Source organism: Papio anubis, chromosome 8, assembly GCF_008728515.1.
Source record: "Papio anubis isolate 15944 chromosome 8, Panubis1.0, whole genome shotgun sequence".
In the NCBI taxonomy this organism is placed as follows: Eukaryota; Metazoa; Chordata; class Mammalia; order Primates; family Cercopithecidae; genus Papio; species Papio anubis.
Window position 1 is genome coordinate 128898506 of NC_044983.1, and position 144179 is coordinate 129042684.

Sequence of the window (144179 nt, forward strand, 5' to 3'; positions counted from 1 at the left end):
TGGAGGTTGCGGTGAGCCGAGATGATGCCATTGCACTCCAGCCTGGGCAACAAGAGCAAAACTCCATCTAAAAAACAACACCACCACCAACAAAAAGGTATTTGGGGTGTTTGCTTTTTGCATTAACCTCTCTCTCTCCTCTCTCTCTTCTCTCTCTCTCTCTCTCTCACACACACACACACACACAACACACAACACACGTAGTGGTTTTCCAGGTTGGAGTGAATGATCTCATTTCCTCTCTCTCTCTCACACACACACAAAATACACACACATGCAACACACACACACAACACACACAGTGGTTTTCCAGGTTTAAGAGTGAATTATCTCATTTTAAGTAGCATGGAAACAGTAGGGCCTGCTTCAGCCTTCCAGCTAGGGTTTTTGAATAGTTTTATGACAGCTTAACAAAGGTGTGCAATGGAGTATTTTACAGGAAGCAGGAAGAAGGGGCCCTGCCCGTCCTTCCATGATGTGTTCAAGCAGCTGGCGCAGGGAGAAGTGGGACGTGAAGACTCTCTGGATGGAGTGCACCCTCCTGTTCCAACAGCCAGCCTGTCAACCCATTCATGAGCAGACAATGGCATCCACATCAATTAGCATGATGAGCAGGCGAGGCAGGGAGGGGGAGGAAGGTGACAGAGGCTGATGTACCCCCTCCATTGTGACCAATGGTGGACAGATGATTCCATGGAATGGAACTTCACTTGAATCAATTTCAGGTAAAGAAGTGGATTTTCCAGCAGACTGTCTGAGCTTGCGTGTTCAAGTGGCAGAACTGAGTCCCCTCCTCTATGAAGCTGTCAATCATTCCACACAGGAGAGCATGGCGATGGGATCAGACAATGCGTGAAACGGCCTATGGTAGAAAGGCACATGGCAGGGACCTTTCTCCTTTGCATGACTGATGCAGCGTGCACAAATCTTCAGTGGAGAGCTCAATGCATTTTTACACGTGTCTGTATCTACATAAAGAAAAGTCTCCTCAATCACATTATGTGACGTTCCCAGCACTCTACGCCGCTCCACTCTAGAAATGCTGACCTCAAGTGATCCACCTCGGCCTCCCAAAGTGCTGGGATTACAGATGTGAGTCACCGCGCCCAGACACTCTGGGAATTCTTAATGTAGGTGTCCCTCTCTTTTTTCCCTTTCCCCCGTCTCTCCAATAAACATTACCCCCTTCCCTTATACTCTTTTTCTAACTCCTCACTTACAAGGATACAAAAGACCTTAACATGTAGCACTACATTAGAAAATAGAAGTTGACTAGAAAATTACCACAATGTGTTGCTGCTCTTGCTGCTATTGTTATTTTCATCAGGCCTGTGTTGAGTATAGTGGTAAATACTATGACTGCTGTTTATAAAGAACTTGGAAGTCTTCCGACCCCAAGGAATTTGAGTTTCCAAGGAGTCATAAAGACATGACACCATCTTGTGGCCCAGTCATTGTTTGTGATGCTGAGGACAGAGCCCTGGAGTCAGCTCTCCCTGTCCTGTTTCCTGTATTTCTAGGAACCCCCTCAGAGGCTGCAGGGCTGGGAGGGAGGACTGCCACGAGTAAGGGTTCTCTGAGCGATGCCACTAACAAACCGTGGGGCCTTGAACAGGTTGGTTTGCCTCCTGGAGTCTCAGCCTTCTCATCCGTAAAACAGAGGGAGCAATGCTTGCTTTGTCTTTTTTGTGTGCTTTAAAGGTAAGATGCCTTATTTCTCCAGACCCTTTAGGCTTGGCTCCCTCTAAATCCTCAGTCAGAGAGTCTGAGCATTGCTGGTTTCTATAAATTCTTTAGGCATTTAGGAAAAGGTGCATCTGCTGGGTGGGGCACAACTTGGGATGCGGTGGCTATTTTCAGAGAAAAAAAGTCCCACTTGCTTTGGGCAGGTGTAGCGCTGCACCTACCAGGGCACACAATTTGATCACAAGAGGGTGGGCTGGGTTTTGCCCTTACTCATTGTCCCCTTTGTGTGGTGAGCACCCTGCAGAACTGTTTGCAATGACTCTGCACAGAGCTGGCTGTTGCCTCAGTACATTTGCATTTTTTGAGTCCTTGCTCTGACTGTGCCACTTTAAGATCCAGGTCAGATGGAACCTTGTTGGTAAAGTCTTATTGACTGTGCCTGGAAAGCTCTGTTGGAGGGCCTCCCCATCTGCCGGCCCCTCCAACTTCCCTGATGCCTGCACATGCCTCTGCCATGCTGTTGTGGACTTCTGCTCCATGCTTCTCCTCACCATCTCACGAGCTTGTGAGGATGAAGAATGTGCCTGCTGCTTCTTTATGTTTCCTTTTATACCAAGCACAGCACCTGGCTTTTGATCATGCTCAGAAAATATCAGAGAGATGAAGGAAGGAAAGAAGGAAGGGAGGGAGACAGGGAGAAAAGGAGGAAGGAAAGAAAGAAGGGATAGAGGGAGAGAGAGAAGAGAAAACAGAGACCCCAATGGACTCGCCTATGCTTCTTCTATCACATTTGAGCTGTAGCGTGTGATGCACAGGCCTGATCTCTGCAGCCTGTTCTCCAGCCACTAGCTTGACCTTGAAGGGCAGGGAGTAGATCTCCCTCATCCTGGCATTCTCATAGCACTTGGGACCACACCTAGCATGTGGGTGGGGCCCCACCAATGATAATTGAGTTGAGATCAATGGGGTTGAGGAAGTAAGCTGCAAAGCCTACTCCCCAGACCCTATTTGTCTTCCAGCATCCCAACGCGTGCCCCAGCCAGCACCAGGGCAGCGCACACTGGCAGCAGCCCCCAGTTCTCTCCCTGCTCTTAACTCCTGCCTTGACCCAGACAGACCATTTTCACTCCGGACCTGCCTGACCTCAGCCTCCCTGACAAGGCCACAGGTTTGGATCTCCTTCCGTGTGTAGAGTGGCCCCTTGGCATTTGTGGATATTCCTTTCTAGGTTTTGATTCTTTGTAGAATCAATTCAGAAGACATATAATAAGGTAATTTGTTTAGAGCACTGATACTCAATCCAGGCTCAGCAGGTCCTTAGTTTTGTGACCCTGATCAAGTTATTTACACTTCCTAAGGTTCAGTTTTTCTCATCTGCTATAAAATGGTATCTCATGGGGTTAGTGTGAAGACTAAACAACGTTATCCATAAAGGCTCCCAACATGTGTGCCTGTGATATGGATGGGCCCTTCCTATGTTTATTCTTTAACTTGGAGTCAGCAATAATTTTCCTCAATGGAAAGATAGTAATTTAGCCTTCGTTGTCCACATATGGTCTCTGCTTCACATATATATTCATATATAAACAATTCTTTAACAATGTAAAATTCATTCTCAGTTTGTGGATCATTAAAATATACATCTATGTCATGGGTAAATTTGGTTAGTGCACTGCTATTTGCCAACACTGCTGATGTCATATGTTAGAAATTGCATCAACTGTTTACAGGAGTCATTTATTTTTTTATTTTTTTCAGTTGTCCTTTGTTGAATTTTATGCAGGAAGCACACTAACATTTTTTTTAATTGTTTTGTTTTTAAAAGTTGAGAGATTCATGGTATTTGTTGACATGATCCTCAGTGATTTGCTCTCTGATGAAAATACATGCTCCTTTTATTTAATATCTGTATGTGCCAGACATTGGTTTAGGTTGGGTACTATAACAGAAACACCATAGATGGGGTGGCTTAAACGACAAACATTTATTTCTCACAGTTCTGGAGACTGTGAAGTCCAAGATGAGGACGCCGGCAGATTTGGTGTCTGATGAGGGACTACATCCTGGTTCATATGTCTTCTTTGCCCCTATGTCCTTACGAGATGGAAGGTGCAGGAAAGCTCTCTGGGATCTCTTCTTATAAATGCACTAATGTCATTCATAAGCGCTCCACCCTCGTGACCTAATCACCTCCCAAAGATCCCACCGTTTAATAACATCATTTTGGAGGTTAGGATTTCAACATAAGAATTTGGGGGCAGAGCATGAACATTCAGTTCATAACAGGCATAGTGTCCAGTATTTTACTTGCATTACCTAATTTAACCCTCTGAAGCTGGCATCATATCCTCATTTTATAGATGAGGCCAGAAAGGCTCAGAGAGAATGAATAATTTACCCAATGTCACCTAATAACTGGCAGAGCTGATCTCATGGTTGGTCCTGACCTACCAGCTGGCCCACCCTATTCCCCATCTAGATATGAGAGGAAGATGCTGTTTAGTATTTCCTGCTTAGATTCTGAGCCAGGCACCTCTTCTCTCTATGAGTCTCAGCCCTGCAAAGCTGAGAACAAGGGTCTGAAAAGGAGCTTCATCAAGTCCAGAAAATCCTCAAAGAATAGAAAGCATCAAGGATTAAGCCAGTGCTGGATCCCAAAGTTGCCTAGGGAATCAGAGGCTGCACACAGCTGTCGTGCCTGTGGGATGAGGGCAGGGAGCCAAGGCCACTGCAGGGGGCAGAGAGGACTTTGGAGGAGATGCCATTTGGGTTGTTGCATAAGCTTCCACGTGGTTTAGGGTCAATGTAAGACAGAAATTCAAATAAACCAGTGATAGCAGAAAGAAGAGGGGCATTTTATGTAATACATGTCAGAAATGATAACTAAATAAATACAGTACCGCAAGTGTAATATTGATTTCGTTGGGAGAGCAGAACATTTTGTCTTGCCAGAGGTACTGAGATCAGCCATTGGCTGATAAGCAAAGCACTTTATAAGCTCTTCTCTTCAGATGATATTTTTAAAAGTCTGGAGTAGTCTGTGGATGGATCAGGATGCAAAGCTCAATTATGATGATCACTGTTATTATTATCTTTATTTCTAAAAACAAAAGTTCTTAAAAGTCTAAAATGACACCCCATAGATGCATGTTTCCTAAAATGTGTGTGCACATGGATCACCCAGGGATCTTGTTAAATGTAGTTGCTTATTCAGTTGACCTAGCATGGACCTGATTCTGCACTTCTTTTTCTTTTTCTTTTTCTTTTTGAGACGGAGTCTCACTCTGTCGCCCAGGCTGGAGTGCAGTGGCACTATCTCGGCTCACTGCAAGCTCCGCCTCCTGGATTTGCGCAGTTCTCCTGTCTCAGCCTCCCGAGTCGTGAGTAGCTGGGACTACAGGTGCCGCCCGCCACCACGCCCGGCTAATTTTTTGTATTTTTAGTAGAGACGGAGTTTCACCGTGGAAGCTAGGATGGTCTCCATCTCCTGAATTCGTGATCTGCCCACCTCGTCTCCCAAAGTGCTGGGATTACAGGCGTGAGCCACCGCGCCCGGCCTGACTCTGCATTTCTAACCAGCTCCCAGGGCACACAGTGCAGCTGGTCCACAGATCACACTTTGAGTAACGAGGCTATCTTTTTTTTTTCTTTTTGAGATGGAGTTATGCGCTGTCGCCTGTGTTGGAGTGCCGTGGCACAATCTTGGCTCACTGCAACCTTTGCCTCCCAGGTTCAAGCAATTTTCCTGCCTCAGCCTCCCGAGTAGCTGGGATACCAGACATGCACCACCACACCTGGCTAATTTTTTGTGTTTTTAGTACACATGGGGTTTCACCATGTTGGCTAGGCTGGTCTCAAACTCCTGACCTCAGGTGATCTGCCTGCCTCGGCCTCCAAAAGTGCTGGAATTACAGGCTTGAGTCACCATGACTGGCCTCAGTAACACGACTTTCTAAGCCAATTGTACATGGAGGTTGCCCCTGCTTTTAAATAACTTCTAGGATTCACTGAGGGTCACTGTTGATTTGTCTGTGACTCTGTTGTAGCAGAAAGAATCCAAGGCTATGGGTCAGAGGAGTCCAAATCTTGGTCTGAATCCGTCCCTTAGTTATAACAGGGCCTTTGGCAAGTTATTTCAGCTCTGAGTCTCAGTTTACTCACCTGTAAAGTACAGGAGATAAATACTTATTCCACAGGGAATAAGCTGGGCAGGTTAAAGGAGATGATGTATGTGGAGACACCTGGCACCTGGTAGATGATCCAGACGTGCTCTTTATCCCTATATCTGCTCAAGACAAGCCCTCACTCCACATGTCACCAGGGCGCCCTGGGAGCCACAGGCTGGAGCCCTAAGCTGCCTGTGCTCCATTGTTTCTCCCGGATAGGCTTTTCAGTCTGTGCTTGAGTGTTGGGAAAAGCAGTTATTTTTCCAACATCTGTTCAAGTCCCTTCCTCAGCCCAAGACATTCCTCTCTTTCTCCCCCACCTTGTCCCTTCTCTCCTTTATCTTGCTGTCACCTGCATCCCACATGGTTGCCTCCAGTTCCCTGCCTCTAAGATTCTGTTTAGAGATTTGCCCTCTTTTTTTTTTTTTCTGTTTATATATATATATATATATAAAACTTTAAGTTCTAGGGTACATATGCACAACGTGCAGGTTTGTTACATATGCATACTTGTGCCATGTTGGTGTGCTGCACCCATCATCACACACCGGGGCCTATTATGGGGAGGGGGGAAGGGGGAGGGATTGCATTGGGAGTTATACCTGATTTGCCCTCTTTTAAGAGCAGTGCCTTTCCAAGCCCCTCCTGTGCAGCTTCATAGAAGCATCTAGAATGGGGATCACCCCACTTCCCATCCTCCAGCTGAGAGGGAAGAAACAGCCGTGGGAGCCCCAATCCCTTGCCTGGGACTGTCTGTTCACCCAGGCCCAAGGCCTCATGACCCACTGCTCAGTGCTCATCAGGCACAAGCTCCCGCCGTGGCCCTGTCAGTGGCTGCTGGGTTATACCAGGAGTGACCTCGATCTGCTGCCAGAGGGCCAGGGTTTAAATATCAGCCCGGGGGACACCAAAGGCACACCAGCAACTAAGGAGACATAGACATAGTGGACTTCAAGATGAAAAACTTTGGGGCATCAAAAAACACTATCAAGAAAGTAAAAGACAACCCCCAGAAGGGGGGGTAATATTTGCAAATCATCTTTCTGGTAGATGTCTAGTATCCCAAATATATAAAGAACCCTTACAATTCAACAACAAAAAAGACAAACAATCATTTTTAAAAATGGGTAAAGGTCTTGAATTGACATTTCTCCAAAGCGGGTATGCAAATGGCCAATAATCACATGAAAAGATGCTCAACATCATTAGACATTAGGGAAATGCAAGTTAAAACCACAGTGACATCCCACTTCCCTTCCAATACTATGAACACACACACACACTCAGACATACACACACTCTCACACACACACACAATAGCAAGTGTTGGCATGAATCTGGAGAAACTGGAACCCTCATATGCTGCTGGTGGTAATGTAAAAGGGTGCAGCCAGTGTGGACAACTGTTTGGCAGTTCCTCAAAAAATTAAACATAAGATTATCCTGTGACCCAGCAATTCCACTCCAAATACATACTCAAAAGAACCAAAAACAGGTACTGAAAGAGACCCACGCACATCAATGCTCATGATAGCATAATTCACAATCCACAAAGGCAGAACACAGATTGCTGGTTGCCAGGGACTACAGGAGGAGGGAAGAGGCAGTCGCTGCTTAGTGGGTATGAGGTTTTATTTTGGGAGTGATGAAGGTATTTGGAACTAGATAGAGGTAGTGGTTGTACAACATTGTGAGTGTACTAAATACCATTTTCAAAAGGTTAATTTTATATTAACCAATTGTATACTTTCAAATGGCTAATTTTATATAAATCAATTATACTATACTTTCCAATGGTTAATTTTATATTAATCAATTGTATTATACTTTCAAATGGTTAATTTTTTTCCTTTTCTATTTTCTTCTTTCTCTCTTTCTCTCTCTCCCTCTCTTTCTTTCCTTCCTTCCTTCCTTCCTTCCTTCCTTCCTTCCTTCCTTCCTTCCTTCCTTCCTTCTTTGAGACGGAGTCTCACTCTGTCACTCAGGCTGGAGTGCAGTGGCTCCATTTTGGCTCACTGCAACTTCTGCCTCCTGGATTCAAGCAATTCTCCTGCCTCAGCCTTCCCAGTAGCTGGGACTACAGGTGTGTGCCACCACGCTTGGCTAATTTTTTTGTATTTTTAGTAGAGACAGTGTTCCACCATGTTGGCCAGGCTGGTCTCAAACTCCCTACCTCAGGTGATCGACCCACCTCGGCCTCCCAAAGTGCTGGGATCATAGGTATGAGCCACTGTGCCCGGCTGGTTAATTTTATATTATATGAATTTCATCTTAATGGAAAAAAATGTATCACAAGAACTAAAAGACACTCACAAATGCTCTTTTGTCATTAAAAAAAAACTCTGAAAGTGTCTGACTGTGGTTTGGAGCGAGTCCCTTTGTTCCTCTGAGTCATGTGCCTTGTTGTGTAAGATGGAAATGCTTTTCCCCTGCCTAGCTGAACTGCTTTGACGATTAGATAAGGGAACACCTGATATCGGACCCTAAAACAAAATTTTCAATAAGAAAGTAAAAAGATGTCAAATGCCCACTAATATCAGTTGGAATTCAGCCCCCTCTCCTTTCTTTTAAAATATACCCTCCTTCTCCTTTGTTTTAAAATACATTTTGCTCACTCTCATGTATATCATCGCTTAATTATGCCTTCCCTGCCACTTGTGCTTTAAGCATTCATCCCTAACTATAAATCTTTATCATAATCTTTATCATAAATCCCGCAAAGAGAGAGAGAATCTTCATATTCTCCCTCCAAGCCTCTTGGTGCCTAACCCAGCACCAACCACACAATCATAATGGTATTGCCTTTTTTGCGTGCTTTTAGTGTGCTGGGTCCCATGCTAAGCACTTTATCCACAGTGTATTTTATTAAATTCTTGCAATCATCTATGAGGTAGGTATTCCCACGCCCAGTGTACTGATAGGAAAACAAGGTCAGAAGGTGAGGGGTTCCCCCAGAGTCCTGCAGCTGGTGGATGACAGAGCCAGCATCCACATTAACATCTGCCTGATTCCAAAGCCAGAATCCCTGGATCACATCACAAGGACTTAAAAAAATCAAGATTAAGAAATTTGTTTCCACAATTGGATATGAGCTTTGAGAGAATCTTGGTGGAAAGGGAAGTCAGCAGGATGACATAGAAAGACACTTGTCTGTTGGAAAATGTAGATTCTTTTTTTTTTTTTTTTTTTTTTTTGAGACAGAGGGTCTCACTCTGTTACTCAAGCTGAGTGCTGTGGCACAATCACCGCTCACTTCAGCCTTGACTTCCTGGGCTCAGGCAATTCTCTTGCTTTAGCTTCCTGGGTAGCTGGGACTACAGGTGCACACCACCACACCCAGCAAATTTTTGGTTATTTGTAGAGACAGAGTCTCACTATGTTGCCCAGGTTGGTCTCAAACTTCTGAACTCAAGCAATCCTCCCACCTCAGCCTCCCAAAGTGCTGGGATTACAGGCGCGAGCAACAGCTCCTGGTCCCAGAAAATGTAGATTCGGATCCACAACTGCCATTTTGTTTTTTGGGCTTCAGTTTTCCCATGTGTTCAAAGGGAGGCTGGATTGGTCATTCAGTTGCTATGATGGTATGAGGACCTGAAGGAGACTCACTACCTAAGAGTGACAATTTCAATCTTCCCCGTCTTTTTTTTTTTTTTTTGGAGGGGTTGGGAGAGGGATTCTCAATTTTTTTTTTTCAAGGGGAAACTATAGAAAGTCATTTCAGTCTTTGAGAAATGGCCACACTCCCATACAGTCACCTAACTTGTCAGACAAGAATTATGACAAGATCTCCTCAATTCACAGTGGCTGGGTCTTCAGGGAGGTCCACATTTGTGCTCCACCCAGCAGGTTTGTAGTGGGTGTGGTGAGCTGCCCAAGGCCCCTTCAGGAAGACTCTTGGCCTTCAGCTGCTGAGAGAGTTGCCAGCCACAAACTCATAGCCGAATCCTCCCGACCAGGAATTCCTGGTGGTTGAAGGGAGCTGCCTCCCCTGAGGTCATGCTTCTGTCCCCAGGCTGTCTGAATGCAATGACAGGTCTGAGTAGGGGCGCAGAGCCAGGTCCCCTGTCCCCAATTCAGCCCAACCCCGCAGGACCATTCATACCCAGAGCTCCCCGAGGAGTTGACTTCGCAGCTCAGCTCCTCCTCCTACTTAACCTGACTTCCTCCCACCCTACAAACGCTGATGGGATCCACTCCCTCACACCTCTCTTCAACCCACATCTCTACCCATGCTTGCTTCCCAGGGAACCTGAGGTCGGACAGTGGTGTTCTGGTTCCTTCTGTGCTATGGATGAAGAAAGAGGGACCACACAGTGATTTCACTTGCCTCAGGTTACAGGTTTGTAAATACCCCTTCCCTGAGAGGTGTGGTTGCCCCTAGTTTAGGGGAAAGACAGGTGTTGAAGTCCATCAACATGGCTACCTACCCTTTATCAGACAGCTAGGGCACCCCTTTCTCATGATGTAGGGACCCCTACCCTATTGAGAGACAGGACTAGCTGGATTTCCTAGGCTGACTAAGAATCCCTAAGCCTAGCTGGGAAGGTTACCGCATCCACCTTTAAACACGGGGCTTGCAACTTAGCCCACATCGGACCAATCAGGCAGTGAAGAGAGCTCACTAAAATGCTAATTAGGCAAAAACAGGAGGTAAAGAAATAGCCAGTCATCTATTGCCTGAGAGCACAGCAGGAGGAACAATGACCAGGATATAAACCCAGGCATTTGAGTCGGCAAATGGCTACCCTCTTTGGGTTCCCTCCCTTTGTATGGGAGGTCTGTTTTCACTCTATTAAATCTTGCAACTGCACTCTCCTCTGGTTTGTATTTGTTACGGCTGGTCTTATAGCTCAAACTGGGCTTTTGCTCACAGTCCATCGCTGTTGTTTGCCGCCATTGCAGACCTGCCACTGACTTCCATCCCTCCGGATCTGGCAGGGTGTCTGCTGTGCTCCTGATCCAGGGAGGTGCCCATTGCTGCTCCCGATCGGGCTAAAGGCTTGCCATTGTTCCTGCACAGCTAAGTGCCCGGGTTCGTCCTAATAGAACTGAACACTAGTCACTGGGTTCCACGGTTCTCTTCTGTGACCCACGGCTTCTAATAGAGCTATAACACTCAACGCACGGCCCAAGATTCCATTCCTCGGAATCCATGAGGTCAGAGAACATGAGGTTTGTCTCCATCTTGGAAGTGGCCTGCCACCATTTTGGAAGTGGCCACTGCCATCTTGGGAGCTCTGGGAGCAAGGACCCCCGATAACACTATTGCTATCCATGTCTTCACAATGTGTTAACATTGTCAGTTTATGGATCAGTCTCCCTGGTCTGTGAGCGCAGGGACTGAGTTTTGTTCAGTCTAACCCATGCTCAACACATCTGGAGCAACCTCCCAACACCTTCCCATGACACACAGGGCCATCTATGTCCTGGCCGTTGACCCCTCTTGAGCCTCGTTTCCTGACATTCCCTCTGCTGGGTCCGACCCACAGACCCTACCCCAACGAGGAATGAACAAATGCACTCAGACACAGTTATTCAGTGAAAGAGCGGGCTAGGGGACCGGGCCACTCACAGACACCGAGGAGGGTGCAGTAAAGAGTCAGAAGCCGTGACCCTGACAAGCCAGTGCTGCAGGCATTTATTCAGTATAGATTTAATGACAAAGACCCTGAGTCAACACACTTGTGGGCAATTCACATGGTCCCCTCCCCTCTGCCCCCTTCCAAGAGAGTAGTCCTGCACTTGGAGATTAAAGGCCAGGTTCCAAGGCCTAAGCAAACCAACTTATCTAGATCAGTTTCTTTACATCCCCTTGTTGTCTAACCTATGCTTTCAGGCGCCGAACAAGAGAATCTGGCTGCCTTCAGCCAAATCTTTTCCCGAAGCTTTTGTAAAACCTTCCAGCCTTCCAAGAAGGTTTACATCTTCCTACAATTTTTCCCACACCCTGGCTGATCTCCTACACCTCTGCTTTAGTCCCTGACCTCCACATTTGCACTACACAGAGTGACTTCCGTTGATGCCACCAACAACTTGTAACTACTGAGCCTCAACCACTGATCTTGGAGCAGAGGATGACCTAGGTCTTGTCCCAGAGCAGTTCACCACAGAGGGAGAGGTAGACACATGAACAGACAAGTACTCCAAACTGGTAGTGGATTCCATTGTGCGAGAAGGCATGGGGTGCTAGGAAACATAAAGGGGGTCATTTCACTGCATGTTGGGTCATTCTTGCCCTCACAGAACTTACACTACACAGGTGGAGCCCACTCACAAGGAAGTGGGTTAAGTCAAACAATCAGAAGATTTGCCGTAATACCTTAGGGTACAGAAGGAACATGGTGCTCCAAGGGTGACCCCAGGCTTCTGAGTTGCAGCATCCTTTCCAGCCCTGTTGCTTTGCATATACTGTTCCCCTCACATTAAGACTCTTTGCCCTTGACTTGGTGAACTCCTACTGACCTCTCAAGATCAATCAAAGTCATTTCCCATGTTGATCTTTCTCTGGGCCTCCCAGAAAGCATCTACCACTCCTCTCTGGGTGACTCTTCATCTTGTTATAGAAACGTCTGGATTAAAGGCCTGGGAGTATTGCATTTGGTATTTCATTCTCTGTGAACTTCTCCAAGGGAGACTGGTCATCTCTGTTTTCGAAGCACTGAGCATATGTCCTATGCAGGGTTGAACTATGGGCCATGTCAGGCCCTTCGTCTGTTTTTATAAATGAAGCCTCATTGGAACATGGACACACCCTTATTGCCTGTGGCTACTTTCATGCTCAAACAGCAATGATGTTGAGCACTTACAACAGAGACCCTGTGACCCACAAAACCTAAAACATTAGACGGGCATGGTGTCTCACTCCTTAATCCCAGCACTTTGGGAGGCTGAAGCAGGTGGATCACGAGGTCAAGAGATCAAGACTATCCTGGCCAACATAATGAAACCCCATCTCTACTAAAAATACAAAAAAAATTAGCCAGGTGTGGTGGCACACACCTGTAGTCCCAGCTACTTGGGAGGCTGAGGTAGGAGAATCACTTGAACCCGGGAGGCGGAGGTTGCAGTGAGCTGAGATTGAACCACTGCACTCTAGCCTGGTGACAGAGCGAGACTCCGTCTCAAAAAAACAAAAACAAAAACAAAAAACAAAACAAAACAAAAAACACCCCAAATATTTGCTATCTGGCTCTGTTTTAGAAGAATAGTTTGCCAACCCCCGCCTTAGAACATTATAAATGGTCAGTTGATGTTCACTCAAATAAACACATAGGAATGGACAGATGAATAACAGAGACTACTGTTTTCCTGAATCAGATCAATGCATTCAAATGAAGAAGTAGAGTTGGTCGGGCAGTGGGTGGAAAATCAGATACAATCCTGCCAACTCTAGGGGAAAAAGTGCTTAACATCCTTCACCATCTCCTTCCCTATCTTCCTCATCTTCTGTTCAGCCTTCTTGAAGTAATATCAAGTTCCAAGGCACGAATGGTGATTTTAATCTATAAATCAGATCTAGCTTGGCTTAGAATTTCTCAAAAACACCTTTCTTTCCTTAGGCTTCAGGCCAGAGGCAGAGAGTGAGGGGTTGTTGATAGTTGCTCTTATAGCTAAGCATGGACAAGGGAAGGACAGTGGCATTCCCTGAGCATCTGCCACACACCTGGGATATTACATATGTCATTGCACATGGTCACAGTATTCCCAGGTGGCAGAAATGATAACTTCATATGAAAGCTGAGGCAACTGAGGCTCAGAAGAGCAAGATGACTTTCCAAACACGATACTGCTAAACAGACCCAGATTTTCCTGAATTCAAAACCCGGCTTTTTGCACTGTAGTACTTTATGGTTGAGCAGGTATTACTCCAAGTATGTCCGGGGGTGCAGTTAGAGTGGATAGTTTGGGGTATGAGGGCAGCCTTCCCTGTACCCCACCTTTCTGCTACCTGGGTATAATAGAGCCCTGCTTCCTTGGATCCTAAGAGGCTGCCTCTGCTCTGGTTGAGAACAAGTTCAACTGATGCTTAGTTCATTGATATTTTAGCTGAGATGTAGCCCCCACTGTTGGGTCACATCGGTGACCACGGACTAGGCAGCGCAATCTGAGTAGAAGAAAGGAGGTGGGCTGGGTGTGGTGGCTCACGTCTATAATCTCAGCACTTTGGGAGGCCAAGGCAGGTGGATCAGGAGTTCAAGACCAGCCTGGCCAACATGGTGAAGCCCTATCTCTACTAAAAATACAAAAAGCAGCCGAGTGTGGTGGTGCACATCTGTAATCTCAGCTACTTGGGAGGCTGAGGCAGGAGAATCGCTTGAACCTAGGAAGGGGAGGTTGCAGTGAGCCGAGATCACTCCATTGCACTCTGGCCTGGGCAACTAGAGTGAAAACTACATCTAAAAAAAAAAAAGAGAAAAAAAAAAAGAAATGAGGTGGCACACGAGCTGTCAGAGGATGAGGAGCAGTGGGGAGACTCAGATCTCAACTGGAACATCTATGACACAGAGCAGGCACTAGATTTCCCTTGTTTGGAAGAGCTCTGCCTTCCAGTGTACTGCAGTCTTTCCCAGGTAGGGGTCGGGGAGGCTCTGGGAATGGGATGGAGTAGGCAGCTCAATGGCACAGGAAGCTGGCCACATGAGTTTTCACACAAAATGTGATCTGACTGGGGCTTCTATTTGTTCAGCAAAAGTGTAAAAATAACAAATTGTGTTTGTAAAAAGCAATAATAAACAGAAAGAACAAGTGAGTGCCTATGATAGGGATATGCACCACCTCTGGGATGGCTGACCATACCTCCCCAGCTCCATAGCAGTCGCATTCTGACTCTGTCCACACTGTGCAGGACACTGGGCTGGAAAGCACATGTTTGCATGTTATCTGGGGAGTGGTTCTCAAACTTCTCTGTGCATTACAGTCACTTGGAAGGAGGGAAAAATCTAAAAATGTTCATCCCCAGGTCCTACCTTAGATCAATTCAGCCCACATCTCAGGGCATGAGCTTCTCGTTTGATTTCCACATGAGTCTACCAAGCAGCTGAACTTTGAGAATGAGTGATACTATATCAACTGGCTTTCATAACAGTCCTGAGATGGTTATTTTTATGTATCAACTTGACTAGGCCAAGGGGTGGCCAGATTAAACATTATTTCTTGTGTGTCAATGAGGGTGTTTCAGATGAGATCAGCATTTGGATTGGACTCTGTAAAGTAGATTGCCTTCCCTAATGTGGGCTTCATCGAATCTGTCGAGGGCCTGAGTAATTAAAGGTGAAGGAAGGAGGTACTTCCCTCTTTTTCAGCCACATTGCCTGAATTGGGTCATCTCTTTCATCGTCTTGTATCCTCAGACTGGCATATACACCATAAACTCCATTGGTTCTCCCACCTTCAGACTTGGGCTGAATGACACCACTGTCTTTCTCGGGTCTCTACCTTGCAGATGGCAGACAGTGGGACTTCTCAGCCACCATAATTGTGTGAGTCAATTCTTCATAACACATCTTCACATATCCTATTGGTTCTGTGTTTCTGGAGAGCTGTGACTAACACACCCGCCAAGAACAGGTTTTCTTCTAATTTGGGAAGCTTGGTTGGATTCAGCCCTGGTAGCCTTTTTGCCCAGCTTGCCTCTGAAGTTGGGTTGAGGACATGGTGAGGACACTAGGAGACATTGATACAGTGTCAGAGTGGCTGGGGATGGTGGTGTCGTGGTGTCGTGTGAGTGAGCATGTCTTACACTGCAAAGTACGGCTGTGGCATGCCCAAGGCAGTAGGATGGGGATAATTTGGATTTCATAGGATGAAATGAGATCATGTGTGTATAGTGCCTAGGGTATTACCTGGAAAGTAGTAACAAAACAACAGTCATGAGAAGCACCACCACCATCATCACCACCACCACCCCAACATCTACTATTTTTCTCTGCTTACCACCTGGCTTTGTACTTTACTGGATATTTTCATTTAATCCTCCCACCACCTTTAATCCTCCCACAACCCTAATAGTGCCCCAATTAGGCACTATTAGTCTTATTTTACAGATGAATAAGTGGAAGTGCAGACGCCGAAGGAGACCACCTGGTGCAGCTCCACTCTAGGGCTGTGCGCCAAACCCTGCCTCCCCAGGTAGCTACAAACCTGGGTCCAGTGGAAACAGCTGAAGTTGGACAATAAGTGCAATCCAGGAGACAGTCAGGATCCCAAGTCTCCAGGATTACACTCTCCCTTTTCCTAGTAAGACTGAAAAGGGGAGAATAACATTCTCTGTTTTGGAGGGGACTCTCAGATGATTTCTATCCAGCAAGGAACATTTTAATATGAAGGACCAAACAGAGTCTTGAAGCAAGATCAAATGATGGAGGAAAATGAGAGGATGAAGTTTAAAGAGCAAGCTGAAGGTCTGGCACATCTCCTTAACTGGAAGACAAGCGGGAGTGATTTAATTTTAAAAATGTTACAATCGCCACGTATGTTGGCTCAAGCCTGTAATCCTAGCATTTTGGGAGGCCGAGGTGGGGGTATTCCTGGAACTCAGGAGTTGGAGATTAGCCTAGGCAACATAATGAGACCCTGTCTCTACAAAATTTTGGTTAAAAAAAATTAGCTGGGCATAGTGGTGCATGCCTGTAGTCCTAGCTACTCAGGAGGCTGAGGTGGAAGGATCGCTTGAGCCAAGAGTTTTAGGATGCAGTGAGCAATGATCACACCACTGCACTCTAGCCTGGGCGATAGAGATGACACTGTCTCGAAAGAAAGATTACAATCATCTGTCTTGATAGATATCAGAATGAGAAAGCTCAGAAGGCCTTTCAGAGGATAAGATCTGGAGCAGTGGAGATGGCTGAGGACTGCGGAGGGGCTGGGGTGTGCAGATGGGTGGATTTGCAGGGACTTTTCACTTTGTTTTTTACTGGGGTGTGACCCTGTGCCAATGCCTTGGTCTCCCAGAGGAGGATGAGGTGAGATTACACACATGACCCTCATGGCACATAAATAAATGTCTATCAAATCTGAATCCTCAGTCGTAGCTGATAGGATGGACTTAGCAGGGGAAAGGAGTAACTCTGAAAGGGTTCACTTGCAGAGTTGAGGATCTGCCAGGGTTGTCCTTTTGGGCACTTGTTCTATGTTAAGCATCTTTTGGAGTGTCATCTAATTCTCTTAACTTCTTGGATGAAAATTCCATTTGTATTGCAACTGGACTTAAATACAATCAGTGCATGTGCATGCACACCCAAATTGGTAGAGCCATGGTGAGGTGTGGAGGTGAGAATTAGAGGTAAATCCATTTCAACTATCCCATTTTATTGATGGGGAAATGAAGCCTGGAGAAGAGAGGGTTCCAGAGTGCCCCATAGCAGGATTAGGATTTAGGCTTTGTGATGCCTTTGTTTTGGCTAAGAGAAAGGGAAAAAAGGGAGGCAGAAAGTTTGGTTCAGATCCATCCTACTCTTTCCTGGCTTTGTAACCTCAGGCAAGTTACTGAACCTCTCCGTGCCTCTGCTTTCTCATCCAATTCATAGAGAATAACAGTGTCAAATTAATGGAATCATGGTACGTTTAACTCTTGTACTTCCACATTCAGAGACAGACACCACAAATCCATACGTAAGTATAGAATGCATCTAACAATCCAAGTGTATCAGACTGTACACCAACTATACATCATGGTTATATACTTTTTAGAAGAAATGGTTAGGAGCAGAGCCCTTGGTATCAAAGTGACACAGATGCAAGCCCCAGCTGTGTAAACTTGAATAAAGACCTTCCTGTTTCTGACCTGCAGTTTCCTCAACTGTGGACTTCCTGATTGAGAAGAGTAAAGATGCAATCTGCTGATAGAGTCCCAGCACGGGGCCTTACGTGTTAGACAGCACTTGCTGCAATGACACGACTCAGCAGAGAAGTCATTGCTTGTCATGGCGATTCTGAGGGGGGCACATGCTTCTTTCTTGCATGTAAGGGAGGGGATGGGCAGCTCTGTCACACCAGCACCATTTGGTTTATTTGTTTGGTTTCAGCATTTTGCATTTTGGTTCAACATAGTTTTTAATTGCACAAAACATTACAAGTATTGCTTTATACAGTCAATATTTACTTGTCATCCCCAGTGTTCTTTTATCAAACTCTTATTTTCATGTTTCTCCCTGGGATTGTTTTCCTCTTATGTGGTGAACACTCTATTTTTTGTCTCTTTCTGTTTCAGTTTGCCCAAAAATATTTTGTCTTCTTCATTTTCAAAGGATACCTTTACTGCCTGTATAGGATTCTAGTTGGCAGTTATTTCCTTTTTTGCAACTGAAAGATGTCATTCCATGGTCTTCTAGCTCATATTGTTTCTGTTAAAAAGTAAGCTATTAGTCCTATTGGTATTCCTTTGAAGGGAATCTCTCTGTTCATCTTCTTTTTCCCCTCTTCCTCCCTCAAGTTCACAGTTCACTGGCCCTTCTTTCCCTCCCTTCCACCCTCCCTCCCTCTCTCTCCTTCTTCCTCCCTCACTCCCTTCCTCCCTTCCTTTCTTTCTCTCTCTGTCTTTAAATAAAAATAAAGTATAATATACATACAGAAAAGTGCACCTAACCTGAGTGTATAAATAGCTTAATGAACTTTCACAAGCTGAACACACTCATGAAATCAGCAAACCAATAAATATACAGATGGTGACCCATGCCTCCAGAAGTACATTCCATCCTTAACTACCCCCAACACTCATTTCCAACACCATCACTACGGATTTATTTTTTTCTTTTTCTGTACTTTATACACATTGAATCAGGCAGACTCTTGTGTTGGCTTCTTTTGCCATACATCATGTTTGTGAGGTTTCTTCACAAATCTGATGTGTGTAGTTGCAGAGCTGTGTCCTCAGTGCTCTGTAATATTCCATGATGGGAAGGGTCCACAATTGATCCATTTGTCCATTCTACAGTGAATGGGCATTTGGGTATTTCCACCAGAAGCTGTGCTGGTATGAGTATCTTAGTGCATGTCTTGGATAAACATAGCTAGGAGCAGAATTGCTGATCAAAGTTTACGTGTGTATTCAACCTTTGTAGGTACTGCCAAACAGTTGCGGAAAGGGGTTATGGTTTCCATCTTCAGTTACCAACAGATCCATCTGTTTCTTACCTTCCTGAGACTAGGTAACTTTGTATTTTATATTTAAATCATTCTGGAGGGTGCAGCATCCTTTTCTGAGCTTAGCACAGACACCCTTATTGGACTGGAAACCACAAGTTCACAGACCATTGCAGACCAGAAACCAGAGGTGTGAGGCAGGAAGCAGAGGCAGGAAGAGCGCACCTGACAGCTGTAGACCCTGAGGCCAGATAAAGCATTATGATTTCCATTTTAAAGATGAAGAAAGAGAGGCCTAGAGAGCTGGAGTGACATGCCTAAGGCCACAATGCTGCTAGGAGACAGGATCTGGATTAGACTACATTTTTACCAGAAGTAAAGCCCCAGTCATACCTCACTGAACACTCACCTGCTCTCTTTGACTTCTGGTGCATACCCTGCTGTCTGCTGCTTCTGAACTCCTCTGCCTGTTTTGAAGATCTAGGCTCCTGGCATTTTTTTTTTTTTTTTTGAGACAGAGTCTCACTCTGCCACCCAGGTTGGAGTGCAGTGGCTCGATCTTGGCTCACTGCCACCTCTGCCGTCCTGGTTCAAGTGATTCTCCTGCCTTAGCCTCCCAAGTAGCTGGGATTACAGGCTCCTGCCACCGTGCCTGGCTAATTTTTGTATTTTTAGTATGGACAGGGTTTCATCGTCTTTGCCAGGCTGGTCTTGAACTCCTGACCTTGTGATCCACCCGCCTCGGCCTCCCAAAATGCTGGGATTACAGGCGTGAGCCACTGTGCCCAGCTGCTCCTGGCCTCTTTGCACAAAAAAAATAAGTGACAGCAAGTAGGTAAAATGTGGTTGTCTATTTTATTCCTACACTAAATTGCATGTGAGAAGACTGAGGCTCAAAGGGATGAACTGATTTGCCCATGTTAATGTAGCTAGTGGGTGGCCAAGCAGACTCCAGGCCTATTAAGCTCCCTGCCACCTTGCCTGTTTACCTCAGTGGCTTCCAGGGCAGTTCTGAGAAAAGCAGAAGGCAGATTTCTGTTTTATTTTCTTGGCATGAGTTAATGTTTGTCTTGAGCCATAAGGTGAAGACTGTTTCCAAATGGGGTATACGTGCATACACACATGTATTTGTGTTTGTGGGTGTGCGTGTGTGTGTGGAAAGACAGCATTGTTGAAGTGGTCCCAGCATGTCAGACACAACTATTCATCTTTATTTTGATGTCTAAACCATCACCAAAGTAGGTTTTGACTACAGGACCCTGTTCCATGTTTTGCAAATGAACTGGTGATAGATATAAATAATTGTGTGTGTATTGGAGGGTGGGGAGGGGGAAACACTCATGCAGGCTTTACCAATGGCCCTGTCTTGAGCATGAATAGGTTAAGAATAAAAGCATTCATTACTCAGGGAGCTGCCTGGAATTCTGGAATGTTAGGAAATATGTTTACAGTTTACTCCTAGGTCCTGGATAGAACCCAGAAATGGGGGCAGGCAAAGAAACCTGGCTTGTGGTGAATTTCTTTCCACTTACCCACCCATCCATCCTGCAAACATTCACTGAGTACTCATATTCACCATACACTGAGCTGGGTGCTGGGGTATGAAGATCAGTCATACATAGTCCTGGTCTTTGCAGAGATTTGGAGTGATGAATATCAAAACATCTGTGTGAGAAGTGCCCTGACTGTGTACATGCACAATGGAAACTCCACGAGGACAGGCAGGGGCCTTACCTTTCCGGCTCACCTGTCTCTCTCATACCTGGCATAGTCCTGGGGACACAGGAGGCCCTCATAAATTTGTTGTGTGGTGAGTGTGAGGATGGCACCGTGTTGACTTAGGGAATCAGGGAGTGGAGGGAAGTTAGCTAATACAGAAGCCTATGGGCTAATAAGCTTAAGTAATAAGAAGCTGGGTACGCATTCATTCACCTATCCATCCATTCATTCACTCTTCATACCCTCAGATATTAACTGAGCCATTTGCTCTTGTGGTGCTCCTCACCCAGCAGGGAGAATCAGTGATGACTAAATTGCAACACAACTTGGAAAATGCTGCACCAAGGACAGTGTGAGGTATGGAACTCCAGAGGAAGCAGGGCCAGAAGTCCAAGGGAGGGTGTAAGGCTCCCTAGAGCAGGTGGCATTTGAGCTGGCCTTTGAGGGCAATGGCAGTTTGTAGGTTTTCAAAGGGAGTGGTGTGAAGATGTCAGTGGGATTGGGGGACCATGGAAGGGGAGCTTCCTGAACCCTGAAGATCCCAAGTTTGGTGAAACTGACAGCACATCCCAACACTGCCGTATGTGTGGATGAGCTTTACAAACTGTGAAGCACCCTGTGAATAATCAATGCAGGCTAAGCAGAGTAATAATAATTTGAATACCTGTAAATTTTGGCACCATAAGGTGTTGGCTCTGAAAGGAAGCGTTACCACTCTTGACACTGCAGCCAGACACAGAGCTTGATGTCAGGCAGTGGGAATGGGGCTGCAGTGAGGGGTAGGAGTGGGTGATTCATTGGATTTCAGTGGGAAGGAGGTGGCGTGAGGCAGACCCTGAGGTATCTGACTGGACGGTTGTGGGAAACACAGAGCCATGCCCTGAAAGACAGAGAGGGTGGGAGAAGGCTCATGGTGATGTGTCCTGCCTGGCCTTCCAAGACCCTCCTGACTTGCATGGAAACACTGAAATTAATTTCCCACAAAGTCAGGCTTAATGCTTGTCACTTTATTTATTTTTTAATTTTTTCTTTGAAATGGAGTCTCACTTTGTCACCGAGGCTGGGGTACAATGGCACAATCTCGGTTCACCTGCAACTTTCGCCTCCTGGGTTCAAGTGATTCTCCTGCCTCAGCCTTCAGAGGAGCTGGGATTACAGGCATGCACCACCATGCCTGGCTAATTTTTGTATTTTTAGTAGAGATGGAGTTTTACCATGTTGGTCAGGCTGGTCTCGAACTCCCAACTTCAGGTGATCTGCCCGCCTTGGCCTCCCAAAGTGCTGGGATGACAGGGGTAAGCCACCGTGCCCGGCTCACTTGTCATCTTTAAAAGGAAAAACATACTGCGGTTAATGTTGCAGGGACTAATTTCAACTTTACTTGGAAGCATCAGCTCCTAAGATGTCAGAATTGACCCTCACAGAGCATCCTAATGAAAGACCACCCAAAAGAGGGCGTCCATGTGTTCGACGTCGGTGCCGGAAGGGCTTGCCTTTGAAGTTGTTTCTGCCACCTCTTTTCCTGTGACAGTAGGCTGGCTACCTCATCTCCTCTTCCATATCTTGATGTGGAAAATGGGGAGGCTCACCCCAGTCTTTGTGGTAAGGATTTGATGAGATGGTAACTGTCATGTGTTTTAATAACATGGTCAGCTCGTCTTGGCTCAGAAAAATATTTCCTCTTCTAATTACTTATTGTGGTGGGTATTAGATTTCTGACCCATCCCTTCCCCCTCCTGAAGAGACCCAGAGGGAAAATAGAGTGGCTTTTCAAAGCTACGCAGCCTCTTAGTGGAAGAGTGAGGTTTCGGTCTCAGGTGACCCTGTTCCCAGCCCTAAATTCCTACTTCTCAGGTGCCCCCTTGGGTCTCCTTCCTAGCAGCTGCTTCCTTCTTCCAACTATATCCTTCCTATAAAGGATCAAAGCCTCCAAAGAAGCCCCTGGAGAAGGGAACAGTCTCCAGGTGGCCTTCAGGATTTCCGCAGTGGGTTTCTTTGTGGAATTTCAGAGCAGGAGATGTAAACAGCAGCAACACAACCAGCTTGACCAAGAGGCTATTTGGGCCAGGGTGAGGATTGATTTCACAAGGTCCTTCTACAAACACTACCAGTCAACACAAGAAAAAAAAATTAACTATTTGTTTTATTTACCCAGTAAAAATAGGCACTTTAAAAAGTGCCCCTTGGCTGGTGCAGAGGCTCACGCCTGTAATTCCAGCACTTTGGGACACCAAGGCAGGTGGATCACCTGAAGTCAGGAGTTCGAGACCAGCCTGGCCAACATGGTGAGACCCCGTATTTACTAAAAATACAAACAAACAAACACTTAGCTGGGCGTGGTGGTACAGTAGCTATAGTCCCAGCTACTCGGGGGGCTGAGGGCAGAAGAAGTGCTTGAACCTGAGAGATGGAGGTTGTGGTGAGAGGAGATCATGCCATTGTACTCCAGCCTGGACGACAGAGTGAGACTCTGTCTTAAAAAAAAAAAAAAAAGGGGGACACCTTGCTGAAAATTGCATTCACATCCAAGTCTCGACCCTCAGACAACAAGCATATGGCTGAGTACACCCACATTCACCCACATTTGTGGTATAGGTACAGGGAAGTAGTAGTGAAGAGTGTAGCTTCCTAGACAGCCTGGGGTCAAGTCTAGACAGTGACCTTGAAGCAGTTGACTCAGTCTAGATTTCAATGTCCTAACCCGAAGGTAGGGACCTCATAGGTTATTCTGAGAATTAAATCAATGAAAATCATGGCTCTTAGGCTGACAGTAGAAGCCAGGAAGCAAGTAGAAGGAGGTGCTGGATTAGGTCATCCAGAATTTTAAGATAAAGATCAAGTCCTATTCACCAAAACACCAAAGTGATGCAGATCTGGACCAATTCCTACTGCACAGGGTTGCTGTGAGGGCAAGAAGTTAGTGCACGAGCATGCACTTTGCTAACTGTAAAATGCTCTACAAATACCGAAATAAGGTCAGAGCTTGTGCTTGGGACCATTTTTATGGAGTTGTTCTTCTTATTCTGGAGGCTGTGTTTCTGGTTCATGTTTTCTGGTTTCCAGGACCATCCTGGCTTCTAACAGAAACCCAGTTTCCCCCAGGGCTTGGCCCAGTTTGTGGCATATTGATGAAGTTCCCCAAGGGTTTGCTGAATTTCATGTGTCTGCTGGGTGGGACTAGATTTTCTAGGACTCTGGGTCCTTCACACTCTATGTGGGGTGGAACTCCATTATGTTAATTGCTACTGTTTCTGCAAATGATATACACATGTGCACAGTGCTTTACCAGCTTCGGTATTTTTAAAATATTCACTAATATTATTATCTGCCAAGGGGATCCCAAATGTCATCTACCCTTTCTAGGGAAAGAAAATAGATGGTTATCTGTTTGCAATATTCTTCATCTAGCATTTTAAATATGCAGCTTGCCATGTTTTTGGAAGGAAATGCAAATGAAACCATCTCCAGGAATAATTTTCTCTCCCTAAATCTCCACATTTACACAAAGTCCTTCAATTAAACCTGAAATCAAATTATGTTCTCCTTGAGTGGTCATTTTAATATTTGCAGGTTTCCTGGGATAGGAGATTAGGAGGCAAACTGATTGTGTGAGCCGTCTTCTGCCTCCAGAGACTCTCTTGAACATCAGCACGGTTCCATCAGGGGCCTGGAGCAAAGCGTAGCCGCACGCTTGGTCCTTCTCCTTCCTGTGTCTCCTCCTGGCAACTCTGACCCAGACGCAGTCTCTTTCTTTAAATATTGTAGCGCAAACAGTGGCTGACTCCTAGAACACACTCTGTCTTTAACCTCTCTGCCCTTGTTTCCTGCCATTCCCTGTATCGGGGCCACTCTCTCCCTCACCTGTCCGTTCATGCTCCTCTAGGACCCTGAGCAAGGCACCTCTCTCTCATCTCCCCAGGATCCATCCTTGGGTCTCTGATCAGAGGATCTTAATTTTCCCCTGGGGTGCCACCTCTCCCACGCTTTCCAAGGTGCCACATGCTCCGGCCCCGCCTTCCCAACCCCGTCTGACATGCTCTTCTCCTGGTCACTCACTTGGGTCAAGCTAGGGGACTCTTTGCTGCTCCTGAAAGCTGTCAGGCCCTTGCTCTCTCAGGACCTTAAAAATGGGTCTTCCTGGCCGGGTGCTGTGACTTACGTCTGTAATCCCAGCACCTTGGGAGGCCGAGGCGGGTGAATCACCTGAGGTCAGGAGTTTGAGACCAGCCTGGCCAACTTGGTGAAACCTTGTCTCAAATAAAAATGCAGAAATGAGCTGGGCATAGTGGTGGGCGCCTGTAGTCCCAGCTACTTGGGAGGCTGAGGCAGGAGAATTGCTTGAACCTAGGAGGCAGAGGTTGTGGTGAGCTGAGATGGTACCACTGCACTCCAGCCTTGGCCACAAGAGCAAAACTCCACCTTAAAAAACAACACAAAACAAAACAAAAAACAAACAAAAAAACAACTTCCCTCCTCTGTTACATTTTCTCTTATCCCAGAGAGTCACTTGGCTCAGGCCTCAGCCCCTTCAGCTTCTGTACGAATGGTGTCTCCTTCTTAGTGAGACCATCCTCAACTCCCCTTGTTAATACAGCAGCCTAGGCCCCTCTCCCAGCACTGCACCCCCATTCCTTGGTTTATTTTCCCGAGTGCTTGTGCTTCCTGCATCCGCTCCACTATGTCTTTTACTCGTTTGTAAGTTCCCCGAGGGCAGAGAATTCTATTCTTTTTGTCCTGGTGCCCCCTCTTCTCTCATGGCAGTGGTTGGTTCACAATATTCCTTAATGAATGTTTGGGAATAAGTGTCACTAGGAAAGGTTGGCACAACCTCTTCCCCATTCCTCTGACTGCAAGGATGGGCGCATGGCCCAGGCCTACCCCAGCCAACACCTCCTACCCCTGCATGAAAGGAAAATATCTTGGCCCCTCAACATCACTAAGGAAAACTCAAGCTGGAAACTGCTTAGGACAAATCTGCCTCCCATTCTGTTCAAAGTCACTCCTCTGCTCACTGAGATAGATGCACATCTGATATGCCTGCTTTGAAAAGGCTAAACAGAAGCTCAAAAGAATGTAACAGTTTGTGTCTCTCCTATCTGTGACCTGAAGCTCCCTCCCGCTGTAAGTCTTCCTGCTTTCCTTTCAAGTTGTCCCGCCTTTCCAGACTGAACCAATGTATTCTTACATGTATAGATTGACGTCTCATGTCTCCCTCAGATGCAGAAAACCAAGCTTTGCCCTGACCACCCTGGGCACAGGTCATCGGGACTCCCTGAGGCTGTGTCACAGCTGCGTCCTCAGCCTTGGCAAAAATAAATTTTTTACATTAACTGAGACCTGTCTCAGATTTTCTGGGTTCACACTTGCTAGTAGCAGGGATTGGCCCAGGGAGACACAAGACCTAAGCCAGGCCAAAGACAGTGGGCCCAGGACTACTCCTGGAGCTACTGGGAAATACGCTCTTTTCTTCTCTGGAGTTGCTGGAGGCTCTGGGGGCTGCTTGACCACTATTTAGGGAAATGTGCTCAAGCCTAAAGCTTGGTGAGAGCAAAAGCCAAGCCAGGAGGTGGAGAGAGAGCTGCCCCGGGGCCTGCGAATGAAGGGGCCTATCCCTTGGCCAGGTTCCCTGGGTCCATCCATGCCTGAGGCTCTACCTTTGGACTTGTTTACTTGGGTCAATAAATTCCCTTTTTTCATTTAAGCCAAGTTGAGTCCGGATAAGTCCCTCGCAACAGAAAGGGTCTTGACTAGTTTCAGGTAAAATGCTTCCTCCCTGGGGGAAGCTCTTCTCCCTTCCTGGAATATGAGGAGCTCATTCTTCCTCCTCTGTCTTCCCACTGTGTATCTCTCCTTGAGGGCTCTCATTATTGTATTGTAGTTTATAATTGGCTCATTGTGCTGCAGTTTGTGATTGACCTATCTGACTCCCCACCAGTTTGGGCATTCCTTGATGGCTGGAACCTTATGGGAGTCATTTCTAGATGTTTCATGTCTTGAGACAGTCAAGCTCATAGATGAAGCCCAATAAATATTTTTTGAACAGTTGAGTGAATGAAATCAACTTGTTCCATTCCTCGGGGCAAGCTTTATTCAGGGGTTCATCTATTTTCAAACATATCTAACCCAAACACCTTCTTGGTGATGAGCCTCAGACTCCTCCAATCTTGATGTGTTCCCAAGTGTGTGGCCTCTTAAAGGGCTGATCAGAGCCAGCTGAGATAGCTGCTTAATTCTCTGCCTGATGCCAGCCCATGTCCTATAGAAAAGTGGCATTTCACACAGAGTAAGTTCAGCAAACTGAGCCCTGCAGTAAGTTAGACATTTCTTTTGATTAAAAAATACCTTTCATTACAAACACACAGAGGCCAGGAGTGAGTTTACGTTTTTAATAAGTTGTTCCATGTTCTGAATCTGATTTTATTTCTCAAAGTGGAATGAAAGGAAAATTGGGGATTGGGAAATAATCTATTAATATTTGTCCATGTGGCCAAAGGGGAGTAGGTGGGAGTGAGAGTGGGTAATGTTTGGTGGTTTGGTGGGTGCAGCATGCCCCTAAATCATAGATCAGTGAGCCCCCAGGGGGAAGGGGATTGCTGGCTTATTTTGAACAATGGAGCAATGGGCAGCTTCTGGACTGGCAGCTGCCTGTGCCTTCTCTATTCTCCCACCATCCATTTTTCTTTAGTCACTAGGGTGCTTTGTGCAAATTCTGAACTTTATCACTCAATAATTCCCTGGTCCTGCAGGCAATCCAGCCCTATGTGTTTAATGTGGCCTGTATGGCCCTCACCACCTCTCCAGCCTCATGTTGCTCATCCTCTCTGGGTACCGGCTCTGTGCCTGAGCATCCCCTGCTCCCTTCCACCTTAGGGTCCTAGCTCCGTCTGAAGATTTTCTCACTACATTGACTAACACCTATTCATCTTTGGATTTCCTCTCAAATGTCTCTTTTGCAGAGAACCCTTCCGTCCTTCTAGACTCATGAAACAGTTTTCTTTCTACAGCATTTGTAGAGTTACTGCAGCTAGTCATATACATTCGTGTATACATTGGTTGATTGTTATCAATCTCCCTCACTATGGGAACAGGGGGAGTGTCTGTTGAATTATTGTCGTTGCTGTTTCTCTGCTGCGTCTGTCCCAGTGTTTATCACAGGACATGACACGCAGTAGGTCCTGCCAAGTATTTGCTATGTGATGAGTGGATGCGGCATGGAGCTCTGGGTCTGGGTCAGGGGTGGCCCACACCTGGATGGACAATCATCTGTGGGTACTCTCTGCCGGTGGACAGCGGCACAGGGATGGGATGAGCAGATGATGGTGAGGAAAATTCCCTCCGTTTTTGAAAAACACACAGACAATGAGGGTGAGAGTAGGGATGGGGCTGAGGTGGGGGTATCAAGCTGATTTCCACTTTTCTTTTCTTCTTTTCTGTTCTGTTCTTTCCTTTTTTTATTTTTATTTTTAATTTTTGAGGCAGATTCTTACTCTGTTGTTCAGCCTGCAGTGCAGTGGCACAATCTTGGCTCATTGCAGCCTCAGACTCCCCAGGTTCCAGCGATTCTGCTGCCTCAGCCACCTGAGTAGCTGGGATTATAGATATCCCCAACCACGCCTGGCTAATTTTTTTTTTTTTTTTTTTTTTTTTTACGTAGTATTGCTCTGTCTCCCAGGCTGGAGTGCAGTGGCATGATCTTGACTCACTGCAGCCTCCACCTCCCAAGTTCCAGCAGTTCTCCTGCCTCAGCCTCCTGGGTAACTGGGATTACAGGCTTGTGCCCCTACACCTGGCTAATTTTTGTATATTTAGTAGAGACAGGGTTTCACCATGTTGGCCAGGCTGGTCTTGAACTCCTGGCCTCAGATGATCCACCTGCCTCAGTCTCCCAGAGTGCTGGATTGCAAGTATGAGCCACCACGCCCGGCCTGATTTTTATATTTTTAGTAGAGATGGAGGTTTCACCATGTTGGCCAGGCTGGTCTTGAACTCCTGACCTCAGATGATCCGCCAGCCTCGGCCTCCCAAAGTGCTGGGATAACAGGTGTGAGCCACTGCACTTGGCCAATTTGCACCTTTCTTTTTCTTTTTTTTTTTTTTTTTTGGGGGGGGGTGGGTGGGTAGGGTGGAGTTTCGCTCTTGTCACCCAGGCTAGAGTGCAATTGCTCGATCTCAGCTCACTGCAACCTCCGCCTCCTGGGTTCAAGGGATTCTCCTGCCTCAGCCTACCAAGTAGCTGGGATTACGGGCATGCACCACCACACCTGGCTAATTTGTGTATTTTTAGTAGAAACGGTTTCACCATGTTGGCCAGGCTGGTCTCAAACTCCTGACCTCAGGTGATCCACTTGTCTTGGCCTCCCAAAGTGCTCAGATTACAGGTGTGAGCCACTGTACCTGGCCAATTTTCACCTTTCTTAAGGACCCACATCCCAGAACCTGCTACATTACTGTGAGGAATCACACGGAATCATGCATGCACATAACTTAGAGTCAAATCTTTTTTTTTTTTTTTTTTTGAGATAGAGTTTCACTCTTGTCACCCAGGCTGGAGTGCAATGGCACGATCTTGGCTCACTGCAACTTCTGCCTCCTGGGTTCAAGCAATTCTCCTGTCTCAGTCTCCCAAGTGGCTGGGATTACAGGCACCTGCCACCACACCCAGCTAATTTTTGTATTTTTTAGTAGAGATGGGTTTCAGCATGTTGGCCAGGCTGGTCCTGAACTCCTGACCTCAGGTGATCCACCTGCCTAGGCCTCCCAATGTGCTGAGATTGCAGGCGGGAGTCACCACGCCAAGCCGAGTCAAATCATTTGTATCCACTAACTCTAAATAAATATATAGGTAGAAATAATGCATATATGCATGCTTCTATAATTTATTTCTACTAACTAGACATAGACAGTATTTGCATCTGTTGAAAATAGGTAAATTATTTGTTTTCTTAAATTATAGATGGCATATTTATGACAAGCACATATAAATTGTGAGTGCACATTATAAATATATAATCCTGTCTGCAGACATTTATGAGCTGTATGCCGTGTGCCAAGCTTTGTGCTAAGCACTTTACAGTCATTATTTCATTTTATCTTCATTGCTGTCCCGTGGAGAAGATAAAATGCACTGGCTTTCAGCTTTCTCTTTTTAAAATAGAACCTATTTTAAAAATAAAATACAGCACAGAAACTTCAACATATAGAAGAGACAGAAGCTTTGCAGCATCCTGGAGATGCTCTCAGCATTCCTGCCTCCATCTCTACCCTACCCTCCAAGCCAAAGAGGCAGAGGCAAGAGGACTGGATTACTGGGCTAAGATGCTCACCCATTTCCAGCTGTGTGACCTGGGGCAAGTTGCTTAAATCTCTGAGCCCCAGTTTCCTTACCTCTAAAAATCCCCAAACATTAATTACGATAATACAATTAGATAATGTATTAAAAATAAGAAAAACCTTCTAACTCAGTGACTGGCACATAGTGAGTACAAAATATTTGTTATCTGAATTTCCTTCTACCTTAGGTTGGCTTCCCCAGAAGCAGATCCTGAAATAAGGAATGCGAAAGTGCTGCATTAGGAAGTGCGCACCTGAAAACACTGGTGTGGTTGTGGGGCAGTGGACTTGTGTAGGGGAGGAGACCAAGCAAGGTTGTGATGTCAAGCAAAGGCCCATGGAGGGTGATTTTGGCTCAACCCCTCAGAGGAGCTCGGGAAACGGTGTAGGTCATACTTCAGAGCTGCCCTAGGCAGGGGCCAAGGAGCTGCAGCATTGATATTCTGCACCCATCAACTCAAGGCTGTTCCCAGGGACTCTGCCCATTGCACTGACCCCCAGAGCGGGTTCCAGCTGCTTCAGAGCAGCCTTTTATCAAAGTGAGGGAGTGATGTGGGTTCTGTTGGGAGTTAAATGCACTAGGAGCCACATGCCTTGGATGGTCAGATTTCCCTGGGTGAGGTGGACAGGGTTCTGACTAATGACCCCCACAGAGTCCTAATATATGATGATCTGCAGAAGTCTCTGGAACCATTTAGAAGAAGGGCTTTCTTCATCATCTCTGCCATTACTGGACCAAATCCAAGTGCCAAGTACAATCCGAGCCCTCCTTACTGTGGATTCGCCCCTTGGTGTCTGGCAGCTCCTTCTTGTTGGAGGCTCATGTGGCAACACAGTGAAAGATCCAGTATCTCTGGGTACCAGGGTGCCTCTGCACAAAGCACTAGCCCTAGGGCACTGGAGATACACCTGTGCTTTTTGCTGTAGATTAGAATCAGGAGGGCGCATTTCTCCAAAGGTACCTGGAGGACAGTGACCAGACACACTCCAGGACTAAGCACATGGAGGCAGCCCTTTCCTGAGGGCTCACTTCATGCCTTTTCCTTGGATATCACTCAGTCCTCTCATCTTCACACTAGCTCCAGGAGGCATTTTGTTCTTTTCATTCCCATTTTCCAGATGGAAATACTGAGACTCAGAGGCTCTGCAACTTTAAGGTCTCAGAGTTAGTTACTGCTAGAACAAGAATTTCAACCCCAATCTTTCAGACTTCCCCTCACCACTCTGCCCTTCAATTAACCTAAGAGATTTGGGAGCCAGGAGGAAGACTCTGACATTGCTAATTAGAGAGATACTATAGGGACTATAACAAATCTGGAGAATGAACTCTAAGATCACCAAGTGGTGCCCCTGGAACTTGTCCAGCTGCCCAAATATGGAAGAGAATGAGACTTCAAGGAGGGATGATCCCTTCTGTCTGTGGAATTAACTTATGTTAATTTATTTCCTGCTAAATTTCAAGCTGCAGTATAGAAGCTTTAATTAACACTCAGAACCAAGGATGTGTCCAATGGGACCGTCCTGAGAACGTGTGCACACAAGCTCATCTCTAAACTCATCCCTAATACTAATTAGCCCCACAAGTTCTCCAAGGGCCTTGTCTGCTAATTTGGAACCTGGCGATGAGCTCTATCTCTGCCTAGCCTTGGAGATCAAGGACACAAATCTCTTCATCTCCGTTATCAATGTCATGCCAATGGCCCAAGGGGACCATGGAATCATTAATGACTCCCCATTGGTTGGCAGAGCAACTTGAAGCCCTTCACAAAGCGACTCTGCCCGGTTTGCTCCTCCACATCCAACTGTGACATAATGGGGTTGGTTCCGTGGACAACACTGCTGCAGTCTGGTAAGGACATTGGTCTCACCCCCTAACATGCTGACCTTGGATGGAAATGTACGTTCTCGAGGCTTTGAACACAAAGATGAACACAAGAACACTTCAGAAGAGTGTGGGGCTGGCAGTTGGGAAGCCCAAGACCTTTTCCCAGCAGCACCAGATTTTTTCCTGTGGAGTTTGTCATTACTTCTCTGCATCCCAGTTGCCTTAGCTGTAAAAGGGGGCTATAATTCTTACAAAACCCTTGTCCCAGGATCTACAACACTTAGAAAAGTGCCAGACACATCGTAAGCATAAAAAATAAAAATAAAAAATACTAAAGTTAACCCTTGATGTTAAGATTCTCCTATCTCGGCCTCCGAGTTCCCCCTCATCCCCACTGCAGGGACCACGACCAATGTCTGTGCACCAAGACATGCCGTGTCAATGCTCCCAGACCACAGTGGCCACTGCCTCAGACGTCTTCTCTATCATCTCTTGCTGCCTGCCTCTCAAACTGCATTGTGATGTCTTTCAAAAATCAATCTAATAATGCCACTCTCATTACTTGGAAGTTTATCCCGGGTCCAGGTCTCCCTATAAGACTCAGCCTAACCTAACCTGTGACTGCCTCTCGCCTCATTTCTCTTTTTGTTTTTTGGAGATGGAGTCTTGCTCTGTGACCCAGGCTGCAGTGCAATGGTGCAATCTGGGCTCACTGCAACCTCAGCCTCCTGGGTTCAAGAGATTCTCCTGCCTCAGCCTCTGGAGTAGCTGGGATTACAGGTGCTCACCACCACAGCCGGCTATTTTTTTTGTATTTTTAGTAGGGATGGGGTTTTGCCAATTTGGCCAGGCTAGTCTCGAACTCCTAATCTCAAGTGATCTGCCTGCCTCTGCCTCCGAAAGTGCAGGGATTACAGGCATGAGCCACCATGCCCAGCCCTCTCACCTCATTTCTGATTGCACTCCGCTCGGCTCATGCTTCTGTTGCGGCACTGTGCTCCTTGCTGTTCTAGGAGCTGTGAGCATGCCTCTGCCTCAGGGTCTTGCCTCTGCCTTCCCCTCCTCCTGGAACCTTCTCACAGTTATAGCGTTGCTCATTCATTTCCTTCATCTCTCAGTTTAAAGCTGACTTCATTTGAGAGGGTACCTGAATCATGTTCACAAGACAGGACAGGATGAACAGGAGGTTCAAAATCATGGCTTAAAATAATAGTTGAAGGGCTGGGTATGGTGGCTTAGCCTGTAATTGCAGCACTTCAGGAGGCCAAGGTGGGAGGATCACGAGGTTAGGAGATCAAGACCATCCTAGATAACACAGTGAATCCCTATCTCTACTAAAAATACAGAAAATAAGCCAGGTGTGGTGGCGCGCACCTGTAGTCCCAGCTACTTGGAAGGCTTAGGCAAGAGAATCGCTTGAACCCAGGAGGCGGAGGTTGCAGCGAGCCGAGAATGCGTCACTGCACTCCAGCCTGGGCGACAGAGGGAGACACTGTCTCAAAAAAAATCAGAAAAGCAAAAAAAAAAAAACACAAACAAAACAAAAATGGTTGAAGAACAAGGGCAGTTTAGCCCAGGGAAGAGGCACTGGGGGATTGGGAGACAGGACTGAGTTGGAATCATCATGCTTCTTAGGGGCTGTCTTGGAAAAACAGCAGGCTTGCTTTGTGAGGAAATTTGGGGAGAACAAGGACGAAGAGTAGACACCACAGGGAGATAGTCACATCTTTAAGGTAACACTGGGAGAGAACATTATCCCCGTCAGACCTGTCTGCAGCTGGGTTGAACAGCTTCAGGATATTTGAAAGTGGAGGCTGAAGAACAACTGGGCGAGAGAATTCAGCTATTCTAGTTGGAGGATGGAGTGTTTGTACGTGGATGTAGGTACTGAATTTGGTAAAATTCCAAACTGGAGCTTCTGGACTTCTTCACTGTTTTCCTAAGCATTTTGTCTCCGGAAGCCCTTGGTGAGACTGCCAATGACCCTGGGAGGGGGCAGGTTTCTTGGCCAGGATCAGACCTTTGAACTTTGCATGCTGCTGAGACTGGGGAAGTGGGTGCAGCCTCCTTTATTCTCTAAGACAATGGCCCTTCTACACTTATTAAAAGGCATCAGAATATTTTGTTTCAGGTTTCTCAAACATGTCAAAGACAGGAAACCCTGTGATCTAGGGCACTGCACTGCCCCAGTCTGTCTCCCATGACCTCCCATGGCATTTTGCTTCGAGGTCTATCTGAGGAATTGGTGCAACGTACTGTAAGGATGTATTTGACCCCTCCAAAAAATGAGTTAATGAGTTTTTTATTTTTTGTTTTTATGAGATGGAGTCTCACTCTGTCACCCAGGCTGGAGTGCAGTGGTATGATCTCGGCTCACTGCAACCTCAGCCTCCTGGGTTCAAGTGATTCTCCTGCCTCAGCCTCCCTAGTAGCTAGGATTACAGGCGCCACTACCATGCCTGGCAAATTTTTTTGTATTTTTAGTAGAGATGGGGTTTTGCCAGTTTGGTTAGGCTGGTTTCGAACTCCTCACCTCAGGTGATCCACCTGCCTCTGCCTCTGAAAGTGCAGGGATTACAGGCATGAGCCACCACGCCCGGCCCTCTCACCTCATTTCTGATTGCACTCTGCTCGGCTCATGCTTCTGTTGCGGCACTGTGCTCCTTGCTGTTCTAGGAGCTGTGAGCATGCCTCTGCCTCAGGGTTTTGCCTCTGCCTTCCCCTCCTCCTGGAACCTTCTCACAGTTATAGCGTTGCTCATTCAGTTCTTTCATCACTCAGTTTAAAGCTGACTTCATTTGAGAGGGTACCTGAAATATGTTCACAAGACAGGTTAGGTTGACCAGGAGGTTCAAAATCATGGTTTAAAATAACAGTTGAAGAACAAGGGCAGTTTAGTCCAGGGAAGAGGCACCTGGGCATTGGGGGACAGGACTGAGTTGGAATCGTCATGCTTCTTAGGGGCTATCGTGGAAAAACAGCAGTCTTGCTTTGTGAGGAAGTTTGGGGAGAACAAGGACGAACAGCTAGACACCACAGGGAGATAGTCACATCTTTAAGGTAACACTGGGAGAGAATATTATCCCCATCAGACCGGGCCAGAGCTGGGTTGAGCAGCCTTGAAAGTGGAGGCTGAGGAACCATCGGGCAAGATAATTCAGGTAACACTGGGAGAGAACATTATCCCCGTCAGACCTGTCCAGAGCTGGGTTGAGCAGCCTTGAAAGTGGAGGCTGAGGAACCATCGGGCAAGAGAATTCAGCTATTCCAGTTGAAGGGCAGAGTGTTTGTACCCGGATGTAGGTACTGAATTTGGTAAAATTCCAAACTGGAGCTTCTGGGCTTCTTCACTGTTTTCCTAGGCATTTTGTCTCTGGAAGCCCTTGGTGAGACTGCCAATGACCCTGGGAGGGGGCAGGTTTCTTGGCCAGGATCAGACCTTTGAACTTCACATGCTGCTGAGACTGGGGAAGTGGGTGCAGCCTCCTTTATTCTCTAAGACAATGGCCCTTCTATACTTATTAAAAGGAATCAAAATATTTTGTTTCAGGTTTGTCAAACATGTCAAAGACAGGAAAACCTGTGATCTAGGGCACTGCACTGCCCCAGTCTCTCTCCCATGACCTCCCATGGCATTTTGCTTTGACGTCTATCTTGGTAATTGGTAGAATGTACTGTAAGGATGTATTTGACCCCTCCAAAAAACCAGTTAATGATTTTTTTAAATTTTTAAATTTTTAATTTTTTTTTGAGATGGAGTTTCACTCTGTTGCTCAGGCTATAGTGCAGTGGTATGATCTCACCTCAGCCTCCCGGGTTCAAGCAATTCTCCTGCCTAAGCCTCCCGAGCAGCTGGGATTACAGGTGCATGCCACCATGCCCGGCTAATGTTTTGTATTTTTAGTAGAGATGGGGTTTAACCACATTGGCCAGGCTGGTCTCGAACTCCTGACCTCAGGTGGTCCACCCATCTCAGCCTCCCAAAGTGCAGGTGTTGGGATTACAGGCATGAGCCATCGTGCCCAGCCCCCCAAATGAGTTTTTTGTGTGTAGAGTTTATGTTGTATTTATTTCTGTATCCCCAGTTGAGTTCAATGTGTGTATGTATGTGTGTGTGTGTGTGTGTGTGTGTGTGAGAGAGAGAGAGAGAGAGAGAGAGTTGGGGGGTGAGGGGATGGTTTATTCAATCTGTGTGCAGATTGAATAAACCAGATGACATTTAAATGATAATCATGATGCAACTTTTCAACCTTAGACAGTTTTGGTTACTGTCCTCTGACTGTGGATGAAAATGATAGACCAATAATTTCTTTTTACTCAAAGGAAAATTAGCAGACATTCCTGCATTGCTTTAGTTTTTCACTTCGAAATTTGAGACTTCGAAATTTGAGAGTTGTGGTGATTCCAGTCACACATATTTACTAGAACTCTCAGCTGCCTTGGTGCTAAATCTTCTCTTTTCTCGTGGCTTGGGTTGGCTTTGGAGTGCAGCCTGCAGTGGCAAATGGGAGTGTGGTGACTTCTGCTTCTGTTCCATCTCTCTGCCTGGTCTGCTCTTTTCCTTCTCTATGGCTAGTTCTGATGTGCCATAGAAAGTACAAACAGACCTATCAAAAAAGTCTCCCTAGAGCCGTCCTAGTTATAAACTAGCTTTGTCCACTCGGGCCTGGCTGTTGCTCCAAAGAACGGGCTCTTCCTCCTGTGGGCTCTGGACGGCCCTCCAGGACCTCCCTGCTCCCTCCTGAGCCAGGCAGATGGGCTCCTGAATCCCCTTCTTTGGCCACCAGGTGCTCACCTGCAGCTTCTTGTTCCTCCTCTTCCTACCCTCCACCGAGAAGGATCTGAGGCTATTCTAAGCTGCCTGCTATAGCCCACGTTTTGCAGAGTCACTGTCTGACCACGGTGTGCACTTAGGCCCCTGCCTGTCTATGAGCGAACATACTCCAAAGAAGCAGCACACTCATGGCCCCCAGGGCAGCTGGTCATCTTCTTCAATCACTTAGGCAGAAGTCAGACCTAGTTTATCTTATTCCACAGGATAGAATGGAACAGGTCCTTGCAAGCCCTCTTGAAGCCCCTCTTTCTGGAGCAGGGGTGGAGGGTAGCACCCTGCGCAGTGGAAGGGATAGGGGATCTCACCTTATGGACTCACATCACTCTCTCCAGAGGTTTCTCCACCACTCTCTTTTTAGTTTCTTTCTCACCTTGATGTTTCCCACTGAGGGATCCAAAGAGCAGTAGAACAGGCTTTCCTTCATTCTTTTTGTAAATTTTGCAGCCGCCTGTGTTGGTGTGGGCTTTTCCCCACACCTCCTGGGGGATTCTGTTGGCCTAGTCCAGGCACGGTGTTTAAATTGTGGCAGGAAGAGTACCATTGGAACAGCCTGTTGCTTGTATGATCCACCATGTGTCAGGCTCTGGGGAGTGAACAGGGCTGAAAAGGGGAATGAGGCCAGGCTTGTGCTCTGGAGGAGTGCTTAATCTGGTGGGTGGAGGGAGGGAGAGGGACAGAGAGAGACAGAGACAGAGTGCTTCCGTCAGCCCGTATTTACTGAGTGCCTACAGACGTCAGGTATGATGCTAGGTCCTCAACAAGCACAGGTGAAGAAAATGGGCATGGTCTTCGGCATTACATATAACATTGTAAGGTCCAGAGGGCATGCAAGGGAGAGCAGTAAAGCGGAGGGCAGAGAGGTGAGGGGCCTGGGGAGCAGAGCACTTATGTTCTTGTGGGTGATTGTCAAGGACTTTGGCTTTCACCATGATAGGGAGCCATCGGAGGGTTGAAAGGTGTATCATGATCTGATCTATGTTTCAGAAGGGTCATTGTGGCTGCTGTGCCCTCATAGGGGCACAGGGCAGAAGCAGTGAGACCAGTCTGGGGGCTAATGGAGCAACGCTGTGGAGCAACGTGTGAATGATAGGAATGATGAGAAGCGGTCAGCTACGGGGTTTATTTGAAAGTACAGCCAACATTTGCTAATGGATTCCATGTAAAAAGTGACTTCAGGTCTTTGGACCAAACTCCAAAAGAATGAAATTACCATAAACTAGGATGAAGACAATAGTGGGAAGAGGAAGTTGGAGGAAGGGTGGGAAATCAGAAATTTTTGGACAGGTAAAGTTTGAGATGTTTTTTATCCAGTCCAGTGGAGATATTTGTGTGCAAGAGAGATATCAGACCTCTCCACAATAAAACTGGGGGAGTCATCAAGGGATAGATGATATTCTTTATTATCATTATAGGTCGTTATCTTGAGGTGCTGACTTCAAAGGTGCATGTAGAAAGAGAAGTCTGGGGGAATAAGCTTTGGTCATTCCAGTGTTTGTTGGTGGCTGACATGGGGAAGAACTGGCAAGCGAGAAGTCAGTGGAGGAGGAGGACACTCCAGAGCCATGTCCTAGAAGCCAAATGAAGAAAGGGTTTCACCAGGAAGCAGTGATTAATTTATCAAACGTGGCTGGTACAATGAAATATAACAAGCCTGAGGCATAACTGTTGGATATAGCAATGTGCAGGCGATTGGTGTCCTTGACAATGGTTCTTTTGTTGGATTAGTGGAGACAGAATTAGGGTTGGTTGGAGTTAAATAGAGAATGAAAAAATGGTGAATGTAGACAATTCTTTCCAAGAGGGGGAAGGGAGATGCATGGTCAAGAGAGAATATTTGAAAGATAAAAATATAATACAGCTGATTAAAATAATAATGCAAAAGAGAAAGATGAGAATGGAGAGAAGATAGGATGTAGGAGAAGAACTAGCTTTATATAGGAACATACAGAGTCGTAGAGTTTGGGAGTATAGGTGCAGGGAGGTACATGAGGTAGTGGAACTACGTGGAATTTATCTTCTAATTGCCAAACTTTCTCAGCAAAGTAGCAAGAAGAGGGTAAAAGTGGAGAGAATTTTTGGAAGTCTGAGAAGAGAGCAGCCATGGAGTAGTCTAAAATAGTAGGAGATTGGATTGATGCAAGAAAGGCAGAAAGATAGCTGCATAGCCGTAAAGACTCACTTGAGATTGGTGATCAGGTTGTATTAATTTAAAATCAACATTGTTTTGGGTTTTCTTCCAGTGAAAGACAGTTGTTTGGGTTTAGGCAGAGAGTGGGAGTAGTGAGGATTTAACAAAAATTGGAGTTTTTCCAGGAAAGTACTACGACAAAGAAAAGGGCAGGGGAGATAAAGGTGTATGAAAGAGATGATTATAATGGTGCTCTGTGACATCTATGCTAGGCTGGAGGGAAGTGGCGGTGTGAGTGGGGTGGGGGACAACAAAAATATGGTAGGGTCAATGGATTATATGGTTGTGTTGAGGCCAAGGACTTATAGTTAATGTACTATATAGCAGATGGACTGCAAATAAGAGAGGTGGTGGTCTGAGAGAGAAATTCTTGAGGTTGGAATTCTGGAGGGGCTACAGTCACTATAATGACAAGGTCTAGGAGTGAGTAGGAGGTAATAGAGGAAGTCAAGTTCAAAGGCCATAGCCATTGCCTGGGAAAACCGTGGTGGTGGCTTGAGTTGAAATGGCAAAAGAAGATGGAGAAAAGCATATGGTGATGAACATTTCAATATGATCACGGGACTCCACGCAGCACAGCATTTTCAAGAACTCCAGAGTCTGATCGCTTGGGTTCTTTTCCTGGCTCCATCATTTACAAGCTCTGTGATCTTGGGTAAATTATCTCCAAGTGTGATGTAGGTGAACAATAACACCTACCTCATGTCCGTGTCATGAGAAGTAAATAAGTTTATACAGGCAAAGTACTTGGAGTATAATAAAATATTAATAGCTGGTAATAATCTGTAATTCCTAGGCCTGGCCCCCTGTTGTGGATCTCCATGGCCTGGCCTATAGCAGAGGTTCTACAGGAGCACTACCTGTTCCCCTGGGGACTTATATGCTAAGAACGACTGGTATTTTAAGCAAAAAAATGACATGGGACGAGTTAGGTTTTATAAAGGTGACTATTCACTGCAAGGAGGATGGTTTATTTCAAATTTCAGATGAAAGAAGGGCTTGAGATTTCAATGTTCATTGAAGCGGGACAAGCATTGTAATGTGTGTAGAAATGGGCCTATAGGTAAGAGAAGGTGCTCCTTGTTACATTACTCAAGGTCCTTCAGAGTTGCCACCCTGCCACCCCGCTTTTCCTGGTAGCTGGATCTCCAGCCACTGCCTCTGCTCAGCATTAGGCACAATTCCCCGAGCCAAACTCACACCTTGGTTTATGGGAGACCTCTCAACCCTTTCGCTGGCCATACTCTTATTCATCCTTCAAAACTCAGTTCTCAGCCCATCTGTGTAGACTTCCCTCGTGTCCAAAGCTTGAATAGTTCCCACTTGCTCTCTTCGTTAGGATATCCAAACTGGTTATATTTGCTGTATTTATAAAGGTAGGTAGCATAAGACTTAAGATTTTCCTCTTTTAGGGATAAAATTGACCCCTAAAACTCACTGGCCACTTTACTCTTTAGCCTTGGAGGAATCAAGCTTCCATATTTGTTCAGAGAACACAATGGTTGATTCTTGTGGTGTACATACCCCATGGTCTTTTCGAGATCATGGTGGAAAATATTGACTCTCTTTTTGTTTCAGTGTTTTTCTCAGTCTCTGGAGGATTGAAGACAGTTAGTAGGCCAACAGCAGGGCTCTTATCTGGAAGCCTCTGTCAGATTTCCCACTGAGGCCTAAGGCTGAGAACCATTTTTTTTTCCTTCATGCTTCAAGTTGGGAGTGATTTGTGTCTGCTGTCTATAGCTCTCAAAGACCTGTGGGTACTGTTTCTCAAAAAATAAAAAAATCACATTATTTCCACAGGGAGAACATGCAGAGCTGGCGCAGATTCAGCTAGATCATCTTCGAAATCTTATGCTAACCTGCTGTTGGCGTTTCCAAGAGAGAGTGTGGGAGTAGCCTGAGACCCGACCCTCTTCCCAGGAATATATTGCGGTTATGGTCAGACTTCAGGTCCCACTGCAGAAGCCCTGGGTAGCAAATGCCCAGTTGTAGATAAAACCCTAAGGGTCTTTCCTCCTTCAAATAGATGTGGTGGAGGAGTGGTGGTGGCTTGAGATTTACTAGGACTTTTGAAACCAAGGAACTTCCCTAAGCAGAGGGCTGGATTCTGGGGGTAATGTTTGAATGCTGTCTAGAGAGAATAGAGGGGCTGCAGGAGAACCTTTTGGGGACTCCTCATTTTTTTTTTTCAGATGGAGTTTCGCTCTTGTTGCCCAGGCTGGGGTGCAACGGTGTAATCTTAGCTCACCGCAACCTCCGCCTCCTGGGTTCAAGCAGTTCTCCTGCCTCAGCCTCCCAAGTAGCTGGGATTACAGGCATGCTCCACTACGCCCGGCAAAGTTTTGTATTTTTAGTAGAGATGAGGTTTTACCATGTCGGTCAGGCTGGTCTTGAACTCCCGACCTCAGGTGATCTGCCCGCCTTGGCCTCCCAAAGTTCTGGGATTACAGGTGTGAGCCACTGCACCCGGCCCCTCATGTCTCTTTCTGCTTTATTCTTTATTTGTTAAATGCTAGCATTTAGAAAACTGTGGTAAAATCCACATAACACAAAATTTACCATCTTAACCATCTTTAAGTATCCAGTTCAGTGGTATTAAGTGCATCCACATTACTGTGCAACTGTCACCACCACCTTATATAAATGAAATCACATATTTGTCCTTTTGTGACTGGCTGATTCCACTTAGCATGATGTCCTCAAGGTTCATGCACGTTGTAGCAGGTGTCTGAACTTCCTTCCTTTTTGAAGGCTGAGTAATATTCCATTGTATATACATCCCACATTTTGTTTATTCATTCATCCATCCATGGACACTTGGGCTATGTTCACATTTTGGCCATTGTGAATAGTGCTGCTGTGAATACAGGCATATTTTACTCTTTATTATAAAAGAATAAAAATTAGACCTATTCCTAGTGGGGAGATACATCTGACTTTGCCAAATGTGTAAAACTGGCCTCTGAGAAGGACTCAACATGGAGGGTTGAGGATGGTTCTAATCCTAGAGCCTTCCTGCCCCAACCTGAGAGTGACCTTGGAAAAAATGGCTCCCTGCATGCTGTATGGGTGTGGGAGAGAGTTCTGGAAGGCTGGACCATGAGGGCTACAACGTGCAGTGAACTGTCCATGACCAAGCACAGTAAGCTGGAGAGAGAACCCGTGACCACTCCAGTGCACTCCAGTAGCCCCCTGGGGACTCTGTGCTCCCTGCAGAGTGGCAGAGGAGGGTACTGGGCAGTGGCCAGATGGAAGACAGAGGTGTAGCCAGGCAGCCTGTGTTGGTGTTCTGGCTATGCTGTCTGCTGCCATCAGGACAGCTTGCTCACATGTTTAGCTCTCGTTTTCCTCATTTGTAAACAGGGATGATGATCACAGTGCCCAGCTCACCGGGTGGCTGTTAGAATGAAATGTGACAACATATGTAAGGTAATTAGCATAACGTCTGGGTCAGAGGACAATCTCAGTAAATATTCACTGTTTTTGTCATTATTATTTCCCTCTTCTTTGAAGCTGGAGACTCCAGGATTCACTGTACCCTTTGGAAAGATTAATCAGCCCTGGCCTGTTAGGCATCTTCTAGGAGCTGGGGGAATAGACAGAGAGCCAAGTGGGTTTTTTCATGAGCAGCTTAGAACTACTGATTGACTAAGTCAACATTTTTCTAGCAGGCAGTGATGGGCATATTAGTGCACGCTGGTGGTGCTGCATCGTCACTTTTTGCTCATGAGTGTTTTTTTTTTTTTTTTTTTTTCACAGTGTCTCGCTCTTGTCACCCAGGCTGAAGTGCAGTGGTCCAAGCTCTGCTCACTGCAAACTCCGCCTCCCAGGTTCAAGAGATTCTCCTGTCTCAGCCTCCCAAGAAGGTGGGATTATAGATGTGTGCCACCACGCCTGGCTAATTTTTGTATTTTTAGTAGAGACAGGGTTTCACCATGTTGGCCAGGCTAGTCTAGATCTCCTGACATCAAGTAATCTGGCCTCCTAGGCCTCCCAAAGTGCTGGGATTACAGGTGTGAGCCACCGCACCTGGCTGCCTATGAGTGTTCCCCCCCCCCAACCCCCCGACAGTGGTCCCTTGAGGGCAGGACCTGAATTTTATTCGTCTTGTGCCCTTTGTGCCCAGGACAGAGCTGGCCACAAAATGGGCAGCAAGTTACGCTCAAGGACTTCGGGGTTTAGCCTTGTGCTTTCTGCGAGTCTTGCCCTCACCTGGATGTGGCCTCTGTGGGAAGAACAGGCAGGCCCCAGTGAACATCAGCAGTGCGTTTTCCTAGCAGAAACTCCTCAGCTGCAGGCCTCTCATAAATGAGAGAGGAAGACTCCATGGGTTTAGAGATTGGGGCCTCGGGGATGATTTTACAAAATTCTGCAATGTTTCAGGGATGGAATCTTCTCAGGATGGTTCATGGGGTCGGGAACACCTGGAACAGGGCCTAGATCTGGACATCCCGTCGTGGAAGAGCCTGTTGCATTCTGTCCTGTCCATGCCCAGGGATTTCTGGGTCCCTCTCCTAGAAGCAGGGCCAGCCCCGGCTGCTGTCCAGCGAGGCCACTCCTGACACCTGTTGTGTTTGCCCAGCAGTGAGTGGGGAGCGACGGTTTTTGTTCTTAGGCAGACACAAATGGGCCCTGTGTGCAAGGCCAGATTGGCCTGAGGCCCGGGCTAACTTTCCAGCACCATTTCCCCCTCTGTCCACGTGTCTTAGAGTTAGGCCCAACCTGAGTTCAGTTCCCAGCTTTGTTTTCATCACAGGTCAACTAGCCTCTCTATACCTTATTCTTCACCTGAAAAAAAAAAAAAAAAACAACAACCCAAAGGCTTTTACTACCCTCCCAAGGCTGCTGTGAGGACCAGATGGGAGAAGCTAACCAAAGCACAGACCTCAGGGTCTACACCACAGACAAAGGGCTGGGTGGTTTCCTTCCCTTTCTCAGCTCCCAGCACAAAATGTGTCTCAGTACACAATCGGCTCTTGTGCGTCTCCTGCTGGACTCAAGCTGCTCCCTCCCTCCGGGACCTGCGTCTCCCATCTCCCCTAGAGAAACTGTGCTGAGTCTCAAGCTCCAGTCCCTCTGTACAGCCTTCTGTGCCCAGCCCAAACAGAACTGATGGTTCCCTTCTTTGTGGCCTGGGCCTTTGGTAGACTCAACAGAATAAGATTTCCCTGCAGTCTAAAATCTGGCATTTTCTGTATTGCTAGGATTTCCAGAGTTTAGGCATTTTTAACTGCCACACTGCCCAAGGGTACTAAAACCTTCTTTAAACATATGAGATAGATATTTGCACACCAGTGTATACACACAAATGCAAGTCAATATTTTAAGACATTATTTCCAGTACGGGTTCTATAAATGACAAACATTCACCTCTCCTGGTGAGGAACACCCATCCGTACTATCAGACTGTTATTCGTAGCTCAGCAGAGCACACACATCCTTGTGTGTCACTCATCAAAGCAAATTTCCTGTCCTTTCTTTTTTTCTGACATTACTAAACTATGATTTATGATAATAAAATACGCATTTTTCTATTGTGTAAGAATTTGGATGAAATCCCAGTGTGGAGAACAAAGATCAATCTGAACCTTGACGTTCAGAAGAGAAGTGCAGGCCCCACATATGGAAGGCAGAAGGGGCTGGTGCATGGCGGTACCTTCCTACAGTGCAGGTAGGAGGAGGCCAGTGACTCATGAAGGAAGTTCCAAGAGGTCAAGAGGTATTGGGGTGGGAGATCCAGAGTTGGGCTCTAAGAGAACCTCCCTAGAGATAGGAGGAGGAGGAGAAAGGCAGTTGAGCACCATCAGGGCGGATGCTTGTGAGCTTCTGTACACCGGGTTGTGAGAGCGTGGAGTACTGGAGAACCTGGCACATGTCCCAGGGTCCTGGGGCAAACATGGAACACAGGCAGCTGGCACCTCTCACCTGGAGAAGGGAGAGGTGGGAGACAAGCGGAGCTGTGAGGAGACAAGGGGTGTGTTGTGTGAGCTGTATGAGGCAAGGACAGATAGATGGGTTTCCTGTGCAGCCTACTCAAAAGTGCTGCCCGCTAGGTGTGTGGAACCCACAGGAAGGTAGCTGCAGGCGGACTGGCCAAGTCAGAAGCTGAATGCAGGTTCTCAAGTGTCAGGACATGGTTTGGTGCAGGGATGCTTGTCAGCATCTCTAGAGAACCAGTTCAAGGGGCAGCAACTGTGAGTCTGACAAGCAGACACCCACTGCGCCAGCTAAGTGGAAAGACTTTTGTCTCTTCTGTCTTTCATCCTCGTTCCTCTTAGTTCCTGACACTGGAGGGCCCAGAGGCAGCAGACAGAGTGGGAGCCACAGCTAGGGGAGTGCCCAAACCCACTTGTCCCTGGCCTCTTGCTGCTGGTTCCCAAGGCAGAGGGCAGCCCGACTGATGCGATTTGCATGAGATAGAAGTTTCAGTATTACTCTTAAGTAATATTTTTTATCTTTTTTTTAAAATTTAAAGTCAGTAACTTTTTACTGAAGGAATTCTATGTTGTGGTTTCTTCCACTGTACATCCAGGTCACTTTAGATCCTCTAAAGAACTGGAGTCAAAAGATTTATTTTCAAGTTAGCCCTTTTTAATGAAACTGAGGCTTACTTTAATCCAGTTGTCCTGTCAGTCTATAGTTCTTCTATTTTGGCTTCTTTCATCTCCTTTTAATATGGAAATACTGATGAAGACTTCAAAATTCATTAAGAATCTTTGGGATCTAATTTCTTCAACCAATTTACTTTAGAGTCATTTTTACTGTAGGTGGTGGATCTTCCTGGTTCTCAATTTGACACCCTCTCTTAACATGAATGAGTTCAAATCATATTCATTCCTAAGCGATCACATTCAAGAATAGTACAGATGTGTGGAATATGCCTATACCTTTAGCTCCAGACATCATGTTCTCAAGATTAAAGCCTTTAAAACAAAAAACCATCATATGTATCAAGTCAACAAGAAATTGGAATACAAAATTAACATAGCTGAGGAGTTCCCTTGTATCCCATGCTGTTTAACTATTTATTCTACAGTCCTAGAATCAATCTTTTTTTTTTTTTTTTTTTTTTAATTAAGAGACAGGGCCTGTCTTTGTTACTCAGACTTGAGAACAGTGGTGCCATCAAAGCTCTGTGCAGCCTCCAACTCCTGGGCTCAATCCTCTTGCCTCAGCCTCCCCTTCCTGAGTAGCTACAACTATAGGCACATGCCCTAATACCCAGATAATTTTTAAATTTTTGTGGAGATGAGGTGTTTGTTACTTTCTTGTCCAGGCTGTTTTTGAACTCCTGGCTTCAAGCAAAACTCCCACCTCGGTGTGGGGATTGCAGGCATGAGCCACTGTGCCTGTCCTGGAACCAACCTTTATTGCTATCAATACTCCCACCAGTTAACTGTGTCAGGTATCATAATTTCCCTTCTTATATGTATTAAAACTCATACTGAACAATGAGTTCTGGGTTGCAAAGAAGATTTATTTTTTGCTCTTATCAGTAAGTCTTTGTCCACATGTTAAACAAAAACATACATAAGTGCAGAAGTAATATTTAAATATTACTCATCAAAGTACATTTCCTGTCTTTTTTTCCTAAAATTACTAAAATATGATTTATGATAACAAAATACTATTTTTCTACTGTGTTAGAATTTGGATGAAATCCCAGTATGGAGAACAAAGATCGATCAGAACTCTGACATTCAGGCCGGGCAGTGGCTTACGCCTGTAATCCCAGCACTTTGGGAGGCTGAGGTAGTCGAATCACTGGAGGTCAGGAGTTCAAAACCAGCCTAGCCAACATGGTGAAACCCCGTCTCTACTAAAAATACAAAAATTAGCTGGGTGTGGTGGACACATACCTGTAATCCCCGCTACCTGGGAGGCTAAGGCAGGAGAATTGTTTGAACCTGGGAGGAGGAGGTTGCAGTGAGCCAAGATTGCGCCACTGCACTCCTGCCTGGGTGACAGAGTGAGACACTGTCTAAAAAAAAAAAAAAAAAAAAGAGCCCTGACACCCTGACATTCAGAAGAAAAGTGCAGGCCCCACCCATGGAAGGCAGAAGGGTCTGTTCCCTAGTGGTGTCTTCCTATAGCACAGACAGGAGGAGAACAGTGACTCATGGGCGAGTCTCTGAAACATGACTCTTAAGTAATACTTAAACTTCCACCCCATGCAAATTGAGCCAAGTCAGTCAGGCTGCCCTCTGACTCAGATGTTGTTCCTGAAGGGGAGCTCGAAGCCATGGTTTCTGCTGGAGCTGTCACTCGTGGGTGGGGAGGGGAGTGATGACAGACTGCATCCGAAGAAGTCTATTTTGTAATTGTACCTTACCAAATTCAGCCATTCAACAGAATCATTACCAAAATGTAGACCAGAAGAGCGTCCACCCTGAGTGAGTCTACTCTTTGGATGCAGTTTTAGGCTCTGGGATATTCAAATATTATAAAGTATGCATTTTTTTTCATGCCCTCCTGAAACACGACTTTGGCGATTCCAGTGTGCTATGTGGATGTGAGAAGGACAAGTGAGCTGACAAGTGAGGGGGAGATGGGACCTCAAGCAGCAGGAAGAGCTCCTGGATGCCGTCAGGGCAGAGGGCTCTGAGTCACAGAAGACAGGTCCCTAGTCAAACCTGGATTGGTCAGGGGAGGCTTCTTGGAAGAGTAGATTTCTAAGTTGATTTCCCTCCCACAGAAAGGATTTATTCAGGAAGAGAACAGAGCACACGCATAGACCTGGAGGTAAGAAAGCCACAGGGTTTGGGGGAAGTGTCCCACATGGCTGGAACGTGAAGTGAAAGTGGAAAGGAGTGGGAGGGGCAGGAGTGGTGAGCTGGGGGTGGGCTCCAGGTCTACCCAGTCCTTCTTCAGCATTCCACCTCCTGGTGGCAGGTCCTTTCTACTGGAGACAGACTGAAGAAGGTACTTGACAAGGCCAGATTGCATTGCCAAAAGAACACTCCAGCAACAATGGGTGGTGTGGGATGGGAAGCGAAGAGGCAGTGAGGCTAATTCTGGAGAGTGGAAAACAAGATAGGCCACAGCTGCAATAATCCAGGAAGGAGAAAGGGCCTGAACTAAGGAGGTAATAATGGGCACAGAATAGATGAGGTTGGGAAGTAGGCATTATTTATTGCATTTACAGAGAAGAAAAGTGGTTTTTGGAGAAAATAGCAAACTTATTCACAGTCATAAAATTAAATTAGATTATTTTATTCTTATTCCTATGGTCTTTGGAGAGAAGGATGTAGAAAAAAATAATCAAAGAGGCAGAAAGGAACTGAAAGGAAAAATAAATACAATTTCATCAACAGAAGCGTGAATTCATCAGTACATCCACAGGTTTATTGAGAGACTTCTCTGTGTGTCATAACAAAATAGGGGAGATCAGTGCATGTAAAACTAAACCCAGTCTTTGGCTAATCCCATTTCTGACTCAATCTCCTCAACTACCTAAGATTTAATTATTATTTTTATGTTGTCCTATTTCTGTCCTAATAAAGAGGGCAATGTTGTCTGTGCAAAGGATTTTTTTTTTTTTTTTTTGACAGAGTCTTGCTCTGTTACCCAGGTTGGAGAGCAATGGTACAATCTCAGCTCACTGCAACCTCCGCCTCCTGGGTTCAAGCAATTCTCTTGTCTCAGCCTCCTGAGTAGCTGGGACTACAGGTGGCTGCCACCATGCCTGGCTAATTTCCATACTTAGAGTAGAGACAGAGTTTCACCTTTTTGGTCAGGCTGGTCTCGAACTCCTGATCTCAGGTGATGCACCCGCCTCGGTCTCCCAAAGTGCTGGGATTACAGACGTGAGCCACCACACCCGGGCTGTGCAAAAGTTTAACATAAATGAGTTTCCCTGTAGAAATAGAAAGTCCCTCTCCCCAGGGGTCTTCAGATGATTATGAATTATAAAATTCTGATATTCCCTTGACTCTAGAATCTTTTTTTTTTTTCCCTAGAGAGTAAGATATTTGGAGATAAGCTTCTGGAGTAGCAGGCTGGATGTAAGGATGGAAGCCGCTATTCATTTTGCTAGTCATTACTTTTTAATCTCAATATACTTGCACTTCTAATTGGCATCATAAAATGTCTCTGGAGACAGAGAAGCCCAAAACACTTACTAGCTATCATTGTCCTGGATACAAAATAATAAGCTGAAAAAAACTTGTTTAAAAAATATTCTTTTCTTTAAGTGGTAAAGTCCATTAAAATACATGGAAAGGAGCTCTCATTTAATACACACCATCTATGAGCCAGATGTATTGCATATATTGCTCTGAAAATGATTCTCAAAACAGGATTCTAAGGGAGACAATATTGCTCCCGTTTTGAAAGGACAAAATTGAGGCTCAAGAGATTTGAGTGACATACTCAGAGTCAAGCTGTTGTAAAGTAGACCAATGTGACCCCAGAGCAAATGCTCTACTCGTGACACTCTACTCATTTCCGACCAGGGCCACTGTCACATGGTAGGTTGTTGGTTTATGTGTTTAGCAGTACTGGAGAAATCTAGGTAGGATGCAAGGAAGGAGCCACTGGTCATTAAATGGTAGAATGGATAGAGAAGTTATAGATGGTTAGTGTCATTTAGACATTCGTCTGCCAAGCCTCATGTTGAATTGTGATCCCTAGTATTGAAGGTGGGGCCTAAAGAGGTGTTTGGGTTGTGGGGGTGGATACCTCATGAATGTCTTGGTGCTGTCCTCTTGGTAATAAGTTGCTTTACTAGTTCCTGCAAGAGATGGTGGTTAAAAAGAGCCTGGCACCTCCGCATCCCTTGACCCTTGCTTCCTCTCTCACCATGTGATTTTTGCACAGCCAGCTCCCCTTCCTCTTCCACCATGAGTGGAAGCAGCTGGAGGCCCTCACCAGAAGCAGATGCCAGTGCCATGCTTCTTGTACAACCTGAAGAACTGAGTCAAATAAACCTCTTTTCTTTATCAATTATCCAGCCTCAAGTATTCCTTTATAGCAATGCAAAATGAACTAAGACAATAGCCTTTGCTTATTATTTTGATTATAACTACAGGTGTTTGCCACAGCTATTTCCTTGCTAAAAGTTTTGTACCCTTGTGTTGTTTTACTGGTATATCTCTATCATTATAATAATTAATAATGTGCTAGACATTGTAATATTAACAATTACAAAGATTTTTTTGTAATCTGGCAAAGACGGTCTCTTTCTATTGTAACAAACTCTTTAAAGCAGGTATTATAGTTTCATCGAAATAGTAAGGAACCTGAATCTCAGAGATGCCAACTGATTTGGCCAGGGCCACACCGTTTGAATACAACTCTCTATTCTGGGAGCTTATGTCTTTTGCAATGTCAAAAGAAACTGAGTATGAACTTTCCTCCCATGATGGCAGGAAGACGAATGAAATAACCCATTAGTTGTCCTTTAAGCCTTTGTTCTCTAAAAGTAAGATGGTGGCAGTCCAATGACAGTTTCCAAATCATAAAATTATGTCTAAAGATCAGACATGGACCTGAGTTACCAGAGCAGAACCTGAGTGGGATACTGATGTTAGGAGTGAGAATCCAAGGAAGCAACTTCTTGTAACTTTTCTCCACTTAAAGATGACTCTTATAGCCTTCTCATAGAGGAACACCCTCTTCTGCAGGTCGGAAGGGCCTTCACCTCCCTCAGTGCTGGCCCAAGGTCCATGGTCAACAAGAAGCCTCTCTTTTCCTGACTTCCCACCTCCTGCGGTGGCCAGTCCTATCAAGTCCAAGTTGAGATGACTGGGTCCAGCCTGCTCTTCTGCCCCTTGCCCCACCCCGTCACTGCCCTAGTTCAGCTTCATGTTCCTCCTTAAGCCTCTGACACACTAACTTATCTTCCCCAAGCTGCCACACTCATCCTTTTTAATAGAGTGTTTTTAGTCTTATATTCAATAAATACACACTCATTCTAGAAAATCTGGAAGGTACCCCAAAAATCATTTCAAAGGAAAAAACAAAATCAGATTTTGGATAATTTCCTTCCAATTATTATGACAGGAACATCGTTGTGATAGCTAGAATTATAAGTTATCAGTTGCTTCTAGGGCAGGAGGCCACTGGAGCCCAGAGAAATAGGAGCTAAGAGGAGGAAGGCAGATGAGAAACCGAGTCATCCTTCCCCACCTCTCCCACCCACAGGGAATCAAGACGTGAGGCATTATAGTTAAATGTTTTCTTCTATGTACAGCCAGAGTGTCCCTAAAACCAGAAGAAACTCTCAGTGGAAGACTATTATTGGTTCAAAATATTTTCTTGAATCCATCCATGCAAGAAGACTGTACTTCCCACTGATACAACGTTTGACCATGTGATTTGCTTTGGCCAAGTCAAATTTAAGTGCAATTAATATGTATCAACCCTAGTGGATATTTTAAAATTTTCTCTTTTTCTTCCCACTGTCATGAGGCAGGTTTGGGCTGGATAGGGGCTGCTCCTTAGTCCTGGAATAAAGAGGTATGGAGCAGAGATGTTGCCCATGTGCATGTTGAGATGAATGTGATTGCAAGCAAAAGACAAAATCTTAGTTGCTGCAATCCACCAAGCTTCTGGGGGTCATTTGTTCCTTCAGCATAAGCCTAAGCTAACTGATACACCTCTGTTGATGGCTGAGTCAGTCATGCAAAGTGGTTACCCTCAGAAGATCTAAAAGCCAAGGACTAAGAACATTAAAAATAAAACATTAGTATTATGCAGTTCAAGCAGACATGGTGGTGGTGGTGATGATACAGGAGCAAAACATGCTAGGAGAGAGCTGCTCTTATTAAAGAGGTGGTTACTTTAAAGAGGACCAAGAAGATGAGATACACCATTAACAATGTGAGCCACCATTTATATGGTGTTTCCCGTGTGCCAACAGCCCTGCACAGTGAGATTACAGGCACTATATCATTTGATCCTTCCCCAAGTTCTAGAAGGGGGATGTCCATGATGAGCAACATTTTAAAGCTCTGGAAATTGAAGCTTAGGGAAGTTAGTAACTGACACACTCATGTAACTCATACACAGTAGAGCAGTAATTTGTGTCCAGGTCTCTCTGACTCCAGCGTCTACCTACTCATAAGGGTTGGATTCCTGGTCAGGTTACCTGCAGGGATGCCCATTAAATGGTAGCTCCTGACCAGGACCTTGTGGGGAAGGAGGTCACAGCGGGCAAGGTTTGTTAGAGCAAATTTCTCTACTGGCCTGCCCAGAAAGCACTGGTTGTCCATCTTTCATTCTGAGAGAAACCCCTCAAAGCAAAGTTTGGTGGGTTTGTCACAGTTGCCAAGGCCTAGCTCTGAACTACAGGAGAGGCAAGAAGCTCCAGAAATTTAAATGATATCCACTCATGTTCTCAAGATATTTTTGAGATTGTAAAAGGAAATCATATCTATGAATTATAATCAGTTGGAGTGTGAGTGGAAGGAATCCAACTGGAGCTTGCTTTTGCAAGAGAGAGAGAGAGAAAGAGAGAGAGAGAGAGAGTTACTGGGAAGCTACCGAGGCAGTTCCCAGAACCAGGGATGGGAATATGGCAGGACTTGGGAACAGGAACATCAGAAGCCAAAGCCTGAAAAACAGCGGGATTCGTTCTAACCTACTCTTGGCGCTGCTTCTTTGGAAAATAGCTTCTTTCTTTTCTGTTTCAGCCTCACCCAGCTGCCATCAGCTCTCAAACTCTCACACCTCATATTTCAACCACCTGGAAAGGGTGGTCTCAGTTTCTTTTCCAGAAACCCTGTGGAAAAGACTTCGATGTGGTGCAATCTGATTCAGGGGTCCATATCTACGTGGTGGACAGTAGCCTGGCATGTGGTCATGTTGCATACGTGGCAGCGTTTATGTTACTGAGCTCATGAAGTGGAAGGTTCCAAATGAATAGCTGAGGACGGGGCGGGCAACTCCATAAAGGTTCAATTGACATGTGCACCAGAGACTATTTGGACCAAACAGAAAATAATTTGAGCCAAACCCAAAGAATCCTGTCTTCCAGAGGCAACAAACTAGAATATCCTAGTATGTTTCTTTATTATTACTATTATTAATTTTTTATTATTTGAGGCTGAGTCTTGCTGTGTCTCCCAGGCTGGAGTACAGTGGTGCAATCTCAGCTCACTTGCAACCTCTGCCTCCTGGGCTCAAGCGATCCTGCCTCAGCCACCTGAGTAGCTGGGATTACAGGCGCCTGCCACCACGCCCAGCTAATTTTTGTATTTTTAGTTAGAGATGGGGTTTCCCGTATCGGTCAGGCTGGTCTCGAACTCCTGACCTCATGATCCATCCACCTCGGCCTCCCAAAGTGCTGGGATTACAGGGGTGAGCCACTGTGCCCGGACTATTATATTTTTTTAGTACAGTGTTGTACTACATGGTTGAAACTGTATGGCATATACTAAGTTAAAGCATAGTTAGCAGAGACAAATTCTAGGCCTTAGGTTGAAGATGACATGAAGAAGGTTTCACTGTCAGAGGCTATTCAGCACCAAGGGGTTCATTTGTTTTTCCAATTAAAAACCAGACTCAAAGCACAATGTAAAAACTCAGTACGTCAGTGATAAGTTTAAAGTTGCAGCGCATTGGCTTATGCCAAGGGATCACTTTAACACAATGAACTTAGCACGCTCTTCCCCTCGCCGATTCTTTGTTGCTCTCAGCTAAAATCCTAAGTTCTCGACACGGCAAACATGGTCTTTTGTCACCTTGCCCTTAAGCCCTGCTTCGGTCTGAAACTCTAGGCAGATTCATCTGACTGAAGCGTGCTCACTGATTCGTTGACTTACTTATTCATTCATCACACATTTATTAAGATAGGCAATGCAGATACAGAAATGAGTAAGACTTCTTTTTGCTTGAGAAGCTCACAGCCTAACAGGGAAGGAAAATGAGTAATCAGGAAATATCTGCAAGGTGACAAATACCAGGATAAAGGAAAGCCCAGGGTGCTTGCAGCCATGCAAACCCTTGAAGAACTTGCAGAGGTTTTCAGTGGGGAAGTGAAAAAGGTGTAATTGTAGTTGCCTCACAGAGCAATAGCTAGTATATATATCACAGTCTTTGGCTGTTCCAATTTTTCCAGGAAACTGGCACCAAAACTTTAGTGCCAACTCCCCTATGGGCTGGCCCTCCTCTTTGCTGTCCATTTCTACAGTGTCCTCAGTCCCCAGTAGAGGAAGTGTCATGGAAGAAAGGAGCATCTTTGCTTCATAGTCACTGTCACCCTCTGCTCTCCTGGGCCTGCTCCAGCTCGTGCTGCCCACAGGGTTGGCGTCAACCCGACTGTTTCCTCCAGCCCGCCCCTTGCAACCCTGCACCCCATTTTCAATGCTCACCAATATTGCTACATGTAATGAGTCAGGCCTGCCTGCCACACTCCTGGGCTGTTATGCCATTGTCAAAATTGACATCTCACATTTCCAGTTGTTGAGTTGGCTTCTGCGTGTGTAATTGCAAAAAAGATCTTCCTCCTTTTGGGTTCACTGCTGATTTAATCCTAGAGTCACAATAAGAAAATGAGTCCAGTCAGTGAAATTAATTTTGGAGAACATTTAGTGCCTCTGCTGAGGTGTTTGTGCAGAGATCTTTCTGAGTGTAGCAGAGAAAAGAGACTCCTGATTCTCAGATTGAGTGGTTAAGTCTCCGAGTCAGGCAGGTTCCTGGACTTCAGCATTAGGTGGGAGTGTGGGTGCATGGTCTATCTTTGGATGTGTGCACATCTCTGTGTGTCCATGCATGTGTGTGCAGGTATGCTTACATAGATACCTGTGGGCCTGAGGACTGGCTTGCATGTAGGTGATTCTGCACGCACAAGGGATTTAGGAAGGCGAGAATTCATTCACTCATACATTTATTTACCAGCAGCAAAAGTATATTGGACGTCTACTCTGTACCAGGTTTTATGTTTAGGTGTTGGGGATTTAAAAATGAGTAACTTGAGATTTCTACCCTCAAGCAACACACAGTCAAGAGCAGGGTTTCTCAGCTTAGCACTATTGACATTTTGGATCAGTGAATCCTTTGTTGGGGATGGGGTTTGTTTTGGGCACTATAGGATGCTTACCAGCATTCCAACTCTCTACCCACTTCACACAAGTAGGAAACCAACCCCCTACCCTGCAGTTGTGACTATCAGAAATGCCCGTTAGAGAATCCCAAATGTCATCTAGGGGGCAAAATCACCCCCAGTTGTGAAGCACTGTTATAAAAAATGTTGAAGCAGGTAAGTTTGATAAGGTAAAGGGAGTCAGGTTTAAAGGAGATCTTCACTGATGCTTGGGAGCTAAGAGGAGAGGGGGTAAGGAAGCATGGGAAGGTTGAAAAGGAAGATAGTATCATCACAGGTGACTATAGCCAATTGGCAAGCCAAGCTCCAGACACAGGGTTCCTCTGTAGATGGTAGGACAGGACAAGATGGGATGGAACAGCGCTGGGCCTGAGTAAAGACAGAGCGGAGTTGCTCACTTGGCATAGGGTAGGGCCCATCTCATGGAAACTCAAATATCAGGTGTTCGCATCCAAGGTGGGTCCTGGAGTGGGGTGTGAGTGCAGGGCACATGGAGAAGAAGGGAATGAATTCACATTATGCAATCACAGGAGAAGGAAAACCAGAGAGGGAAGGGAACCCCGCTGTTCTTCTGAGATGGACTTCAAGTGAGCTTCAAGGGGATGGATAGGTATGCTTTTGGCCATCATCTGACGGTGTTGTCGCGCACAACACCTGCATGGCCTCCACTGATGAGTGGAAAGCACTTGGCTTTTAGGAGGTGGCCATTAAGCCAGAGGTGGGTGATATACTTTGGCTATTTGTCCCCACCCAAGTTTCTTGTTGAATTGTAATCTCCAGTATTGGAGGTGGATTCTGGTGTGAGGTGTTTGGGTCATGGGGGTGGATCCCTCATGAACGGCTTGAGCCATCCCTTTTGTGATAAGTGGGCTCTCACTCTGAGTTCACACGAGATCTGGTTGTTTAAGTCTGTGTCACCTTCCCCCACACTCTCTCTAGCTTGCTCCTGCTTCTGCCTTGTGACATGCCTATTCCCCCTTTGTCTTCCACCATGATTGAAAACTTGATGAGGCTTCACCAGAAACTGAACAGACACCAGCACCATGCTTCCTGTACAGCCTGCAGAGCCATGAACCAATTAAACTTCTTTTCTTTATAAATTACCCAGTTGCAGGTATAGCAATGTGAGAACAAACCAATACGATGGGGCTGAGCAGATTCCAAATCTCCCAGCCTGGATGCTGGTGGAGATTTCTGCTTCCGTGTGCGAACTGTGAGATAAGGATTGCCTGATGACGGAGGGCTGGAGAATTGCCATCACGGCCTGCTGCGTATTCATCCTCTGCTTGGGGCCACAGAGTTGCTATTTTAGGTTCTCTGTCTGCCTCCCATCTGTTTCCACCCGGAAGGCTGCAGGGCGACCCCTCCCCATTGCTTCTTGAGAGTGCTTCCTGTTTTCTAAATGCTCTGGCAATGACATCACACCAGGGTGGTTTGATCTCAGGCCCATGAAGGTCACACCAATGGCAGAGGTCACATCAACTGGGGGCTGGGGCAGGTGTCACCTGTCAGTCACTGGGGGAAAAAGGTGGGTCCTTGGAAGGAGCCCAGCAGGCAGAAAGGACTGGATTTCCTCTGTTTTGATTTTTCTTTTTAACATGAAGATGTCTGTGGTTACAAAAAGAAGGTAATGCATGACTCCTCTCCGTGCCCCCAGTTGTGAGTAGGCCCCATCTACTTGAAACACCACTTTTGATTTATATTCCATAGATGGGTTTGGATGAGTGCAGGTGAATTCCTCAAGAAGATCCCACAGACTTAGAGGAAAAGTTCCCCTTCCTTATCCCAAAGTCCCAGTGCTCTTGTGGGCAGGTGAGGTAGGTCTAAGGTCCGTGCTGGGGGCTCCGTGAGGGTTCTAGTGGGCGGTCGGTTCTGGGGAAAACTGCCCCCTTGGAGCTGCTAAGAGCTGCACAGTTCACTCTGCTCAGAGCAACAAAGCGGGAGGACCCCATAGGCCTGGGAGATATACACACAGTCTGTGCAGGGCAGAGGGCAATGTGGCCCCCATGTCTGTCTGCCTACCTGGGACCAAAACTGTGCCTGGCACATAGCAGATGCCCAGATGACGTGACAACGTTGCACTAGACAGAACCAACTGATCTAGTCTAATCCAAGTCACTAACCCCTTGTGTAGTCTTGGAAGAGCCTCATTGTTCCCAGCTGTAAAGTGGGGATCTTACTAACATCAACCTTGGACTGTTTTAAAGATTAAATGAGAAATGGACATAGACAATCTTTATGAACTTTAACAAAAGATTAGAAAGCTGCCTCTCAGTTGCTACTGTGCACCTCTTCCAAATGTTAATTTAGAGTCTGAACATGCCAGTTTCCCCACGGGAATTGCTCAATTCTAATAGTTTTCTCTGCTCTACAAACATACATTATCTGCCTAGGGCCTGGTAAAGCTATTTTCATCTTGAATGAAAAAAGTTAGAGCTTGTAAATATTTTAGTTTTTTTCTGAAGTGGCCTTTGTGTTAATATGGGTTGTTCTGAATGTATTAGAATGTCAGTATCTGGAGACAATGTATGGAAAGGGAACAAGCTGGTAGGGAGGGAGCAGAATTTGTTTTTCGCAAGTCAGACTGTTTAGTTCCCTGGTATTCTCCTTAGTTATTGGCTAACAACATTTTCACATCTCCAGTATGTCCTAACAATACTTGAGGGAATCAGGGCTCTAGTTTTAGGCTCTCCTGAGGCTGAAATGCAGGTGGTTAAGGAGGGAATCAGAGGGTATATTGCAGCTTCTTCTTGCTGCTGTAACAAATGACCATGAACTTAGTGGTTTGAAAGACACAAATTCATCTTTTTACAGTCCTGCAGGGGAAAAATCTAAAATCATGGTGTGGGCAGAGCCACATTCCTCCTGGATGCTTTAGGGGCAAATCTGCTTCCTTCCTTTTTCCGGCCTCTAGGGGCAGCCTGTCTTCCTTGGCTCATGGCCACATCACTCTAACTTTATTTCTGTTTCTCTGACTTCGGCCCTCCTGCTTCCTTCTTATAAGGTCCTTTGTGATGACACTGGGCCTATCCAGATAATCCAGGGTAATTTCCTATTTGCAAAGTCCCTTTGTGTTATGTACTGAACGCTTGTGCTCCCTCAATATCCGTATGTTGAAGCCATAACCCTCAATGTGATGGTCTTTGGAGATGGGGCCTGTAGGAGGGTTAGTGTTTACACTGGATCATGAGAGTGGGCCCTCACAAGGGGATTAGTGGCCTTGTGATAGCAAGCACAGAAAGAAGACCACGTAAGGATGCAACAAGAGGAGAGCCAGCCATCTGCAAGCCAGGAACAGAGGGCTCTGGTGGGTGGTCAGTTACAGGGAAACCTGCCCTCTTGGAGTTGCTGAGAGATGGACAGTTCACTCCGCTCAGAGCAACAAAGAAGCAGGACCCCATAGGGCTGGGAGATACACGCAGTCTGTGCAGAGCAGAGGGCCACATGGTCTTTATATCTGTCCCCCTACGTGGGACCAGAACTGTGCCTGGCATATACCAGGTGCCTAGACAGCTTTGCATTAAATGGAGCCAGCCGATCTTGTCTAATCCAAGTCACTAACCCCTTGTGTAATCTTGGAAGAGCCTCACTGTTCCCATCTCTAAAGTGGGCATCTTTTTTTTTTTTTTTCCAATCGATATTTTATTTATAAGCTTTATAGTAAATGCATTGCCTAAATTCAGTTGAATTTCAATCCTTAAATGCTAAATATATATTTTTATTGGTATCTACTACAACCAACCTGAGGTCGATAAACCCAAAAAGCAGAACCTTATTTCTGTGAGTAAATAATCTTCAAAAGCTTCAGGGATACTGATTTTGCTGAAAAAAATCTTACAAAAAAGAAAAATAAAACAGGTTGATAGAATTAGTAAAAAATTGTATACAGACTTTTTAAAACTATAAAAGAGTATCATGAACAGCCATACACCAATAATTTTGAAACTTATATTAAACACATTAATTTTGGGAAAAAATGTGAAAAGCCAACACTGACACAAGAAACAAAAAACTTAAACGCATAAACCTATGAAATACATTGAAATTAAATATACAACATCCTCTCTCTCCCCTCTAAAAACAAAAAGTGGGCATCTTAATAACATCAACCTTGAACTATTGCTACGAGAAACTGAGTCAGCTGGCACCTTGACCTTGGACTTTCCAGGCTCCAGAACTAAGAAAAAACAAATTTGTTTTTAAGCCACCCAGTCCATAGTGTGTTGTTAAGGCAGCCTAAGCAGACTAAAACACCATGGAAAGCCACATAGTCACAGGTTCTGATGAGGCATTAGGACATGTACATCTTCAGGTGGCCTTTATTCAACCTCCCACGGGGCATTGCTTGGGCAGGTAGCCTGGCCCAGAGAAGCTTCTCCCAGCATTAAAGTGGGAGGTCTCAGGCTGATCCGCACTAACGGGGATCTCACTTCACCACATCTTGCTTCTATCCCTGGCCTCCATGTCTCTGCAAAGAGTCTCAGAGACAAAGAAGTCCTTGTTCATTCTTCTGCTCACTGAGGTGGAAACCCACATGCCTGGGAGATGCTTGGTTTGTGCGGGGCAGAGAGCCACACGGTCTTCATCCCTGTGTCCTCTCCAACCCCAGGATCAAAACTGTGCCTGACACATACCAAGTTCTCAGACTCCCACCAGGTTGGAGTCAGGCACAGGCTATGAGGTGAATCCTCTGAGGGCTCCAGTGTAAAATTTGGGGGCCGGGTACTCTCATACTCCACCCCCACCCAGCTCTTGCCATCTTTCCATCGTTCACTTATTCATATATTTATCTGATGGATATCATTGGGTGCCTACTCTGTACTAAGCACTCTTCTAGGGGCTACAGATACATCAGTGAACTAACCAGGTGAATAATAAATGTCTGTGCCATAAGCACACGTATCAGTGACAGCCCCCACTTTGAAGTTCTTAGCTCCTCTCATCACCAAGAAATGGAGACTGATGAAAAAGGCACAAAAAAAAAAAAAAAAAAAAGAAAAAAAGAAAGAAAAAGAAAAGAAAGAAAGAAAACATAAAAAGAAAAAAGCCAAACAGTTCTTTGTTTCCCAAGGTCTGCTTGCAACTCGGGCCACCAATCCTCTTCCACGCAGACCCAGCTTCCTGAACCCTCAACGCTTCCTGCGGAGAGCTCATTCTAACCCACAAACCTGACCCTGCTGGATCCTTGCCTCAAAGGCTCCCCATCATGGGCAGCACAGAGTCTGCAGTCCTGGGTAAAGTCAAGGTCGCCATGGCTAAACCTCTGCTTCCCTCCTGAGGCCCCCACTTCTGACTCATTTTTCTGCATCCCCATGGCACCTCATATTTTATCTCCGCTATGGCACCTCTCCTTCAGCAACACCGGGACTCTGAACTGCTGATACAGAAAGAGCGCTCCAGGACTGTCCTCAGCATCTGTGCTCACATCCTCTGGCAGGTTTCTCCTACCAAGCTGCTGGGCTGTGGAAGGTTCACCTGACCCCCGAGTTAGGGTCCTGGTTTGCTGCATCATGGGCTTCATCAGGGGCTGAGTTTGCTGGTGAATAGTCCTTGATGCCATGGGGTCTGGAGTCAGCAAGACCTAATATGTAGACCAGATTCCATTCCTGACTGGCTCAGATGGACAAACCACTTCAACTTCTTCACCTAGGAAAAGGGAATGATGATCCCCATCTCTAATGAACCTTAGAGACACTGGATCCAACCACGCTTTCTATTTTTAAGCAAATGAGGTCAATTTCCTCATCTCGGCAATGGGAAGCATGAAAGAGCTCTTGGGATGAAAGGAGCTAATATGAACACAATGCGGGACACATGGAAGGTGCTCCATAGATGAAAGTTATGATTGCATAATTATGTTTGTTGATCTCATGGGTGTTCTGTATTTTGCCATTTATCTGAGACTCTACAAGCAAAGTGTTCAGCAGCCACAGCAGAAACTACTCTGGTTGTGCCTGAAATAACAAGACAATCTCCCTGTGTCTGAGTTAGCACTGGTTATATGCATATTTGTCTTTTTATATTTCTGCAAACTCTGAGTGAAGAGACGGATTTCTTTCTCAGATAGCATCTAAACAACCACCTGGTAGCCAGAATTTGCCCAATTTGAGCTCATCAAACACATTCATTCTCAGGATTCTTTTCCATTTGAATTCAACTGTCATTCACAGACACCCTCCGGTGCTCGGGGCTCTTTGGTAGACTTTGCATGCCACGTGGATTTCACACTGGTGACCGCCGGCGGGTCAGGTGTTAGTCTCATCATCTGACAGCGGAGGAAATGGAGCCATGGACAGATGCTCATTCCACCAGGGCTGGTCTTCCAGAGATGAGTGAGGGCAGAGACACGGCCCGGGGAGACTGCAGACAGGCATCGCTGGGTAAAATCCTTTGCTGCTCTTTGTCTGATGTCAGAAACACAGGGAAGCCTTCATCAGGGGCCAACAAGAGCATATTTTCCGGGTAGGAGAGTGATTTTGGTCTTCTCACTTCTACAACTGCATAAAATGCATCTGTTTCCTCACCTTGGTGATCATGGTTTTCATTTCTTCTTTGAAAATTCTTCTGGAGCAATAGCTATTTGATAAGATTCATTGCTGAAATGAAAACTCCAAGGAGGTGAAATTAGAAAATATCTTCTGAGCTAGAGTGGAGTTTCTTGCAGTAGAGCTGGCCTGCTGGGGTTTAGTGGATGAGGATGAGGAAGGGACACGGTGGAGACCCCCAGCTCCATTCACAGCTGGCATTGGCACAGAGTCCTTGGCCTCCCTGCCACACACACACACACACACACATACACGCGCGCACACACACACACAATCTTACGAAAGTTGCATTTTCATCTCTCCTATTCTCAGGCTTTTGTTTTGAGAGATGATGGGAGGCCATAGTTGTACACAGATAGCAATTGTCTTGAAACAAAGACACTGTATAATCCTGAGCAGAGAAATGGTGGCTGACCTTTAGAAGAAAGGAAGAGGCATGAGCAGAGCAAAGCCTCTAGAAGTGGGTGGGTGGACAGATCAATAGAAATTGAAGGGCATAGGCTGTCAAGCTGGACTTGCAGGTTTGGGTCCTGCTGCTCACCTCCCTAGAGGTATGACCTTGGGAAAGGTACTTACCTTCCTGTGTCTCAGTGAACTCATCTGTGAAATGGGGTTAACGATAATAGCATCTGACTCATCACATTATGGAGGACTAAATATGAGAAAGTTTAGAAAAAGGAACCTGTTTAAAGCAATGCCTGACATATAGCAAGTGTCAAGAAAATGTGAACTCTTATTACAAGTGAATTAACGTATCTAAGTAAAGCTGACAAGAGCAAAGAACACTGAGGCCTAGAAGGGTTTGTCGTTTGTGTAGTCTCAAGATGACTCTTGAAAGAATATCTATGGTGCATCTCCACTTCTGGACAGTCAGAGGGAGGATGTAGGAGGGGTATATTATTCTATTTCCATAATGCTGTAAAGAACTGTCAACGGCTGGATAATTTACAAAGAAAAGAGAGGTTTAATTGACTCACAGTTCAGCATGGCTGGGGAGGCCTCAGGAAACTTACAATCATGGTGGAAGGGGAAGAGGAAGCAAGGCACTTTCTTCATAAGGCGGCATAAAGGAGAAATGCCAAGCAAAACGGGGAAGAACCCCTTATAAAAACATCAGATCTCATGATAACTCGCTCACTATCATGAGAAGAGCATGGGGGAAACCGCCCCCATAAGTCTATTACCTCCACCTGGTCTTTCCCTTAACACAAGGGAATTATGGGAATTATGGAGGTTATAGGGATTATAATTCAAGATGAGATTTTGGGTGGGGACACAACTAAACCATATCAAGGTGGGACGTGGAGTCTGCCTCCAGGGACCTTGCCTACATGAGAGGAAAGGTCAAGTGTAGCCCAGGTGGAGAGGATAAGGTGTCGAAGTTTTTTTAGCATACTCTAGACTGGTATAAAATGGGGCCCAAATCCTGGCATTCATAACAGTATGTTATTTAGAGTGGGAAGGGGCCTTTGCCAGCCTTTAATCCAGCTTCTTCTTGTTTTCTATTTTAGAGCTGAGGAGAGAGACTCAGAGGTGCTAAGGGACTTGCACAGAGACACAAAGCTTGTGGATGGTCACAGGCAGCATGTGGGCCCTGGGTATCTCCTCTCCCAGAGCACACGATTCTTGAGCTGAACCTCAGATTTTCCCTCCTCCATTACCAACCCCATGGGCTTTAGGGCACCTGCACCACAGGTGCAGAGGCAGTTCCCACAAGGCCTAAGGACCATATGCCTAATGAAGACATGGTGCTTGAAAAGTCAGTGATCTTTCCCTCCTCAACTAATTATGAATATCAGAAAAACTTAAGTACAGTCCTGGCTAGAAACCATAAATAAACCCATTTTCCTGATGCTCCTTCCCTCTGGGTTATTTTATTATTGAGATGCATTTGGTTACTGAGCAAGAAACAGACAAACAGAAAGACTTTCTTCTCTTCCATGAAGGCCCTTCCTGCTTTAATTCTCAAATTTGGTAGTGAATTCTCAGTGGGTGGGTTCTGAGAGTGGGTGTTGCCGTGGTCAGGTAGGAGGGAGACACATGGTTTGGAGTGTGCGTGTTGGGGGTGGTCCTGCGTGGCCGGGTGAGAAGGACAAGTCTCTGTGCCGCATTGCAGGGCGGATCCTTAGGCTGAGATGACCCTCCTGGTCCCCAGGTTGAACCTCAGATTCCTCCTTCACCACCAGCCCCACAGGCTTTGGGGCCCTGGCACCACAGTGTGTGGAGGTGGTCCCCCCGAGGCCTGAGGACCACATTCCGAAATTAAGGCTCAAGCTGCGTGGGAAGGACTAGGGCTGCCTGGAAGGACAGCTCTGCATTTCTGAACAGCTCTTCTGCAGCTGCAATCCCCTGCAAGGCTGCCCTCTGAGCAGCCACCTCATGCGGCAAGGGCGTGGGACAGGTGGGCCCTCTACACATCACGCCCTGTCCCTCTCTGTCTTCATTCTGACCTTCTTGATTATTCTGACCTTCTTAGTCATCTGACCTTCTTGGTTATTTGATTTTTATTTCTCTCCCTCTCCTTTTCATGCTTATTTTTGCCCTTAATATGGGATGCTCCTCAATATTAGGACTGTGGAATTGGTTTTCTGTGATGGGGTTCCCCAAGCTCCAAAAAAGAGGTCATAAAGTTACTCAGAAGAGGCAAATATGTGATTCCAGAATGTAGGGCTTTATAGGAAAAAAGAACGAGGGTGGCTGAAGTCCTTGAATGCAAAGATGAATGCCTTCATATATAAATTAAATTACATTAAAAATAAATTAAATTTTAAATGTTACATTTAAATAGTTACATTTCTATGTAACTAAAATGTGATTACTTTAAAATTCATGGATATATATTAATAAAAATTTTTAAGACAATAACGATAGACTACAGGTAACCAGAGTGTGAATAGAATTTTCTGTGCCTGAAAATTGCAAGAAAAATAAAAAGCAATTACACATGGAATACCCATTTAGCATCCTTTGTGCCTCGAAAGTCCAGGAGCTTCCCCTTCTGAGGCCTGGAGGAGGTGTTCACAAATGCTATTTGTAGAAATCAACATTGTTCTTTACCAAGTATTTCTGCCCTCTGGGAAGACTATTTTTTTTTTTGAAATAGGGTCTCACTTTGTCACCCAGGCTAGTGGGCAGTGGTGTCATCTTGGCTCACTGCAGCCTTGACCTCCAGGTTCAAGCGATCTTCCTGTCTTAGTCCCCCAAGTAGCTGGGACTACATGTGTATGCCACCACACCCGGCTAATTTTTGTATATTTTGTAGACATGGGGTTTCTCCATGTTGCCCAGGCTGGTCTCCAACTCCTGGGCTCAAGTGATCTGCCTGCCTTGGCCTCCCAAAGTGCTGGGATTACAGGCATGAGCCACCGCGCCAGGCCAGATTGTATTTTTTAACCTTTAGGTGTGGCCATGTGATGGGTGTTTGCCAATGACAAGCAAGCAAAAGTGAGATGTGTTACACCTGGGTGGGAGCTTTGAGGGCTGGTGAGCAATTTGCCAACTCTTCCCCCTACAATCATGGTCATGAATCTGACAGGGGCTGCCCTATCAGCCTGGTCCTGGAGGGAAGACAGCATGGAGCACAGCCATTAATGGGCAGCCAACCTAAGCGGGAAGTAAAAGTCGGTGGCTTTAGGTCACTGAGATGTTGCATTATTTGTTACACAGCACAACCTCTTTTATTCAGACAGATACAAAATACTATGATGTTTGTGTAGACACAAGACTCTTATTTTATGTGTCTGGTTCTTGACCATATATCTGTCATCTTTTATCTGTCATCTTTTTGATTTCCCCCTGCTCTACCTTCTAGAGATCATTGCCTGTTCATGGTCTGGAGGCCCTCAACACAAATTTTCCTCCTTTCTGCAGCATTTCAGGGAAAGCAGGCTGCAGGATGAGAGTGTGTTTTGCTTCCTTTCCGTCCCAAGATCTCATTGCAAAAAATCTCTACTCTGGCTCTGGCCCCAATCCCCTCACTGCTATTGTGTCAGTATGTTTTGTGAGTGTCCTCCCCTCTAAACACTTGACCCACAGCATTGTTGAAAGTAAGTATGGAGAAGTAAAGGTGAATGGATTATAATTTCCTTGGATGGGAGTTTGAGGTTGCAAAGGGATTGCCGTCGTTTGGTCTCGTCTCTTCTCTTCTCTTCTCTTCTTTTTTTTGAGATGGAGTCTCACTCTGTTGCCCAGGGTGGAGTGCAGTGGCACGATCTCAGCTCACTGCAACCTTCGCCTCCCGGGTTCACGCCATTCTCCTGCCTCAGCCCCCCGTGTAGCCGGGACTACAGGTGCCCGCCACCATGCCTGGCTAATTTTTGTATTTTCAGTAGAGACAGGGTTTCACCATATTAGCCAGGATGATCTCAATCTCCTGACCTTGTGATCCACCCACCTCAGTCTCCCAAAGTGCCGGGATTACAGGCGTGAGCCACCGCGCCCAGCCTGTACCACTCAGTTTAAGTAGATACTTGCTTCTTCTTGAAATCATGTTCAAAATCACCTCGGCCTCCTGGGATTACCATAGTTTCTTAATTTCCTAGAGATATAAATTTTTCAGGGACCTGTTGTTTCCAGAGTTAAGTTGATTAATGCACCTTTTAACCAATCAATGTTGTTCTGGTTGAATCATGGATATAGAGAGTCAGCACCAACAATTCGGTAGGTTTCGTGCCAACACTGGGGCACTTTAGTGAGAGGGCACCATGGGTTCCAGAGATAGTGTTCTAGCTGGGGTCCTCCTGAAATCAGAAGGAGCTGGGATGAGGACTTCTACCTAGATGGTTTATTTGGCAGGTTATCAAGGAGTGAGGAAGCAGGGAAGAAGGGAACACCAGTGCCAGGTGTGTTACTGAGGATGCTGCTGTAGGCTGTGGAGTGTGGTTTCTCCAGGGCTGTCTGCAAAACACTCAGGATGGTAAGTGTCAGCAGGGAGGGAAGGAGGCTTTTGGTTCCCACCTTGCTTCCTTAATTGAGGGCAGCCCCAGGGCTGCTTACACCCCTGTAGGTCTGATCTATGCTTGTACATATAGGCTGGAGGAACATCACTGTAGGAGCAGCGCCCTTCCAATGGCAGAGAAAGCAGGGCCATGTTGTGCATGTTTGAAGTAAGATGCTACTAGCACCAGGGGAGCAGAAGCCTCCCGGAAACATCCACACCAGTGGCAACCATCGTCAAAGGTGAGGCAGAGAATGACAGTCACAGTCACAGTGACAGTCATGTCTGCTTCCACATTGTGATGTGATTTGCAATAAAACATGTATGCCCGGTAGTATTGAACATGCCTGCATTCCTGGAAAAGCAAGCTGACTGTCAGTTCTGTTGCCAATGTGCGTGGATATGGGTGAGGTGATGTGGGATGTGGGTGGGCTGATGTGTGCTATCTAGAAGGTGGCAAATCTACCTTACCTTTCATAAGGAAGTCATCAGATCCTGAATGTTTATGACTGGAGAAACTGAGGGAATGCAATAAACTTTCCAGTCACTATGTTCTTGGCACTTACCTGAGGACAACCCTGCTCCCATTTGGCCTGGATTTAGGGTCCCTTCCTCCTCCATGGTTCCTTTAGGCCATGTTGTGCGTCAGTACGACCTGCACATGAACTCCAGAGGAAAGGCCTGCCCAGGATGTTGCTGCTGTTCTGGTACAGAAACAACTGGACGCCATTAAACGCGCATGCCTTCCCATGTAATGTCTTGGCAACATGGAAATGAGCGCTCAGAATTGCCGCTGGTAGGGGTGCTGCTGGGTTCGCGTTTCTTTATGCAATGTGCCATCTGTAGGAGAGAAATTGATTTTTTAAAATAAACGGGTTTTGTGTAAAATGTATACGTATGTATGGTGCCATTATTAGGCTTTGCAAATGACTTTCTCCCACTGAAGAATTGCCAGCGCGCAGGGCTCCTCCACTGCGGATACGCAGGCACTCACCACTGGGGTTTGCATGAGGAAGGAGGCAGGAAGTTTGTGACCCCTTTCACAACCTTCTGAACCCATGAGCCTCAGAGAAGGGAGGACGCTGGGTGGCCATCTTACCTGAGAAGCATTTAATGGGGCTTTTCCAGGCAGGGAAAGAGCAGTGAATGCTGTTCTGCTCTTGGACAAAGGCAGACATAACCTGGAACATCGATACTGATATGGGCACTGGGCCGGGTGCAGTGGCTCATGCCTGTAATCCCAGCAGCTTGGGAGGCTGAGGCGGGAGGATCACTTGATGTCAGGGGTTCGAGACTAGCCTGACCAACATGGTGAAACCTCATTTCTACTAAAAATACAAAAAAATGTGGCGTGGTGCCACATGCCTGTAATCCCAGCTACTTGGGAGGCTGAGGCAGGAGAATCGCTTGAACCTGGGAGGCAGAGGTTGCAGTGAGCCAAGATCATGCCACTGCATTCCAGCCTGGGCAACAGATATCTATGTATCTATAGATATAGATATAGATATACATATAGATATAGATATAGATATAGATACGGGCAGTTGGGGCATCTGGGATCAAAACAGAAATGATACCTTAACATATTGGGGTCTTCATTGACCATAACCACAACATGGGTTATTAGCATGATGTGATTGCTTACAAAAGTGGAGTAGCAGAATTCTAAGATGACCCCTGTCATGGTGACTTTCATGTGTCCACTCAGCTAGGCTATATAGTACCCAGTCATTTAATTGAAACCTAATCCAAGTGCACTGGGCAGGTATTTTGCAGATGCGGTTGACTTTAAGGAATACAGATTACCCTCGATAATGAGGGTGGGCCTCATCCAATTCCTTGCAGGCCGTAAAAGCAAACACTGAGGTTTCCCAGAAAGAAAGAAATTCTGCCTCAAGATCAACTCCTGCCTGAGTTCCTAGCCTGCTACCAAGCCCTGCAGACTTCAGATTTGCCAGGCCCATAGTCATGTGAGCCAATTCCTTAAAATAAATCTCTCAACATCTATATGTCTATACATAGAAAAATAGAGTATATGTCTTAATAGATATATCTAAATCTATGTTTCTCTATATAATCCACACTCATTACTTCAAATCACTTTCCCTGAATATTTGTTTCCAGCCCAGACATCTATCTGATGCTCTCAATCAGGGGTCAGCACGCAGTGACCCTCTAGCCAAATCCAGCCTGCCACCACCTTGGTAAATCAGTTTGGCTGGAACACAGCCACATCCAATGGCTTACGCATCCTCTGTGACTGCGTTCTAGCTGCAACAGTGGAGGTGAGTAGTTGTAGCAAGGATCGTACAACCCACAAAACCAAAAACGTCTTCTCCTTGGCCATTTTCACAGTTTGCTGACCTCTATTCTAGACCCAAATATCCAACTTCTCTGTGCAATTTACATGGCCTTCCCATAAGACCACAAACCTGTGTAAGACCAACTAGCTTCTTTCTCTTTCTCAGTCTCAGGGACAGCATCTCCCTCCACCACTTGTCCAGACCTGAAGCCCTATAGTTGTCTTTGACTTTCTCTGCATCTCCCCACAACCCAACACCCAATACTACATACAGTCCAACAAATCCAGTCTCCTGAGTAGCCAGCCCTTGGATATCTTCCCCAGCACCCTGCACTCTCCTTAGGTCCTCTCGAACTGCCTGTGACAGGCTTCACAATATCTTCTGGCTCCTTCCTCAGCCTGGTCCCCTCTCGTACTGCCATCAGAGGCTCTTCCTGGAAACAAAACAAAACAACCAAGAGCATCTTCTTGTCTCATTACAAAAGACTTTGATGAGACACAGTTTAGAAGTCTAGCTTCTCATTGTCCTCTCCGAGGCCATCCCTTCCTGGTCTCTCCTTCCTGCTAGAGATCCTCCCCAACCCTGTCCAGCACAGCCCTCTGTTCCAGCTTTGGCCATTCTCTCTCCGTTTCCAGGATCTGCCATGTTCCTGCTGAACTCCGAGATTTGCACATCCTGCTTCCTCCCTGTGTTCTGCTCTCAGCTCTCGCTTTGTGGGTAGACTCCAAGGGAACCTCAGTCTCTCTGGGGGCATTGATTTCTTTTTCTGGGGAACTTCCCATGTTCCTCTAGGTTTGGTTCCTGTCTTGGGCTTTTCTTGTCAAAGATTTTACACCCCATGTTGTAACTTCCAATTCTCTGCCTGCGTCCTCCAGTAGTGCATCATCTCCACCAGGCCGGGGTTCATCTGTTTGCTTGCTGTGGTATCTACAGTCATTTTTTGAGTAAATGAAAGGGTGAGCAGATAGGGGTTGGTCCTGCCCAGCTTCTGAGAGGCAGAGGGAAGGACCGTTTCCATATCACCAAAGCACAGAGGAGCTCAGTTGTTCTCCACGGGAGGAGGTAACAGGACAATCGTGAAGTAGACAGACATGTGGCTTCTATGCCTGGGGAGAGGCCCAGTAAGATGGGGGAACTCCCTCTTCCTCCTCCCACTCTGGAATCTTCAGGAGCAGAGGCGCCTGTTTCTGATCAGATTGATAATCTCTTTGGTCTCCTCCCCTCCTCTTCCCTCCCCTTCATCTTCTCTTCTTCCCCACTTCTCATTTCCCTCTTCTTTCTCTCCACTCCATCTCTCCCTTCTCCCTGTCCTCCTCTGATTTTCCCATTTCCCATTCCCTTCCATTTGTTTCTCACCTCTCTTCTTATTTCTTGCCTTCTTCCCCTCTTCCTTTCCCTCTTCTATTCTCTCTTTCCTCTTCTACTTCTCCCACAGGTGGCCAGTGCTGAAACATGTCATCCCACTACTATGTAACCTTTAGCAGTTTTGTCTGCTTTAAACAATTTTAACCCAAGTTAATAACCTTGTGTCACATTTATGTTGAGCCCTCGCATGTGGCAGGCGTGTGCTGAGCCATTGACATGCTGACAGGTGTTGCCTAATGACATTCACAGTATTCGTTTGAAGTGGATATTATTATTTACAGATGAGCAAATTGCATCACCTGTGATTCAGTAGGTGCAAGACTCTGTGGAGAATGAAAATAAATGATTTAATACACGGTCTACGGCTTTTGTAGCACTCCATTGGTGTCTAAGATAGATTCTAAGAAGGGGTGCATGCCTTAAGCATGTATCCTGCTGTGCCCTCCCCACCTTTTCTGCTGTTTGCTTTTTTCCTCACTCACATCATGGGTCTTGCAGCTTTGACTGCTAGATTCTCATGAGAAAGCTCCAGCCCCAACTTCTGCACTAGATACTTTTGGGAATGCATTTTTTTTTTTTTTTTTTTAATGAGATAGGGCCTCACTCTGTTGCTCAGGCTAAAGTGCAGTGGCGCGATCTTGGCTCACTGCAACCTCCGCCCTGAGCTCAAGCGATCCCCTCTCCTCAGCGTCCTAAGTAGCTGGGACCACAGATGTACGTCCCCACACCCAGCTAAGATTTTGTAGTTTTGGTAGACACAGGGTTTCATCATGTTGCCCAGGCTGCTCTCAAACTCCTGAGCTCAAGCGATCTGCCTACCTCGGCATCCCAAAATGTTGGGATTACAGGCGTGAGCCACCGCACCCAGCTGGGAATGCATATTCTCTCTAGTTTTGTGGAGTTTCTGTAAGACATCCCCATTCCTTTTTAGAATGAGGGGCATGATAGAATCAATAAATGAGTAAAACAGTCATCTAAGCACCCAGAGTGCAAGGCATGATGCTGACACTCGGGGCTGGGCTGGAGAGAAGTCCATGCCTGCCGCTTGCCGAAGTGTAAGCTGGTGGTCATTTCCCAGCTCCAAGCCCCATTTCTACAAGTTGCATGGCATTGCTTCTCAGCAGATTGGTCAGAGGATTAAAGACCTGGTCAAGTGCCTGGTGCTATCTGGCATTTGGTTGGTTTTCAGTTAACATTAGTGCCTCTTTAATAATTATTCTGTTATCGGTTTTCCTTGAGTCTTCTGTTGGCCAATTCCAGCTAATCAAAGGCACTGCTAAAGTTTAAGTTAATGAAATCATGATCATATTGTAGCTTTTTACCCACTTGCCAACAAACACCTTATTGAGGACAAGCTGACTCTGGGCCATGTTGAGGTAAAAAGCAGCCTTGGGTTTACCCAGTGGATTCCCTCGTGACATCAGACAGATAGACTAAAGGAGCAATTACCACTGGACACCTCCGCACTGTGCTGAGGATGGCTTTCAACAAGCCGGCAGCTGCTGCACTCCCATTAGTTAATGTCACCGTTCCTGCATTTATTCTGAATGATAATTGCAGTACGTATCAATGTGTATTTTTAACTGCTCCTCTTAATGGAAAGAACGTCGTTCTCTTTCTACAGAGGCTCAGCTGCAGCATTGTTGCCCCAATAAAGGAAAATAAAAGAAAAAAAAAATAACATGGAACAATCCTGCCGTGGCCAGTGGCCAAGTGAAACCTCAGGCTCTCAGCCTGAAGGGAAAATAATGTACCCAGGTGTTTGGAACCAGTCTTAGCAGTGTGCGGTGTGTATGTGTAGGGCATAGTGTTTGTGAGGCCATACACATTCCAAGAATAATTGCTCTGGGTTGTTTACAGTGAATAGTGGTCTTCACACATATCCTCTTGGACCCCTGTTTTGTTTTTTTGTTTTTTTGGTTTTTTAAAAATTTTTGTAAAGAATGAGGGAGGCTGAGCACAGTGGCTCATGCTTGTAATCCCAGCATTTTAGAAGGCCGAGGCAGGCAGATCACCTGAGGTCAGGAGTTCGAGACCAGCCTGGCCAATGTGGTGAAACCCCATCACCACTGAAAGCACAAAACTTAGCTGGGTGTGGTGGTGGGTGCCTGTAATCCCAGCTACTCAGGAGGCTGAGGCAGGAGACTTGCTTAAACCTAGGAGGCAGAGGTTGCAGTGAGCAGAGATCATGCAACTGCACTCCATCCTGGGCAACAGAGTGAGACTCCATTTCAAAACAAAACAAAAAAAAGGAGTGAGTGAATTACAAGCTATAAGGAAATGGCCATGAAACAGGCAGCTAAAGTTTTGGTGATCTGTTTATTTTTATTTTTATATTACCTGAAAATTTGTATTTTGTAACATTTTTAGATTTATAGCAAAGTTGCAAACATACCCTTTACCTAGCTTACCCTAATGCTAACATTTTACATAACCATGGTGCAACTATGACAACTAAGAAATTAATACTGGTCTAGTACCCTGAGCTAACAGACTTCATTTTGTTGGTACCTATTATTTCACTGATGTCCTCTTCCTCAACGGGATCCAATTCAATCCAGAATTGCACATTGCATTTAGTTGTCATACCTATGCAGTCTCTTCTGATCCAAGGGCTTCTTAATCTTTTTCTTTGATTCTCTAAAGAGTTTCAAAGACTATTAGTCAAGTGGTTTGTAGAATGTCCCCCTGTTTGAACTGGTCTGATTAGATTGGGGTTATAGATTTTTTAGAAAAATATCATGGAGGTGAAGTGTTTTTCCGGTTGCATGTAAATGGGTGTGTGATAGCAAGCAAGATAACTTATCACTGGTGATGTTAACCTTAATTTCTGTATCTCATTCTTTGGAAACAAGTTACTAAATCTAGCCCAGAATCAAAAGGAAAGGAATTGAGCTCTGTCTCGTGGATATGTATGTGATACATTATTTGGAATTCTTCTGAAAGGAAGATTTGGGGAGCCTGGCCTTAAAGATGGATCTGTCAGTATGTGATTTTGGGCCCATAACTCAACCTCTCTTAGTCTAAGATTTTTCTTCTAAAAAAAGAGAAGTTTCACAAACATGCATTCCATGGTGTGGCCAGCTTGAATGCCCAGTGCTTAGCCTGTTGTTAGGGTGACAGATTCTGAAATTAGAAAGATGAAGCTTTAGATTTCAGGTCCACCACTTGCACACATGCCTTTAGATAAGTTTCTTAAACTCTGTAACATTCAGGTGCCTTGTCTATAAAATGGAATGAAACTGATAGGGAGATATCACCCATAAGGCACTTAGCACAGAACTTTGTGTGTAGGGACACACAAGTTCCAGCTGCTATTTTGACCAAATAGCAGCTCAGTTGTACACTAGTCTAAGGCAGTGTTTAATGGTATCCAATGACTGTATAGAATTAGTTCTCTTCTTATGATACTGAAAAGTATTTTAGGACTTTTTCCAGCCTTGCAGAAACATGGTATCTATAGTAGTAGCATGACAACACCAACCTTAGCTTAACCTCTGACTTTTATACAATTACAGTTTTGGCAAAGTCAACAGAGCCCATCTTGAATGTCAGATGGAACACATGGCTTTGGGTCAGCCCAACCACTGAGCCACAGAACATTTTCGTCAGTGCCTCAGTTTCTTCATCTGCCAAATAAGCGTGACTATTGTAGCTCCTAGCACAGTGACCACCACCTGGTAAAGATTCATTCCTGAGCTCAATAGCTGGCCCACCCGTCGTAAACTGCTTATTGCAGAAGAATAGGTGGGCACACAGCCATTAACTCTCAGAAGGCTGTGTTGTGCCGAGCCACTGTTAGCCTCAGTGGGAAAAGCAGCAAGTTCAAGCAGCTGAAGAAAGGACCCAGAGCCAGCAAATGAGACGAGGGGTTTCATTAGAGGCTTATGTATGGGAGAGGGAGTCCAGTGGTGGTGGACTGGGCAGGAGAACTGCCTTATGTACAGAAAAGATCCAGTGGCAGTGACTGGGAAAAGATAACCTCATGGCCCAGTGGTGGTGAGCTGAGCAGGAAAACCACAACCACCCACAAATATTATGCAGTTTATATATGATTTTCACTTAACATTTGATATGGTTTGGGTCTGTGTCCCCACCCAAATCTCATTTTGATTTGTACTCCCATAATTCCTGCTTGTTGTGAGAGGGACCTAGTGGGAGATAATTGAATTCTGGGGGCAGTTTCTCCTATACTGTTCTCATGGTAGGGAATGAGTCTCACGAGATCTGATGGTCTGACAAGGGGAAACCCATTTCGCTTAGCTCTCATTCTCTCTCTTGCCACCACCATATAAGAATTGCCTTCCGCCTTCCTCCATGATTGTGAGGCCTCTCTAGCCATGTGAAACTGCAAGTCCATTAAACCTCTTTCTTTTGTAAATTGCCCAGTCTTGGGTATGTCTTTATCAGCAATGTGAAAACAGGCTAATATCCTCCCCATAATGACCTCTGCTTGGCAACCTTCATTTAACCTCAAACTCAGGGCCTTAATCTCCTGTACGGAACTATGTTCCATGAGCTGGGGCAGTGTGGGGGCTCAGATATTTACCATAGATTAGGAACAAATGAATCTCCAGGTTAGTCAGTTCCGGATTCCCTAGCTTGGAGCACCCATGCAAGTGCATCTGCCATGCAGGATCATTGTAAGGGTATGCTTAAATGATTGCTATCAGATACATTTACCCTGCAAGTGCAAAGTCTCATGACACCCAAAGTGGATGAGATTATGGTAGTGGTTTTATTACAGACAAAATGGTTGGTTTGCATAACAGAAACAGACAATGAGGGACTTCAAAGGTGATTATCATTTCCCTGTGAAAAAATAAAGGTACGAAGGTGACTAATGTTAGGTAATTAATGGAAAAAAAGGAAATCATCTAATGAGAATGGTTAAGAGCCTCTATTTCACAAGTTATTCAGTAACAATCAGCTAATAACAAGAAGTGAAGCAACACAGGGAACACTCATGATAAATTGTTTGGTGTAAATAATAATAAGAACATGACATATGTATTAGTTCATACTGCCATAAAGAAATACCTGAGTAATTTACAAAGAAAAGAGCTTTAATTGACTGACGGTTCTGCTAACTATACAGGAAGCATGACTGGGGAGGCCTCAGGAAACTAACAATCATGGCAGAAGGTGAAGGGGACGCAAGCGCGTCTTCCATGGCCAAAGCAGGAGGAAGAGAGGGGCTGGGAGGTGCTACACACCTATAAACAACCAGATCTTCTAATAACTCACTGGTTGTCATGAGAACACCACCAAAGGGGAAATCTGCCCCCAAGACCCAATCACTTCCCAACGGGCCCCTCCTCCAACATTGAGGATTACAATTTTATTTATTGTTTGTTTATTTATTTATTTGAGACAGAGTCTTGCTCTGTTGCCCAGGCTGGAGTGCAGTGGTGCAATCTCAGCTCACTGTAGCCCCTGTCTTCTGGGTTCAAGTGATTCTCCTGCCTCAGTCTCATGAGTAGCTGGGATTAGGCACACACCACCATGCCCAGCTAATTTTTGTATTTTTAGTGGAGAAAGGGTTTCACCATGTTGTCCAGGCTAGTCTCAACCTCCTGACCTCAAGTGATCTGCCTGCCTCAGCCTCCCAAAGTGCTGGGATACAGGCATGAGCCACCATGCCCCACTGAGGATTACAAGTTGACATGAGATTTGGGTGGAGACACAGATCCAAATCACATATCAACCTGCATACCTATAGGGAGACCCCCTGAAACTATTGCTACAGAATAAAATAAAAGGGGAGATGTAGGGAGACACCTGAAACTATTGCTATGGAATAAAAGATGAAATGCTCCTGATTATTGTAAATACAAAATTGCATGCAGGATTGTGTAAAGACAATGCTGGTTGGACTGCCAGAATGAGCCAACAGCACGTGATGTGCTTCCCCCTTCAGAGAACCTGTGAACGGACGTGCAGTCAGGGAGGTTTCACATCACCAAGATTCCTATCCCAGAAAAGCAAATGTTCATAGCTCTGGGAATGGAATGTGACCCTCGTGGAGAGCCTATAAACGGATGCATTGGGGGACACCTGTCCATATGGATAAGATAGGGCTATAAATGCCCTCATCTAGCCATGGCTCTTCTAGGCCTCTTTAGGGTAAAGGCATACTCCCTTCTGACAATTTCTGGTCTAACCCGTTGTCTAGCTTCACGTCCTGTTTCTACAGATTGTTTGTAACCAGCTTTTGCTGCAACTGTTACTGCTGATTAACATCTTGCTAATCATAGACTATGGAAAGACTGCATTTCTGTTTTAAGGCTCTGTTAGAAATTACTGATGCACACACTATATTGTAAATTCTTACCTCTGTATACTGTACTTCTGCATACAGATGTTATGTTAAAGAATTACTTCATCCCCATGTGACCATCTCACCTCATAATCAAATGACCCTAAATCCCTCACTAACCTACCCCCACCCTCACTAAACTTAATAATTGCTGCTATATCCAGTGCATTGTTGGCACCATGGGACCAGAAGGTGGTGACACCCCTGGACCCAGCTTTCACTATCTTGTGTATGTCTATTATTTCTTAACCTGCCGATCCGCCTGGGAACAAAGAGAGAACCCCGTTGCATTGTGGGCTGCTGGCCAGATCCCACAATACATACCATGCTTGGGACTGTGAAAATACATGAGTATGTAGACAGATTCTACAACGGAATGTGTAGAAGTGAAAGTATCCTTCTGTTAAGACAAATAAAACGTAATTTGGTAAAAGTTAAACAAACCTTTTATTTTAAGTTTCCAAACAAATCTTCCAAGTTAAGAAAAACAGAAATAAATGCAATCCACATTTCTCACTGTTTTGGAATAAATAGATGGATATTCGTTCTGTACACCTGCTCCACATAAATATTTTCCCAATTTCCCTCTTCCCATATATGCCCCTCAAAGCTCCTCCATAAAATTAATACAGTCGACAGAATTGTTTGTAAAAGACAAAGAGAAACAATTTCAGGACTCTGTACAAGCAGGGAAAGATAAAGCTTTTTTTCGTTTTTTTCTTTTCATTCTTCAGTAGCTTGTTAGAGTCTCAGAATCTGTTATTGAAACCCCAGGGTGACGAGCATTAAGGTGAATCTATTGCCAAGCCTGAGTCCTTTAATGAGTGCATTGATCAGAGAAGAGAGGCAAGAAAGCAGAGTCCAGTGACACCTGAATGAATGTAAATTTAGCCCCAATTGAAGTTCCTCCACAGTCGGCCTGCTCCATGCTGACAGTGTTATCTAGAGGAGAGAAAAGCAATTTTGGTCTTCAGTCTTGATTCTCTTCATGCTGTTGGCAGTTTTTAAGAAGAACAAGTTATGACTATTTTACTTCTAAAAAGCAGTGGGAACTTGTCAAAGATTTCCTCCCTGGAAGTGACAATTGAGAATGCGTCTACTTGGTGCTGCTCTTGAATCTGAAATCAATCCGATAGACTGGAGAAAGAAGTACTTTCCAACTGGTCGAATTGTCAGGAAATTGGTCAGGCTGCCTCAGCAGGAAGTGAGGACCCCGTCATGGGAAGAGTGCAAACAGGAGCAGGCTGGCCAGTTGGCAGGACGTTTCCGAGGGGTTCACGCATGTAAAGGAGGCCTGCAGGGAGGTGGAGGGCTTGATACTGAGTCATCTTAAAGATGATGCCAATGTTAGCCTTCTATCATTCTGGACAACCAGCCAGCAAAATGATAGGGATCACAGGTTTTTGGAATTAGACAGATGGATTTTTAGATTGTGGCTTCTCTCTTGTGTGACATTGGGCAACTTACTGTCCCAGTCTTTACATAAAGACTCTGTCTCTCTGTAAGTCAAATGGGGATGGAACTATTACCTAACTCATAGGTCTGGAGACTTTAAATTAGGTAATGCCTGAGTATAGACTGCTCATCTCAGTACTTGGCGTATAACCTGTTCTCAGTGAATGTTCTTATGATTAGGATTGCCCAGTGATTTGTCTTCAGATTCAACTTTGTATATTGAGCGCTTTTTGGATGCTTAACATTTTTGTTCCTGTTATCTTACGTAAAATCCTCAACCACCTTGAGAGGTATGGCTGTTTAACTTCACTTTCCAGAAGAAGACACGGAGGTTCAGGGAGGCTCAGTGACACATTCAAGGCCACACCGCTCCCTCAAGTAACTGTTTCTTGTTTCCTGAGTTATCATACCTAAGGTGCCCAGCACTAGGTCTAGCACCTAGCAGAAGCTGGAAAAAGTGAGGGTCTCCGAGGACTCAACTCCACTCTGTTCGCACAACTCTGCCCTGAGATGCCATCTCTTGCTCATCTGCTTCCTGCATGTTCGAGCCCCTGACTCTCCTCTCTTCTCTCCCCTTCCCCTGCCTTCAGACTTTGGCACATCAGTGCCTTTTGATTTCTGTAGCCTCTTCAAAAGTATTTTTGACACAAACAATAGTCCTGGCTTCTGCTTTTCCGAGAGGCATCAGCACAATCAGAGCAGACACTGGTGACTCATTTTGATCATCGCCTTTAAGCAATTCACTCTGTGAGCCCGGACTTGACAGGCCTCACTGTGCCGTGAAATCTAATACTATTTTTATGCCTTTTAATCTATCTTTTAACAGCCTCCTTGTTTAGAACTCTGCGCCCTGGATTCACGGAAAGCACGTTTCTGGCAGTGGTGAGGACAAACTTGGCCTGTCTTAATCAAAGGCTCGGGGAGACCCAGTCTGGGGTCCTTACCCAATCTTCAACTCTCCTAATGCCTTCCCCCACTGCTTCCTTTTATAATGGCCTCAGCAGGAACCTTCCTGGCTACTTGACAGAGGCGCTGGCTGGCTTCTTCCATCTTAATAACTGCCGAGCTCTCCAAAGGAGGAGGTTGTCAAAATGTTTCTAAAGTGCCAGAGTTGTTCCATTGAGTCACTGTCATTGGAAAGTCATTATGGAAATACATTTTCTGGGTGAATGTCAGGGAAGGGGCTAGTCACTTCCTTCTGAAAGCCTTCCTAGATAGCCCCAGGCCAAGTGATAGGCTTCTCTCCCGAGTTCTTTAAGAACTGAGTGCGTATCTTTGTGCTTATATTTTATTTAATGTGACAAGCATTCATGAGGGATTTACATGAAGCATTCTATCATATTTGTTTAAGCGTCTTTCTTCTGGACTATACCGTAAGTTTCTTTGTCTTATTAGGAATTTAGGGTGGGGACGCAGCATACTGATCCCAAAAGTCACTTCTGCTCTCTGGAGATCCAGACCAAGAGAAGTGCACATACAAGAATGAAAGCCAAGGCTGGGCATGGTGGCTCACGCCTGGAATCCCAGCACTTTGGGAGGCCGAGGCGGGTTGATCACAGGGTCAGGAGTACGAGACCAGCCTGACCAACATAGTAAAATCCTGTCTCTACTAAAAATACAAAACATTAGCCGGGCGTGGTGGCGAGCGCCTGTAATCCCAGCTATTTGGATGGCTGAGGCAGGAGAATCGCCTGAACCTGGGAGGTGGACGTTGCAGTGAGCCAAGATTGTGCCACTGCACTCATCCCTGGTGACAGTGAGAGACTCTGTCTCAAAAAAAAAAAAAAAAAAAAGAAAGCCATACAGGAAGCAAACACTTTTCATTTATAGAATCACTGGGAAAACAATGTGTATTGTTTACTGCTGAGATTTCTGGGAAAATGGAGCTGGAGAGTGGAATGGAGGCTTGGGTCCTATGAGGATTCTTCGACTTCCCCTGGTACCTAACCCTGGAGCCCATGTGCTCTTGGTCAGGTCCCAAGAGGGATCTCGAGACCCTCAACACCACCACTGAAGTGGATGAAGGTCAAACAGAACCCCATGGGGCAAGCATAGGACCAGGAAATGAAAGAGAAGGAGAGGCCGGGCGCGGTGGCTCAAGCCTGTGATCCTAGCACTTTGGGAGGCCGAGACGGGCGGATCACAAGGTCAGGAGATCGAGACCAGCCTGGCTAATACGGTGAAACCCCGTCTCTACTAAAAAAATACAAAAAAAAACTAGCCGGGTGAGGTGGCGGGCGCCTGTAGTCCCAGCTACTCGGGAGGCTGAGGCAGGAGAATGGCGTAGACCCAGGAGGCGGAGCTTGCAGTGAGCTGAGATGCGGCCACTGCACTCCAGCCTGGGCGACAGAGTGAGACTCCATCTTAAAAAAAAAAAAAAAAAAAGAGAGAAGGAGAGGCTCCAGGCCTGGACTTAAGGCATTCAGTTGGCATGTTTTTCTGAAAGCACTTAAAAGCTACCAACTGTTTAAATCATGGTCAGCTTTCACTTCCAGCCATAATGAGGTAACAGGGACTGAAATTATCCTCCCACTTTAGACAACTAATCATTTGGACAAAATATTTGAAATAACAGTATTCATACACTAGAAAACAGGCAGTGCAGGACAGTAATCCTTGAGAAAAAAGAACAAATGGGGCAAGTTCTAGGAATACTTCTCTCTTTTGCCTGGAGAGAGTTTCCAGGCTGCAGTGCAAGAAGCAGCAGCTCAGACTGAGTCCAGTGGTCTCCCTAAGTTTAGGAGGCAGGACTGAGAATTTAGGGAGGCCAATGTGGCTGGGATTCTTTCAGCATTGTTCCTGAGAGGAGCAAGCTTCTCAGAAAAAGAGCTTTGGAGTTTTGTGGAAGAGTCGTTTTTGAGTCTTTAGCTGAGTACTAATCAGCACATGCACTAAAGAAAACTGCCTGAGGCCAGGAAGGAAAAACAAAACAAAACAAAAAACAAACAAACAAACAAAACACCTGGAAGGAGTAGACAGAAAAATTTCTAGAGCCATACAGGACTGGGAATAATTCATATTCCTGACAGCCATTGTAAGATACCTCATATGGCAAAGGGCATCAGGTTAAGTATTCAAAAGCGGATTGTTTTATTGATGGGGACAGATTAGTTTGTGTCTGCCTAGCAAAGCATAGACATAGGCCTTGAGAAGATCAGTTTTTTTCCAACTACCTTAATTGTACCCAAGAACAAATCTGAAGAATACTTACAGGAATACAGAAAAAATGTAATGCCCCAAAATTAAAAGTCACCAATATCTAGCATCCTACCAAACAGCACTAGATACTCAAAGAAGAAAAATATAACCCACAATAAAGATTTAAAAACCAATCCATAGAAACAGACATTAGTTAAATGACACAGATAATCTAATTAGTACATATGGAAATTAAAACAGCTATTATAAATACATTCTTTATATTTAAGAAGATAGAAGAAAACATGAGCATGTTAAATGGATGTGTAAAAGATAAGACAAAGATCCAAATCAGGCTTCTAGAGATAAAAAATGCCTGAGATGTAAAATGCATGAGATACCACTAATAGCTAATTAGAGGCTACAGAGGAAAAGATTAGTGAACTTGAAAAAAAAAAGCAGTAGAAAACATTTAAAATAAAACAGAAAAAATACTGAAAATAAAGTGAACATTGATGTGCATTATCCCATCAGTGTGCCATGGGGTAATTTCACAAGGTCTAAGATATGTGTAATTGGAGTCCCAGAGAAAAAGGGGAAGGGAAGGATATTCAAAGAAGTCTGTTCAAAATTTTTCTGAATTTGATAAAAACTATAAACCCCTAAATCCAAGAAGCCCAGAGAACTCTCCAAGCTGAAGAAACTTGAAGAAAATGACACCAGTGCACATTGTAATCAATTTTCTTAAAACGGATATAAACAGAATATCATAAAAGTATCCAGGAAAAGTAAATGCATTATGTACAGGGAAACAACAATGAGAATGATGACAAACTTTTTGTTGGCAGCAACACACACCAGAAGACAATGGGGCAACCTCTTTAAAATACGTAACAAAAAGACAAAATACTTAGAATTCTATACTCAGCAAAAGTGTCTTTCAAAAATGAAGGTCAAATGCAGACAAATAAGAGGAAAGTCGTGTTTAGATATACATTTTAGAAGAGTCACTCTGTTCACAGGATAAAGAATACATAGGCAGGAAAGACTCAAGGGAAGAGAATATTTTAATGCTCTCGATATGAGATAATGAGAGCCTAAGTTAAGACAGCTATTGTAGGAATAAAGAAAGAGATGAGCTGAGAGATATAGACTGTTGTTTGCCTGGGAAATATTACTCTTCCTTCAAAGCACATTTTGAATAGCAGAAATTGTGACTTCTTTGTCTCTGATTCCTCAGGACATAGAGTAAGCACACTGGTGGCTCTTAGAAAATATCATTTCAATTCTAGTCGCCTTTCTTTGTGCTGACTCTTGTCTATACCACTCAGGTTATTTTATTTTTATTTTTATTTATTTTTTTGAGATGGAGTTTTGCTCTTGTTGTCCAGGCTGGAGTGCAAGGGCACGATCTCGACTCACTGCAACCTCCGCCTCCCGGGTTCAAGCGATTCTCCTGCCTCAGCCTTCCTGAGTAGCTGGGATTATAGGCATACATCACCAGGCCCGGCTAATTTTGTATTTTTAGTAGAGATGGGGTTTCTACATGTTGCTCGGGCTGGTCTCGAACTCCTCTCCTCAGGTGATCCACTCTCCTCTGCCTCCCAAAGTGCTGGGATTACAGGTATGAGCCACCGTGCCCAGCCTGTACCACTCAGTTTAACTAGATACTTGCTTCTTCTTGCAATCATGTTGGCCATACATTTATAAATAACAATAGTACAACCAAAATTATTAATCTTGAAATGCAAGTTTGTTTTGAAATCTTGCTCTATAGTAAATGCCATGAGATATACTTGCCAATCTTTTCTTCTAGTTTTCTGTGTTTTCCTCTACAAAGCAACCTGAATTTATTTTAAAATGCTAATTAAATTGGATACTAGAATAGGGTAAAAAATAAGCAAGATTCAAAGATCTAAATTAATTTTCAGTTTGTAGTATATATTTCAAAATGAAGTAAGTCCATGCTTTTTTGATAATAAAAATTCCTACCATTTATGTAGTAAACATAACACTACTGAATTAAAATTATTATAGTAGTAATTAGATTATTCTTTCTGGACTAAGGATGACTACTAATGCATTAATATAGTTGTTCAATAAAGAGAATGAGAGTATTACCAATAATTATCTACTTATCCTTGAAGGTTCTGCTCAAATGCCCCCACAGCTTTCCCTGATTCCTCTAGGTAGAGATGACTGCCTATTATTCTTGCTTCTATTATATTGTGTACATATTTTTATGTTTTTCCTCAGCTTGAACTCTCTTCTCCAATCCCTTAGTGAGCTACTACTCATTTTATTTTTAGTTTAGACGTTCCTTTTTCCAAAAAGCCTTCCCTGAATTCTCATGCCTGTGATGTCCCTTCTTTGTCTCTCATTGACCTAGATACTTTTCCTGGCATAGACATTACTTAGCTTTGTAATTCCCTCTCTACGTGCCTGACCCTTCTCTCCACACTGCAAATACGATAAAGGAAGAGATCATATTTCTCATGGTCACATGGATCTCAATGCCCATTAGAATTCTTGGCACTTAGTAGGTTCATTTTTGAATGAATACTTGTGTCTAAATTATCCTAGATCCTCAATTTGTAATGTGCACAGTACTTGGCACACGATAGTTACTCAATAAATAAGTGTTGGTTAGACTGATTTAAAGCAAAGTCCTTGCTTATACAATCTGGTGAAAGACATAGATACTTAAATAGACCACAATACAACTAAGAGTGTGCCAAACACCAAAAGAATAATTCATTATAATTGGAAGCTTTGGAAGTATAATACAAGATTGATGTTCTTAACGAATGGACATGATGGTTAAAGAGGGAACTCTTGGCAGACAAAACATCATAGCACAGCAGTATAACTTGCAGTGCAATGTATGTGAGGACTGGTGAGCAGTTCTGTGTGATCACAGCATAGACTGCTCCAATGCCTGAGGCTGGGGTTGGATGAGGAAGCTGTGGGAGCTGGGGCTGGGTTAGATCCAATTTTACCACTTTCTTTTGCAAAAGAGTTATCTGGGTGCACAAGTAATAAAACCTTGGAAAGAAATATATATTTAGTGTCAACTTTTGTGGGAGCCTTTGTATGTATTATTTTACTTCATACAACAATCTTATGAGAGATTATACATTTTGCAGAAGGGGAAATTGAGGCTCAGAAAGTTAAAAGAAGCTGCCCAAGTTGACCCAGGTAAGTGGTATTAAGTAGAGCCGGGATTTTAGACAGCACTATCTGGTTAAACCAGTAACAATGTTTATAGAATTATGACTATATAAATATAGGTCCCTGCTAAGCTAAGTAGTGCACAGTTAGATCAACTTTTTCCTTCAAATTTTTGTTTTACTTGGAGTTAATAATTGCCTCGATTTTCTATTGTTTATTTTCTACTTGCCTATTATTATCTTTTTTAGTGTTTCCACCTTCCGTCATATGCCTGTAAATAGCTCTTCAAATATTTAACCACAGTTATAAGCTTTCAGTTGTATTTATTTATTTCTTTATTTTGACACGGAGTCTTGCTCTATTGCCCAGGCTAGAGTGCAGTGGCATGATATCGGCTCACTGCAACCTCCACCTCCCGGGTTCAAGTGATTCTCCTGCCTCAGTCTCCCGAGTAGCTGGGATTACAGGCACTTGCCACCACGCCTGGCTAATTTTTGTATTTTTAGTAGAGATGCGGTTTCGCCAGGTTGACCAGGCTTATCTCCAACTCCTGACGTCAGGTGATCAACCCGCCTAGGCCTCTCAAGGTGCCGGGATTACAGGCATGAGTCACTATGCCTGGCTTGGTTTTATTTTTACGGTATTTAAAACCTGCCTCCTGCATCATGTTTTTCTTTCAGTCTGCATAGATCACTTTTTCAACTTGATACACAATGGCCATTCTTTTGCTAATGTTGCTCTCCTCAGTTGAATCCTCTGTCTCTTCGATCCTGGGTCTCTCTTTTCTATTACCTTCATCTCAGTAAGTGCCTCCTTCAGTACTTCCTAAGAAAGGAAATGTAGAAGGCCATTTTACATTTATTGTTATTATTATTATCATTATCATTATTACAGTGTTGGCAAGTCTGAAACTGCTCTCATTTCCTTGGAGTTGATTGATAATAAATTTCCAGGTTGGTAAATCATACCACAGATTGGCTCACCCGACAGCCATTTCATCCTGCCTTTTCTGTGCTTTCCTATAATTTAGAGTCTGAAAAGTTAAAAATGTATTTCACAGGCTTCTGGTCATGATGCAGTAGCTGGGACTAGATTATCGCTCCTGCCGTAAACAAATACAAAACTGGATAAAAATGTGGGATAACTATTTTCAGGCAGTGGGCAGTAGGTAATGCAAATCTGCAATTCTTGAGTGAAGGGAAACTTCTGAGATGAATCTTGTGAGTATCCAGCTCTGTGCTTAGAACAATTTCCTGGTTGCAGCACAATAAGCTGGAGTCCAAACAGAGAGCATGGCCTCAGTGAGCTGACCAAACAGAGATCACAGTTAAGAGTTATGGGCTTGAGACAGATGGAATCCTCAAGGTAGGCCTTGAGTAGAGGAATCTCTGTGGAAAGGGGATTCCATGAATTGATGGAGAATCCCTGAGAGTCTGTGGCTGAATTTTAGTTGTACATGTACAGGACAAACCATCCAGCCTTACCATATAGCACATACTATGCTGTTAAGAGCAGAACACAGATACCAGAAGTCAAGAAGTTCTTGGAAGGAGAAGTGCAAGAGAAGTTGGAGTTCTTGCCCTGTCAGAGTGGAGACATCTCCTTAATCCATCATTAATACCCTAGCATCTAGCTGAGACTCCAGAAAGCTTGTGTCTTAACAATAGGGATCATAGCATGGAACTGGCCTAACCAAGGTCACAGAAAAGATCTCTAGAAAATAATGAGTTTAGTGTTTGGTCCCTTCAGGTTAGAGAGGTTTGGAAAATACCTTGAGCTTTTCACAGACTTGAATGAACGAAGTGTTAAACCAAGCATCTAAAAGTTCCGGTGATTAACCAGTAATTGAATGACTTGTTAATTTGATAGGACAATACTGAAGCCAGAGTCTCTTCAATGTCTTTTCTACAATATTCAGCATTCAACGCAAATTTCAGTAGATAGACAAAGAAATAGAAACATATGATTCATAGTAAAAAACAAGAAAAAATCAAAACAAAATAAAACAGTCAACAGGAACCAAATCTAAAATAATGCACATGTTGTACTAAGAAAAGACTTGAAAAATACTCTTATAAAGATGTTTAAAAAAAAATTTGATTTTAATTAGTGAGCAAATAAAAAAATCAATAGAAAAATGTAGACTATAAAATTAAATAGTGTCTGATTGCAGTGGTTCATGCCTATAATCCCAGCACTTTGGGAGGCTGAGGCAGGTGGATCACAAGGTCAGGAGATCAAGACCATCCTAGCCAACATAGTGAAACCCCATCTCTACTAAAATACAAAAATTAGCTGGGTGTGGTGGCAGGTGACTGTAATCCCAGCTACTTAGGAGGCTGAGGCAGGAGAATTGCTTGAACCTGGGAGGCAGAGGTTGTAGTGAGCTGAGATTGCGCCATTGTACTCCAGCCTAGGCGATAAGAGCAAAACTCCATCTAAAAAAAAAAAAAAAAGAAAGAAAAAAATAGAAATTCTATAACTGAAACAAATGAACAGAAATAAAAAGTTTACTGAGCAGGTCTAATAGAAGATTGGAAATGGCAGAAGAAAAAGTCAGTGAACTTGATCATAGATAATAAAAATTGCTCAATTAGAAGGAAAGGATAAAAGATTGAATAACGTTTAAAAGAACCCCAGTGCTCTGTGTGAAAATAGCAAGTAGTCTAAACATCAGCACTAAGAGAGAAGCTGGTGAACAAAATGCAAAGAAAATATTTGGCCTGACACAGTGACTCACACCTGTAATCCCAGAACTTTGGGAGGCTGAGGTGAGTGGATCATTTGAGTGGTCAGGAGTTCAAGACCAGCCTGACCAACTTGGTGAAACCCCGTCTCTACTAAAAATACAAAAAACTTAGCCAGGCGCGGTGGTACAGGTCTATAGTCCCAGCTACTAGAGAGTCTGAGGCGGGAGAATTGCTTGAACTTGGGAGGCAGAGGTTGCAGTGAGCTGAGATTGTACCACTGCATTCCAACCTGGGTGACAGAGTGAGATTCTGTCTCAAAAAAAAAAAAAAAAAAAATTAAAGAAACAAAGAAACCATAGTCTCTAATTCCCCAAATTTGATGATTTATAGGTCCAAGCAGTTAAACAAACATCAAAACCTGATAAATACAAGGAGTTTCATCTAGTAGTATGATAATCAAATGATTGAGAAACAGAGATAAGGAAAACATCATGAAAGAAGCCAGAGCAAACAGACACGTTATATGTAGGGGACAAGCATAAGAATTATTGCTGACTTGTTGTCAGAAACAATGGAGGCCAGAAGATAATGGAATAACATCTTTGAAGTGCTGAATGAGAAAAGCAATAACCAAACCAAACTGTCAATACAGAATTCTGTATCCAACAAAAATATCCTTTGAACAAGAGTGCAATAAAGGCATTTTCAGTTAAATTAAAATTTAGTGATTTTACCTCCATCAGACTTGTAGTACAAGAAATGCTAAAGCAAGTCCTTCAGGTCAAAGAGATGTAATATTCTATAGATGTTCAAATCTACAAAAGAAAATAAAAAGCACCAGAGATAGTAAATAAGTAGATAAATATAAAAGACTGTTTTCTCGTTTCTTGTAACTCACATAAAACACAACTGACTATTTAAAGCACAAACAAAAACACCAAAAAGTGGGGTATTACAATTATACCCTGAATTTAGCCATGAAGTAATAAGAAGACAAATTCTGATGTTCATCCTAAAAGACAAATGACGTGGAATTTTCAGAAAGACCAATATCTTGAAAATGCAGAAAGGTAAGAGAACCATTTTTCGTTAAAGGAGAATAAAATGACATGAGAATCAAATGCAACTCATAACCCCTAATTGGATCATGGCTCAAACACACAGATACATACATGTGTACATGTGCATGTGCACCCAGAAGAAACAAGACTTAATTGGATGATTAATGGAATTTGATTTGAATATGGACAACATGTCAGATAATATTATTGTTCAAATAATTATCCAGTGTGATCATTGTACTGTGGTTATGTAGGAAAATGTTTAGTTGTTAAGAGATTCATATTGCTGTGTAATTAGTGGTCAAAATGCCATGACTGGTGATTACAGCTTGCCTTCAAATGGTTTAGGGGAAAAAAAAGGTAAAATATCAGAAAATGCTGTCACAGCTATAGAAGCTCACTGCTCCAATTTCCCTTTAAGAAAGCACTTACCAGTCAGTTGCAGAGTGTAGTCAGCTGGAAGTTTCTAGTCATTAGGTCCTTCAGGATCCTACTGTGCTTTGGAGCTGAGGCCACAGTCTTCCCCAGCAGTGCCCAGCCAGTGACTGATCAATGCATGATACCAGCTGTGCAGTGGGAAATCTTTGCTCTGGAGCTCCCTGTTAAGTCAGCTGAGACCTTGTCAGATCCTTATCATAGTCTGAGACACTCCCTGTCAGTGCTACTTCAATTTCCTTGATGTCTCATAGCCTCTCCTCTGGCATCCTAATTCAGTCTCATCATTAGTGTCCCTCCAACTGGCATAATCAGTGACTCCAATTGAGGACTATATAGATGGGCATTATCTTACTCTTTCAACTTTAGTATGGTTTGAAATTTTCACAATAATAAAAAGTTAAAAGTCATAATACAACAAGAAGAAGCACTTCCTTGTAGCTAGGGTTACTGAGTAATTTGGGTTTTATCGATCAGAATTATTCACGTGAACCTTGAAACAGGACCGAAGTTAACTGCATGATAATCCATTTTTAATAAAATGGGTTCTTTATATGTTTCCCCCTATAAAAACTTTTAGAATCATGTCGTTATTACTTGTAGTTTTGAAATTTCATGACAAGGCAACTTCTCATTCATTATGTTGAGTGCTCAGTGGGCCCTTTCATTTATTATACTTGTCACTGGATGTGCATGCCTTTCAGGTATGGAAATTTCCCTGTCTTATATCTTTGACAATTTCACCTTATTCTTCTGTTAGCTCATTTTGGAAGACCATATGTCGAACCTCTTGGTTTAATCTTCTAAATTTTGATTTATTTTAGTCTTTTTTCTCTCTTTTTTCTTGTTATGCTTTCTGAGAGTTTATTTTCTTTTTGCACGTTTTAATATAAACTTTATGAATTGCATATTGTGATACTGTGATGTTATTTACATAAGGATAAATATCCTTATACTTTTCTTCTTCTTATTATTATTTTTATCATACTTTAAGTTCTAGGGTACATGTACACAACGTGCAGATTTGTTACATATGTACACATGTGCCATGTTGGTATGCTGCATCCATTAACTCGTCATTTACATGAGGTATATCTCCTAATGCTATCGCTATCCCCTCCCCCTACCCCATGACAGGCCCTGGTGTGTGATGTTCCCCATCCTGTGTCCAAGTGTTCTCATTGTTCAATTCCCACCTATGCGTGAGAACATGCGGGGTTTGGTTTTCTGTCCTTGCGGTAATTTGCTGAGAATGATGGTTTCCAGCTTCATCCATGTCCCTACAAAGGACATGAACTCATCCTTTTTTATGGCTGCATAGTATTCCATGGTGTATATGTGCCACATTTTCTTAATCCAGGCTGTCATTGATGGACATTTGGGTTGGTTCCAAGTCTTTGCTATTGTGAATAGTGCCACAATAAACGTATGTGTGCATGTGTCTTTATAGCAGCGTGATTTATAATCCTTTGGGTATATACCCAGTAATGAGATGGCTGGGGCAAATGGTATTTCTAGTTCTAGATCCTTGAGGAATCGCCACACTGTCTTCCACAATGGTTGAACTAGTTTACAGTCCCACCAACAGTGTAAAACTGTTCCTATTTCTCCACATCCTCTCCAGCACCTGTTGTTTCCTGACTCTTTAATGATTACCGTTCTAACTGGTGTGAGATGGTATCTCATTGTGGTTTTGATTTGCATTTCTCTGATGGCCAGTGATGATGAGCATTTTTTCATGTGTCTGTTGCCTGCATAAATGTCTTCTTTTGAGAAATATCTGTTCATATCCTTTGCCCATGTTTTGATGAGGTTGTTTGATTTTTTCTTATAATTTGTTTAAGTTCTTTGTAGGTTCTGGATATTAGCCCTTTATCAGATGGGTAGATTGCAAAAATTTTCTCCCATTCTGTAGGTTGCCTGTTCACTCTGATGGTAGTTTCTTTTGCTGTGCAGAAGCTCTTTAGTTTAATTAGATCCCATTAGTCAATTTTGGCTTTTGTTGCCATTGCTTTTGGTGTTTTAGACATGAAGTCCTTGCCCATGCCTATGGTCTGAATGGTATTGCCTAGGTTTTCTTCTAGGGTTTTTATTCCATGCTCGTGGATAGGAAGAATCAATATCGTGAAAATGGCCATACTGTCCAAGGTAATTTATAGATTCAATGCCATCCCCATCAAGCTACCAATGACTTTCTTCTTCACAGAACTGGAAAATACTACTTTAAAGTTCACATGGAACCAAAAAAGAGCCCACATTGCCAAGACAATCCTAAACCAAAAAGAACAAAGCTGGAGGCATCACACTACCTGGCTTCAAACTATACTACAAGGCTACAGGAGCCAAAACAGCATGGTACTGGTACCAAAACAGAGATATAGACCAATGGAACAGAACAGAGCCCTCAGAAATAATACCACACATCTACAACCATCTGATCTTTGACAAACCAGACAAAAACAAGAAATGGGGAAAGGATTCCCTATTTAATAAATGGTGCTGGGAAAACTGGCTAGCCATATGTAGAAAGCTGAAACTGGATCCCTTCCTAACACCTTATACAAAAATTAATTCAATATGGATTAAAGACTTAAATGTTAGAGTTTTTTTTTTAAACTTTCAAGCTTTCTATGCTTTTCCCTAGATTTTATTTTTTCTTCTTTTCATGTTTAATTGCTGAAGACTTTTTTTGTTTTGTTTTTCATTTGTTTCTTTTTTGTTGCTAACTATTCTTTTTGGACAGATATCATATCTTCTCTTATTCTTTTGGAGGTAGAAATGAATTTTAGAAAATTTTTCTTCCATCTCCTGTATTAACTTCATTTCTTCTGATTCTGTCCTTCCACTGCTTGTTTTTGTCTGTCTTTTCCAGTTTGGAAGCTTTCTTTAATGATTTATGATTTCTGGTTTCCATGTCCCAAGTATGAAGTGAGTGAATCATAAAAAGATTATTGTGAGCTGTTTACTGGTAGACAGAACTTATGGATTATTGGGTTTCATTTCAGGAAGATTATGTGTGAGCTGAGTTTTTTACTGAGTGAAAATGAAACACCAGTATCTGACAATTACTAGTTTCTTACTAACAGAACTAAGGATTATTAACTTTTAGACGCCTCCGTTTGCTCATAGAAACAATAGTAATAATAACAGTACTTATCTTTTAAGATGAAGATAAAATGAATGAATGAATGTAAAATGCTTAGAAAAATGCTTGGCACAGAGTCAAGCACTATAGTAGTTGCCCCTTCTCTGAGGCTTCACTTTCTGTGGTCTCAGTTACTGTTGGTCAACTGTGGTCAGAAAATATTAAATGGAAAACTCCAGAAATAAACAATTCCTGTTTTAAACTATGCGCCATGCTGAGTAGAGTGAGGAAATCTCGCACTGCCTGTCTCCATCCTGCCTTGGACATGAATCATTCTGCCCTGTGTCTCCACACTGTAGATGCTGCCCGTCATTGAGTCACTTTGGAGCTGTCTCAGTTACCATATTAACTGTCGCAGTATTGCCAATGCTTGTGTTCAAGTCACCATTACATTACTTAAGAATTGCCTCAGAGTGCAAGAGTGGTGATGCTGGCAATTCAGATATGCCAAAGAGAAATTGTAAAATGATTTTTTTTTTCTTTTCTTTTCTTTTCTTTTTCTTTGAGACAGAGTTTCACTCTGTCGCCTAGGCTGGAGTGCAGTGGCATGATCTTGGCTCACTGCAAGCTCCGCCTCCTGGGTTCACACCATTCTCCTGCCTCAGCCTCCCAAGTAGCTGGGACTACAGGCACCTGCCACCATGCCCAGCTAATTTTTTGCATTTTTCGTAGAGACGAGGTTTCACTGTGTTAGCCAGTAAAGTGATTTTTAAGTAAAAAGGTAACCTTGGTATTCCTTGGTTAGGGTTTGGTAGCAACTGTAGTTTCAGGCATCCTCTGGGGGGCTTAGACTGCATCCCCCATAGACAAAGGGGGATTATTGCATATAAATATTTTTCATCATCATCATTGTCATCATCATCGTTCTTGTTGCAGTGTTGTTTCTTACTAAAAAAATCCTTCAGTATGCTACTGGGTGGTATAAACTTGGTTGCTGGCATTCTGAGAACAAGGCAGGAGTGGTGTCATCAAATCCTCCTAATTCTGTTTGATCCCTTATCGCTCCTTTCCACTGTCCTGGTGTGTTGAGTCTGAGAACCCTTCAGTTCAATTTGTGTGGAAGAGACACCCACGTGCACGCACTGGTGTGGCTGTCTGCCTGGCTGCATGGGGTCAGTAGGAATTGGGTGGATGAGTGTCTACCTGCTTTGCATATGGACTTCCAGCCAATTCCAGCCTCAGCCTTGCTCCTACCTTCCTAAGTACCCAGCGCTTTGCATGAGGGCCTTTCGGAGCTTCTGCAGGGTGATTTGACTCATTTCTCATTGTTCTGTTCTACTGTTGCTGTATCTGTTTTTCCACTTTTCATCTCTCTCTCTCTACCATAACCTGAAGACAACAATCATCTTATTTCATATGAATCCTGAAAGAATTACTTGAGGTTGCACCGGTGAGAAGCCTGGCATTGTGCTTGCCATATAGATCACTGATAATCGGTGGGGTCTGTTTTCCTTCCCTCCCGTCTTTCCTCCTTCTCCTCCTCTTCCTTCTTTCTCTCCTTTTTATCTTTCCTCCTCCCTAGCATTATGCATTCATATGCTTCAACTACCCCAGGCTGCTTTCAGGACAGCAGTTTGTAATTACTGCAGCATGGTGTATAGTGTCTGTGGCAAATTTATTTCCTCTCATATTTCTTGTAAGTGTTGCTGATGCAGAATGAATGTCTCAAATCACTCAGAAGGAAACAAATAGGATGGAAAACCTGCTGGTAATAAGGTTGGATCATGAGGCATGCACGCTGAAAACAATTGCTCCCTTCTTTGTCTTAAGCTGTGCAGCCCATTAGAGGCTTGTCTGGGGAGATAACAATCTGCCCTCTCCTGGAGGTCTGTTTTTTTCCTAGAAAGGCTTGGTCTTGAGCTGAAAGGAAGATGGGAGGATTAGAACCCTGACCTTAGTCAATGGCCTCCTTCTACAAAGTGCTTTAGAAATGAAAGGGAACTTGGAGAGGATTGAATGTGTAGGGAGAGAGGCTGGATCCTGAGACTGGAGTTGACTTTTTTCAAGGCCAAAGCAGTTCGTGGCTGAGCCTGGACTAGAATCTGGGTCACACCTGGTCCAGGTTTCTTCTGGGTTCAAGAAACAGCCCATTCCTGTTTCCTTTCCTCCTTCGTCTCCAGCCTGTGATGGTTTCTAGCATCCAGCCAGTTGGTTTTGGTTCTGTTTTTATTTTAAATTAATTAGCTCAGCCAATATTTATGGTGCATTTCGTGGTGCCAGGCATCATTCTGGGCACTGGAGACACAGATGAATAGGACTCTGTCTCTCCTCTCAAATTGCTCCCAGGTGGTCAGGAAGATTGATACTGAACAGGCATTTTCAATTCTGTATGGCTGGGGTCAGAATACAGGGTAGGCTGGGGGCAACAGGGAAAATAACCCCTGAGCCTTTTCAGGGGCTTCCAAGAGTTTCTGGGAAAGGTGCTGCTTGAACTAAATTTTAAGGAGAAAAGAGAATAGAGCTTGTCAAAAAAGAGTCAGGAAAGAGGAGGGGGAGGAAGCCAGTCTCAGTGGGAAAAGAACTTGTGTGTGATGATACAGTGGTATTTCAACTCATGTAACCTGGGCCTAAAGCCCAAGCCCGCTCCTCTTGACCACACAGCCTTCTGGGCTAAAGGCCACGCTGGTCTGGGAGCGAAGGTCCTTCTCAGGGCAAGATAGAGCCAGGACATCTAACACTTAACGTTCAAAATCTCTCCACCTTCAGGAGTGACTGCACCCCAAAGACTAGACCCTTCATTCCCCAAACACAGTGTCCTCTTATCGTCACAGCAGTACCATGGGATCACAGTTATGGAGTGACTCATCCAGGGTCTAAGGTTCATGCTTCTCTCCTTCCTCCTGTTCAGCTTCCTCAGGGGGGCCATGGCAGGATGGTAACCAGAGAAATGGCACCTAGATGTGCAGGGCTTCTTAGAAGGTGCCCCCAGAGCTCACAAAGTACATTCATACACCTGGAATCCTCCTTGGGCAAGTATGCATGGGATAATAACAACCTTTCACTGGACACTCACCCTCGGCCAGGTAATGAGAAAGTCTTTTATATTCTGTTTTCATTTGCTGAATCTTCCTTCCAGCATTCACAAAACAAGTGGATTTTATCATCCCTGTCTCCTAGCTGAGGAAGTGGAGGGTCAGATAGTTTATGAAACCTTCTCAAAGTCTCACAGCAAGTAAGCTGGAATCAAAATGCAAACCAGGTCTACTTGACTCCAGAGACTTCACTCTGGAAAACAAAGAAAGAAACAAACTCTGTGAGCAAAAGTGTCTCTGGGATTTCACAGGGATCAGCGTAAAACCCCAGATTCAGTCTTGTAAAACCCCAGATTCAGTCTTGTAAAACCCATTGGCTTTAAAATAGATAGAAGAGAAGTGGCTTAGAGACAGATCATGTGACCAGTAACTGAGGCTTTATTTGACCACATGAGGGTGTGCCCCAGATCCTCAAAGCCACACTAAGAGCAGTTGGTGAGTGGGTGGCCACCAAGAGACTAGAAGTGGCATTGGGCTGACCTCGGTCCAGTCCCTACTTATGCATGTAGAGCTTGAGAGGTCTCTGATGATGGAATAGGCTGCCTGTGAGCAAGTGAGTCCCTGGCACTGGAGGTATGCAGGGATGCATGCTTATCAAAGAAATTGTAAAGGAGACTCCTGCCCTGGATAGGAGGTTGCTGAGCAGGTAAAGTGAAGCCCAGAGAGAGGAAGGAACTGTCCAGAGGGTCCATGGTGCATTGAGGGCAGGACCAGATCTCTGCCGGCAGAGTCTTAGAGGCATCATGAACATGGAGGAAAGTGACATGCAGGTCACTCGTGACCTGAGTCACCACTTGAATTAACAGCTTTGCATATTCTACCTAGTGTTTTCTGGCCCAGGCCAAGGCCTCAGATTTGCAAAGTAGGGGGTGGACATTGTTAGGCAGTAGGGGGTTGGAATTCCCTTTTGCAGGTCGGGCTGTGTGAGCCATAAACATTTGTCATAGAAACCCTGGATTTACAGGGACAAAGAGCCCTGAGAACAGGAACAAATGGACTCAAGGCCCATAACTCCCCTCCATCAATCTTTACTTCTGGATTGTGCAAGACTCTGGCTATTGCATAAAACAGCTCCTGGCAGCCTCCAGCGATGGACAGGGGTAGCGATAAGAGGCACATTTCTGGGAAGAAAGAATGTGCTTGGCCTGGCAGGATGGGGTCGAGGGAGTTGTTAGACAGGGGGCCCAGATATAAAACAGACCCCACACACAGAGATATGTGGACAAGGCACTCCAGCGTCCAATTTGGGATGGGAGGCAAAGATTGGCGAAACTAACTCCAAGAGAGGGCAATTTGGAAGGGACAGGAGTTGTAGCATTGTTTCTTCTCGGTATTGCAATAATTGTATTTTCAGCTGCCACTTTTTATGGAATCAACAGCAAACTTAATTTCTTTTTTGAAAACGATTTCCCATTGGGGAATTATGCATGAAGGTACTTACCCTCCATATGCAAAGGGCGGGCTCAGACTTGAAATTAGACCTAGTAGGGAATCTCTTGGGGCTTTGCATCTTGACAAAATAAGACAAAAACAGAAAGAACGAGAAGAAGACAATCAACCACAGCTGGTTGCATGCATCTTAGAAGCAATCCCCTGCTACCTGAGAGCTCTTAAAGGACTGCAGTGAACAGAAAATGCAGCTCTTACCTGGCTTGAAACATAAATGTATTGGCTCAAATAGCTAAAAATTCCAGACATAGATGTTGAGTTGGGGTTTGGTTTTTCCCCTCCATCATCTCTTGACTGAGCCTCCTATGACATTGGCTCCATTATCTACACAGGTATTGCGTTCATGGTGGCAAAATGGTTGCAGTAGCTCCTTCCTGCATCCTTCCAGTATCAGACCTCGTGGAAAAGGGCAAATGCAGGGTTACTGGACTAGGGTTAAATTGTCTGCCCTCTGTCTTGAGTCAGCTGCTCTTCCTTGAACCCATCACTGAAGCCAGGAAGAAGGATTGTACCAATTTTTTTAGACAGAGAGCTTATGCTACAGCCCAGGCATGGGGGTAAAGTCAGCACCACCAGAACCATGTGGATGGAGAACAGTGGGTAGATGGATCCACAAGTGACAGTTGAGGGTTGCTGGAATTACTAGTGTGAGAGAATTACAACAGGCACCAAAAAAAAATCAACAAAAGTCCATTGTAGGCTGGGCAGGTGGCTCATCTACAATCCCAGCACTTTGGGAGGCCAAGGCAGGAGGATGGCTTGAGACCAGGAGTTTGAGACCAGCCTGGCCAACATGGCAAGACCCCATGTCTATGAGAAATACAAAAATTAGCCAAACATGGTGTCACATGCCTGTAATCTCAGCTACTTGGGTGGCTGAGGCACAAGAATCATTTGAATCTGAGAGGCAGAGGTTTCAGTGAGCCAAGGTTGCACCACTGCACTCCAGCCTGGGCAACAGAGTGAAACTCTGTCTCAGAAAAAAAAAAAAAAAAAAAAGCATATTGTACTTTCCAATATATTCCTTCTCCTTTTAAGTTAGTCATAGTCAATTGTACTTTCCAATATATTCCAATTCCAATTCCAATATTTTTTGTATGTTAGCTAAGATCAGTTTCTGTTGCTTATACTCAAAGAACCCTGAATAATAAATGAAACTTGAGCTTTGTAAGCTTGGGTGGAGATTTGACCCTGTGTCATGGAAACAATAATTGCTGTCCCATAACAAGTGCATCTCTAAAATCTTGGCTTATCTGGGAAGCAACATTACTCAACAGTTTCCTAACTGGTGTTAACATGGGGTTAAAATACTTTGGCACCAACAGACACCGTCCCATGGCTTTCAGTTAAAATAAGAGAAGAAGATACACACCGGAAACCCATCCCAGCCAGAGCTCTCTGATTGACAGAATCTGAGTCTTAGAGTCTAAAAGAAATTAGTATGAATTCTGACTTTCTCATACTCAAGCCATGAGACTTTAGGTAGGTCACTTAATCTCCCCAAGCCTAAATTTCCCCCTCTGTAAAGTGTGGACGATAAGAGTCCTTGCTTTGTCAGGGTGATTGTGACGATTAAATGAGAAATGATGTATGAAGTGCTTGGCACATTGCATAACCCATGGAAACAATTCTTTTTTTGTTTTTTTTTTTTTTTGAGATGGAGTCTTGTTCTGTCACCCAGGCTGGAGTGCAGTGGTGTGATCTCAGCTCACTGCAAGCTCCGTTTCCCAGGTTCATGCCATTCTCCTGCTTCAGCCTCCTGAGTAGCTGGGACTACAGGCACCCATCACCATGCCCAGCTAATTTTTTGTATTTTCAGTAGAGATGGTGTTTCACCATGTTAGCCAGGATGGTCTTGATCTCCTGATCTCGTGATCCACCTGCCTTGGCTCCCAAAGTGCTGGGATTACAGGCATGAGCCATCGCGCCTGGCTGGAAACAATTCTTAATCCATCAGGCATGCTATTACCATCATCACTGTATTAGTTTCCTCTTGCTGCTGTAACAAATGAATACCAAGGCAGTGACTCAAGACAACACAAATATATTGTCTTATAGTTCTGTTGTTCAGAAGTCCTAATGGGTCCCACTGGGCTAAAAATAAGGTGTCAGCCTGGCTGGGTTCCTCCTGGAGGCTCTAGGAAAAAAAATCAATTTTCTTGTATTGTCCACCTTCTAGAGGCCACCCATGTTCCCTGGCTCAGGTTTCCCTTCTCCCTCTTAAAGCCGGCAATGTTGCACCTCCCTGACTTGGCTTCTGTTGTGATGCCTCTTTCTCCGACCACAACTGGGAAAAGTTCTCCACTTTTAAGGATTCCTGAGGTTAGAGTGGGTCTACCTCGATAACCTAGGCTGATCTTCCAATCTCAAGGCCCTTAACCTTAATCACATCTGCAAAGTCACTTTTGTCAGGTCTGTAACATATTCACAGGATCAAATGACTAGAAAGTGGACATCTTTGGGGGTCATTCTGCCTAACACACACATCGTTACTATCTTCATCTTCATTATCGTCAGTACAAAGAAGCTGGATTACCCAGAACCATGCATAGTTTGCATATTGCATGACTATAAAAGAGTATTTTATAGAATATGATGAAATCTAGCAGAAGTAGTTATAAAGGAATGACAAGAAGACAATTTACTTGGCAAGGTGGCCAGTGGGCAAGACTGAGAAACTGGTTGCAGTGACAGGAATCACATTTCTGAACCAAAAGCAAAACATCAAAAGGCCATGGTCTGACAAATGTGAATACTTAAGTGGACATTAGGTGAGCATACTAGGAAGACGTAAGAGGGGAGGTGGTCACAGTTGTAGAAGCAGATTTTGGAGTGATCCCATTAAAATAAACTTAAAGGCTACTATGCCAAAGGGCCAATTTAACAAATGGAAGAAATAATTATCTTTCAAAATGTCAGACCTCAAGGAGAAAGGTTTGTGACAAATTAAGAGTGTGGAATTTGAATATTTTACACTAATAACCAGTGTTTCATTCCTCAATAGTGACTCATTTTTGTCTCTCTCTCTCCATACCAACCCCATCTCTCTCACACAGACACACATGCTCCCTAGTACCCATGCCTTGGGAAATGAGAGGACTCAGCCTCAATTTATGAAACTCAGATAACATGGGAGGCACATCAACCAGAAGTGTATCCAAGGGCCATTTCCTTGAGAATTTCAGAAAGAATCTGGGAATGTTATAAACATGGTTGATGCTTTGAGAACCCAGGTTCTAGTCTGGATGGAGTCTTGGCATGTTCTTAGAGTTACCTGGGGCTCCAAGCTTTGGTGGTTGGGAGGCTTTCACTGTGACAAGCATCACTGCTGAAATCCGTCTGTGGGCTAGGCCTCTTCATTCACTTAGTATCTGGGAAAGGAGGAGACGAGTGGCTTCCTGCCATTTGTCCAATCCAATGCTACATACTTGTCTAGAGTCAAATATGCAGAAGTCATTCTAGACCCTGGAATAGGAGGTGAGCAAAGCAGACTAAATCCCTATGCACAGGGGCTTATTTTCTACTGTCCATCTCTCCTTGGTAAAGTTTTACTCACCTTTGAGACCGACCGTGGAAACCACATCAGTCATTCATGCATGAACACATTCCTATATCCCGTCAACATCTCTTACAAACCTACCATGCTAGACACTGAACCTTGCAGAGGTGTGAGAAAGTCTTTCCCCCAGAAGCTCAAGTGCAGAAGATGAGAGGTGAGGAGTAAAGATGTACACACATGGTGCCATGGGGGCAAGGCGAGAAGCAGAACCAGTGCTAGGAGTATAGATTGGCCAACCCCAGACCAAGGGCAGAGGTGTCCTCAGAGGAGGTCTCCCTGGGGAAGAAGGTCAGGAACAGCATCCCCAGGGGATAACTGGGTCAGGGTGGAGTGGGGTTGGTGCTGTGGAAGCCCTCAGTGTGGGACGGCTCATGCAGTTTCAGGGAAGCCTGGGAATCCAGGTAGGTGGAAGAGCAGAATGGGCGGGCGGGGGGGATGTGGGTGACAGGGAGAGCTAGAGAGTGGCAGGCAGCTACCGGGGGCCCTGTGGCCACATTGCAAGTGTTCTTTGGGGTCAGAGGGCCTGGGGGGTGTGAAAACTGCCTGCCATGGTGACTCCCACACCAATGGTTATGCATTATGACAGTTTGACCACAAAAAAGTACCCCATCTACCCCCTGATCTGTTTCAGGAAATGGTTAGCCACAGAAACCCTTCACCCTAATATTGAACAATCCTTCCTCTTTTGAAACTGAGGAGCTGCTTGCCTGCCCTTGCAGCTAAGGGTGGCTGAATCTACCTGAGGACCTATTAGGATGTCTCCTCACAGCTAAAAATCCCGCCTTAATAGTATACTCTTCAATCCAAGATTACCTCAGTATTTCCTGTTTTTATTCTATAAAACTGACTCTCCTTTCTAACACCTTTGAACCCCTGCTGAAATGAAGGTGACAGCAGGCTACCCCCTTGCTGCAATTTTATGGATAAATGACATTTGTTTATTTGGTCTCAGATGCAGTGTGGTCTTTGGCACTAGAAAGTGTGACATGGAAGATTCCATCACGATGAGAATACCGCTTACTGAGGGTTTGCAATGGGCCACTGATCAGCACTTCACATAATCTGCACAAAATCTCCCATTAAGTAAGTACTCTTGCCTTCCTCAGCATCGTCTTCCCTTTATAGGTAAAGGAAGTAAGGTACAGAGATGAGAATGAGCTTGCCCGAAGTCACACAGCTGGTAACTGATGAAAATGGGGTTTGAAGCTAGGCAGCCTGGCTCAAGATTCTGCACTTTTCCCTACTATACGAGGTGGTTCTAGTACCAGCGAGCTTTTTCTTCACATTTTTGAGGGCCCGTGGCAGTTTTTGAATTTGGAAATGATGCGCGAGAATTTAGACCTCTGATGGACTGCTTCACCATTCCTGAGGGATGATTGGGTGAGGGTGGGGAGGCTGACGGGGATGGTCCAGACACGAAGCCCAGGCAGACGCCCCTGAACCAGGGCAGCGTCCTGGTTCACAATCTGATGCTCTAAGCTGCAGCGGCAGCCGGGATGGAGGCAAGTGTGAGCCATGAGAGACCTTATCCAGCAGGCTGACACTTTTCCAGGCTGGAGTCTTTAATTCCAACCACAGAACTTGGAATGACAGACGGGTAGGGCAGATAGCATTTTATAGAAGATGAAGAAACTGAGGTCAAGGGTGGGTCACTTGCCTAGAGTCACTCAGCAAACTTGTGGAACCAGATTCCAAGGGTTCACTGGCTCTCGGTTGTGGACCTGGAGGGAAGGTATAGCCCCAGACACAAAGCCGGAGTCCCAGGACACACCTGTTGCTTCTGCCTGTGGGGTGTCTGAGCAGCTCGTGCTGTATCCTACCTGCACCTCATTACAACAGTTCCTGAAAGGGACACTAGAGTTAGGGTTTGAAAGGCACATTTATATAAAGTGTCACTTGGTCTTCAGGACAAATGCAAAACCTGGATTGTGATTTCTGTTTCGTGGATGTGGTTTAGGGGTTAAGTGATAAACCCAAGGAGACGCAGCTGGTAGATGGAGCAGCTAGGTCCAGTTTTTGGCTTCGAAGTCGAGAGGGCATTGACTGCATGAACTGCCTTCATTATCCACTCACCTCATTAAGAGCATTGGCAAGACTGAAATTGACCCTAAGCATGTGCGTGCTTTCTTTAAAACATAACTTAAAGGGTAAGTGTAAAGATTCACAATGCACTGGAAAGTGGGGGTGAGCTCAGCAGGGCCTTTTCTGATATTCTGAGAGGTCATTTAAATCTTGTCTGGTCTGTTTCCAGGCCCTGAAAGGCACCAGGCTTGCTTTGACTGGCTGCCCCTCAGAGTATATGAAGATGAGAGTGTTATTAGAATCCAAAGTCACTCATTGGCCAGTGCTGGTAAACTAAAATCCGAAATGTGTGCAAAATGCGTTATCTCTTTGGAGAAAGTGACATCTCTTCTGAGTGCCTTGAGCCCCTGCAGGATGTTATCTGCTGAGAAGAAATCACACATGCCAGGTTATCTGTCTTCAGGTGATTTCTTCGAAGTGTGGCGGCACCTCCCTTGATGACTGCTGGGGGGTATAATGAATCACCCACTTGCGGGAGAAGGCTGAAGAATTTGCTTTACCAGAGATACAGAAGTGGAGGGAATGCACAGGTATTGAAGTGTGTGTGCACGCATATGTGAATTTACATGCTTTGCATGCCCCTGTGTGCACGCATGTGTGCATTTGTGTGTGCACAAGTGCACTGATGTACACACATGTGCATCTCCAGCCCTGCTGAGGTCTCATGGAGGGGCGGATCAAGACAGTTCCTTAGAGACGACTACTAGCAAGGCTTTTGTGGAGGTGGCCTGGCCCTGGGAAGCTTAGAGCATCAGATTGTGAAGCAACATTTTACATAATGACTCTAGGAAGGATTGTGGGGTAATGGAAGGAATACCGATCCAGGAAGCAAGGCACTGAGCCCTGTCTCTGCCCCCAGCCTGCTGGGCGACTTCAGGAGACTCATCAGCCCCCTGAGCCTCATTTTCCCCACATGTGAAGCTGTAAAACCCAAACTCCTTGCCAAAGTGTTCCAGGTCTGTAGTAGGTGCTGCAGTGTGTGACTCTCCTTCGGGACTGAGCCCCCTGTCTCCCAGCTGCTGGAGTGGGTGCTCCTCAGAAACGAAGAGTCCTTCATCCAAGGTCCTCCCATCTCTAGGGAGCAGCCAGCTGGGGACACACCGGTGCATGTGTCAGGCCCAGTTCCTGGCCTGATACCTCTGCAGGCCATCCCAGCTCCATGCTCCCTGAGGGACTGGCAGAAACCTCTCTTGTGAATGCACGGCAGCCTGGCTTCTCTGCTAGACTTCTACTTCCCTTTGACTCCCTTTCAAACGGACGGTCCCAAGAGCACTGCCCGATCACGCCCCTGCCTACAGACTTTCATCTCAGGAGATCCCAGAACAACACCCCAGTGGTCTGCGCCTCTGTGATGGCCCCTCCTCCACCGTCCCTCACTCTCGTCATCAAAGCACACTCCAGCCTCAGGGCCTTTGCACCTTCCTTCTGTAGAAAACCCTTCCCCTCACCCTTTGTAGATGACTTCCTACCATTTAAATCTCAGCGAAATGGTCATGTCCTCAGTAAGGCCTTCCCTGACCACCCCATCTAGGATTCCTCCATCAATTAATCTGAATACATCACTGTTTTATTTTTTCTCAAGGCCTTTATCACTCCCTGACATTAGGTTTGTTAATTATGCAGTTGTTTATTTTCTGTCACCCGCTCCTTTGAAATGAAAGTTCCCTGAGCACAGGATCTGCAGCTTGGCTCTCTGCCCCATCCGCAGTGCCAGCAAGTGAACCTGGAACAAGGTAAGCCCTTGACAAATATGTGTAGAGTGAATGGGAGACAAGGTGGTACCAGACAGGGTCCTTAACCTAGGATTTGGGATATCCACACACTTGGATGGTGCATTAAGCGTAACAGATGGCTGCAAGTTGTGTGGCTTAAAGCAACAGGGACTTATCCTCGCACTGTTCTAGTGGCCAGAGTCCTAAATGAAGGCATTGGCAGGGCTGCGCTCTCTCCAAAGGCTTGCAGGAAGAACACCTTGCCCAGCTTCTTGTGGCTACAGGTGTTCCTTGGCTTCCTTGGCCACATCATTCCTTTTTTTTTTCTTTTCTTTTTTAATCTTTTTTTGTTTGTTTGTTTTTTGAGAGGGAGTCTTGCTCTGTCACCCAGGCTGGAGTGCAATGGCACGATCTTGGCTTATTGCAACCTCCCCTTCCTGGGTTCAAGCAATTCTCTTGTCTCAACCTCCCGAGTAGCTGGGATTGCAGGCGTGCACCACCATACTCGGCTAATTTTTCTTTGTAATTTTAGTAGAGATGGGGTTTCACCTTGTTACCCAGGCTGGTCTCAAACTCCTGACCTCTTGATCTGCCTGCCTTGGCCTCCCAAAGTACTGGGATTACAGGCGTGAGCCACCACGCCTGGCCACATCATTCCAATTTCTGTCTTGCTGGTCACATTGTCTCCATATTCACATGGCCTTTTCCTGTTCTCTGTATCTTCCCTTTCATCTCTCATAACAACACTTGTCATTGGATTTAGGGCCCACCTGGGTAATCCAGGATGCTCTCATCTCCAGAGCCTCAACTTACTTGTCTGCAAAGACCACATTTTTTCCCCCAAGAAGCTTACATTCATTGATTCCGGAGATTAGGAGATGGACATACTGGTGGTGGGGCCAGCGTTTGACCTATTAGAGGCAAGAATAAAAATCCATCTTCATTTTGCCTAAGTTTTAACCAGTATTTAGGATTTGCTTCAATCGTGAATATAGGCACAAAGCAGAGTCCCCTCAGCGGTGTCTATGAATTTGTCATTAGTTGATATCACAGAGATTTTTGCCATAGGAGAAAAAGATGCTCATCATTTTCATAAACACAGCCCTTATCAGACTCCCCATTAGTTCTTATTATAGAATCTGTTACTAGAGAGCCCATATGTTGTCCTTTTACCAATTTCTTTTTAAACTAGTTTGAAAGGTTGGGCATGGTGGCTCATGCCTGTAATCTGAGCACTTTGGGAAACCAAAGTAGGTGGATCACTTGAGGCCGAAAGTTTGAGTCTAGCCTGAGCAATGTAGCAACACCCTGCCTCTACGAAAAATTTTAAAAAGTTAGCTGAACATGGTGGTGTGTGCCTGTAGTCCCAGCTACTTGGGAGGCTGAGGTGTGAGGATCACTTGAGCCCAGGAGTTTGAGGCTGCAATGAACTAAGATCATGGCACTGCACTCCAACGTGGGCCACAGAGTGAGACCCTGTCTCAAAAGAAGGAAAAATTGAATAAAATAAAAATAAATAAACTATTTTGATGAGCATATTGCAGTTTAATTGGGAGCTCTGTATTCCTGTGTATTTTGTTTCATGCATTTACAAACATTATTCTGCGAAGGGATCCACGGGTGTTTTGAGAAAGCCAGGGGAGGCTAAGAGCCTCTGGATGGAGGCTGTCAGAGGTGTTTTGGGTTTCTTTTCTTAACCTTCACAGGTTGGGCCATTTTTTTTTTATCATATAGTTTACTATTGATGTTTTTTTCTTTTTGATCAGTAGTAACACTATCAGAGGCAAGACAGTGAGCTCTGCCTCTGCGGTCAGTACTGAGACCCAAGAGCTGGGCTTTGAGAGAGGAAATGCTCAGTGCTATGATTCCTTGCATCTCTCAAAGATGTTTCCTGTCATCACATGATGTTGACAGAGCACAGGGTGGCAGACCATATGGAAAGGGCTTTGAGATCCACAGTTGTGATGGACTTGTCTCTCCATTCACTGTGAGAATTATGTTAAAGCTGGACCTATACCAGGTCAGCATTGCTATCTTGCCTGCAAAACAGAGTAGATGACACTCAAGACCTACGTCTCTCTACCCAGAGATTATTGCTCAGCCTGACGTATTTTGATGACACAGATGCTAAGCTTTGTATTTTATGTTTATTATTTTTTTGAGAAAAAATCTCTGCCACCCAGGCTGGAGTGCAGTGGTACATTCAAAGCTCACTGCAGCCTCAACCTCCCAGGCTCAAGTGATCCTCCCACTTCACCCTCCATTGTAGCTAGGACTACAGTTTCACGCCACCATACCTGGCTAATTTATTTTTGTTTTTGTAGAGAGGAAGGTCTCACTATGTTGCCTAGGCTGGTCTCAAACTCCTGGACTCAAGTGATCCTCCCTCCTCAGCCTCCCAAAGTGTTGGGATTATAGGTGGGAGCCACTGCACCTGCCTTGGATGTTAAATTTTAAAGAGGAACTAGATAACATGATTTCAAATAAGAGTCTCATACCTGTTGCCCTTGTGTTTGCACATGAATCCAACTTGAACTTGTGTCATGTAGGCATCTGCCTGTTCAAAGCCACCTGGGAAAAGAATTTACATTGGACTTGAAGTGAGGTGCATCAGCTGCCAAGGACACCACTAAAATATCAGTCTCAGCTCCATTATAGGTGAAGTGGACAAACAAACCCCTGATTCTTCCTACCATACAGGGTCCTGGGGGGCTGGAATGAGAGAGTGAATCATTATAGCTTCCACTGTAGTGGTCCATCGTCCTGCTTATTCCTTGTGGATGAGCTTGATTGTGCTCAAGTGTTAACCCCACCTTTGGAAGGGGTGACCCTCCTTCCATGGTACTCATAGTAATTTATTTTCCCTTGTTGGGTCTTGAGTTAGGTAGGACCATGTGACATAGCCCCAGAGGAGGAGATATGAAGGGAATTCTGCTTGGATGCTTCTGTGAAGGTGTTCCTGGTTTTCCAAAAAATAAGATAGTAATTCTCCTCTCTTTGCTTTTGGACAGGTTGCGCAAGGATGGCTCTGAAAGCCATCTCAAAACCATGAGGGCAGCATGGCCCACCTGCTGAAGATGGCACAGTGGAAAGGTGAAGTCTCAGGGCTCAGACGAGATTGTGAGCTGGCGAATTAACACAGGAGCCTTCTTTCCCCAAGTTCCTTGTCCTATGAGGTTATACCACTGACTGTTTACGCCATTTTTAGTTGAAGGTTCTTCTGGTTGCAGCCCCAAGCATTCTAACTGACATGAAAGGTCTGCTGTAGTCATGAGCAGATTGTGGCAGTATATTTTGATAGTCTAGGTGGAGAAACCTTAGTGCAAGGGTTTCGTGATAGCGGTTCTGCCTCTCTAAGGATATTCCCCTTCACTTCTGGATTTACAGCTGTGATCCGGATACTGAGTACACCCTCATCCCAGTGGTACTATCTCAACAGGCTGCATGGAGAGTAATGGAAAAAGATACCACCTTGACCAAACTGACTTTGACCCCTGGAGCTCTCACAGTGTTTTGGGGGCTGTGAAGGGCAGACCTACCTGTGTTTCCATCAGGCCCCAGTTTCCTCATTACTTTGCTCAGCTTCCAAGCTGAGATCATTATTAATTAATACACTTATAGTTATTAATATATGGTGACATTAATTAACTACAGTCTATTAAATGCCCCCTGTGTGTCTGGTCTGATGCTACATGTTGTGCTGCATTTTCTCATTGATCCTCCCAACAAGCCAAGAAGGTGAGTTTTGCTATGCATGTTTTACAAGAAAAAACCCAAGGTTCAGATAATTCATTAATGTGCCCAAAGGCCCCCATTCTGATTGGAAATCAGCAGAGGTAGGATATCACCTCGCAATTCACCCTGGTTCCACTTCTCTAAGAGGAGTTTTTGCGGAGGGAAGCATCTGTTTTAGATTTGCACCAGTTCTTGGCTTGTTCTGGTGATAAAGAAGAAACAACACTAACCTTGATGTCAAGAACCTGGGATTGAATCCTGGTCAGTCTACTGAGGCGATGCTGGGGAGAGGGGGTGTCGTGGCGTGGATTGATTTTTTTTTCTCCTCTGAGTCTTAGTTGTTTTTTATTCTCTAAAAGGGATAGTAGTCCTTAAACTCTAGGTAATTTATTGTCAAAGGAAATAACAAATGTGAAATTGTCCAGGTACAGTACAATAGGTACCAAAACCCTCTGTTTAGTTCATTCATTTATTCACTCTTCACTCATCCCTTATATCAACTTCTGGGTCTGCAAGATGCAGCATGTAAACACCCTGGTAGTGACCTTGAACACTCTGGTAGGAGTCATTCTCCGTCATCTGCCAGCTGTGAAATGGTGGGCAGTGCAAGTAACCTTAGTAGGTCTCACGTTCCCTTCTGTAACAAAAGCGTTTCTTTTGTGACAGCTACACTTTCATAATTTTAAATGTGTGAACTCATTAAATCTTGTCAATAGCCTTCAAAGTCGGCATATAATTATCTCCTATTACAGATGAGGAAATTGAAGTACAGGGAAGTTAAAAACTTGGCCGTGTCGGCCAGGCGTGGTGGCTCACACCTGTAATCCCAGCACTTTGTGGGGCTGAGGCGGGTGGACAACAAGGTCAGGAGACTGAGACCATCCTGGCGAACACGGTGAAACCCTGTCTCTACCAAAAAATACAAAAAATTAGCTGGGCATGGTGGCAGGCGCCTGTAGTCCCAGCTACTGGAGAGGCTGAGGTGGGAGAATGGCATGAACCTGGCAGGCGGAGCTTGCAATGAGCTGAGATTGCGCCACTGCACTCCAGCCTGGGCGACAGAGCGAGACTCCATCTCCAAAAAAAAAAAACTTGGCCATGTCACATGGCTGGTGAGTGCTGGAATTGGAAGCTGATCCCATAAAATTGCGTGGTAGGACTCACGGTCCTGTCCACTATTTCTCCTCCTAGAGGTACTGTGAGGAACAGATGTCAATTGCATGCAATAGTGTGGCTAGCACATAAGAAGCAGTCCAAAAATGTCAGCGTATCATGTCAGTGAGATAGTGTGATGGTCACATAAACAAGTTCTGGGACTGGGTTACCTGGGTTCTACCCCAGCTCCTTTGCTAAGATGTACAAAATCTTGGACAAGAATTTCATTGTCCTTATTAGCAAAAGACAAAGAACAAGAAAATTCTACATCTGAAGGTTTTGAGAGGATTTATCAAGCTAGCACAGGGAAAGTATTAGAACAGATCCTGGAACATTTTAAATGCATTCTGAGCATTGGTTTTTATTTAAAACCTCTTGCCGTGTTGGTTTTATTTAAAACCTCTACCTGAGCCACAGCTGTGAGTGCTCATGCTGCAGATCTTATTCACCATTGTCTTCTTGCATCTCAGAGCTTAGTACTCAGCACAGAGTCCAGGTGGAGGTGCTTAATAGAAATAGGTTGATCTGAATATAGCCTGCGATGCTTTGGGTACTATTACCTCTTTGTGGCATGGACATTCATAGAACCTGTGCATTAACTGAGTCCTTCCTGAGTGAGTCACTCACATAACAGGCTCCAGTGGGACAGATAAATGCCAAGCAGCTTGGTATGAGAAGGGAGGGGTTGGAGTGGAGAAGCCTGGGATCATGAGCCCTTTCATATTTCTTTTTGCTCTGACGTTGAATTCATTTGTAATTCGCCTGTACATTCATTCAATCATCCACGGTCGGGAGCGTCCATTTCTGTTTATTTCCTCAAGAGAGGCAAAGCTGAACATTTAATTGCTCCTTTCTTCCTTCATCTCTCTGAAAATGGAGAACCTTTAGTCATGTGGGCATAGAACACACTTCATCCTTTGTCTCAGGGAGAAGCCAGGTTACCCATCCCAAAACTCCCTCTTCTCTCATTCCTGTTCTCAGTGGCTTCTTTCAACTTGACCTCTCAAATCTCTCTAATATGCCCCTTTCCTCACATGTGCACACCCTTGCCACCCGGCCACTGGTTTCCTGCAGCAGGCCTCTCTTCCTGCCTTCCAGTACTGCCTTTGGTCTGGACTCTTGTAATCCATTCTCCATCCTGTGGCCAGAGCAATCTTTCTAGATATGATCATCTCAATTCCCCGTTTGTCATGCTTCGATGGCTTCTGTCTACTGGCTTCTACCTGAAAGCATTGAGCAAACAGATGCACCCTGTGCCCTCATGGAGCTGGTGGCTAGTCTGTGCTCATTGTCCACAGCTGTGACCGTTTTCGCCATTCACACATTGGGGCACTTTGAGTGTGGACATAGGGAAGGCTTACCTAGTCTGTCTAGTTGGGATAAATAACAAGGTGCCTTGGGAGTTGCCATGTGAGCTAAATGCTGATGACTAGGAGAAGTTGACCAGACTCTGCAGGGCATACCAGGGAGAGGGGGAAAAACCAGCACTAGGACAAATGGATATGGGGAACCTGCCTCTGGGTTGACTCCTACAGGACTTGTACATGTTGTCACTTGAATGATGGTCACTTGCTTGTTTGTGAGCATCTGTTTTCTGCCCTGTCGCCAGAGTTTCCTGAGGCCAGAGGCCCTGTCTTCTGTTATTCCACATCCTCAGTGCTTAGTGGACACTCAAGAAATATTACTGTCAGTGGGAGACTAAATAAAGAAGGGAATAGTCTCTCTTCATTGTTTGTGTGAAGACTCCTCCTGCTGCCCCACCTCTCACTGTTGTTGTTGCCTTTCCTGCTCAGAAATGTATTGAATCTCTCATTTCTTCTAGGTTGGCCTAAGATACACCTCTTTTGAGTTAGATACAGAGAATTCAGTGGCAGCACCTGCAGGTAGACACAAAATTCTGCAAATGCCACTCTTTGAAGATTACATGCCTGCACTCCCTGTCCATCTGCCTTTCAAGAAAATGTGTAGTTAGAGGTCCATGAAGCAGCAGGTGTGGGGGGTGTGTATATGTGGTGTGAGTGTGTGCATGTGGTGTGTGATATATGCATGTGTTTGTGACTCAACATGGTTCAGTGGAAGTTATATTCCTACCTTTGGATTCAGGCTGTAAGTTCTAATCACCTACATGGTCATTTATTGCTATGTCATCACTTGACCTCTTGGATCCTCAGTTTCCTTATCAGTAAAATAAGCATAAGTGTCCCCTTGGAAAGACTGTTATGAGGATTAGATATACTGCATTTAAAGCACCTGATATCTAAGGTTTTGATTAATTCCACTTCTCAACTCACCTGTTACAATGCTCAGGGGTTCATCCCATGCTAATGAAGGGCATTGACAGCTTCAGGTTTGAACATATGAGCTAGACCTGGCCAGGGACCCTTTGAGCCAAGACAAGGACAGACATGAGCCATGGACTCTTGATCCAGCAGCATCCTAGAGAAGCCATAATGTTCAGCCTGATTTTTTTCTGAATGGGCCTTGGGGAGGGGCTGGCAGAATTCAGCCTAATGGAATATACATTAGGTGGTTGAATCTGCTTGTCTTCATTGGGCCCTGTCCAGCACTGAAATTTCTGAAGCTGAAGTCATGGAGGAGACCTCCAAGGAATATGGGCAGCTCCACCCTTTCCCAAACTCACACTTTCCTTCAGGCCCTGACCAGTATCCAAGGGGAGGCTAAGAATCAAAATAGCCCACTTTTTATCATGTGTCCATTAAGTCCCAGACATTGAAATGGGCACTCTGCATGTGCTATTTAATTCAGTCCTCGAAGGCAGTGACTCTCAACTGGGGGTGATTTTGCCCCCCAGAGGACACTTTTCAATATCTAGAGACATGCTGATTAACAAAAACCACATGATGATCTCAATAAATGCAGAAAAAGCATTTGACAAAATCTGTAAACTGTCATTATGAAAAAGGTCAACAAATTAGAAATAGCAGTTTCTCAACTTGATCAAGTTTGTCTATGAAAGCCTCACAGATAATGCCCTACTTAATGGTTTTAAAAACTGAAAGCTTCTCCCTTGAGATCTAGAAGAAGGATATTTACTCTCACTACTTCTATTTAACCTCTAATATGTTAGAGGTCTGGCCAGGGTAATGAGGCCAAAAGAAGAAAAATTAAATAAAAACAAAAATGAATAAAATATACTCAGATTGGAAAGGCTGGTGAGGAGGGGAAAATGCAGTGACTGCCTTGTGTCTACAGCCTGACATCTGAATTGTCTTTGGAGTTGCCGACATCTGAGGGGAAGCTCAGCAGACTCTAGAACCCCAGGAGTGCTCTCACCTCTCCTTCCATCCCCACCAGCTTCCAGGAAACTTTGGGGTACATGGACCTGGGAAGCCATATGTGGAGCCACATACCAAAACACTCATTCCTGCAATGTGAGGTACTTGGTTTCTACCTCTCTCCAGACACTATGCTAGACCCAAGAAATACAGACATGAGTGAAATGTGGTGCCTGCCCTAAAGAAGTGTCCCATGTAGCAAAGGAGAAAGAGCCTGATTAAACCAGTGCAGATATGGTGTAGTCCATGAGGGAAGCATATGTAAGGAAGTCTTCCTGGAGGAGGCACTTGGGATGTGCCAAAAAGTGTAGATTTATTTACCAGGCAGAAAGAGTGCATGAAAAAAATCATGAAAATGTAAAAATCATTAGATCTCTTGATCCAAATATTGCTGTCTCTCCCTACTCTGTAAGCTAGGGTATGATTGCATTCCCATGCCTCTCCAAACTTGCTTTGGTCAACGGAAAGTTGAATGAAGTGATTAAGAGATAGAAAATGGTTTGCCATGGTCTTTTCTTCTTGCTGTGACGACAGAAGAAAGCTTTATCAGTTTGAGTCATAGAGTGACTACAATGAACAGATATTTCCCCCACAACTCCTGCTCCCAGTTGCAACTTTGGGCATGTAGAGTAAAATTTAGGGGATGTTTGTCTTTGCAGCATAACTTAGCTCACCCTGACTAAAACATAAAGGCATCACCAAGGGCAGTAGAAAGAGCACAAGAAGGCCGGACATGGTGGCTCACGCTTGTAATCCTAGCACTTTGGGAGGCTGAGGCAGGTGGATCACGTGAGGTTGAGAGTTTGAGATCAGCCTGGCCAATAAGTTGAAACCCCATCTCTACTAAAAATACAAAAATTAGCTGGGTGTGGTGGTGGGTGCCTATAATCCCAGCTACCTGGGAGGCTGAGACAGGAGAATTGCTTGAACCTGGGAGGCAGAGGTTACAGTGAGCCAAGATCATGCCACTGCATTCCAGCCTGGGTGAGAGAGCGAGAATCCCTCTCAAAATAAGTAAATAGATAAATAAATAAATAAATAAATAGCACAAGAAAATACCCGGAGGTGAGAAATAGCCTCTTGGATATGAAAAACTCTAAAAGCTTAGTATGGCTATTGTATGAAGTATGACACAGGAAAATGGAGACATGACAGGGCAGAATCTGGAGGTTCTGTTATGCTTTACAGAGGAGCTGTGTTGTTTTTATTTTCCTGTAAGCAATGGGGAGATATTAAGAGTTGCGTTTTGAAAAAAACAAAAATCACCCTAGCTGCAATGTGGAGAATGGACCTCCTGGGGAGAATAAACCTCAATGCAAGGAGACTCAGGAGAAGCCTGTTTTAACCCTACAGGTGCAAGGAGAAGGGAGCCTGCATGAGGCCCACAACATAGGGATGGAGGAGTGGGGACACGCAGACAGAGAATTCAACAGGATGGAATCTGCAGGACTTGGTGGCTGACTGTATATAAGAATGCGGGAGAAGAAAGAGAGTGGTCTCACTCCAAAGCCTGTGCTCTTTCCACTCACTTAGCTAGTTTTCTTTGGATAAATGCTTTTGCATTATCACCTAATTTAATCCTCAAAATAGTCTTCCAATTTAGGTTGAGCAAATTTATTTCGACTTTACAGATGAAGAAACTGAGTCTCAGAGAGGTGACAGAATGGGTTACTTTAAAATCACATTTCTCAAGTGTCCAAATAGCCAATCTGTTCTTTCTCTAAATTTCTGACCTCAGTCACTTAGATATTTTAGGGGTGGAAGTAGATTTTGAGGGGGCAGTAGCAGCAAGAAGAGAGGACTGGTAGTGGGCAGGGCTGTTGCTTTTTAGCCATGGTTACCTCGTTGATTAATCTATGAATGTTCAGGCATATGTTACACACATAAAAAACAGTGTGCTCAAAGGAAGCCTCATACACCAAAGTCTGGATTTACAAGACTCAAATGAGTGATTGTTATTCCATTGTTCAAGGCTTTTTTTTTTTTTTTTTTCCTCCTTACTCTATCAAAGTATTCCTCGTAGGGTTTCTTAAAAGAGCAATTTCAGTCTCCCAGGATGCTTTTAAAATGCAATTTATTGCCCACATTTTATTAGCATTCCACTGCTTAGTAATGCAGTCCATGTTTAAAATGGCATGTATCCACTCATAGAATTGTGCCAGCCTGAGATGTCATTAGCTGGGTATTTCCAGTTGTCTTCACGGTTGTTTTAAACAAAGACACAGTGAGTAGAGTCAGCTGTATAATTTAAAGTGGCCCAGTTTCCCCGAATCAAACTCAGGGTAAAGCACGCTATGGAACTCCATGGACTGAGAGGACCTGGTGAGACGGCAGGCAGCAGACCTGGTTTCTCATGCACTTCTTGACTTCAAACCACCCAGAGCCTGGGCCAGCACCTCTCTTCCCTGAGACTTACTCTCCTTTTCTGTAAGGTCAGAAGATGGACAAGCCAGTGGCAGCTCTGGGCTTAGAGCTCTGTCCTCCTGGTCAGTCCATTACTCCTTAGAAGCCCTTGGGAAATCAGGCTGTGGGAACAAGTGGAATTCTTAGGGTTAGATAGTCTGATACCTTCTAGTTTGGGGACTCATAGAAGATTTGAGTCTGTAACCTACTTCAGCCACTCAGAAACTCTGAGAGCTCAACTAGGTCCTGTAGTTGTGTCAAGTCTCTGTTTTTCTCATCTGTAAAGTAGGGCTTTCATATTGTATTTGGAGGGTTCCGATAAAGGAAAAAGCCACCACATTGTTCAGAACCTACATGTGTTTAGTGTGTGTGTAAATGCTGACATTTATTCAGCATTAAATACATGCTGGGACTACTTAAAGCACTTTACACATTTACACATTTAATTCTAACAACACTATGAAGAAGGTGCTTTTTTATTTTTATTATTATTATTATTATTTTTTTTAATACAGAGTTTAGCTCTTGTCACTCAGGCTGGAGTGCAGTCTCGGCTCGCTGCAACCTCTGCCTCCCCAGTTCAAGCGATTCTCCTGCCTCAGCCTTCTGAGTAGCTGGGACTACAGGTGCCCACCACCTTGCCCAATCACCACGTTGGCCAGGCTGGTCTCGAATTTCTGACCTCAGGTGATCCACCCACCTCAGCCTCCCAAAATGCTGGGATTACAGGCATGAGCCACCACGCCTGGCCAAAGAAGGTGCTTTTATTTTCCTTCAGTTTACTGGTGAAGAAACTCAGTCTCAGAGAGACTGAACAACTGATTCAAGGTCAAAAAGTTCATAAGTGATAGATAAGAACACTGGAAGTTTCATCATATTTCATACAGACCTGGTCTAAAAACTGAGCTGAACATTTAATTCCACCATAACTGTTTATGTCGTTAGTCTGACACAGTGATCTGTTCACGTGATGGACAGATTCTAATGTGGCTTCCCCTAATAACTGCCTCCTGGTGTTCAGTGCCTCATGAACTAGGCACTCCCGGTGTTCAGTGTAGGGAGGACCTATGACTTCCTTCTAACAAAGAGAATCTGGCGAAGAATGCACACTGCATATGACTGTCAAGCTTATCTTGTTGGAGTCTTTCTCTCTCTTGCAGGCTTGATGAAGCAAGCGGTTATATTGGAGGTCCCCATGGCAAGGAACTGAAGACAACTTTTAGGAGCTGAGGGTGGACCCCATCTGATAGCTGCCATAGGGATGGAGACTCTCAGTCCTATAGCTGTGGAGAACTCAATGCTGCTGACATCCAAGCAAGCCTTGAAGTGGCTCTTCCTGGGTTGAGTCTCCAGATGGAAACTCAACCCTGAACAATACTTTGATTGCAGCCTTGCAGCTGTGCTTGACCTCCTGACCCTGCAAAACTGTGAGATAATAAATGTGTGTTGTTTTAACCTACTAAGTTTGCAGTAATGTTGTTACACAGCAATAGATAACTAATACAGTTTCGTTTTTTATTTATTTTATTCTTGTTACCATCATCCTAATAGTTATTATTTAAAATATCCTTCTAGGCTGGGCACAGTGGCTCACATCTGCAATCCCAGCTCTTTGGCAAGCTGAAGTGAGAGGATTGTTTGAACTCAGGAATTTGAGACAAGCCTGGGTGACATAGCAAGACCTCATCTCTCCAAAAAATAAAATTTAGCCAGGTGTGGTAGTGTATACCTGTAGCCCTAGCTACTCCACAGCCGAGTCAGAAAGATCATTTGAGCCCAGTAGTTTGAGGCTGCAGTAATCTCTGTGCCACTGCACTCCAGCCTGGGTGACAGAGCAAGACCTCATTTCTAGAAAACTATAAATAAATAAAATATCTTTCTATTAGGCTAAGTGCCCTTATGGGAAACAATTAGGGATGCAGAACATTAAGTGAACACTAGAGACAACAGAATCCCAGATGACAGAAGAAACTGCACTTGATCTCCTAAACCCAGTTCCAGCATCCTCAGTGCCTTCAGCTCTCCCTCACCAAGGAGTGGCTTCCAGCTCCTTCATGCAGCCCCTTTGCCAAACGTTGCACAGCCTGTTGATGTCCCACTGGAAATGCTGCAGCCAGAGCAGAATGCATGTTCTGCAGAGTAGGATGCTTTCTTCCTGCCACGGACTCTCTTCTCTTCGGTAAAATGCATCGCCAATTTCTCTGAGGACACTTACCACTCTCAGTTCATATAGTTTAGGTGAGGTCTAGGATGAGTCGGCATGGGCTCTGGTCATGTTGCATGTCCTATTTTCCATAGCCCCAGGCAGGCCAACGGGATTTCTCCCTAGGACCCCTGCTGGACCTGCTGGGAAAGGGGCACCTATTCTTTTTGCAAGGACTGCTTTCTTCCATGAGGTCCCTGCCAGTGTAGGAGTTGCCAGGAGTCATGATGTGCAGAAAGTGAGCCAGCATCGGGGTGATGCCAGTGGAAGGAAGCAGAGTTTAGGGAAAGAACAAGAGTCATCAGATTCTAGTGACCAATCCGTGGGGCCTGAGTGAGTCCAAGCCTACACTTTTCACCTATATTGATACACTTTCTTTTGTGCTTACGCCAGTTTGAGATTGTCGTCCATCCATAGCTATAGAAAGAGAGCACTGGCACACACGTGCTGAGGGTTAGCCATCATCTTAGATAACAATTATTCCATAGAGACATCATCAACTTTTTGTTTTCTTTTTGAAATGGAGTCTCGACTGTCTGTCACCTGGGCTGTAGTGTGCAGTGCAGTGATGTGATCTCGGCTCACTGCAACCTCCACCTCCCAGGTGCTAGCGATCCTCCTCAGCCCCCCGAATAGCTAAGATTACAGGCGCCTGCCACCACATCCTGCCAATTTTTCTGTACTTTTGGTAGAGACGGGGTTTCACTATGTTGGCCAGGCTGGTCTTGAACTCCTGACCTTATCATGCGCCTGTCTTGGCCTCCCAAAGTGTTGGGATTACAGGCGTGAGCCACCACGCCTGGCCATCAGCAACTTTTAACTTAGACATTGACACAGGATGGCATGGCTACTTCCAGCATTACATGGAAGTAATAATGTAATGTTTACATTATGTAATGTAATGCTGCCAACCAACAAAACTAATGGTAATAATACCTACCATGTGTTGAACGCCAACATCATGCCAGGTAAAGATCACCCTCTTTTGTGAGTGATCGCATTGAAACCTCCAGAACCATGTGAGAAATGATGAGAATGACAGGCAGCCCTGGTTGGCACCTGCTGTGCATCAGGCTCCTTGTTCAGCCCTTTACACACAGGATCTCATTAATTTCCCACCAGCTGTCTTACAAAGAGGGTGACAACTTCATCTTCACTATAAGATGCGGTAGATCGCACACTTTGTTTCCACTAAAGCACCTCCAATTTTCTCATAAACACCGAGGCCAAGTATCTCTGTGGCCACACAAGGTCCTTATGTAAAAGCTGAAAGGAATGACCATCCCTCACTGTCTCCAGGGCATCTGAGCTGAGGGCAGCCCTAGGGGGAAGCACTGAGGCAGAGAGGGCTGCATCCGCACATCTGGTATCCTGAGATATTTGTTGATGGAAGAGCTGAAATGTTGGGCAGCACACACTCCTTGACCCAACAGCCCTTCTAGGACAGCTGGTTCAGAAGCTGGGGATTAATGTTAGGAATGGCAATACAGGGATCTCTGCCTTGGACAGCATGAAGTGGCTGATGCTGTCTGTAAATACACTTGTGTTCATTCTTTACCTCCAGGATGCCCCATGTGCTGTGTAGGGGCCTGGAGTTAGGAAATGAGGACTTAATCATCTCTGTGGCCTTTCCGGGGCTTATTTTGGATATTGGGGGCTGTATATACTCATCTCTGAACCTTTTTTTGTAAGGGGGAGACAGAGTCTCTCTCTATTCCCTAGTCTGGAGTACAGTGGTGCGATTTCGGCTTACTGCAACGTCCGCCTCCCAGGTTCAAGCAATTCTCATACCTCAGCCTCCTGAGTAGCTGGAATTACAAGCACCTGCCAACATGCCCAGCTAATTTTTTGTATTTTTAGTAGAGACAGAGTTTCACTATGTTGGCCAGGCTAGTCTTGAACTCCTAACCTCGGGTTATCTGCCTGTCTCCGCTGGGATCCCAAAGTGCTGGGATTACTGGCATGAGCCACCACGCCCATCCTCTGAACTTCTTTCTGGCTCTGGAATGCAAAGAGAATGGGTCTTTATAGTGCAGTGCTGGTGGATGAGGCTGAAGAGGTCTCGAGCATCAGATTAAGAAGAATTTTGGATGCCAGGCTTAGGACTATCGGGAGGAACCTCGTTCCAGGAGCTTCTCACATCTTATCTTACTGTGTCCTCGCAGCAACCTCAAAGGCCAGATGTATTAGTCAGCTTTCATACAGCAACAAATAATCCCCAATTGTCAGTGATTTACAACAGTGGATTCCAAGCCTGAGCCTGCATCAGAATTACCCAGAGGCCTTTTTAAAACACAGATAGCTGGGCCCAACCCCTAGAGTTTCTGATTAAGTAGGTTTGGATAAGGACTGAGAATGTGCATTTCTCACAAATTTCTAAGTGATGTTGATGCTGATGGACCACGCCCTGAAAACCACTGGTTTATAACAATTGACATTTCTTTCTGACTCACAGCCCTACGGGTGGGCCATGGTGCTCTTCTCTGGGCTGTGGATGGAGTCCAGGACCATTCCACCTGTTTCTCACTCCAGAACTCAGGCTGAATGAATAGTGGTTACTCAGGCATGATCTAATTGCTCATGGCAGGAGCGTAAGAGGCCAAGCTAAACCAGTCATGCACATTTAATGCCTCTCTTTTGATTGGTGTGTGTCTCCTCTCATTGGCCAATGCAAGTCACAAGCCTAAGGCCAGCATCTGTGGGATGGGGGAAATATACTTCTATTGAGGCAACAGGAAGGAAGAGTAAATATGCAATTTATAAGGTAGATGCTCTTTTTCCATTAGGCATATGAGAAAATTGAATCTCAGAGAGGCTAACTGACTTGTCCAGCATCACGTGAATGGCAGAACTGAGATTTGAAACTGGAGCCTGTTGGAATGGCAAGGTGAGACCGAGGTGGGGGGTGAGTGGGCTGATGTCTGCTGCTGGCAGGCTTCCTTCTGGATCCTTAGGAGGCCATGGTGAGAAGAGAGCAAGTGAGCGCAGGATCCAGACACACCTGAAATGATATCTTGATTCTGTCAGTTGCATGAGCTGGGGAGTCAGTCACCTCTTTGAGCTTTGGTTTTCCATTTGGGGTGAACAAGGGCAATAATTCAAAGTTCATAGCATTGTAGTAAGATTTAGGTATAGTGCAGGCAAAGTGATTCAGAAGTTTCCCTCAAGAGAAAACACTTGAAATTTTAAAAGAATGAAGCAGATAATGAGACTAGCCAACAATAGAAGAGATATTATTTTGTGTTGAGGGGACAGAGGCACTGTGTAATCCTCTCCCCGCTGGTCCTATAGGAATCCATGTGCTCAGAAGACCTGCCAGCTGGTCTTTCACAGAAAGAGCCTCACTCCATTTTTCCCTGTAGGTTGGACTGGGTGAAGTTGTCTTTTCTGAGCCTTGGGTCCCAGACAAATCTCTGAAGAACCGGGACCCCAGATGCCTGGCTTCACATTTCCACAGGCTTTGTGCCATCTGTATTTCCCCAGGATTGTGTAGATGGCCTGATACTTAGTATGTGCTCAGCAAACGCTATGTGAATTGCATCCTTACTCATCCTTACAACCTCAGTTCTCTCCCTGAAAATGGAGTCCTGGGCATCTTTCAGTAATATTCCGTGAGCCTTTAGTGCATTTATTTTTTCCTTGGTATGCTTTGCACTAAAAGCTATTTTCTTTTCTGTCATCCCCTATCAACTTGGTGAGACCAGAAGTGAGGGCCATTGTGATTGTGGATGCACCAGCGCCTGGGCAGGATGACAGCTTCGTATTCTTATTGTCATGCTCTTTCCATTGTACCAAGCTTGGAGAAGCTGCCACAGTGTGTTCATTCATTCATTCGTTCATTCCTTCATTCCTTCATCATCGCTTCATGCTGGCAACACACACTTGCTGTTAGGGTTACTGCCCATTTGGCATCCTTCCCTAGCCTGATTGTGAACTCCAATTAAGAGATGGCTTATAAGCAGCCATGTGAACTCAATTGCAGTATCACTGAACTCCTGCCACATGCCAGCCATGGTCATGCATCCTAGTTTTTGCCTTTCCTGCTTCCATTTCCTCTTTTTCTGGCAATAGTTCACTGGTGGTTCACTACTGAAACCTTATCCCCCTACTCTCAGAACATGTTTTGTGAATGGGGTGAATAACACCCCTGGCTTTGGAGGCTGAGCTTGTGACCTGAGCCTGGCCCATCAGAGTATCATATCCTTCTGGTTGTAAGTGATGCTTTGACTACGGGCACATGGCCTGACTCATGCCGATCAGAGAAAATAGGACCCACCACTGTGGAGTGTGTTAGAACCATTGGGAGTAGACTTGGAGTTGTGAGCAGCCATCTTGCTACCATAAGGTGAAAACCTGAGAATTGAACAAACACAGAAGGCAGAAGCAATATGGGGAAAACAAGACTGAGTCTGGGAAACAGTGCTTGAGATCTGGGGTGAGCCAGTGAGGCTGACTTACTTTCTTTTCCTTCCTTCCTTCCTTCTTCCTTCCTTCCTCCCTCCCTCCTCCCTTCCTTCCTTCCTTCTTCCTTCCTTCCTTCCTTCCTCCCTCCCTCCTCCCTTCCTCTGTCTCCTTTCTCCCTCCCTCCCTCCCTCTCCTCCCTTACTCCCTCTCCTTTCTCCCTCCCTCCCTCCCTTCTTCCCTCCCTGCTTCCTTCCTTCCTTCCATCCTGTCTCCCTTCCCTCCCTCCTTCCTTCCTTTCTTCCCTTTTCCTTCCTTCCTTCCTTCCTCCCTCCCTCCCTTCCTTTTTTTCCTTCCTTCCTCCCTTTTCTCTTTTCCTCTCTCTCTTCCTTCCTCATTCCCTCCCTCCCTCTCTCTCTTTTCTCCTTTCCTCCTCCATTTTCTCTTTCCTTCCTTCCTTTCTTCCTCCCTCCCTTCCTCCCTCCATTTCCTCCTTTTCTCCCTTTCCTCCTTTCTTCCTTCCCTCCTTCCTTTCTTGCTTTCACTAGTGTGGATGCAGATGAGCAGAATAACATAAATATATTCTCATCCGACAGACTATCTGTGTACCAGTGATTGTGCTGGACCCCAGGGACATGATGATGGCTAAACAGAGATGTCCACTGCCCTCTGGGGCCTTGCTCTGGTAAGGAATAGAGATGATATGCAAGATACACATACAATCACAGCTGTGTCTGGTGCTTAGAAGGAGAGATGTCAGAGGGTCATTTACCACAGTGTTAGACAGTTGGGTGGGTCTCTCTAAGGCAATGGTTCTCAGCCGGGATGATTTTGCTCTCCCAGAGGATACTTGGCAGTGTGTGGAGATATTTTTGGTTGTCATATTTGGAGAGAGGTGATGCCACTGGCATCTAGGGAGCAGAGACTAGGGATTCTGCTAAATATCCTACAATACACAGCACAGCCTCCTGTGACAAAAAATTATCTGTCTCAAAATGTTGATAGTGCTAAGGTCGAGCAACTCTGTTTTAAAGCAACAGAGGCTGAGCTGAGAATTGAAAGGTAAGACATTAACAAGGCAAGGGGACAGCAAGGGGACTTAGAGTGTTTCAAGCAGAGGAAACCCAAAGGGCAAAGGCTCAGCCAAAGACATTCAAGAGTGGCCAGGTGTTGGATGGTACAGGTGAGGTTGGAAGTCAGCGAACATACAGGACTCCTAAATGTAGTTAAATATTTTGGTCATCAATCTAAGATCTGCTTGAATATACTAAGAAAGAGGTGATAGCAGTGACATGATATTATTTGTATTTCAAAAAGTCCTCTCTGGCTGCATCATGGAGAGTCGATTAAAGTGAAGTATAGTAATATGGATAGACCGGCCATGAGGCTATATCATGATTTTAAGTGATACAGGAGTGTTGCTTAGACCACAATAATCTTGGTAGAGTTGGACATAAGTAAAAACTGTTGAAAGTCAACTAAGAGTTAAGATATGTGGGGCACGGCAGTGGATTGGATGTACGCAGTTGGTGTAAGAGAAAGAGGTATTACCCATGGCTCAGTGGTTCCAATGCAAGATGGGTGGACAAAAGTGTCATCGGCCAAAATAGGAAACACTAAGTTTGCACAAGAAGATCATTAGCTAAGTTTTGGCCATTTGAGTTTGAGGTGTTGTGTTGATTTTCAAGGTGTATCCAAAATGCATTGATACTTCTTCCCTTAAGAGGTAGAGTATAATATCCCTCCCCTTCAGTGTGGGCTGGACTTAGTTTCTAGTAACTTGAATATGGGAGGAGTGACAATATGTTAAGTATGAGACTAGGTCGTAAAATGACGGTGGCTAGGTCACATGGTTATGAGTCTAGGTCGTAAAATGGCTGTGGCTAAGTCACATGGCTATGTGACTAGGTTACAGCTATGGGACTAGGTTATAAAATGATTGCACCCTGGGTGCAATCTCGCCTTCTCTCTTGAGTCACTCAGTCAGCTGCTATATCATGAGATAGCCCAGGAGACAGAGAAGCCAGATAGTAATGTGTGAGGATATTTAAGCAGCTCATAAAGAGGCCCATGTGATGAGGAACTGAGGTCTGTTCATGGCCTGGAAGCAGGTCATTCCCAGTCAAGCCTTGAGCTGACAATTGACAGTAGCCCCAGGTGACCAATTGAGGACAGCCTTAAGAGATACCAGAACCACTCAGCTCAGCCACACCTGGATTCCTGACCAACAGAAACGATGAGATAATAAGTGTTGCCTTACACATCTAAGTATTAGATAGATAATTTGTTATAAAGCAATTGAAAACAAACACAGAAGCCTTTGAAACACTCTAATGGTTAAGGCTATAAAGCATATCTCAGTATCATCTAGAGTTTTGACAAAATTCCTCTTGATACTTTTGCAGATATGATTATAAAATACGGGATGAATAAGAGTACACTTAGCAATGGCATTGTAGAACAATTTATCTCAAAATGCAGGCAAATTCATGCCAAAGAGAAAGGTGGCTTGGTTCTCAGTCCTATCCTACTCAGCAATGATCTATGTTTCCTGGATAATAATGCAGAAGGCAGACTGGGCACATCTAAAGATGTTACTACTGAAAGCTGAAAACAAGGGCTGATTTGCTATGTAATCCCCAAAAGAGGCTAGGAAAATGAAATGAAAACTTTCAATGGTGCAAGACAATTTCATTGGCATTGTCTTATTTAATCTTAAAAAATTACATTCTATTATTACAGATAAAGAAACCAAAATCAAGCCATTTGTTTAAAGTCATATAGACAATGAGTGAGGACCGTAACTCCAATCCATGCCCTTCGGCTCACGGCCCATCCTTCTTTTCACCACACCAGGGCTCCCTGATGGCAGAATCAGGGCTGTGAAGGATTTTAAGAGCCTGGAAGGAAAATGGACCAAAAAGTTTATGTTTATCTCCTCAAAGTGCTTGACTCTATAGGAATGGGCTGTGCCATATACTAGCCACTCAGCATATGTGGCCATTTAAGTTTAAATTAATTATGATTATAAAATAGAAAATTCAGTTCCTCAGTCGCACTAGCTGAATTTCAAGGGTTTGATAGCCACGTGTAGCTGCTGCCTGATGCACTGGAGCATGCAGATATAGAACATTCCCATCATCATAGAAGATTCCGTGGGACAGGATTGCTGAACTGAAATACTGCTCTTTGTGGAGTGGAGGCAAGTTCACTGGTTTTTGAGGTTTTTGGCTACCGAAGGACAGTTGTGGAGGGACAGGAATGGGGAAGCTGATGAATACAAAACATCAGCTAAAATGGGAAGGACTGAGTGTGTGACAGAGGCGTGAACTGGAGGGGCTGCCAGGAATGACAGGCGTCAAGCAGGGCTGCGTGTGATAAAATGGGAACCCATTGCTATACATGCGCCATACCCTGTCCTCATGACATCACAGAGGGACTTCACCCAAAGAAACATTTCCAGCCCCTCTTTGCCCTGCCCCTCTTTTCCCCAGTCCCCCTTCCTTCCTGGCTGCCAAAAAGAGATGGCAGAAAAATACATTTGATTGGGAGAGTGGCTAAAAGCTGACATCTGTTTATACTTCAGTCCAGGCTGTCGATCTGGGTGACATTTACTGTATTGGGCCCCTCTCTGTTCCTCTTTCTCTCTCTCTTTCCCTCTGTCTTCTTATTGCCTCTTACACATAAAGTAGGGATTCTCTCTCCCCAGCGCAAGTGAGTATACATATCTGCTTGCAGGCTTTCCTAAGTCCTTGGAAAGACAGAAGATCTTAGATCACCTGATTATGCCTACAGATCCCAGCTATGTCTTCTGGTCTTGTTTCAGCAGAGTTATTGTTGATCTAATCTCCACCTTTCTGGACATTGTGAGTATTTCTTAATTGGTCCTAAACTTGGAGGAGGGTTACAGGAGTGATGAGTTGTCACTCTTGAATCTCAACAGTGATTAAAGTGGAATTTAAGAACATTAGTCTCCTTTGTCAATTGGATCCACTTAAATGCTATTTAAGAGATGAAAGAGTAAAATAATAATACTGAGTTGCTATCAGTTTTTTTTACTGTTTTTTTGAATGTCGTCACCTCAATCCAGAGTCACATAGGCTATCAGGATATACTGGGTTACCCTTTGAATATGATAGTGCTTTCTAGTACAGAGAAGTGGGCTGAAGTGGGTCTGGTCCCTGCGGCTCTTGGAAGATGTCTCTCCAAGGCTTTTGTGTCTTCAGGATTAGAGGAGAATGTTTAGCAAGGAATTAAGGAGGCTTTAAGGGGAGGCTTTTTGAAAACTGGTCCAGAATCCCAGACAGAAAAAACAACTTTTCTTGAAAAATACTTTGGAACTGAGGATACAGCACTGCTCAGACTGCATTATCCAAAATGTTCTGTGTTCTCCATGGTGTAGGACAATGAGGCTGAGAGAGGTGACAGTAATGCTAATAATTAAAGCCACAACTAACCTTGGTTGTGCATTGACTCCACAGGAGGTGCCTTTCTAAGAACTTTCCTTCCATGACCTTATAGAATCCTTACAACAATGCTTTGAAGTAGGGACTTGTATTGTTCCCACTTTAGAGATGAGGAAATTGAAGCATATGGAGAAGTTCAGTAACTTAAAGTTTTTCAGCTGGTAAGTTAGGAAGCTGAGATGTGAACTTAGGTGTCTTTAATTCCAAAGCCAGCTCAGAGCCACTGTTGGCTATGCCGTAGGTCACCAAGCTGATACCAGTCGTCACCACAACCACTCAACAAATAGGGTCATTAGCATTAATTAAGAGCCACTCACTGTGAGTATGGCAGACATCTCGGGTGAACCATCAGTAGTCAGTGTTCCCAGGAGTTTTTCTGTCTAGTGGCAAAGACAGACAGCGTAAAGCATAATCAAAACGCCTCCTCATTTTATAGGGCAGGTACCTGCAGCCAAGGAGGAGCCAAGCTGCCCAAGACCTACAGTTGGTGGGTCCTAAAAGGGTCAAGGTACATCTGAGGCTGGGACAAGACTGAGGCAAGAGAGGAGCTTAGGGGGCTGAAGGAAAGGAGGCTCCCCCGTTGCAGGTGCTGCCCATGCACTTGTGCAACTCTGAGAACCAGTGCCTCCTTAACTTTTTACCTTGGTCATGAGAGACTGGGGTTTAAACTGTGGCTGCATCACTTAAGCCTCACCCCAGTCCTGGCCCTGACTACAACCCAGATCTCTGACTTCAAGAGTCACCCCACAGCCTGTATTCTCACAGCATGAGCCTTTGCCAAATCTTTATTCTGTTTTACCTTTTTTTTTTTTTTCCCAGGAGACTTTTACAGAGATTTTATCAGGTGTGATATAAAGCACCTTCTGGGATTTCTAAGTCAGTTATCAACCAGCTCCTAAGCTCTAGAGCCAGGGACTGCATCACCCATGTGTCCTGGGCATGAATTGTTTCTTTAATACTGAATTTTAGTTATTCTGAGACTCTGGAGATTGTACGACTCGTCCTACTTTTGGAGATGTTAAAGTGTTCAAAACAGTAAAAGCCTGTCAGAGAATCAATGAAATAGAGTAAGAAGGACATGTTCACTGCCTCAATTGAGCCCCTTTTACATGGAACAACTGATTGTCAGTGAGTCCAAGGGTCTCATTCGAGGTCACAAGGCTAATCAGAGCAGAGCTGGCCCTGAAACCCAGGCTTCTGTCTCCTGACCTGAATCATACCTGATCCCAGAATTGTGACTGTTAACCATTGTGCTTGACATCAAATATAAGTCTCTTTTTGTTGGGGCATTCAGGGATTCTCACTGAGGAGGAGTGACAGGTGCGGGGGCAGGAAAGAGAGATTTATTCTGTCCCCAGGCCATTTCGCATGAAACCAAAGTTTATTATAACCTTAATTTTGACAATCTTGGAGTTTTATGGGAAAGGAAGAGGTGGGCAGCCATAACCTAAACTACTCCCCACTCTGTTTATTTTCCCCTCTCTTTTTCCGGTTTTAATTGTTTTCTTTGCCTTCAACACTGTGCAGTTGCTTACTGATATGGTTTGGCTGCATCCCCACCCAAATCTCATCTTGAATTGTAGCTCCCACAATTCCCATGTATCATGGGAGGAGCCCGGTGGGAAGTAATTGAGTTATGGGAGCAGGTCTTTCCCATGCTGTTCTTGTGATAGTGAATAAGTCTCATGAGATCTGATGGTTTTATAAAGCGGAGTTCCCTTGCACAAGCTCTCTTCCCTGCCACCATATAAGACTTGACTTTGCTCTTCCTCCATCTTCTGCCATGATTGTGAGGCCTCCCTAACCATGTGGAACTATGAGTCCATTAAACCTCTTCTCTCTACAAATTACCCAGTCTCAGGTATGTCTTTATGAGCAGCATGAAAGCAGACTAATACACTTGCCAGCCAGGCAGTGAAATGTCTGCAGGGGAAAGTGCCATCAGACCTCCCAGGCACTAGCACCACAAGGGCACACTTGCTCTCAGACTCACCTCACTGACCCTCCCTTGGGTTTTAACAAAGAACCAGAACAGAAAACAAAGGGAAGCATTCCATGAGTCTTTAAAAGGCACTTTTTAAAAAGTCAGCAAAAATTAAGTAAGTTGTATCAATGTTTGATAAATAACCCATCTTCATTTTTAAGTGAGAGAAGTCAAAGATCATAGCTATTTAGAGATGTTTATTCTAAACTATCCAAATATTGGCAAGGCACTCAGACTGTGGAGGGGAGAGAAATAAATAAATGTCCACTCTTGCCTTCTACAACCTCACAATTTTTATGGGGATGAAAACCTTCATCATTACAATGCAGAATGGAGTGAGTGTTAATTGGAGGTGTGAGAGGAATGACCAGATGGAAATGTTTTGTGGAGGAAATAACTCAGGTGTAGAGTCAGACAGAGTCTGTCTCAGTCATTAACTCTCTGAATAACCTTAATGAGATGTTCAAGCTCTCTGGGCCTCAGTTTCCTCCCATGTAAACTGGGAACATTATATTTAGCCTATAGGTTATTTGAGAATTAAATGAGCTCACATGTGTAATTGGTCTTGACATAGCATAGGTTCTCCAAACATTTGTTTCTTCCTCTCCCCTTTTCCTCCCTCTAAAATTCTATAGATACATTCCTCCATCCCTCAGTTCCATGCCCTTTGGTTCCCATGAAAATTTAGGTTCCCCAGTCATAGTGCCTGAGAGAAGGTCTTAGGTATAAATAGTCTATCTTTGAAGTAGCACAAGAAAGCAAGGGTGAAAGAACAGAGAGGATGAGACAGAGAAAGAGAAAATCTAACACAAGGTTATGCTTTTCTCATTATAGACCTGCATTTTGTCAGTGCAATGGCCTCTGCTTGAATTCCCTGACCTAAGGATGAAATTCTTCCAGCTTCCCTTGCAGCTGGAAATGCCATGGTAATGGATGTAATTGCTGGGCTGGCAGCAGCCATCTTGCAACCATGAGGCAATAAGCATGTGCCAATATGTAAGGATGGCAGAAAAAACAACTAGAAGGCGCTTGGATCTATGATGTCATGGTCGAACAGCCAAACCAACACTAGCAGTTTCCTACCTCTAGACCTCTCCTCATGTGCAAACATTAAACCTCTATTTGTTTAATTTCAGCCAGTTTTCTGATATAAGCCTGGGAGCATATTCCTGACTGACATATCCTTATGGAAACAAGGACCTGGCTCTGTTGATCCAGTGGTGCTTTCGTGAGTACCTAGAATAGCACAGAGCACACAATTGGTACTCAGCAAATGGTGCTATTATAATCTCACAATGTGGCTGCAACTCCAGTCTGAGAGGCATTTCCTGTTTCCCAGGCTTATCTCCACCAAGGGGCAATGGCATCTGCAGGGGAGACTTCTGCTGTCAGAATTTATCCCAAGCCAATTAACCTCTAGCCTTTAACTCACTTTCTCCCTAGCTGACATTCATCATCTTGTCAGCCTGTCCCAAAGGCCCTGGTATGTCCTGGAACCATATCCCAGAGTATGAGTCGTGGACTTCTCCCTCGCGACCCTTCCTGGTGTCTCTAAGTGAGATGCTGGTCCTGATCAATCTCAGATTCAGAAACCATTTAGAGAGTGATATCAACCCAGGCTTTCTCCTCTGGGGCTGTAGAGGGAGTGAGGAGTAGGGTCTCACAGAAGCAGAGCTGGAAAGTATTGGGACCAGACAACCAGGCCTCTTAGTCACACACTCCAGGGACATCATTCCTCCTGTACTGCTGTCAGTGGTACCCGTGGATCTGTACAGTGCACGATCTGCACTGCTGCGTGGGCTGCATGAAGAAGCCCTGCTGGCTGCACAGCTGCAAGGCCTCTGGATGCTGCCACGTCCCACCAGCTTTTTATAAAGAGGACAATGAACAGCAGAGAGGTTGAGTATATCTTCCCAAATAGCATCCCAAAACATAGCTAGTATATTGAGAAGTGTATCTTCCCATATGCTATAAATGCATATATCGTATTACAAATATAAATGCATATCCATATAACTGTGTATTCAGTTAGAGAAGAAAAGACTATAAGAAAATAGTTAAACCAGGTTGCAGGATCATGAGTGAATTTGCTGCTTGAGGTCACACAGCACTTAAGGAATGGAGCCTGGACTTTATTTTTATTTATTATTATTATTATTTTTTGAGACAGGGTCTCACTCTATTACCCAGGCTGGAATGCAGTGGCTCTGGCTCAGTTCTCTGCAGCCTTAGCTTCCTGGGCTCAGGCAATCCTCCCACCTCCTCCTCCCAAGTAGCTGGGACTACAGATGTGTGTCACCACACTCAACTAATTTTTTATTTTTAGTAGAGATGGGGTTTCGTCGTGTTGCCAAGGCTGATCTTGACCTCTTGGGCTCAAGTGATCCTCCTTCCTCGGCCTCCCAAAGTGCTAGAATCACAGGCATGAGCCACCACACTGTGCCCTAGACTGGATTTTAAAATAATCTGTCTGGGCTCAAAGGCCTTTGACCTACAAGGTCCCATCTAATCTGGCACCTGCTGCTTGTTGGGACAGGCTCACTCATGGTGCTGGGCCACACCGGCTGCTTGGCTGTTCTCTAGTTGTTTGAGCTTGTCCTGCCCCAGAGTTTTTGCACTAGCTCTTTCCTTTGCCTGGGATGTTTTTCTTCCGTCTTGCCAATCAAGTTTTGGTTCTCATGTCCATTTCTGAAAGAGGAGTTTCCTGACTATCCAGTCTAAGACAGCCTCCGTGACTCTGCAAATCACTTCCACTTTACGTTTCTCTGTTTAGTGTCTGAAGCCACCTTATCTCTGTGTTACTGTTTGTCTCTCCTGCCAGAATGTTAGCCCCATGAGCTCTGTCTGCTCTTTCTCAATTATTTTCCTGGCACCCAGCACTTATCATATACTGGGTGTTTAGTGCTATTTTAGGTTTAATAAATTAAAGGGTTGGAATTGGGATTCTTGTAGCGATCCATCTGACTATAAAGCCGACACCCTCTCCCCACATTAGGTTGAAAGCAGTAATCACCAAATGGGAAGAACAGAAAAGCATAGCTTGGCTCAAGCCATGAAAGTCAGCACACAGTGAGAGCTTTCTATATGCCAGGCCGTATCTCAAATTGTTGACACGAGTGATCTCGATCTCATTTATTCTCTCAGCAGCCCAGGGAAGCAGATACTATTATTTCCTTCATTTTACAGATGGTAAAACTAACCCCCAAGGAACTAAGTGATCACATAAATAAGATTATATGGCTAATATGTGGCAGGGTCAGGATTTGAAGCCAGGCGGTACAGTTGGAGATCCCAGGACTTTACCTGTTATGCTATCTCATCTGTCTATGCAGAAAGAGAATCATCAACATCACTTCACTTACATCCTCTGCAAAATGTGAGGTTAGACTTGTCAATGAAAGTTTGGAGCCTAGTAGAGAGTGAAGGATTGATTATAGTCATGGCCAACTTTGTCCAGGCCTCCTTGTTATCTCACCTACCGGGGATGCACCTCCCTTGCTCATGCCTTCCTACACTGACCCTGGGTTTGCCCCATAGGCTTGCTATAGGGCAGTGGCAAATACCCATCAAGCATGTGCTGACACCACCATGTGAAAGAGCCTAGGCGAGTTTGCTGGGGGATGAGAGGCCAGCTGGGGCAGAAATGACTTATCCACACTAAGGCTGTTCTTGACCAGGCAACCCCCAACCAGGAGACCAGTGGATCACTGCTGCCAAATGAGTCCAGCCAGATCAGCTGAGCCTGCTGCCCAGCAAAAGAACTCCCCAGCTAGGTCCGGTTCCAAATTGCCAGGCTACAGAATCACGTGCTACAGAAATAATTGTTTTAATCTACTAAGTTTGAGATGATTTAGCATACAGTAGAAACTAACTGATACAAAGGCTGAAGGGATTGCCAAATACAATCATGCATTTAATCCTCCCAACAGCCCAGAGGCAGATAGACTATCTCCGTTTTGCAGGTACGGAGAAGGCAAATAACTCGCCCAGATAGTCAGTGGTGAAGCTGAGATTTAAATCCAAGCAGTCTGATTCTAGAATTTGTCTTTTTAACCTCTGTACTATATTGCCTCTCAAAGACTCATTAAGTCTGTAATCCCAGCACTTTGGGTGGCAGAGACAGGTAGATAACTTGAGCTCAGGAGTTTGAGACCAGCCTGGGCAACACAGTGAAACCCAGTATCTACCAAAAATACAACAAATTAGGCAGGTGTGGTGGCATGCTCCTGTAGCCCCAGCTACTCAGGAGGCTGGGGTGAGAGGATCACTTGAGCCTGTGATGTGGAGGTTGCAGTGAGCAGAGATCCTGCCACTGCACTCTAGCCTGGGTGACACGAGACCCTGTTTAAAAAAAAAAAAAAGACTAATTAAAACCTGACCATTTGTCAAAAACTATGCTGGTTTCTGGGTATATGAAAACAAATAAAACAAGGCCTTTTACTCATAAATTTATACATATATATGTGAATACATATATTTAGAGAACAGGTTATTAGTCTTCATGTAGAAATAATTTATATAAATTAGTAAGAAAAGTATCTCAAAGAAAAATGAGTAGAGCACAGGTATTTATTTTAAAAATGGATGTTTGCAAAAATGTATTAACCACATCAGAAACAGAAGCAAATTAAAGTAGGAATGAAAAATCATTTTACACCCATGAAATTAGGATTTTAACCAAGAGTAAATAAATAAAAATATTTAATTCTTTTGGTGGGAATGTAATAATTTGGCAAGAGTTTTAAATGTTTTCATGGTAAATGCAATTCTAAGCAAAGAAAATAAACAAAGATACAGAGACATACATCACAGTTATTTTTAAAATACTGAAATATTTTAAAATAGTAAATGATATGTAGTAATAAAGATATTAAAGTATATTATAATATATTTCTATGGCAGGCTATTGTGCAGCCATTTAAAATACTATTACATTTATTGCCATAAAAATATAGCCATGTCATAATTGTATATAATACATCTTCCTGAATATATTATAAATATATACACAATTAGGGAAAAAAGACTGGAAGAAAACACTAAAATGTAACCAGCAGTTAAACCAGATTTTAGGATCATGAGTGACTTTTGTTTTCAGTTGTTCTTATACCTTTTCTTAAATTTCCTAAAGTTTTTACACTGAGCATGAAAAACTTTTCTAATAGAAGGAAAAGAGCAAGTTAAAAACAAAGAATGTCTTGAAATCCAAATAATGTATGAAGTTCAGCTAACAGTAATGTTGCTTGACTGTGACAAATGTCTCCTAGTAAATAAGATGTTCATGATGGGGAAACAGTCCTGGGTGTATGGGAACTCTTAATACTGTCTTTGGAGCTTTTCTGTAAATCTAAGTCTATTCTAAAATGAAAACTTGATTCAAAACAAACAACATCACCAACAAAAATCAGGGAGGACTTCTGCAACTCACCCCTGCAGCAGGCTGTGGAGTACAGTTGCACAGTTTGCACCTGCAGAGCCCCCGATGGAGCGGAGGAGGGTCAGAAGCCTCTGTAAGGAGGCGTCCACCCAGGGCAGCACCTTCCTGTACTTATCCACCTGGACAGGCTGTTTTCTTCTAATGCACCCAAAGTCACATCTAGCCCAGAAGCTACTCTGCCATTTCCCCACCCCATTCTCATCACCTGCTTTTATTTCTGCCTCTTGCTGTGTTCCATCTCCTTTAAACAATGTCAAACCTTTTCATAGAACTTCACACAGCACCTGTACTCACCGACCTTCCAGGTTTCTTCTGGTCATCATGGTTTTGGAGATGTGGTTTCATTCTGGGAGGATACGTACTGTTGAGGAATGGCCTTTGCACCCCTGCAGTAGGCCTGTGGGTATGACTGTTACCTTCTCTCCTTCCCTGTGCCACCATCTGTGGTGGCCTCCAGTGGTACAGTGCAAAGAGCCCTTGATGGGGATTCAGAATCTTTGGCTACACTTCCTGCTGCCCCTTCTACCAGTTCCTTTCCCCTTGCAGAGCCTCAATTTCTCAGTTGTTTAAAGTTAGACTGCCTTGTGATCCCGGGCAAGTTGTTTAATCTCTTTGTGCCTTGGGCTCCTTGTCTGTGAGATGGGAATCGTCACAGCTTCTATTTCTTTCTTTCTTTTTTTGAAACAAGGTCTCACTCCATCACTCTGGCTGGAGTGCGGTGGTATGATCTCAGCTCACTACAACCTCCACCTCCCAGGCTCAACCTCCATCTCACAGGTGCTCCCCTGTGGTCCCAGCTACTTGGGAGACTGAGCAGGGAGATGGAGTAGCTGCGACCACAGGCGAGCACCACCACACTCAGCTATACTTTCTGTATTTTTAGTAGAGATGAAGTATCACAATGTTGGCCAGGCTGGTCTTGAACCCCTGATCTCAAGTTATTCTCTAGCCTTGGCCTCTAAAAGTGCTAGGATTATAGTTGTGAGCCACCTCACCTGGCACAGCTTCTATTTCATGGAGATGTTGTGAGTTTATGCACGTAAAGCTCTTAGAAAAGTGCCTGGCAAATAGTAAGTGCTTAGTTAGTATTAGTTATTATTATTACTGTTATTGTTACAATAAACATGACTTTGCTAATATGGTAAAGTGGCATTTCCCAAATAAATTCCACACAGGTATTTCCACTGCACAAAAATCTTCCTTGGGACTCCATCCCTGTGTTGCCATTTGCAACAAATTGTCACACACTTCGTGGCTTCATGCAACACAAATTTATTATCGTAGTTTTGGAGGTGGTCAGAAATCCAAAAAGGTTTTATGGTCCTAAAGTCAAGGTATGGGTGGGGCTGCCTTCCTTTCTAGAGGCTCAGGGGAAAGTCTGTTTCTCGCCTTTTCCTGCTTTTAGAGGCTGCCTACATTCTTTGGTTCTTGGCTGTGTCACTCTGACCTCCCTTCTGTTGTCGCTTCTTCTCTGACTCTGACCCTCTCGCTTCCCTCCTCTAAGGACACCTGTGATTCTACTGAGCCCTCTTGATTATCCAGGATAACCTCATCATCTCAAGATCCCTACCTTAGTCAAACCCACAAAGCCATTTTTGCCATGTAAGGTGATGTGTTCATACCTTTTGAGAGTTAGTTAGTAGATCTATTTAAGAGCCATTATTTTGCCTACGCAGTCCTCTTCAGGATAAAGCCCAGATTTCCCAGAGTAGTGTCACAGTATCTAAATTTGGAGTCCCTTCAATTCTTCCAGCCTTCAGTCCTACTGAATCCATCTCCAGAACATTTGCTATCTTCCCGTGGGACTCAGCTTCCTACTTTCTTGCCTTTATCTTCCTGTTCCTACCTGGGAAGTCCCCCACCTTCTTCAAACCCACATCTTATCCTTTCTTCAAGATCCAACTTAACATCTGTAGTAGACAGCAGTGACCATAAAAATGCTGCAAAACGCACTTTGGGAGGCCGAGACGGGCGGATCACGAGGTCAGGAGATCAAGACCATCCTGGCTAACACGGTGAAACCCCGTCTCTACTAAAAATACAAAAAACTAGCCGGGCGAGGTGGCGGGCGCCTGTAGTCCCAGCTACTCGGGAGGCTGAGGCAGGAGAATGGCGTAAACCCAGGAGGCGGAGCTTGCAGTGAGCTGAGATCCGGCCACTGCACTCCAGCCTGGGCGACAGAGCGAGACTCCGCCTCAAAAAAAAAAAAAAAAAAAAATGCTGCAAAACACAACTGCCCTGAAACTCAGTGGCTCAAACCCACGTTCATTCTCATTTATGTTTCTGCAGTTTGGCTGCAGATCAGCTGATCTAAATGGGGTTCAACTAAGCTTGGTCCAATCAGTAGGTAGGGCTCAGGTCTGCTCCATGCATATTTCATCCTACATGGACCAGACCTGATTTTTGTCATGGTGAGGACAGTAGCATGAAAAGAAAAAGCCCCACTGTGCAAGCACACTCATCTCTGATCTCTATTATGGTCACTAACAACCTACTGGCCAAAGCAAGTCACGTGGTTCAACCTAACATCAATAGAACAGGGAAATATACCTTGCTTCTAGAAGGAGGTAAAGTAGAGTAAATGTTTCATGTGGCTCAGCCTAACATCAATGGAACAAGGAAATATACTCTGCTCCCAGGACGAGGTAAAGGAGAGTAAATATTTGCTGAACAAGGATTCAACTGATCATAAATCCTCCTCTAGGAAGCCCTCCTTGAGTTCCCCAGCTGTAAACTCTGTATTCTTCCTTTGGCCTCTCACAGCAATCTAACTCCACTTTTCTTAGAGCCAAAGACATTTATCTATAGCATAGTTCATTATCTCTAATAGGGTATGGATACCTATGTAAGAGCCACTTGAGGTCTAGACAGGTGGCTGATTCTTATTTACTACTAAGCCCACCCTTCATCCCACTCCAAGTGTCTGATGCCTACTCAGTAAAGGCCCCAGAACAGGAGAACAAGTACCATCCATCTCTTTTCAGGAAGCTTGGATGTAGAAGCCCCATCAGGCTCACTTGGGAATTCTCTTATTGCTGGCAGCCAAGCTTGCATATTTGGGATACTGCATTGGACACACAGGACACATTCTTGACTCCCAAGGTGATGGTGCTTTTGCAGTCCTAATTATCAGAGGGATAAGAAAAGCCTGGTCTTTTTTGGCTGAATGGCTTCAAGCTGCATTCTCATGGACATTTTTTTTTTTTTTTCAGGAGGGACTTTAAAATAAAAGCGGTGCCTTTTCTGCTTTCAATCCTGTGGAAGTAGATTATGAGAAACACACTTTGGGAATTGCCAGCCCAGGGGCCTATCCATGGGTTCATTTAAACTTGGGTTTAAAATGAGATTCTTCACCGACAGGGAAATGTCCAGCTCTGATTGGTGTGTGGGGCTTTGTTCTAAGAGCTTACACTCCGTGGCACTGGCATCTGGTTCAGTTTCCCATCAGTTGGATGATCTTGGGCAAGTCGCTGGCTCTGTGAGCTCCAGGTTTTCCATCTGATAAGTTGAGGCCTGGCTGGTCCTGGACACTCACAATTCCATCCCTGTGCTAGCCCTTGTGTCTAGAGGATACTGTGGGCATTGAAGTGTAAGGTTTGCAAAGTGCTTAGCAGCCCAGAGGGTGGGCTCAGCTCACTACCAGACTCTCCCTGTGCACCCATACTGGGGCTGACCCTGTTGAGGAGTCATGGGTTCTTTCCCCCGTCTGCATGAGCCAGTTGGAATGCTTCCAGATTTCCTTCTTGCAGACTGGGCAGGCCTCTTCATTCCCAGCCAATGGGTGAGAGCAGCTCTAAAATGAGAGATGACATGGTTTGTGGATTTATGCCCTGAAAGCACCTTCTCATATGCCTGCTCAGTCAGAGTGGTGTTCTCAGCACTCCCCATGGGGAAAAACCCACACTGGAGGCTGGGCAGGGATGGCTGACGAGGCTCCCAGCCTCACCAAACACTCCCAGTGTATTTCCTGGTGAAGTGGAAAATTGCATCATTTAAAGAGCGATGCAAAACAAACAGAAAGTATTCCTGCAGAGGAAGGTGGAGGAGGGAGGTTGAGGGGAACGTGACTAATAATAGTGTAGTCATGAACATTCATATAGTTCTCTCTGGCTTCCTTTCCCTCCCTCTGTAACGAACTTCCTGAAGCTTAGGGGTGTGGGGGCTGAGTGAAATGGAATGACAGCTAAGAACTGGACACAATCTCAAAGTGACTATCAGACACAGAAATTCATTGATGTTCATTTCCCATCACGCGGCCTTCCTCATGGGTCCATGGGGGCCCTGGCCTCTCCTGTGTACTGGGGACTTCTTTCCTGCACTGCCTCTCACTCTGAGCTGCACAGTACCCTTCCCCTCCCTCCCCATGTTTGTTATGTCTCACTGTTGCACCGTAATAAAAATTATCATGACAGGAGAATCAATGCTTATGAAGCCCTGACAATATGCTATGCATATTTTAACCACTTTACCTTTATTAGCTCATTTAATCTCCATGATTATCTCATGGGGTAGGTCCTGTTGTCCCATTTTACACTTGAGGAAACTCAGTAAAGCTTCATGTTTTACAGTGTAATTTTATTATTATTCAGGTATGATGAGGCCACAGACCAGAGTGTGATGCCATTGAAAAGACAGTTCCCAAGAGGAGAGGCACACCAGGCCATGAGGTCCATGGGGGAAGGACTGTGTCCACCAGTCAGAAGTCAGAGGGAATGGGAAAAGAACCTTCATTTTGGTTTCCAGGGAAAGGAATGGTCAAGCAGGCTTAGGATTGGCGAGTTTGAATACTTTCCAGGATTCTGGGGCCATAGAGTTCCACTCTAATTGTCCAGCACCTGTCCCTGGGGTGAGTAGGTCAGAGGAATCATGGCCAAGAGTATGAGAGCAATAGAGCAGGTGAAGGTGTGAGCTCTGGGTTGCCTGGTTTATATACCCATTTGTAATCGGCAAAAGGGTACAGCTGCCCACCGCCTGCAGAAAGAAGTTCAAATAATCACAAGTTACGAAAAGACATTGTAAGATTTTGTTATTACCCGTGCCAGCAAGAGGAAGAGTAGAAAGAAATTCCACTCTTTAATTTGTGAAGGGAATGCAGGGGTTTTTAAAGAAAGAGTTTGAAATATAGAAGAGGCAGGAGGGTGCTAGGAGGTGCCAGGTGGCGTGACTTGCTCCAAAGGTGCATCTTGAATTATTGTTCCACTTGGTGAAGGGCCTGGCACCGTTGTGGATCCTCCCAAGTTATAAATTAATCACAGTCAATATTGTAGTCACTCTTTAGCCAGGAGTGGGTTCTGACCTTAAAATAATTTTTGCTGGAGAGAGAATTCTGGTCTGGTCCTGATCAGGATCCAACCTCTGAAGCTTCTAAGGAAATAAATGACCACAAACGTGAGCATGGTGTGAACTTAAGAAGCATCTAGATAAATAAATGTGCATAAGGCATGGAAGCGTAGAATGGGAAAAGAAAGGGAGTGGAGGTTCACAGCACATTCCGAGGCTGTATTTCAAGATGAAAGGTAACCCATATGCAGTTTGTGTCAAAGTTATATCTTGAGACTTGAGGAGGAAAGGGGAAATGAAAAAAAAAAATGTTTTAAAACGTGGTTTGAGGCTAAGCTGCTCAGCTACACATTTGCCGTCTGTAGGAATTGGCCAGCCCTGGGAGGGTGGTCTCTTCAACACAAGCAAAGCTCTCTTTGTCAAAGCATGAGAATGATAAGACATGCTTCATACCCTTGGAAGTCTACAGAATGTTTTATGGAAGGCCCATCAATCTATGGGATCCCAACTCTGCTCAGCTCCCTGCCAGGCACCTTTCTGGAGGTTGAAGGTGGTCAAATAAGTGGCAGCCCAACTATGTTCCCTCAAAGAGTTCCCAGTCTAGCGAGGAAGCAGACATGTAAATCTCCTTGCACCACCTGATACTGTCTACCCGTTCACCCCCAGCTGGAGAGAAGTATAAAGTACTATTTGATGAAGAGACTAGCAAGAAAACCACATAGCTGAGAGACAATAAAAGCTAGACATGCAGGATAAGGAAGAACTCTCTGGAAAGGTAAGCATCTGAGTTGTACTCAGAGAGGAGGAACAGAATTATAGAAGATTAGGGAAGTGCACACATGTAAGCTGCCTCTGGAAAACAATAGAGTCCAGAGCAGTTAGAAAACAAGATGTGGGCAGGAGCAGGACTGAGATGAGGCTGCTGTGGAGTTTAACCATGTTTAGCATGATCATAGCAGCCAGGAGTTACTGCGCACTTTGTACATGCAAGAAGTTTCTAAGCAATGGAATTTTCTCATCCCTCACCGCAGGAGGAGGAAATTCAGGCACAGGTGTCCCAGGTCACAGAGGAAGAGGGGAGCCCGGGTTCAAAGTTGAGGGGAGTGACTCCAGTGCCCTCACTTCTAACTGCTGCAAAGGGAGCGCCAAAGGATTTTACAGTCCAGGTAACAGTTCTAGAAGCTTCCTGTTGTCAGCTCTGTTGAGTATTTATCAGCAGGAGATGCTGAAGACAGTGAGCAATTAGGAGGTCATTGCATTGGTTCAGAGGGGAAAAAAGTTGATAAGGTGATGTTTATGGCATAGAATTGACTGGATCAGATGAGAAGATGAGCTGCATGTAGGGGTGAAGGAGAAGTAAGAAGGGAAGGTTGAAGCTCCAGCCTGGGCAGCTGGGTAAGCACCAGCCCCCTTATCTTGGGAGTAGATATGCTCGGGAAGGAGCTGGGCTCAGTGGGAGGCTGGGAGTTGGCAGGCCCTGCCCGAGGAGGCGAAGCTGGCTGCAAGCAGCACCCAGGCTCACACTGAAACCCCCTTCCTGGTGCTGCTGCCTCACAGCACAGAATTTAGCCCTGTGTTAGAAGTTCTATTGGGACTGAAACCCCATTCTCTGTTCTCTCTCTCTTTGTGGGTCTAGAAATACCAGGCACTGAAATACTCTGCAACTCCCCTTGCAGGTGCAGACCTACATTCGGTAACAGCCCTTTCCCCTCCATCACTCCCACTCTTGCTAGCTCCTGGACCCTGCTCCCCAGGTGCGACTCCACTACCCAACTGGCAGGTCTTTACTGCAGACGCAGCCTCCCTAGGAAATAGACTCTTCTGCAGGAGGCTGGGAGTGTGTCTTTTTACATGAAGGATTTGTGGAGTCTCAAGAAGTGTGTCTGCAAAGGCCTTGTGAACTCACTCCAGATTCTCTTACATTTCCCTCTCATAATAGTTACACATATGCTGCAGTTGTCTGCCTGGAATTTCCGGCCTTCACCCTGCTCCTGACCAGACCCAGAGGAACCATTTTCTCCACTTCCCCCTTGGTCCTGCTGGTGGTTGGCAGGGGCGTTAGATGTCCTTCCACCATCTGCACCCTTGGAGAAGAAGTCAGAGGTCCAGGCATCCTTTGCTTAGGGTCATCTGCTTACAGGCTAGCTCCTCTGTCCCTGCTCTCAGTAACAAGGTCCCTGGCACTCACCACTGGTGCAAAATTTAAGCGGGCATCAAAAAACTCAGTCATCAAGATAAATAATTTAATGCAAAAATTAAAAAAAAAATCAAAATGAATGCAAAAAATCCAAATGTTTAACAACAACAGAATCCACCTCTGCAGTTGCAGAGCCTCTGCCTCGCTCTTCTCATCTTTCTTTCTTTCTTTTTTTTTTTTTGAGACGGAGTCTCGCTCTGTCGCCCAGGCTGGAGTGGAGTGGCGCGATCTCCGCTAACTGCAAGCTCCGCCTCCCGGGTTCACGTCATTCTCCTGCCTCAGCCTCCGAGCTCTCCTCATCTTAATCCCTTCCCTTCTAATCCCTTAATGCCTGTCTTTATTTTTAAAATTGATATTTTGTTTATCAGGAAGATTTTGCATTAATTTTGATTTTAAATATTGAATTTAGTATTATTTATCTTGCTTTTTGAATTTCTTGGAGCCCCGTTAAATTTTGTACCTGAGGCAAGTCCCTCCCTTGCTCAACCTAGTCCTTGCCCTGCTTAGAAATGGATGGCTGCAAGGCCACACTTTCTCTGCAGAGGCTAGAAGAGTGTCTTCCACACTCTCTGGAAGGCATGGCCCAAGTGTTAGACTTGGAGCCAAGGGAGTCAGGTTGCGGGGGAATTTCACGGCAAAGCTCACGCTTTTTGCAACTTTTATCAAAACTCTCCAATCTGTGCCACCAGCTGTAACACTGAATGCCAATTTGTTCCCTCAAATATCTGATGCCTGTTTGTTTTTGAAACCTCATTGGTGCTTAAGACATGTTTACTAGGTGAATGAAGAAATGAATGAGTGAATCCTCAACTGCATTTTCAATTATGTATAGAAATTTCCCTTTAGAACCCTCAGAATCTGTCCACACACACCATGTCCGGATTCCATCTTATTACCCTCTTCCTTAAACTTGCAGATGTTAGAGGAGAATGTTCTTCGGGTAGTAACATTGCACAGGTTAATGCAATGGCCAATTAGGAACAGTAGTGGCAGCCAAAGGTTTAATGGCTCCATTGTTGGAGATGTAGCACTTAAAATTTCAATATGGAGCAATTGTGAACAGATGAAATTGGCTTTCTCTGGAGCATATATATCACCTCGGGTAAAAAGAAATTAACTATCACTCTGCATGAGGCATAAAAGAACAAAAATAATATAGAATTTCAAAGATAAGAGAAGGAGAAGCCACAGAAAAAGATGAAACTATTTCTGTAGTTACATGGGCTAAGGGTGTCACCTGCTCTCTAATAAGAAGAAATCTGAGCAAAGAAAAGTAAAACTGCAAAAGGTATTGCGTGCTTAATTTATTACTAAGTTCAAGTTAACTTTATATAGTTATTTTTAGTATTGTTAATTGACTCTCAAATAACCTTTAATGTTTTTATAGAACCCTAAGAAAAGAGAGCTCCTAGGTTGTGTGTAGTCTGAATTGGTTAGCCCAATACTGACTAATCCCTTAAAAATTCTAGTACTTGTATTGGAAGAACCAGATAATAAGTTCATGCTACAGAAAAGTGCCCAAGCAAGGCTTATTTGGGGAATAGGGTTTGCTGCACCATCCCAATGATCTCCACTATGTTTGAGTGTCTACTATATGTAGGGCTCAAGAGCATGGAAGATAGGAAAAGGGATAAATCTCAGTCATTGCCCTCAATGAAGTTATTGTCTGGTGGTCAAGGCCGAGACGGACACCAGCATTTGCCCAATGAGGTCAATGTCATGGGGAGCTTTGTTTAAAGAGTAGAAAAACCCTCAATGAAGGCCTGTTGGAATCTACTTTGGGTGAAGATTTGGGGATGATGATGATTCAGAAAGTCTTCATAGAGGTGGGCCCATGCGAATAGAGTCTAGAAGGAATTCTGGCCATATGACAGAGAGCCCAGCAGGGTCCACTTGGGAGCTTTTGAAAGAGAGTAATCCTCTCATCTTAACAGTTTGGTGGGCTGCAAAGTCCACAGGGCCTTTGTAGGTGGAGAAAACTCCCAAGTGAGGAAGTTGTACCTTTGGAGAGTTGAATTTCCTTGGAGTGCAGGAGTGAGTAATAAGAGGATGGTGGTGATAAGGCTTAGGAGTGGGTTCATGCTGGTTCATAAGGGGCCTTGCAAGTCTCATTAAAGGCTGCTAGGCATAAGAGCAACATAAAGCAATCCACACTTGCACCAGCAGGTGGATGACCACACAGAGGATGGAGTGGAGCAAGACCAGTGAGAAAGAAGCTCCCTCATTGCCTTGGGGTCACAGAGTTTGATGTCCCCTGATGGGGGGGCTCTGATTCCCTAGAGTTTTTAATCTAATAAGTGAAACTGGCAAGACCCTTCTCTGCCTTAGCTTTTCAGAAGAGGTTGGTGTCAGCTTCTCTTCCTGGGGTGCTGTTTTGCCAGTTATTTTCCAATCATATTTGTAATGTGGGCCTGGCTCTGTGCCAGGAGCATCCATGTGGATTCTTTCAGGTAATTTTCACAACAACACTGAGAACTGGCATCATGACTCCATGTTGAGAAAAGGAAACAGGCTCAGAGGTCACATGGAGGAAACAAAGAGCTATGGCATGAATCAAGTCTTCTGACTTTGAAATTTCATGCGCTTTTCAGAGACATACATTATCTCATAATTTCTCTCTCGTTCGTTCTTTATTCTCTTTCTTTCTTTCTTTCTCTTTCTTTCTTCTCTATTTTTTTCTCTTTCTCCTTCCTTCCTTCCTTCCTTCCTTCCTTCCTTCCTTCCTTCCTTCCTTCCTTCTTCCTTACCTCCCTCCCTCCCTCCCTCCCTTCCTCTCTCCATCTATCCCCTTCCTCCTTTTCCCTTCCTTCCTTTAATTTTTTAAATTTATTCATTCATCATATTCACTGAAAAATGTGGTCCTCCACCTTAGTGCCCTAGAGTGATTAGCTACCTGAAGTGATCCTCTAACAACTGAGTTGCATTCAGAAAATATTTCTTGACAACTTCTATGTGCTTGGCATCTTATAATTTCTGAGGAATCCTGTGATGGTTAAGCTATGGTTTCCACCTCAAAATCTCAATCGAATGCAAGAAACAGATGTACAAACCAGAAATTACAGTTCGCTGAGTTAAGTGTTAGAAACGAGCTATGCTAGAAACGACCTCATTCCCCCACATTGTAAAATAGATGACTTATGGCTATGTTGATCTCCACTCCTCACTCCCCTATGCACCATGCTTTGAAAATGAAAAGGCAGAACAAGCCGCTCTGGGTCTTTTACCCTGTGTTAGTACTTAGACGAAGCATGCATGTTCTCCTTTGTCTGCTTTCTAGAATTCCTTATTAAATAAGGGGAAAAACTGAAAAATTTATATTTCAAGGCTTAATATTCTATGAAATTATAATAGACTCTGCACAAAAAATTTCATCTCTAATTATGGAGTTTTCTATATCAATGTATCAAAGCATGCTTCCTGGATGCTCTTAGTGTCTTATGAGATTGAATAATAAATAATTTCAAGAGGATGATAAATATTTATATGAGATAGTAAAAGTTTGATTCAGTCATAAAACGGTTTGAGGGAAAGAAAATTAAAAAGTATTGACATATGCATAGGAAGAAGATAAACATAAAGGAAGTCAAATGAAATGTTAATAGTGGTTATTTCTGAGAATGAGAATTATATGTAATATTTATTTCCCTTTCCATATTTTTATGTGTCTTCCCAAAATTCTGCGGTGAGGATGTGTTGCTTATATTTTTAGAAAATAAATATTATCTAAAAAGAGAAACTTCTTGGTAACTTGAAGATTGTATTTGGTTGGTGGGCTCTTTCCACCATCTGACCTGCTTTTTCCACCATCCAACCTGTGCTTTCCACCATCCAACCTGCTGCTTTCCACCATCCTGACCTGTGCTTTCCACCATCCAACCTGCTCTTTCCACCATCCAACCTGTGCTTTCCACCATCTGACCTGCGCTTTCCACCATCTGACATGCTCTTTATACCATCTGACCTGTGCTTTCCACCATCGGACCTGCTCTTTCTACCATCTGACTTGCTCTTTCTACCATCTGTCCTGTGCTTTCCACCATCCGACCTGCTTTTCCCACTGTCCGACCTGCGCTTTCCACCATCTAACCTGCTCTTTCCACCATCTGATCTGCTCTTTAAACCATCTGACCTGCTCTTTCCACCATCCCACCTGCTCTTTCCACCATCTGACCTACACTTTCTATCATCCAACGTGCTCTTTCCACCATCTGACCTGCATTTTCCACCATCCAACCTGCTCTTTCCACCATCCAGCCTGTGCTTTCCACCATCTGACCTTCGGTTTCCACCATTCAACCTGCTCTTTCTACCACCCAGCCTGCTCTTTCTTTCCATCATCCAGCCTGCCCCTT

The 144179-nt window shown here is 44.7% G+C and overlaps 1 long non-coding RNA gene and 1 other non-coding gene across 4 annotated transcripts; one reads left to right on the forward strand and one right to left on the reverse strand.

Moving 5' to 3' along the window:
* The first annotated feature begins 9220 nt into the window (after positions 1 to 9220).
* Positions 9221 to 107878, forward strand: LOC103887153. 3 transcript variants are annotated; one of them, XR_002524032.2, is made up of 4 exons: positions 9221 to 10191; positions 100429 to 103291; positions 105820 to 105928; positions 106282 to 107878. It is a non-coding gene; the product is annotated as an uncharacterized LOC103887153 (long non-coding RNA). The 3 variants fall into 3 exon arrangements; XR_002524031.2 differs by having other exon boundaries at positions 100429 to 100559; positions 101962 to 103291; positions 105820 to 107878; XR_002524030.2 differs by having other exon boundaries at positions 105820 to 107878.
* LOC116268750 lies at positions 46241 to 46367 on the reverse strand. The gene has a single exon (XR_004175917.1). It is a non-coding gene; the product is annotated as a small nucleolar RNA SNORA40 (small nucleolar RNA).
* Positions 107879 to 144179: the final 36301 nt, after the last annotated feature.